At 40.0% G+C, this 143832-nt stretch overlaps 2 protein-coding genes across 8 annotated transcripts; one reads left to right on the top strand and one right to left on the bottom strand.

Moving 5' to 3' along the window:
* Window positions 1-24528: 24528 nt before the first annotated feature.
* Window positions 24529-27798, top strand: mylpfb (myosin light chain, phosphorylatable, fast skeletal muscle b). The gene is made up of 6 exons (XM_079596071.1): window positions 24529-24600; window positions 24902-24997; window positions 25873-26053; window positions 26437-26515; window positions 26630-26678; window positions 27120-27798. The coding sequence occupies exons 1-6, from the start codon at window positions 24598-24600 to the stop codon at window positions 27222-27224; spliced, it is 513 nt and encodes a 170-aa protein (XP_079452197.1). The 5' UTR covers window positions 24529-24597; the 3' UTR covers window positions 27225-27798.
* Window positions 27799-44763: 16965 nt separating this feature from the next.
* On the bottom strand, window positions 44764-120989 carry LOC306989996 (transforming growth factor beta-1-induced transcript 1 protein-like). Of its 7 annotated transcripts, none has more exons than XM_079596157.1 (12): window positions 120567-120971; window positions 116579-116629; window positions 110540-110694; window positions 110381-110442; window positions 98016-98152; window positions 75061-75133; window positions 74657-74741; window positions 67057-67230; window positions 66187-66360; window positions 52905-52986; window positions 47340-47488; window positions 44768-45470 (listed from the first exon to the last, which is right to left on the bottom strand). In XM_079596157.1, the coding sequence occupies exons 4-12, from the start codon at window positions 110425-110427 to the stop codon at window positions 45204-45206; spliced, it is 1188 nt and encodes a 395-aa protein (XP_079452283.1). In that variant the 5' UTR covers window positions 110428-110442; window positions 110540-110694; window positions 116579-116629; window positions 120567-120971; the 3' UTR covers window positions 44768-45203. The 7 variants fall into 7 exon arrangements, with proteins under 7 accessions (XP_079452282.1, XP_079452283.1, XP_079452279.1 ...); XM_079596153.1 differs by having other exon boundaries at window positions 74624-74741; window positions 120827-120970; XM_079596154.1 differs by having other exon boundaries at window positions 120827-120970.
* Window positions 120990-143832: the final 22843 nt, after the last annotated feature.

Below are 143832 nucleotides of genomic sequence, written 5' to 3'. Positions count from 1 at the left end.
GGTTTTGATGACAGTGATTTAATTACAATAAATAAAAATAAAATAAAATACAAGACTGCACTTTTTTCTGTATGACGAATATTAATTTAAACAGTACAAATGTGCACACTGGATGATGTATTGATAGTGCCCTTATTGATTGCAAGAGTCAGTGTTAGGGTCTCTTTAAAAAAAACTGGATGAGAAAATATTAAAAAAAATAAAACAGCGCAAATATTAAAAAATGTGACATTAAAAAGTGTAAAAGTCAATCATCCTTTGCGGCGTATATTTACAAAAAAATGCTGCGTTCACACCAAACGCGAATAGAGCGTCAAATTCGCGTCTAGTTTGACGCTTGAAGATTTTGAATGCATTCGCGCGTCCAAAGCTAAATGGACACGCGAAAAAGCAAGCGTTTGAAGCGAATTGACGCGCATCCGAGGCGAAATCCGCTTCTTCTGGGAGCAATATTATCTGTCTGCAGTCCCGGAGGCTGAACTTTCAGGACCGCAGTTGGAGGACCGCATTTCTAGGACCCTAGTTTTTTGTGACAGCGCCACCTACCGAGTCGGAGAACCGCAGTCCCAGGAACGCATTTCCAGGATCCTAGTTTTGGAGGACCGAAAAAAGCATTGAAAAGGCGAAGGCCCTATTGTTTTCCTTCGGATTCTTCTTCTTTAGTATTATTATTATTATATTACTACCTTTTGGGCACTTTTGGGGGCCTTAACGTTAGAATGAAGGATAAACTGAAATTCACAGCATTTAAACAACTTCTGCTCACGTATTTGAAGGCTGGTATTGGATCATCGAGGTTAAATGTCATATTATGCGACTACGCATTACTTTACAGAGAGTTTATGACCTACTAGCTACGTTCTGGCTTACGAACAAATGATGCAACGGAATAAAGTACAGAGTTAGTTATAAACTAGCTAGTAGTTACTAAGCCTCTAGTGTGGACTTTACATTCCAATTTAAGAAAGAACTTACGAACGGCTGGTGCAACCCGACCCAGGAAACAAAAGTTCTCTGCTTCCATTCAATGCTTCTGCTCTATTTCCAATTTACATACTTCAATATTTGAAAAATAGCATAAAATGTGTTTTCTAATAGCTTTATTTTTTTATACAGAAATAAATGGTCCCTAATAAACATTTAGATCCAAAACTTGCAAAAACTCATCGCTTCGCCTCAGAATGCCTTTATTAACCCACTATGTCGTATGGATTACTTTTATGAAGGACAGATGCGCTTTTTGGAGCTTAAAAAATATATATTAAGTATTTAATATTTATAAAAAAATATTTATAAAGCTGGGTAGAGTCAGGATATTTTTTTATAACTCTGATTGTGTTCGGGTGAAAGAAGACAGTCAGATACATCTAGGATGGCTTGAGGAGGAGTAAATTATGGGATAATTTTTATTTTTAGTTTGAACTGTTCCTTTAACTCTTCTAAAGAGTTACGTCAGCAGCCATTTCACCCTGTAGCCCAAGACCGGTTCCCCACTGAAGCTAAGCAGGGCTGAGCCTGGTTAGTACTTGGATGGGAGACCTTCTGGGAAAACCAGGTTGCTGCTGGTAGAGGTGTTAGTGAGGCCAGCAGAGGGCGCTCACCCTGTGGTCTGTGTGGGTCCTAACGCCCCAGTGTAGTGACGGGGACACTATACTGTCAAAGAGCACTGTCCTTCGGATGAGACGTTAAACCGAGGTCCTGACTCTCTGTGGTCACAAAAAATCCCGGCATTCTGGCCAAATTTGGCATCAACTTTCTCCCCACAACAGCTGAAATGAGAGCTGAGCTGCTGAAAATAACAAAAGGTAATATTTTTTTTGCAGAATCACTTGTCACACATGTGGAAAATATCTATAGAAGGCTGACACATGGGTTAAAATATCTAAAGAAGGTATTTAAAGGCAATGTCCGATTCATCTTCTTCACAGCCTCAGTTTCTCTTAACTTCCTGAACCCTTTAAGGCAAAATATGCCCAAGCCAAGCACATTAGCGCCAGGTAAGAAAGCTTAAGACAAGTGGGACATAGGACCTTCATTATACATGCTTAATTCTAAACAAAACAACTAGTCAGCACCACAACCACCCCACACAGCTTGCAGAAGATGAAATATGCAGAGCATCTGTGTGGCTTCAGGAAAGACCTGGGCTATAGCTCCCTTTTCTGCCTTTGAGTCATCTGTAAGAAACACACAAGGGCCTGCCTCACCTCGTCCTCCAAAGGCATCCTTTGTCAATAAAGACTTCAGCAGCTCCAATCCCTCACTAATTGTCCTCTCATCTTCTGACTGGGTTATCACTATCCCAAGAGGAAGACCACCAGCACACGTGTGTGTGAGAAGCAGAAACACCCTGCAGTTCTCCCGGTCCATGTTACCAGACGAATCCATAAAACACATTTCTCCACTATTGGAAAGGCTGTGTGTTTGTTTGTGGGGAACAAATGGGTACAAGTGGTGTTCCTGCTGAGGACATTTTAAGCTTGGCACAGCTGTCATCACACGCTGCATTGTAGGATTCTACCTGCCTTTTCAAAGCTGCTGGCATTCCCTCCCCACTCTGCTCTCCAAACTCCTGATTATTCACTTTCTGATACAGTCTGCAAATTAAATTGATTGTTATACTGCATAAGTCTGTCAAAGCTACTGATTTGAAGACCAAATACATTTTCACATACCTGTAGCAAAACTAATGGTCTGGGCAAAGGGCACGGTTAGCTGAGGCATACATATTTGTTTCCATGCTCAGCCAACAGGTCACTTTTCAGAACTGCCAGAGCTGATGTAGGGCTGTGTCCAATCTCAAACAACTGAGTTAGGGTTTCAGTTGCCTTGACACCCGCATCTCTGTGCCTCAGTGCCTCTGCAATAAAGATGTTATGATTATGTTGTGACAGCATGAGAGGTTCAGGATCTTTAGTTTGTGCAAGTTCCCAGTAAACACCACTTCAACAGTCTCTTCTTCTTCTTCTTTAGAGTTTATCGGCAGCTTGCATATTAGCGTTGCACTACCGCCATCTTCCGGATTTATTTTCCTGTCATGTCCAGTTACATCATATTCTTCTCATCAGACCTGTTCTTGATAAAAAAAAGAAAATATTTCCTCTGTTTTGTTCATTCTCCCCACTTTCCAATATTTCCTTCATTCCTGTCCCCAACTTTTCCTAAGTCTTCTATCATCTTTTTCCTCTGTTCTTCATATTGTCTGCAACTCAACAACACATGCTCTATAGTTTCTGCAACCTGACAACAACCACAAAAACCAGTTGGGTGCTACTTTATAATGTGTAGTGTGCTATTCAAATTACTGTGACCTATCCTTATTCTGGTCATAACTATTTCTTCTTTTCTATTCCCTATATTCTTCACAGCCCCAACTTTATTTTGAATAGCATACAAATGTCTCCCTTTAGTTTCCCTGTCCCATTGATGTTGCCATTCTCTAATGGCTTCTTTCCATATTATACTCTTTCCTTCAGATTTTGACAACTTAATATTTGCTTCAATATTCCCTTTTTTGACAGCTTGTTTGGCTAACAAACTAACAGCAGCTTGTCCACTCTCTCATTACCCACAATGCCAATATGAGCAGGAAAAGTCAATTGAATCTCATAGCATTTTCCCCTTATTCTTGTGTATATTATCAATACTGAATACAGTAAATCCTGATGACTATTAGATATACCAGTCATGAGACTGTATAAAGTTGACACTGAATAACTTCCAATTAAAGTTTTTTTTTTTTTTTTTTTTTTAATCCATTCTTCTAGTGCCAACATAATAGCGTATAATTCAACTGCATACACACTCAAATCATTTGTGGTTCGTCTGCAGATCCAGTCTTTCCTGTTTCTGGATCCTTTGATCCATCTGTATAAATCTGAACATACTCTTTATATTTAAAATCTATATATCTATAAAATTCCGCTACCAGATCTGTACCATTACTTACCGCTTTGACTCAAAGTAACTTAAAATCAACTTCCATTGTTTCTAGCTTCCATACCGGTGTATCAGGCCATATTACAGTTGGGCAGAATTCCTTTTCATACACTCCCAATTCTCTAGCTGCCTTATCTCCTATCCACCCAAAACTGAACTTTTGTGCTCTCTCCCTTTCCCAATTAGCTTGTAGTATTATTTTAGTTGGATGACTATCTCCATGTCCTTTTAGATTTACCCAATAATTTACAAGCAATTGTTTATGTCGGATATTTAATGGCATTTCCCTCACTTCCACCTGTAGAGCACACACTGGTGAGGTTTTAACTGCTCCTAAACATAATCTCAGTACTTTAGCCTGCATTACATCAAGCCTCCTAAGTACATATTTGGCTGCTGATCCATATGCCACACTTCCATAATCCATCCTTGATCTTATTAAACTTACATATATATATTTCAGTGACTTATAATCTGTTCCCCATTCTAGTCCTGTTAAACATCTCAATATATTTATTACTTTTTTTTACATTTGTCTTCTACATTCCTAATATGTTCTACCGATGTTAACCTTTTGTCAAAAGTGTACTCCTAAAAAACGTAACTCTCTCGAAAACTCTCTTTTATATTAATATTTTCCTTGATTTTCTTCCCTGTAAAAAACATCACTTTAGTTTTCTCTATAGAACATTTAACACCCCACTTCTCAACCTGCTGTATCCCTTCTTGTATTTTTTTAAACTATATATTCTATATTTCTTCCTTTTTTTCATATTGCCCCATCATCCGCAAACAGTGATCTTCCTAAAGCTATTGGTATATTTACATATATGTCATTAATCATTACTGAAAATAATAAGGGACTTACAACACTCCCCTGAGGAGTTCCATTCTCTACAATGTGTTCTCTTGACAGGTCTGTCCTTATTTTCACCTGAATTGTTCTTCCTTCCAGGAAATCTTCAACAGTCTCTTCAGTATGTAGGTGTGTTTAATAATTAAACAAAAAAGTTTACAACTTAAATCTCTTCAGCTCAAAAGTAACTTAATCTTCTTTGTTTCACAGAAAGTGTGTGTCCTTTTCCCAGCCACACACACAAATCAACAGTTTCTCTCACCCACTATTAGAGCCTGCTGCTGGTCACATTAGTTGCAGCTGTACTCTCAGGAAGCCTGTTTGTAGTCCTTAACAGACAGCCATCTTGCTCCAGCCATCTGAGGGCAATATATCTGCCCTCTAGAACACGCCCTCTCATAATGCCACAATGTATATTGTACAAGCACACAGAAGCTGGGTAGGTGGGTATATGGGGATCATTGCTCCTGAAAAAGAAAAAGAAATCTTACAAAGTAGCTGACAAAAGCAAAAAAATATATATTTTATTTTGTTTTCACATTGCTAACCCACCTACTAGATCCTCCCCTTTTTTGTACAATCTTAACCAGAGTGCAAACCATTTTAACCTCACAGCATGTATTTTTTGAGAGCCGTCGTTGATTTGCTGTGCCTGATCGGGCACAAACATTGTGTTGGCACCTATAATGAGCCTATGGATAGATATAGATAGATAGAGTATGAATGTTTAAATATACAGAACTTTGCAAAAGTCTTACGCATGTTATATTTTCATTTAGATATTTATATAATTTATATAATATTTATATTTATATAATTTGCATTAGTGTGCCAATAGGAAATATTAGTTTACATTTCCAAATTTTAATTTTGCCCTGTAATAATCCACTAAGAATTAATCCACTTCTGTATGCACAAGGACTCCAAAAACAGACAGTATGGTCCATAGGATCTGGTCTGAGAAAATGCTGTAAATTGAGAATGTTTTCAAAAATAATGTCATAAATTGTTTTCGGCAACAGTTTACAATAAGGTTTCATTTGTTAACATTTGTTAATGTATTAATAACTAACATGAACTAACCATGACCAATGCAATACATTTGGTACTGTATTTGTTAATATTAGCTAATACAAATCCAGTTTATGTTACTTAAAGCTACACTGTGTGATTTTTACCCCCATCTAGCGGTGAAAAGGTATATGACCATCCAGTGAATATTAGTTTCTGTTCCTCTCAATTCCGATTTCGTTTTAACTCCTACGGTGGCCAATGTAGTCCAAGATTAACATGGCTTCCAGTTCGACCTCGTCCATGAGTATTCCTTCAAGCACTTTAGAAAACTATTATAATTTGCAGTAATTTAATTTGTCAGTTAACATATAGGTTATGACATCTATGTAAAATGAATAATAGTTTTATGTTTTCGTTATTTTTTTACCATTTCATTGCTAACATCAGCTATCAGGTTCCCAGACGAATGCAAGCTAATCTGAGTAAAGTAACTTTTATCAGCGTTATTCTGTATATTGTACGACATCACTAGCGTAAGGCAACGTTTACATTGTAGGCTATATCATTTTCTCCGTGAGCAGAGATCAGTTGATGTGACGGAGGTGCGAGGGAGAGGTAGAGGTAGAAGGCGAAGCTTGAATTAACGGGTAGCCTATGTCCCTCTTTGGCTAATGTACTTTTAAGATGGAGGGGGAACATGGCGACCGACATTCGAACCCCTCACCCGTATGTATTTTCAATGGCATATTATACACTCACGAGAATACTTTATTACTTGAACGAAGTAAATATACATTAATGAGCACATATATTTTTGAAAGAACTAAGTGTTTTTAGCTAAGAATAAACTAAAAAAGTTACACAGTGTAGCTTTAAGGGTGCATTAACTAATGTTAACAAATACAATATTTGTATGTATTAGTGAATGTTCAAAAATTAACATTAACAAAGATTAAATATATATATATATATATATATATATATATATATAAATAAATATAGCTGCAAGCAGCGATTACGGGCCCAAGCCGGTGGCACCGCCACCCTGGTGCCTTTAGTTACACTAAAGGCACCGGGCTGGCGCTGCCACCGGCTTGGGCCCTCCATCGCTGCTTGCAGCTATATTTATTTATATATATATATATATATATATATATATATATATATATATATATATATATATATATATATAAAGCCGCCACCCCGTTGCCTTTCGGGTTCCTGTGCACGATGGGCAATAACGTAACCCCGCTTTGACTGTCGAGAAGAAGTCTGCTTTAGAGCTTGTATCAGTGTGAGTCTTTCTGCTCCCCTCCAAACACACACAGAAAAGGGGGGGGGGGGGGGGCCTGATGGCCGCGGGTTCTGACCTGTGTGCAAAATTTCAAGAGTTTTCGAGCACGTTAAGGGCCCCAAAAGTGCCCGAGATTTTGCACACAGCAGAGAAAGGGTTAAACTAAACTAGCCCCCCTCCTCACACACACACACACACACACATACACAGATCCCCCCCTCCCGTCCCCACCCCACACAGACAGACACACACACACAGAATTGCAGAGAGACAGAGAGAGACACAATTCACATTCAAACCACAATATCTGACTTTCTGTTGGTCGGAGCTAATGACTGTAAATTAGAAAGTTGTTCGGCTTGATAAGATCAATATACACGCTGAGTTTTGTAACTGTAGGTAAAACTATAACTAAGTTATAACACACTTTATGCATCCTTTTTTAATCATAAATGCGTTTCCTCGCCACGGCCAAACCGTTCGAGATATCAAAAATCCATCCGCAATTTAGCATCCTCCATGTCTTGACTTCATGCACACCGAGTTTCGTGGTCATCGGATGAATTCTCTGGGAGAAGTGTTTCAAATGCCAGAACATGCGTTTCCATACAGCCCATAATAGCCGACTTCCTGTTGGACTGGCGTAAAACTTAGAGCACGAAAGTTGTTCGGCCCGATGAGATCTATATGTGTACCGAGTTTCATATTATTACATGCAAGCGTGTTTGATATATGGACATGTTTTTGAATCCCATTCCAGGGGGCGCTGTCGAGCCCCCCTGCCACGCCCGGGTACCAGCTTCAGTCGGGCCCTGATGGCCGCGGGTTCTGACATTTGTGCAAAGTTTCAAGAGTTTTTGAGCACGTTAAGGGCCCCAAAAGTGCCCGAGAAGTCCCACACAGCAGAGAAAGGGTTAAAATAAAGCCCCCCTTCTCTCTCACACACACAGACACTGAGAGAGACTGGCAAAATTCCCATCAAATCACATTCAAACCAAAATATCTGACTTCCTGTTGGTCGGAGCTAATGACTGTCAATTAGAAAGTTGTCCGGATCGGGGAGATAAATATAGATACCGATTTTTGTTACTGTAGGTAAAACTAATACCCCATTTTTGACTAAAGGTGGCGCTACTGAGCCCCTTACCACGCCCGTTTCTGAAACTGTGCACAAGTGTACTAGGCAATAAATGTAAAGTGTCTGTCGAGTTTCATGCAATTTGAAGTATGCTAAGAGTCTCAAAAACTTTAAAAAAGAATATTAAAGTTTGATGCATTGCCATGGCGACAGTATTAAAGATATCAATAATCCTTTCACAGGTCTACATCTGTCGTGTGTTTACATTATACAGATAAAGTTTGAAGCAAATCGGTAAAAATAAGAGGGTGATTTCAAAGCATTTTGAAAGTGACACACTTCCTGCTGCCAGTTGGTGGCGCTATAACTTTGACTCACAATAGTCACATCCATGTGATCGGCCTCTTACAACGAACACACTGATGAAGTTTCATCAAGATCAATTAATGTATGAGGATGTTATAACACACTTCCTGTTTCCAATATTCGCCATAAATTTGTTTCCTCGCCACGGCCAAACCGTTCGAGATATCAAAAATCCCCTCGCAATTTAGCATCCTCCATGTCTTGACTTCATGCACACCGAGTTTCATGGTCATCGGATGAATTCTCTGGGAGAAGTGTTTCAAATGCCAGAACATGCGTTTCCATACAGCCCATAATAGCCGACTTCCTGTTGGACTGGCGTAAAACTTAGAGCACGAAAGTTGTTCGGCCCGATGAGATCTATATGTGTACCGAGTTTCATATTATTACATGCAAGCGTGTTTGATATATGGACATGTTTTTGAATCCCATTCCAGGGGGCGCTGCCGAGCCCCCCTGCCACGCCCGGGTCCCAGCTTCAGCGCGGCCCTAATGGCCGCGGGTTCTGACATTTGTGCAAAGTTTCAAGAGTTTTTGAGCACGTTAAGGGCCCCAAAAGTGCCCAAAAGGTAGTAAAATAATAATAATAATTAAAGCTGCAAGCAGCGATGAAAGGGCCCTCGCACCCGTGCCAACCGCCACCCGGTGGCTTTAGTAAGACAGAGCACGGTGGGCAATGTGCATTTAAGTAGGTAAAAATAGGAGTATGTCAAAGTCAGTTACAAAAATGTCCTTTATTATGGGGATAATAGCATGCGTTATAACTCAGATAAGTGTTGCTAGCATGTTTTAGCATGTTTAGAATTCAATGGCATATTAAATATGTCGCTAGTAATGCATCACAGTGTAAAACGTGTCACTTCCTGTCGACAGTAGGTGGCGCTATTACTTTAACTTAAAATTGTCATGTAGATGTATTCAGGGCAGAACTCTTATCAAGCGTGTGAAGTTTGGGGCAGATTGGACATTGCCTTCTTCAGAAACACCAACTTCCTGTTTCATTGCATTAGCGTGCTTTAGCACTTAGCTAAGAATTGCTAGCATGTTTTAACATGTTTCTAACATGTATATAACTCAATGGCATATTTAATATGTTGCTAGTACTGCATCACAGTGATAAACATGTCACTTCCTGTTGACAGTAGGTGGCGCTATTACTATAACTTAAAATTGTCATGTAGATGTGTTCAGGGCAGGACTCTTATCAAACGTGTAAAGTTTGGGAAAGATTGGACATTGCCTACTTGAGTAACAACAACTTCCTGCTTCATTGCATTAGCATGCTTTAGCACTTAGCTAAGAATTGCTAGCATGTTTTAACAGGTTTCTAACATGTTTATAACTCAATGGCATATTTAATATGTTGCTAGTACAGCATCACAGTGTTAAACATGTCACTTCCTGTTGCCAGTAGGTGGCGCTATTACTATAACTGAATATTCTCATGTAAATGTGTTCAGGACAGAACGCTTATCAAATGTGTGAAGTTTGAGGCAGATTGAACATCCAATGCCTGAGTTACAGCAAATTCCTATTTAATTGCAGTAATAGCATGCTTTAGCACTTAGCTAATGTTTGCTAGCATGTTTTAGCATGTTTCTAGTATGTTGTTAACATGTTTAGCACTTGCTGGCAATTTTTTATATGTTATAATGAGTCCAAAACAGAGTTAAACATGTCACTTCCTGTTGCCAGCAGGTGGCGCTATGACTGTAACTGAATTTGAGCATGGTCATGTGTTCAGGACAGAACGCTTATCAAACGTGTGAAGTTTGGGGCAGATTGGACATTGTTTGCCTGAGTTACAGCAACTTCCTGTTTCATGGCGAAACATCAAAATTTGTCAGGCCGCCGAGGACGCGCCCTTCGACGAAAACTCAAGATCTTCGCAATTTAACGTCGCAAAGGCCTTAAGATTACACTCACCAAATTTGAAGATGATCAGATTAAAACTGTAGGAGGAGTTCGTTAAAGTACGAGGCCTGAAAATGGCAAAAACTGCACAAAAATCAGAGAGGAAGTTCAAAATGGCTGACTTCCTGTTGTGTTTAAGGCTATGCTTCAAGAGACTTTTTTGTAGGTATTGGGTCATTACATGTATGTACCGAATTTCGTACACATACGTGAAACGTAGCGGGAGGCGCACTCCGTTGAACATTTATAGGTGGCGCTATCGAGCCATTTTACCCCGCCCAATTCTGAAACGCATATCAGATGTCAATTTTCGCCGGTTCTGACGCGTGTGCAAATTTTCGTGAGTTTTCGTGCATGTTTAGGCCCTCAAAAATGCGATTAAATGCGGAGAAGAATAATAATAATAATAATAATAATAATAATAATAAACAGAGCAATTCCAAGAGGGTCCTCACACCATCGGTGCTCGGGCCCTAATAATAAAGAATAAGAAGAAGAATAATAATCCTTAGAAAAACAATAGGGCCTTCGCCTTTTCAAGGCTTGGGCCCTAATAATTCTGCAGAAGCAGTTCATTACTGGGTCATTTTAACCAATGTTAACTAATGAAACCTTATTGTAAAGTGTTTTTTTTATGTACTATTGTTATAGACCGTTTTAAGATTTGCAGGTAGATTTCTCATTGAAGACATTGGAGATTTTGCCACAGGATTTAGTCTATCTCAGCTTTGTTAGTCTCCATCTATCCGGACGTTTCTTGAGGTCCTCAAGAAAAAAAAGTTCACGAGATGGAGAGGCAGAAAGCACACCCTGTTTAATTTCTTTATTTTACAAAAGCACAACGTTTTGTTTTGATTGTAAGTGGACACATACAAAAGTAGACATCTCACAGATTCTTTTTTCATATTTATTAAGTCTGTATGACCATAAACGACAGAGTATTTTAAGTCTATTCAGCTGCTATATGAAAAAAATCGCGCAAATCTCGCCGGCGTGATTGCAGACCCCAGAGGGTTAACCTCTTTTCTGAAATAGGCCCCAGAGCTTGAGGGACGTTAGTGCCGATCAGAAGGTCCACATTACCATCTCTGGTATTTTTATGTGTCTCAGGTGCCACAAAAGTTGTTCGAATCCAGTCCTGGTGACTTCCAAGTCTGACAACTTGCAACTGTCCACCACTTTCTCTTGTCCAATTGTTCTAAGGAGGATTCCCAGCTTCTTCCCTGTAAGATTGAGCCGGGTCATGAGTCGCTCTGTACAAAACGAGGCAGTACTCCCCGGATCCAAAAACGCATACAGGACCAAGGTCTCTTGCCCCCTTTTGGATTTCACCTGAACAGGCAAAATAGAGAGCGCACAGTCCTGCTTAACGGCCCCAGTTAAGCCACTGGACTGAACTGGACAGCACCTTCTCTGGCCATTTCCAAGCCACCATTGGCCTGAGTCGAAATCTTTTGTTTTGCTTTGGGGTGAATATGCAACAAAGGGGGGTGCCTATAATTGCATTCTCTACATATCAAACGTTTTCTCCAATCTTTACTCATGTGCCCAATGCACAGACATCCAAAGCACAATGATTCTCCTTCAAAAAAAAAATTTTTTTTCATCTTGTGTCCTTTTATCCAAAAGAAGGCAAACATCTAACGAATGCCCAGCCCCACAAAACAAACAAACTTTCACTAGTGAATTCTTCTCCCTTTTGTTCCCAGGCTCCACTTTCTTCTCAGCAGGTGCTACAGTAGTGGCAAAACTGCTGCCTCTAGCCTTTGAACTAGTTTGAGACTTGACCATTTTTAATTCCTTACTTCCTGTCGCAGGTGTATCTTGTATATTTCCAAAAAGAGGGTCACTTGCTATCTTGACTTGCCTCTTAACAAACTCCACAATGTCCGAAAATGTAGCTCTACGACGAAACTTCTCCTGAATATCGCAGGCCACACTTCTCCAATGATCCCGCAGCTTATAAGGCAGCTTTTTTACAATAATTTTCATTTGTAGGCACGTTCAGGTCACTTACGGTGACTCCCATAGAGTTTCAACATTCCTGCAATAGTAAACTATAGGCCCGTAAAGCCTTGATATCTTCAGCTTTAACCATCGACCATAAAAGCACCTTATCCATGTAGGCAGAGGCTACTTTGAATGGATCGCCAAAATGCTCCTGAGGTAGTGACTTTGCCTTAGTGCATCCATGGGACGGAGGCAGATGTTGACAGCTTCGGATCAAATGCCTGGGCTAACCTCTCATATACTGCTCGAGGTAATACAAACAATCCTTTTGACTTTGTGTTCTCCCTTCAATATTGTGTTCAAATCCTTTAATGACGGTTTGATACTGCAGTGGATCTCCGTCAAAAACTTGTAGGTCTTGCTTAGGTAAGAGAAAAAGTGACTGTTGTCCAATCAATAAAGATGTAATTTGATTTTGCCTTTCCAAAACTGAAAGAAAACGCTGATCAGAATTGTTCACTGTTACAGGTGCAGCTTCATACTGAAGGTGAGTAACTGGTGGATGAGAAGCACCTTCTGGCAAAGTGGGCAGATCAACCCCAGTCACAGCAGCGGGCTGAGTAGGCAATGTGGACAGACCGGCCCAGGTCACAGCAGCAGGCAGCTCAATTTTGTTGTATGTCTTGGGCCTCACAGCAGCATCACCTGAAAGCAAAGCTTCTCCTACACCCCCTGCAGCCGATGGTTGAATGTTGAACTCAGGCACAAATATTGCAGTGTCATGGCTTAACTGTGTTCTTTTCCCTCTTTCCAAATAGGAGTTCATCCCATCTGATCTCACATAAACGTGAGACACACAAGATCCTTCTGAAGCCTTAAACTCACTCACTTTAGCCATAGACGCTGCCAGCTCCATGTCCAGGTCCTGCTCCTCCTTCTTTCTCCTCAGCAGTTCCTGCTGTTCCTCCAGGGCATTGTTTCTGACTCAGCAGCTTTTGAGGAGCCATAGGAGCAGCTGTCTCAGCCTCAGCCCTTATTCTGGCTGATGATGTAGTGGACATAGATTTACTCACTACTGTACTGCATCTCATTGACCTCACTGACACATTAGAAACACTATCTCTTGGCCTATTGTCATCGTCTTATTTTATTAATGTAATCTTTCTTATTTTTGCTTGCCGTTCTTCTTGGAGCCCCTCCAATTTATATTCAAAAGCCCTGGGTGTAAGTGTTATTCGTCTTTTCTTATTTGACCTGGTACCATTCAACTAAATTTTTCATTTACAAAATAATCCAATAATCACAGAAAAAATATCTGCTAATGACACTAAACACAGCTCCCCTTTTTTATGACTTATGTTTCCACGTGAACAAGGTACAATGTGTTGTCTTTGATTCCCCCTAACTTATCCACAAAGGCTAAGCTAAACTCAACCCTAGTCTTCTGTGCATATTAGCGGTGGGTATTTATGTACCTCCATACCGATAGTCTCGAACCAGACTAACCATCTTAGAACCAGATCTACGGAGGCACTCCAAAGCGCAATGCTTCACCTGCTTGACACACAAACCAAAACACTACAAAAAGTCCCAAAACAAACAAACAAACAGTACAATCCACTTATGCGAAAGTACCGCTGAGCCTAGCAGGGAATACAATCCTTCCTTTGACAAACAATCCACAATGTTTATGAACATAGTATACCTTTCAATAGTGGCGACTGTCATTACCGAATAAGCATCGTAACAGCCAATTTGTGAATGAATGAATACCGCGAACCAAATGCGCGTTTACATCTATCGCTTACAACATTGAAAGCGATCTCAAACATCCAGTGTTGTCATGACAATACGTTTGAATCCGCGCAGCAACAAATTTTCTGTTGACATAATAGTGCGGCGTATATTTAAAAAAAAAAAACTAAAAAAAACGCAGCAGCAGCCTAAGACATGTGGGTTTATACTGAAGACGCATCACGCTGAACCATTGCACATGATGGGATGTCTTTATTACTCCATTTCACAAGCTTAGAAAACATAAGCACTTACTTTGATTGATGCATTTCATAAGCCGTGCAAAGATACCTCAGACAGTGCATCAATAGAAGATGATGACGATTGTGACGATGGTGACGATTGTGACGGTCAACAGAAAGTTTCTCCACATGCTCACCCTGGAGCCATGATCCAATCCCCCAGCTACCCCACACAGGTGAGCACACACACTAATACAGACACCACACCCCCGGTGCCACCCACAGAAACCGATGACATCACGATGCGTGTGCACATACACAACAGTATAAAGAAAAGAGGAAATATCATAGAAGACAAGTCAAACCCAATGTATGGCTCCTACACTTACAGGGTGGTGTGAACGGGCCTTAAACACGCAGAAGAGGTTACTGACTTTCCCGAGTACTGTAGCCATTGCCTGGTGCTCTCCAAGAAACGCTGGCGCCGCATGCTCAAAGTGACCGCTACACAGAGCTCTGATTTAGCTCTGTCCGACTCTTAAGGGGGGAAAGGCGACGCAGGTGCGCACACGGGGGACGCGATGCAACCTTTTTGAGGCTCTTTTCGAGGATGTCTTTTCTATCGAACCCCCTTTTATGGATGAGCCACCCGGCTCTGGGGATGAAGACGATGCTGGCCTTCTCAACAGCTCGGAAGGCGAGGATGCCATCCCTTCATCTGTGACGCCTCAGATGAACGCTCCAGCATCTTTACCCCGATCGGTCCTCTTTGAGGTTTGTGAGAGAGCTGCCTCAAGTGCGCACAGGCTTCACTGTTCCCTGTGTTGCCCGGTGTGTGTTTCCCTGTTTAAAAGGGGAAGTTAGTGAGATAAAGTGCACAAGCAGTCACCACACAGCTCTCTACACACAGCTCTCACTAATTTAATAAAGGGTTTTGCCTCACTGGAAGAGTGCAGACTTTTACACTGGTGCTTAGTGCGCTTTCCGAGCAACCTTTTTAACTGATGCATACGGCACAGTAAGATTTAGCATACAGTATGCTTTTAAGAATGAAATTTGTCCTTTGGAGTCCGCATTAAAACTACTAATATGGCTCCTTCGTGGGCTTGGGCAAAAGGAATGTCGACTCCGGAAAACTGTCTGGCTGCCGGTTGGTCTTCTCAGAGCACCTTTTGCTAGATTTTACTTTGTGTGTGCAAAGATGCCAGCTGACTTTCTATTGGTTGTTTGTACACCTGACCACGCCCTTCACTCTGAACTGTGTCGTTTCAACTGAGTTCTGCACTGACTCGGCCGTTCCGATTGGAGCGTTTATTCGTTGCCTTAGATAAGCGTTCGAGTTGCAGGTATTATTATCTTATCAGCGATACTTGCACGCATTAAAGGGATACTTCACCGCTGGAAAGATGAATGTGTATTTAAATTCGGTCATGTATGTAGTAGAAATGTGAAATTATTTTAGAAGTGGGAGCCTTCTAGACTGAGAAAAGCCAGAAAATGTATTTCGCTGCCCTACGAGGCCACGCCTACCGGTTACAGAGGCCAGTATCGGAAGAATTGATACAAATAGGTTACTTGTTGACTCGAAACTGAAAAGACGCCGTTTTATCGTACAGTAAATTTCCGTGACGAGTCTACCCGGGTGTCTCCTCCTGACCGCCAGCCGGGTCTCGCTACCTCTGTTCCTCGCTGTTTTGTTGCGGCTCGTGCGGGTGGTCACGAGCGGCGGATTCGCGTGCCGGATTTCGGGATGTCCAGGATTCGGCTTTTGGTTTCTGCGGTCGCCATTCATTATGTTTACATGCACGCCTTTTGTTTCAATCGGACTGAATTTATTCCGATTGGTGAATCTGAATGTAGTGTTTACATGTACTTGGTTGATGTGCGTTTTAGCATTGTGAAGCAGAATGCATGACCTGCAAAGCTGGCACGTACGTGTCAGTGTCAAATAATGTAATAATGTAGGCGTAGTGAATGGCGACTGTGGAAAGCAGGTGCCGAGTGCCGTACATTTTGGGCGATCTCAAGGTCTGGTCTGGTGCACGGGTCCGATGCGCGGATGGTGGGGGAGCGGGAGACAGCCGGAGCAGCTGCTGCACCGGCTGAGCTAGACCTGCTTGGCAGTCGGGAGGAAGAGCCCAGGCAGTACCGGCCGGAAAAAGAGGACGTATGGTCACCCCTACTACTCAGCTTTCTCCACAGAGCAAGATCCTGTTAGCTTAGCTTCAAAAAAAGATGTGTGACACTGTTTGTACATTCTCTGAGTGAGATCCCACCCACTATGGGCGGGTTGAAAACATGCGGCACTAGCTCCTTCTAATGGCTGTAGTTTACTGGCTAGGTCTGCTATATGTAAGCAGTCAACGGGCTCAAGCTTGCTTATTAATTGTGCCTCTGTTTGCTATGCTTGAGTTCTTTCTAAAGTGGGGTGGGGTTTAATGCTGTCCCCATAGCATAGCTCGCAATGTCAAGAGAACGACTCGAAAGGGAACGTCTACAATAACTTCAGTTACCTCGGTTTCCTGAGAAGAGGGAATGAAACATTGCACACGTTGTTGTGTCCAAACCTTATAAATATTGCTTTTCAGTCGAAAGATTAAGAGGCAATGGCTATTTTCAGTCGAAAGATTCAGAGGCATTGCTATGAGTGCCAAGCTATATAGCAGATGGCTCCACCCCTAGCCTGTGCGCTCAAATGTCATTGACCAGTAAAATTTACTGGCGTGGTGAAATTAGGCTTCAGTATTGAGGCAAGGAGGGGATAGGCTACACCCCATAGCATAGCTCGCAATGTCTCTTTCCCTCTTCTCAGAGAACCGAGGTTACGAAAGTAACTGGAGATGTTCTGTGTCTTGTGTTGTTTTTGTGACCAGATGTTATTCCCTGTGATCTTCTTTGTTGTGAATTATCATCTTTGTTTTAAATAATGGTGTTTGCAAAACTTACATTTCACATGAATATTCTCTGTCTGTAAATCTTAGAAAGCCGTGCAAATATTTCCATTTTGCTGCTAAACTTCACATTGAACGAGCGCTGCTGCGTGCATGCGAGCCAAATAGGAGCGCAATAATTCTGACTAATACATTTTGTTTGGAAAATTAATAGGCTATTCAATATTTTATAACACCAGATATATATTCTAATTATAATAATTTATGTTTAGGATGTTGGATTGCAGTGCAGTGAACTTATAGCACATTACACTCATATATTTTATACTTAAAAAAAAAAAAAAAGTTAACAGAAGTAATTCAGGGAAGAATTTAAGAAACCAAATATAATAAAGATACAAAATATAGTTTTGGGTTTAGGACCTAAGCTACTTAACAAAGATGACTTATACTTATTTAGAATGCTGAGAATTACAAGCAAGAATGTTTGGTTAGATTTAGTTTATACAGTGCATTATGGAGAGGATAACATGAAAGTCAGCTAAGTCTAAGTCTAAGTCTAAGTCTAAGTCCATAAAATAAAGGAATACATATTAGCCTACATTAACTAAATAACCTTCCCTTCCTTTTAATTCTAGTTATTTGTTATTTTATTTATTTACTTATTTAATATTGAATATTTGATATTTAAATAATATTACTTGAATAACTTTACTTGGAATTATGTGTCATTATAAGATTTTGATACAAATATGTGAATGTTTAATTTTTTACCTTTTTTTCCATATGTAAAAGTGTCTAACTATGTACTGATTGGTTATTGTTCTAATTATGTGTTTTTTAGGCTCTGTGTTGGTGGGTATTATTCAATTCAATTCAATTCAAGTTTATTTGTATAGCGCTTTTCACAATACATATTGTTTCAAAGCAACTTTACAGAAAATGCATTTCAAAAATGTACAAACAAAAATACAGTTAGTTAATCATAAATTTAGGGCATAACATATCGCCGGCATTGGGTCGTCTCTTCACAGGCGTCGAGTCGTCTCATCACAGGCGTTGGGGCATCAGAAGTATCCATGAGAGGCTGGATACATAACTGGAGCTGACGAACTCTATTTGAGTTATCTCAGGACAGGCGTCCCGTGAAAACAACAAAAAAGGCAGATGGGAAATAATTAGCGTAGCTGCTGTTCATAATATGAATGCATTTGATCTGATTTAACTGTAGTATAAAAGGTACGATGCATTATGTGAATGCTTGAAGAGATGCGTCTTTAGTCTAGTTTTAAACTGGGAGAGCGAGTCTGAGCCTCGGACAACATCAGGAAGGCTATTCCAGAGTTTAGGAGCTAGATGTGAAAACGCCCTCCCTCCTTTAGTGGACTTAGTTATCCTAGGTACGACCAGAAGCCTCGAATTTAGTGATCTTAAAGAGCGCGATGGATTGTAGGGCGATAGAAGATCCCTTAAATACACAGGAGCTAAACCATTTAGGGCTTTATAAGTCAGTAACAATACTTTGTAATTGATACGGAACAAAAGAAATTATCACAAAAGAAAAAAAGTAGAAGGAAAAATAAGATTTATTGGGGGAAAATATTATGTCTTTAAAGGAACTGTCAATTTGTATAATTGTGTTAAATGTGTTTGAATTGAAAGACATAATAAAGTACATAAAAACATGTTTTCAGAGGAACAATGCTGCCTTTCTGGAAAGAAGCGGCCAGATGCCGAACACGGGCCGCAAGCTGTGTTGACAAGAGGGCCGTCATAGCCACCGAGTCCAGCTCTATTCCCAGGAAAGAGGTCGACTGACGGGGCAGCAGTGAGCTCTTGGTCCAGTTGACTGTAAGACCCAGGCTTTCCAGATGGCTGAGAAGCACTGTTCTGTGAGATACAAGTTCTATCTCCGATTGTGCCAAAATCAGCCAATCGTCCAAATAGTTCAAGATTCGCATACCCTGACTTCTCAGGGGAGCGAGGGCTGCGTCCATGCACTTTGTAAATGTACGGGGTGCTAAAGACAGACCGAACGGCAGGACGGTGTATTCATATACCTGACCATCGAAGGCGAATCTCAAGAATGGCCTGTGACGGGGTATAATATGGATCTGAAAATATGCGTCTTTCAGGTCGAGAGAAATAAACCAGTCCCTCGGGCGAATTTGCGAGAGGATTTGTCTGGTTGTGAGGATTTTGAACGGTCGCCTTATGAGAGCCTTGTTCAAATATCTCTGATCCAAGATAGGTCTGAGAGCTCCGTCCTTCTTGGGCACGAGGAAGTAACGGCTGTAAAAGCCTGACTCACTCAGAGATGGATGTACCAGCTCTATCATCCCCTTGCACAGCAGCTTTGCTATTTCTGCACGAAGTAGGTGTGCTACTACTAAATTTACTCCAGTCTCGGTCAGTGCTCAAAAGCGCGGGGGACGGCGAGCGAACTGTAGTGAATAGCCCTGCTTTACAGTATTCAGCACCCATTCTGACACGCCCGGAATCGCTTCCCATGCTTTTGTATGCATAGCTAGGGGCAGAATGGCCTCTGGGTTCCAATCGCCGCACTGTGTGGGGTCGAGAACCTGTATCAGAGGTATCAGCCGCTCTCGATGCCTGAATCGGCCAGCCGTTTTGCACTCAATGACTCGATCGCTTTGGACGGAGAACATTTTGTGGTGAAAAAGGCGGGACGCGTGAGCGGCGCCGGGGGTACAGTGTTTATTAGTAAGTGTGAGCGCTCGTGAGCGGGTCGATGACGTATTTTTGACATGCATCTAGCGCTGATTTTGCTCATCTCAAACAAGCCTATTATTATGCACATTACTATTGTAAAGGGAGTCCATTGAAGGCAAGTTGTAGAACCCAAGTGCAGTTTATTCAAGTGATCCAAAGCATGATCAAAACATAAAACAAACAGACTTGGCAAAACATAAACATGAACAGAAAGCTTACCAAACAATACTTGACAAAGTAACAAGGCTAACATGAGGGCTTAAATATACAAGGACTAATGACTAAACATAGACACCTGTGCACATGATTAGACAATAAGCCAATATGCTTGTTCGACTTAAACCAGCGCTGCACAGACCGATCGGTGAATGACATCAAAGTACCGCAAGAGCAATTAGAGAGCAGACGGCTCCTTGTGCTTTTGAATCGTTCTCGCGGTACTTTGATGTCAGTCACCGATCGGTCTGTGCAGCACCGGTTCAAGTCGAACAAGCCTTGAGATATGAAACAAGAACACGAAACAAAAACAAAACAAGACATGACAACTATATTCAATTTGATTGGGTTCCTAAAAAGACCATGAACTTACATGAATTTAGTTAAATCATTGAAATAGTAATTTAAAATTACAGAGGATTCTTGAAGTAAATATGTCACCTAATTTTCATCTAAGAAACTTGGCTGACAAAAAAGTTTGGGAACCCCTGCCCTATATTTAGCTCAGGGGAGTGGGAGTGAAGAGAGTGTGTGCTTAAAGAGCAGGGGACAGCAGCCATGAGTGAAAGTGTGTGTGTGTGTGTGTGTGTGTGTGTGTGTGTGTGTGTGTGTGTGTGTGTGTGTGTGTGTGTGTGTGTGTGTGTGTGTGTGTGTGTGTGTGTGTGTGTGTGTGCGTGCGTGCGTTTCTGGTAAACCACACATTGTGGGGACAAAATGGAGACTGCATATAAATCACATTAAATGTCTTATCGAAAATTTTAAATTGCATAAAGTTTTCTGTAAGGGTTGTGTTTAGGGTTAGGGGATAGAATATACAGTTTGCACTGTAAAAAAAAAATGTATGTCTATAGAAAGTCTCCATAAAACTTTGTCTGTGTGTAAGGCCAGAAGAGAATTTGTTGGAGAGAGAACATTTGGGCTAGCGTAAAATACTGTATACGGTTTACATTTGTTCTGAACAGTGTGTGTAAAAATTCGGGGGATGCCGAGCTAATTCTGTCTGCAGCTGTCACTTTTTCAACTACACCTTTTCTTGTAGTGGCACTTAAACTCTGTCTGAATTGTTGAATTATTTTAAATGACTATTTATACCACTTCCACTTATAATATTGCTACTGTGCAGTCAGTGCCAAGGCAATATTTTTTCTTGCTCTTCCCATATGGCAAAATCTTCAAATTGTAAAAAACATTACTGTAATTACTTGGTAATTACAGACACCAAGAATATGAGTTTGACAGGAAATTCACTTTCAAGGTAAATGTATAGCTTTAATGCACTGTAAAGTGCAGTGGACAGACATCCAGTTAAATGGATTGTTTAAAATACACTATTGCCAAAAGTTTTGGGACGCCTGCCTTTACATGAACTTCAATGACATCCCATTCTTAATCCGTAGGGTTTAATATGGAGTTGGCCCACCCTTTGCTGCTATAACAGCTTCAACTCTTCTGGGAAGGCTTTCCACAAGGTTTAGGAGTGTGTTTATGGGAACTTTTGACCATTCTTCTAGAAGTGCATTTGTGAGGTCAGGCACTGATGTTTGACAAGAAGGCAGTCTCTGCTCTAATTTATCCCAAAGGTGTTCTATCGGGTTGAGGTCAGTCTCTGTGAAGGCCAGTCAAGTTCCTCGACATCAAACTCACTCATCCATGTCTTTTTGGACCTTGCTTTGTGCACTGGTGCGCAGTCATGTTGGAACAGGAAGGGGTCATCCCCAAACTGTTCCCACAAAGTTAGGAGCATGAAATTGTCCAAAATGTATTGGTATGCTGAAGCAAGTTCATTTCACTGGAACTAAGGGGCCCTAGGCATTCAATGAGCTCCTGAGAGCAACCTATTCTTTCACAAATGTTTGTAGAAGCAGTCTGAATGCCTAGGGGCTTGATTTTATACAACTGTGGCCATGGAAGTGATTGGAACACCTGAATCAATGATTTGGAGTCCCAATACTTTTGGCAATGTAGTGTATATTTTGGACAATATTGTGTTGTAATCTCAAAATACTGAATAATGTTAGAATAAAGAAAAAAAATACATTAATTGCTATAACTTAAATATAATCTATCATGCTCACCAAGGCTACATTTATTTGATTAACTGATTTCTATACAAATGACAGAGGAAGAGTAATATCTTAATTTGCAACAAGAATAGAAGTCATAAAGCATGTTCAGACCTTTATTTTGAAATAGTGATGCACATGAAAAGCATGAAAGATTGGTAGAAACCTCAGTTTGTTTTCATGCCAAGGGTTCAAAAGATAACAATTCTATTTAAAAAAAAAAAAAAAAAAAAAAAAATACGGAAATGTTTTTTAAAGTTAAATGTTTTTATAAAGAAAAAAAAAGATTTATAACGCTCTTGCGTGTTCTTTCTGCATGTCTTTTATGTTTGTTAAAGGTTGAATTCAAATAAAATACTGCCATATTGCACGTACCACTTCTGAATAGAATTTCTACTTCATAAATATAAAAAGTATGGAAATATATGGTTCAAATCACTCAAACCGCGTGCATCCTTATATGGTCACCAATGGAGCCTGTATGTCATCTAGTGGAAAATATTTGTACTACGCCCAAACAAAATCTTACTGAAAGCTAATTTTTTGAGATATCAACCTAAAATTTGGAACACAACTTGTTCAGATTTTTGGCTTTGTTATTCTTGAAGTTTTATAGTCGATCGTGTTTTATAAAATATACATAATTTTTTAACATTTTCATAAACTTCAACTTATATATATACATATATATATATATATATATATATATATATATATATATATATATATATATATATATAAATTCACTTTCATAATTTTTTACAATAATCTGCCAAGTGTCTCCTTTAAAAGAGACCAAACTTAAGTCTGTGCTCCAAAGTATTGAAGATTTATGTTTTGAAATGTTATTTTCAGCTCAATGTTCAAAAAGTGGGACTGACAGTCAACAGAGGAGCCAAAGAAAAGACCAAGTTCCCTGCAGAGACAGAGTATCAGTTTTCACAACCCTGTATTTCAAAACATGCATTCAGTGTTGGGCCTATGATAAATGTCTGCTATGGATTGCATATATGGTGTGAAGAGGGAGGGCTGCAGAATGCTGTTTTGGACTATCCCTGAGGTCTATAAGCTCCTCGATATAGAGCCTCTGAGCTTGAAAATTATGTTTAGTCATCAAACTCCCCTTCTATTCAGACATTTATTCATAAAATACACACCACACATCCAATGTACATATATGGTACAGCACCATTATCATTTTTCATAATCAATGTTGTTAGTTAGCTACTGTAAGAAGTAAATCATTATATTATTTACTGTTTTATCATCTTAAAATCATATTTACATTATTTACATTTAGTGACTTACAAACGAATAGAAGATTGAAAAAACAAAAACATATAAACGTTAAACTATCATATGTTGCTAATATGTTTACTTTAAAGAATGAATGCGGTATAAGCAGTTATGCCATTATTTTTATATGGTAAGAATGATGCCTTTTTACTGAACACAAGAAAGTGAACATAACGCATAAGTGGATATTAGTTCATTGGAGAATTTTGTTAAATAAAGTTATACATGACCAAACAAGGTCTTACAAATATTCAAATCCCACAAAATGCATATTAACTATGATAGTATAGTAATAGATGTCTCTAATTAGATATATTACATCTTTTGAGTAAGTGAAGAACCCTAACCCTTGTTTGTGTCTCTTTACATGATAATAGAGACACATTATCTAAAGATAATGTTGGAACAGGTCAGTGTACAGGACCGTCATTTAAAAGATCCAATTTTTCAGTTGATGTTAAGTGGTCTAATTTACAGCCAGTGTTGATTCATAAAACTAATATTGACCAATTTCTCATTGTGAAAAAAATAAATAAATAGACCATTGATTGGCAATGGTATCATGTAGGAAAATTATACCATGGCTTGTTTTAAAATTCTTACTTCCAGGAAAGATATACCAACGCTTACATTAATCTACAAACTAATTCTCAACAGAGACAGATGAGAAGAAACTGAGCCCTTCAGTCAAGGCAGAAACAATCTCCTTGCCCTTGCCATATTTGCCCACAAGGTAAACCAAACTATTGCCAAAATTACTGGACTGAATTCACCTCATTCCAAGGCGTGCAAATCCTATTTTGGATCAGGAATGAAAAGTGACACCAAAGCACTTCATACACCTCCTGTCTTGTACTTTCACCAGCACTCGCTTTCCTAAACCTGATGTTCAGGCTAAAGTTAGCACACCCAAGCCAGTATATAAGACCCCAAAAGGAACTACGAACATGTCAGTCACATCAGTGTGGTGTATACTTCTCCTCTCTTGACCAACGGCAAAATATTTTAGAGATGGTGAGTGTTTTTAGAAGACTTCAGACAAAATATATATTTTTTTTTATATTTTTAAAATATATATAAATTAATTGAGTTGCCAGTGCACTTAACAACTTTACAAAACATCCTTCCTTTACACCTTCTAAAATTTAGAGCCCTATTATCACTGGAAATATACATTTGAATTTGCAACATGAAAAATAACGTTTCATTGGGTGATTAGCAGAATATGTATATGATGACAGAAGTCGTAACTGTGGAAATGGAGCAGCAAAACATTCAAGTGTGTTTTTCACTCCATACATGTGTTTCTCTTTAGGCACCCAAGAAGGCCAAGAGGAGGCAACAGGCAGAGGGCGGCAGCTCTAATGTATTCTCCATGTTTGAGCAGAGCCAGATCCAGGAATACAAGGAGGTACAGTGCTCATTCTTCAGTAATTTGACTTAAATCTCTGCTAAACCTAAAATTAGTTCAATACATAAATTCCTTTATCATAAACGTTATTCCTAAAATATTGTACATTCAAAGTTATACATTTTGTCAGCACAACACGGAAAAAAAAGTCAGGGAGTAGTTTTAACATCAATCAAATTAATCAATCAGATCATGTCAGTGATAAAGTTTGAGGGCATGTTAGACATTCACCCATGCTCATGTGTTTGAAAATCTTATATTGCAGATTTCTATGTTAACTAGTAACTCAGCAAGAAGTAGATTTTGGAAACATTAGAAGAAAGAAGTCACCATTAGTTTTATGTTAAATAACCAATTAGCAAAAACAATAGCTGTTGTAAGTAGTAAGGAGAGGTGGTAGGGAGATTTGTTGGGGCCAGCCCAAGTGTAGCCAATCCCCCCTCTTTATATATCCCCAAAGTCTTGTTGTACATTCTGTGACCTTTTAACAACTTAGACAAGTGGGCAGCAGCTGCCAAGATACTTCTTGATCTCAGATGTCATCTCCAGTTTCAACTATGTTCAGCAGAATGACATCAAGACCTGATGCCAGAAAGGGAAATGTATTTCACAACTACAAAATCAATCCTTTCTTCTGTAAAAACATCTTGTGTATCTTTGGGGTCATATGATGCAATTAGTAATAACTTCAATTAAAATTCATATCCTTTGAATTAGTTTACCAATACCAGTACCAATTACCAGTAGTTGCCAATAATCCTCAATGGTATGTTACATAGACCCAGTCCCCACCCTATAAACATGACTGATGTTTTTCTTGGATAAAATGCTAAATAAACTGGCATAAACTGTTTTACCCTCTCTAAAACAAACAGGCTTTCACAATCATCGACCAGAACAGGGATGGTATTATCAGCAAGGACGATCTGAGAGATGTGCTGGCCTCCATGGGTCAGCTAAATGTGAAAAATGAGGAGCTGGAAGCCATGGTCAAAGAAGCCAGCGGCCCCATCAACTTCACTGTATTCCTCACCATGTTTGGTGAGAAGCTAAAGGGTGAGTTGTTTAAATCTTTTCTGGTTTTTTCTTGTTATCACAAATAATTTTTCTTGTTCAAACTTTTGGTTAGGGATCAAGTATTCATATTTGTAACTTTCACTTCAGCACATAGATTTTACCTGCCAGATACATTTAAATGCATTTGGCAGACACTTTAATTCAAAGTGACTTACAGTGCTTTAAAGGTAAACATATAATCAGTAAATGTATTTCCTAGTAATCATACCCATGACCTTGCCGTTGCTAGCACCATGCTCTACTGAATTACAATGAATGGTTATGTACAAAATATAGTTTTGTATTTATAGAATGCATAGTATGGACATCTCAACAAGTATTCACCTCAAGTATTCGCAACATTTATTCAACTCTTCATTAAGGTGCTGACCCTGAGGATGTTATCGTGAGTGCTTTCAAAGTTCTGGACCCTGAGGCTACAGGCACCATCAAGAAGGAATTGTAAGTGTCCGGACTCATTGTTGTTCACATGAGAATGCTGAACTTTCATGAAGCCCTTAAAAACTGTGGTGAAGATTCATTTACAAGAATATAACATTTTGTTTTACTTTATAGCCTTGATGAACTCCTGACCACCCAGTGCGACAGATTTACCGCCGAGGAGGTTAGTTGTAGTTGGATTTTAATCAATGGTGTTTACTAAAGCAAGAACCATAATTACTGTTATGGTAGGAATTCAAACTTTATGGCTTGTTGAGGAGAAATGTGGGATTAAACAAGTATTTAGTACATTTATACTATCGCCAGGTCTTATTTGCTAAATGTGAACAATTAGGCATTAAGGTACTATAAACATTAACATCAAGAATCTCTGTAAAGCTGTTTTGAAACAATGTGTTTTGTAAAAATCACTATACAGTGAAGGTATAACCTGAGCTATATTTAGAGACAAAGGGGTTTGCTTTTTTAGTTGGGCCAGTAAGCAAGCACCCAGAACAACGTCATTGCCTAGCAATTCATAATTTTTTTTTTTTTTATGTTAACATGTTGCCTTAGTTTTACTTGACAAATTATTTAAAATCTTCTGGTTGTTATCTTCTTCTAGATGACAAACCTTTGGGCTGCCTTCCCTCCAGATGTGGCTGGAAACGTAGACTACAAGAACATCTGCTACGTCATAACACACGGAGAGGAGAAAGAGGAAGAATAACTCAATCCATCAACCATCTCTCTACTTCCTCATTACCACACCATCTTGTTACATATTCAGTCTTCCCATGGTCCATCTGTCCTCTCACAGAAACACTTGTCTAAACTGGAGGTCTTTTGGCATTTGGGCTTTCTGAATGTGTTACATGTAGCTAATGTGATTATTTTCAATAAAATAATCTAAAATCATGAAATCACAATCTCTCTGTTCTGTCTGCCATGTAGTGTTTACCTTCATAAATGTATAGGAAGAGGAGATATTTAAAGAGATGGTGCATCTCTGTAATAGAGCACCATAATATCCCTCAATGTTTCCCGTTTGTTTTCTTGGAGAGACAGAGAAAGTAGGGAGGAAAGACATTGAACACTAATAGAAAACCAAGGAAGACAGAGTGAGGACGAGGAAAAGAAACAAAAGAAAATATCTTTATTTTTACTTTTTCTCCCTTGTTCACTCCTCCATTCCAGTCTTCTTTTTTGCATTTTTCTTTATTTTCTCTTGATTAATCTCTTTGTCCACAAAACCACCTGTAACTTAAAAGTAACACAAATAAAAGCACATAAATCTTTCTTATACATTGTGTCTGTTTTTGCCAGGTTCATGCACCTACAGTAGAACAAATAAGAAATCAGTTTAAACTTTACATTAGAGAAAATTATGAATGACAGTTTTTAAGTGTTAATTTACTTTTACCTTTTATGCATTATGTTTTTTTTTTTTTTTGGTTGGTTGTTAAAAATTACTTATACTTAACATGTTAATTTCCTGTCATCTCTTTGAATATCTGAAAGCCAGGTTTTTCCTATGTCTGTCATTATTAGCAGGGCACATTTTATACAAGGAAATTAATTGTTTACTCAATAATTCAAGAAGGTCCAGACTTTAAAGTTCTTTTTAATTTGTACTTTGCTTTAAAAGTAACATAGTTCTTGTAATTGTTTACTATAGCATTTGTTACAATAAGGATTTAATTACCGGTAAGATTATGCTATGACCGTGCTAAGGCACTGTTATCTTTTTTTATTTCTTTTTATAGCATTTGTTATATGAAAAATAGCATAGGAACTATAGCTACAACATGCCACTGCCACAGTTGTAGGCTAATATAAATCTTTAGTGAAAAATCTATTCCTTGAACAGATTATTAATTGTAAATTCTAGTCAAAATTTACCACAATAAATAAAATAAATGGTAAATGGACTGCATTTATTTAGTGCTTTATCAGACCCAATGGCAACCAAAGCGCTTTCCATGTTGCCTAACATTCACTCATTCACTCACTCATTCATACACCGACGGCGGTGTCAGCCATGCAAGGCGCCATCCAGCTCGTCGGGACAGGCTGGGGTTAGGTGTCTTGCTCAAAATAGAAAAAGCTTTCTAATTTATGTTGGTGCAGAATTATGTTTTCCCCTTTTTTTCATCAGTCATTTTAGTGCCTGTTTTAGATCATGTTTGACTTTGTAGCGTTTTTCTACATTCTCAATAGAGTACAAATGGGTTGGACATTTTATCATCAGTGACGCTGTCGCATATAATAACGGTATATATGAATGGCTTGTGCAAATATTATCACGCTGATTTGCGTGAATCAATAAAATATCCAAAAATCACTTGCACATTGTGATATATTTCCTGCAGTTGTGTACTTACAATATCCCAAAAGTTCCCAAAGATTTTTAATTTCAGAGAAATTCCAATTTTAAATAATTGGCCGTCCCGGAATCCCTGTTCACTTGTCGCCTGTCAATGACGTAATATCCACGTTATCCCTGGTTTCCGCTCATAGTACTACCATACATAGATATCATATAATAAAAGCTAGATGTCTCATCCGCGCTGCTGGCCAATGGAGGTCGACGTCCGCACACGGCGGCAATCTTGCCACAGGGGGCTCGCTCACTCGTAACATTGTGTTTTAATGGTGTGTGTACTTTTTAAATAACCATAACTTGGTCAATTTTCTACCGACACTGCATACTTATGAATAATTCTAATATTATATATTTCAACATGTTCAAGCATCCAGAATTATTGCCACGTTAATAACGTTTGTAAGAAACCAAACCGTTTGTAAATCAGTCAAGATTTCAGCGAGAATCTTTTGTGTTCGTGCTGATCACTCACCTTACTTCAAATACCACAGAGCTCGCCAGAAAGCTTCCCTGTGACAAGATGGCCGCCGGTGATGCCGTTCGAGACTCCGCCTTAAGACATCTAGCCTTATATGGATATCTATGCTGCCATAGTAACCACCATGGCGATAGAAGTGAACAACTGCGTAGTGCGTAATGTCTAGCTGCACGCTGTTGTTGTTTCGTTCAAACATTAGGACCATGGCAAGCAGACTTTGGGGAAAAAAGAGAACTAAAACGAAGATCAATATCAGCGTGGCGTTTTCAAGAGGCCGAGAGTCCGACGTCCTTGACAAACTTCGACTTGACAGAGCTCTACTTTTTTAGACAGGTGAGCAAATGTACATAAAACTAATCAATGTTATATAGGGGAGCGCGGGGCACAACCTAACGCGGGGCTAAATGTAACACGGACCTTTTACGTAGTTACTCAGGGTCACGCGGGTTGTGTTTACGCTCTTTTTCTCTCGCTGCCAGAAGACTTTCTCCCGTGGATTTGTGAAAAGTTTTGGTAATATTTTGTGAAGATACGGGACAAAGAGTGTTTTGACACCATCTAAGTATTTTTTTCCATCATACGTATTTTTCTGTTTCTGAGTTGTGTGTGTACGTCACCAAATCTAACTTTATATTGCCTTAATCACTGTCTTGTTGGCTAAAACATGGCACCATTTTGAAACATGTCAGCAACTCCTAGCAACTGTTAGCTAGGTTTAAAATATTTTTTACACAGCGGGGTTAGTTGTAGCACAGTGTTACAACTAAGCCGCCAAGTGTTCACAATATTGTAGGCTATGGGATTTGTTTACTATATTGATCACTTGTTTATTTATTAAAAATATTGCCTGTTTTCATGTAATAAACACTTTAAAATGTGATTTTAAGCTTGTTTTTATTATTATTACTGTTACTATTAATAATAATAATAATAATTTTGCATGCAAAACTGTTCAGCCCTTTCCTAAATCTCTATCCATGATATTGATCCATAATAGAAGGATGATTGGATGAGGGATGGATGTATAGATATCTATCTATACAGATGTACAAACAATATCAAACTATACAGATAAAATAGTACTGAATTATGTGTGTTACACACAAGTGTTACAACTAACCCCTCTGTCTGTTACAACTAACCCCGCATATGGGGTAAGTTGTAACATTTGCACTTCTGTCACTTTCAGTGCAACTGTACGCAAATGGAAGGTCCTGAAACTTTAAGTGTTCATTTGTAGCAGAGATGTGTATGTTTCTTGTGTAAAAAAAAAAAGATTAATCTAACCTAATTATTTTTTAAATAATTGAGCCAAAACCAAAATGCGTTAGGTTGTGCCCCGCTCTCCCCTACTTCAAGTCAAGTCAAGTCAAGTCAAGTCATCTTCATTTATATAGCGCTTTAACAATGTAGATTGTTTCAAAGCTGCTTTACAGAGATAAACGTATAATTTAAGGTAACAGATTGTTTTGGCTTTATAGCGGATCTTGAATAATGTTATTTTCCAGCTAAAGTTAGTTTTGATTGATTCACTTCCGTCGAAAGGATAATTTGTTATGAAATGAATTAAGGGCCTCTAAGACGACACCGTTCTCTCTACACAGACTTTAAACGTGAACCTGTGAGAAACGCTAATGGCGCTCACGTGCGCATCAAGAATTAATTCTATAGTTATGTGCGTTTGAATATATGTGCGCATGTTTGTAATTCTCTACAAACCAACCCTATACAAACTACTTGTCCTGCCTATAAATTTGATACAGAATTGTATTTTATCACTACGGGGTAGATACGTGAATTTTCCACAATGCTTTATCTGTAGAGTGGTAAAGGGATCCTCCATAGGGAGAAACTAGTTGTCACTTTAGCACTGCGTTGTCATCGGGTCCAGGCAAAGGTCCTTCGTCAGATCTGGATACGGCCTGGATCCGGCAGGCTGCGGGAAAACCTCCGGATAAACAAAGACACTAAAATTAGCTTAGATGCCATTCTTCTTATGATGTAACGAGTACATCAGGATTTAAGGGAAGTGTTCCCAGTTCCGGCTGACCTAATCTATGCAGCCTAACATGGAGTTATAGAAGTCTATAATGCATTGTTGAACGCAAGTATGTTTTAATGAGCTTTAGTTTTGAAAAACTTCGCTCAGCAGAGGCAACTGTAACAGGGAGAGAACTCTAAGAGCAACCCAGAGATGTGAATACACCTCTTGAAGGCAATTTTAATGGAGAAATGTGAGCAACTCCAAGGCAGTTGTCTGTAGTCACTTATAAGTCACTTAGTAGTCACTTCTTCACTTATAAGATCGATAATATCAGGGACAAAATTATAACCATGTAACCGTCTAATACAGTATCACATCAGGAAGTGCATTGTAGTCTCCCTGAGGGAAAATTTGATTCATTCATTGCTATAGGAGAGGAAGAATTTTGCAAACTCGTCAAATCATCTAAATTGACAACGTGCATGTTAGACCCTATACCAACTAAGCTGCTGAAAGAGATGCTTCCAGATGTCATAGATCCTCTTCTTAATATCATTAATTCATCTTTGTCTCTAGGATACGTACCAAAAACCTTTAAGCTAGCTATGATTAAACCGCTTGTTAAAAAACAGCAACTTGATCCTACAAAACTAGTCAATTACAGGCCGATCTCTAATCTGCCATTTCTGTCAAAGATATTAGAAAAAGCAGTATCCTCACAACTGTGTTCCTTTCTTGAAAGAAATGATATCTGCGAGGATTTTCAGTCCGGATTTAGACCGTACCATAGTACCGAGACAGCTCTGGTTAGAGTCACAAATGATTTGCTCTTATCATCCGATCGTGGTTGTATCTCTCTATTAGTATTACTTGATCTTAGTGCTGCATTTGACACCATTGACCACAACATCCTTTTAAATAGACTCGAACATTATGTTGGCATTAGTGGAATTGCACTAGCATGGTTTAAATCATACTTATCTGACCGTTATCAGTTTGTAGCAGTAAATGAAGAGATGTCTTATCAATCACAAGTTCAGTATGGCGTACCACAAGGCTCAGTACTAGGACCGCTGCTGTTCACTCTGTATATGCTACCATTAGGAGATATCATTAGGAAACATGGAATTAGCTTTTACTGTTATGCCGACGATACTCAGCTGTATATTTCTTTAAAACCTAACGAAACCTACCAATTCACAAAATTAACGGAATGCATTGCTCATATAAAAAATTGGATGACTTGTAATTTCCTACTACTAAATTCAGAAAAAACAGAGATTCTAATTATTGGACAAAAAACTTCCACACGTAATAACCTAGAGTACTGTCTAACACTTGATGGCTGCTCTGTTAAGTCTTCGTCGTCGGTTAGGAACCTGGGTGTGCTCTTTGATACCAATCTTTCATTTGAAAATCATGTGTCTAGTATCTGTAAAACCGCTTTCTTCCATCTTAAAAATATATCTAAATTACGTCATATGCTCTCAATGAATAATGCAGAACAATTAGTTCATGCGTTTATGACCTCAAGGCTAGATTATTGTAATGCTTTACTGGGTGGTTGCCCTGCACGCTTAATAAACAAACTACAGCTAGTTCAAAACGCAGCAGCTCGAGTTCTTACTAGAACCAGGAAGTATGACCATATTAGCCCCGTTCTGTCAACACTGCATTGGCTGCCTATTAAACATCGTATACATTTTTAAATATGGCTGATCACTTACAAAGCACTAAATGGTTTAGCTCCGCAGTACTTGAGCGAGCTCTTAACGCATTATAGTCCTTCACGTCTACTGTGATCTCAAAATTCCGGCCAGTTAATAATACCTAGAATATCAAAATCGACTGCTGGCGGTAGATCCTTTTCCTACTTAGCACCAAAACTTTGGAACAGTCTTCCTACCATTGTCCGGGAAGCAGACACACTCTGTCAGTTCAAATCTAGACTAAAAACACATCTCTTCGGCCTAGCATACACATAACACATTATAGACTTCTATAATTAGGCTGCATAGTTTAGAACAGCCGGGACCGGGAACACTTCCCGTAAATCCTGATGTACTTGGTACATCATAAGAAGGATGGCGTCTACGCTAATATTAGTCTCTCTGTCTATCCCGAGGTTTATCGCTGTCCACCGGAACCAGGCCGTATCCAGATCTGATGAAGGACCAGCGCCAGGACACGACGACGCCGCTGACCTGAAGTGTCAACCAGTCTCTCCTCCTCTCCACTCCGACTTCAACCAACCGGAACTGGACAAATACTCTGATTCATTCGGAACTGCCTTAAAGGTGGACGATGATGAAATTGTTTTTTGTGTTATTTTCATGTAATCACTGTGAAGCTGCTTTGATACAATCTGTATTGTAAAAAGCGCTATATAAATAAAGGTGACTTGACTTGACTTGACTAGTGACAGTTGAGGAAGTTCTGTCAGGTCCATAAAGTCAAGAACACACAGACAATAAAAATGATTATGAATTTCTATTGAATAAATTGCAATTCGAGTTGATAAATCTGAATTAAATTTGGCAGTATGGCTCTGTTCAGGGAGTCCTCTGACCTTTCATGAGCACCATGAAATAGCAGAGAGTCAGAGGACAGCAGCAGCATAAGGGAACGCTCACACAGTTTAGGACTGGGAAAGCTAAATTATTCCCCCGTGAACAGAGCAGGCAACAATGACATAAAGCAAATGCCATGTTATACACGACAAGGAGGAGCAGGGGAGGTGGGGGGGGCAGCAGCAAAGCGAGCAGCAAGCAAGTAGACGGACGCAAACTGAAAGTGCTTTAATGGTGCTCTATAATTTCATTGAAGCCTCCCTTACTGAAAGCATTAAAACTTCACTAACCAAGTTTCAAAAACTTGTGTTGGTACTGATGAGACTCCGCCACAACTTCCCAGAACAGGACCTTGCCTACCGATTTGGCATTTCACAAGTCTACCGTGTCCAAAACCTTTGTTTGTGTCATACATGTTTTGTATGTGAAACTTAAGAAGTTTATCTTTTGGCCGAGGAGAGATGAGCTTTGGAAGTCTATGCCAATAACCTTTCAACAACATTTTGGGTCAAGAGTGACAGTAATAATTGATTGTTTTGAAATTTTTATAGAGAGGCCTTCAAGTTTGACAGCACGCAGTCTCACTTGGTCTTCATATAAACACCATAACACTATCAAATACCTTAGAGGCATCACACCTCAGGGATCCATTTCTTTCCTCTCTAAAGCATGGGGAGGACGTACTACGGATAAACATGTCACAGAAAACTCAGGCTTACTCGAGCTACTTACCCCCGGTGATTTCATCTTGGCAGACAGAGGTTTTAATATACAAGAGAGTGTAAGGTTAAAATGCGCAAAAGTTGTAACACCCAGTTATACTCGAGGAAAGCTACAGCTGTCTGCTCTTGAAGTTGAGGCCACCCGCAAAATCGCTCATGTCCGCATACATGTAGAAAGAGTGATAGGATTGGTGCGCAATAAATATGGGATACTGTCAGAGAAGATACCCATCTCCTACCTGGTGACATAAGGATCTGAGATAGCGGTTATCGATAAGATAACTACAGTGTGTTGTTGCCTTACCAACATGTGCTCCTCAGTTGTACCTTTTGATTAGATGTGTTTGGTTGTATAACGGATTGTTAATACATGTATAGTGTTACCTTAACATCTTAATCACAAAAGTCAGGTTCAGTATGGAATAAGACAAAGTTATTTAATAGTCATCTTACATTTTAGCATTCATTACATTTAAGGCAATCATTAAAAATGGTACTGAATTAAAAAAAATTTTTATAGAATGACAAAATACAATGAACTGTAAATACACATACAAATTATAATAAAAACTTGTTACATCAGAATCCTCATTTCATGTGTCATACTGTACCATCACACTTTAGCTCTACACACCAAACAGTACCATTTGCTCCCCTTATTAGGCATACGTTTCATGTTCATACATGAGAGATGGAACCATATATGAAGGCAGTCCTCACTGTGACAATTTTCTGACCATACAACAAAATCAGCAAACTCCTTATTGCATACAAGCATCTGTGTCTGGACCTGAAAATAGTAGGCATGTGAATGTTTGAGCTGTAATTTGCCATTAGATTCCTCCAAACAGAATCTGCCATCAACACATTCTTTGAGGCTTATGCTATCATGTGCACAAAACGGACATTTAACCTCCACTACACCATCACCACAGCAGTCCCAATGTATCTGGTGTAGCACCTATGTGAGGCAGTTCTGGATTTATTACAAAACCACTGGTCTCACATCTGAAATTGGTGTGTGAATGCATTTGCTGACGATAACAAGTTAGTGCCTGCTGTTCATGATCACACCCCCAAGTGGTTGCTTTACTTGTAAAGCCTGCGCTTAGAGGGTAACAAATATTTTTGATGAGGCTTTGTGATGGATTCTCAGGTGGTGTGCAACAAGCAGCTTTCATGCGTGAGGCTGTAATTCTGCCAGCCCTAAATCTATACCAGGCTTTACTTTTAGACTGTTCTCCTGTCTGCTGTTCTATTGTGTCATTTTGCTTTTGAGAAATGTCAACTGCAATGGTACTACAATGTAAGAGTAACTGTTCGCTTGTCATAGAAATGCACTGTTCATCGAATAGCTCACTCAGGGGCTGGCCAGTATCGGTGTTTGACACTGGAGCATAGAACTCTGCATAGTCTTTCATGACAGACAGCAAGGCTGGTTTATCACCTGTAGCATGTAGCTCTCCCAGGAAAGTAGCGATCTCACCATCTGTTGGCTCTGACACATCAGGTAGCTTTTGTTTGTCCTTGTATTGTATTGGTTTCCCTTCTGAAAATGTTGTGTCCAGTCTGTGTTTGATAGTAGCTTTTGAATGAAAGTCAATGTTTTCTACTTCAAGGTACTTTTCCTTTGGTTGTCCACTTGGAAGTAACCAATATGCAGGTTTTTCTGTCACAGTTTGGGACTCACGGAGCAAAACAGCTGCCTTGATGGCGAAAAGAACCGCTCCAACATGGCTACATGTCTCGCCTAATCCCGCCATGCAGGTGCAGTGTGCAGCCAAGATAATGCCATCCTTCTGGGCAGTAACCCATGGGCGCAGCAGTGGGGCACTTAACTTCTGACTGTGTTTAACCTATGAAAACACAAAAACACAGAATTGCATTCAAGATTTCAAACAAGATACATGCATGACATAAATTCTGTAATTGTGTGTATGGCAGCTTCTATTCTTATCTTATGGCAAATTGCAGTTCAAACATTCACATGCCTAGGTTATTATTTTCACAAAACATATTCAAAAGGTTTTCAGATAATGTGGTATAAAGTATAATGACAACAAACGCAATAGCTTCAGATGTTATTCTGCAGCCTGTTGCACCAGGTGTGTGTAGGTTCAAAGGTCGCTTAATTACAACGTAAATTATTACTAAGTTGTGATTTATGCTTCACTAAAATAAAATGTTCCACCACGGAGATAAGTTACAACATTACTCTGAGTAACAACTAGGGTCTGTGTAAATCATAAAATGTCACAGAATTATACTCACTAATCCTAAAACAGCCGTTTTCCTGCAACTTTTTTATTCACTGCATGTTGTTTTGCACGTCAGTAATCCAGTAGTGCCCACATTTATTGATATGGCATTTCAATATCGATCTAGCTTACTACAGTGTGCTACGATGCCAATTGGCTTATGCCAGCCAGAACGCTAACACCATGATGATGGACCTCTATCTTTGACCATTGCATTGCCTTATTTGTGACTTTAATTTTAGTAGCTGATGTAGTTACAAACTAAGTAGTAGTTACTAAGCCTCTAGTGTCGACTTTAAGATATAACTTACACACAGCTGATGCAACCCCGTGCTGGTATGCTAACGTTAGCTAGCAATCATCATCAGGTTATCCAAGTAAGTTAACATTAAGCATCACATCAAAAAAAACATTTACATACCTCTGCGATCACGAGAATGTTTGACGATGTCGTAGGTGGAACAAAAGTAAGAAGGTTGCCGACTTTGCCAGAGATGAAGTAGTTATATGACTCAAGTGACTTGAATGGTAAATGGTAAATGGACTGCATTTATATAGCGCTTTCACAGACCCAATGGCCACCAAAGCGCTTTACATATTGCCTCACATTCACCCATTCACACACCGACGGCGGTGTCAGCCATACAAGGCGCCATCCCGCTCGTCGGGAGCAGCTGGGGTTAGGTGTCTTGCTCATGGACACCTCGACACTTGGTCAGGTGGAACCGGGGATTGAACCACCAACCTTTCGGTTTGCAGACAACCTACATGAACCACTGAGCCACTGCCGCCCCTGAATGTCTTCAGCTCCTACAGTATGCGGATACTGTATGAACGAGATAGTTATAAATATCCGGATAAGTTATGGCTGGCAATAAGGACAATCTTTATTTAAGGCTATTGGGTCTATTTGATAGGGATGGCTGACGCGAAACAGTCGTTCCGAAGCTTTGCGGGATCCCGAAGCGCAGATGTTTCGAAACACTGATCCGAAGCGTGATTCAAAACACCCATGTCACGTGACTATGGCCAAACGAAGCCTCAAAGTGTTTCACTAAGTGTTTCATCAGGTGTGATCCGCCGAATCAGCGTTTGATTGACACGGTCGGGATCAGACCACACAAGCGCACATCTGTATAAAGTGAAATCAACGCATCTTGACCTCGTGGGTTTTTGTGAGAGGAGTTTGATTTTGAGATAGCGGATTTTTGGTGATATAGTGACAAAGTGCGATTTGATTAGTTATAGGCTATTTAGGCTTAGGCCTACATTTTAATTTACACATTGACTGATAGGGTAGACAGAGTATAGCCTACATATAGTGACACATTAATAGATACATAGATATAAATATATGTAGACAGCTAGATTAATAGATAGATAGATAGATAGAATGCAGAGATAGATTATATCTAGATACATATCTGCACTCCAGATGTGGAGGTTATGAGAGTTTTAGAGAGTTTTGCATACCAGCAACAAGAGTCCCTTGTGATAGTTTTTTTCAAAGGCTGGAGAAATTATCTGTAAAAAAAGAAGTAGGCTAAGTCCTTCCACAGCAGAGAAATTAATATTTTTAAAAAAGTGAGACATTGTGGTTTGATTTCTTTTATTAATATTAATTTTGCAGGATCAAAATAACATTATGCACAGTGAGGAGCCTATAGGTTACAAGCTTCACATATTAGAAAAATACAATAATAAAAAAACAACATTTTTAATGGCTAGTCAAGGATGTTTCAGATCAACACCTGCAAATGACCACTAGGTGTCACCGTGGAGACGGGTGTCAGATTGATTCGAAGCCTCGAAACAATATGGCCCATTTGGTTCAACTGTTTCATTGCTTCACGAAGCCTCGATCTGCCCACCACTACTATTTGATATGGGTCCACAGCAATCAAGCTTATCTTCTCTTGATACCGACAAGATTAAGCCATTAGGCTAACGTTACTGCTCCCCTCAACTCAAATCTGCGCACGGCTAGTAGGGGCGGGACAGATGTCATGTCAACAATATGGCCGCGGTTAGCTACTTCCGGTGTTTGCGAATAAGGCCTATACAGTTACAACTGCAGTCAACTATTGTTTATTTTGGCGCGATCTCCACGGTAACAGCAGCTTTTCTGGTCAATGGTTGGTGAATGAGGGTTGTTGAAGGTTGAAGAAGACCTCTCAGACAACCGCTGTTCAGGTAAGTGAAGTTCACTCTCTTTTTTGGAGCTTTTTTTAATTCCTGATTTCAAACTCGGATGCCACTTTTTTCTTTATTGAAGTGAACTTTTGCCTATATGGTAGCTGATTCACTGCCCCTGAACTTAAGAATGCCAATACAGACGCGAACGGGGTCCGATTGACCGGCCTGCGGGATGTCCGAGGCGCTGTGCTTCATGTCCGGTGTGCTGAACAATGTAACGTTAATGCTGTTAAAATGATAGGAAAATCACAGCAAATTCAGCAACCGCAATTGACTTGTAAAGCTGAAAGTGATTCAATGGTTGTATAATCAGATTGTATGATATCTAAATCTAATATTTGACTTAAGTATATGTCTGATACTTTTGTTTTAGCTAAACATTCTTAAAACAATAAGAAAGCAATTTTTTTTTTTTTAGCATTTTGCATCAGTCATGTTGAATCAAATCTGGATTAATCATTGTTTCACATGAAAAGGACATGCTCCATGTTTTTTTTTATTTGTGATCACAGAGGCCTGCTTAGTTCTTTTTGCTAGTCATGTATTGCTAGTCATCTCATTCCTATGTGTGCCATATTTGTAGGCGATTGAGAGAAAAATAATTATACTGTACTATTAAAATATCCACATTGAAAGAATGAAATTGATCACATAATTTTTTTGTTGTCTAAAACAATAGTTCTCAACCTGGGTAATGTTTAGAGGTCACATGCAATGAACAATTGGCCACTTATGGCAAAACTGAACCAGGAGAACAACCATACAAGTTGCTAGTATTATCCTATATGAAATTAAAGGGAATGTAATAATTATGGTTGAAATAATTAAATATAAAATATTTAGGTGCGGATATAAATTGATTGATAAAAACAATGGAATTAAAGTTAATTAAAAAGCTGGGAAACTGGCCTAAAAGCATTTACTTTCCATGATCTAACTAAATTATTACTACAAACGAGTTTTAGAGCTACAGTAGTATCCTATATTGGTAAATCTGGAATAGTTGAGGCATATTCAATGTTAATCTTTTTTTTTTTTTTACAGGACTTTTTTTTTTTTAGGTGAAAATAAGATGTTATGCTTTGAATGCGTTACATTATCAGTACTTCAACAGTTCATTGGTTACTGTTTACACCACAGTTTCCATATAGAAACATTTTTAAGGTTTTTGTTTGCTAAAATGGTCTTGTTTGTCAAAATACTGTTGTCAAAGTCTGACAAGCCAGTTAGTTAATCAATAGTGCCACATGCCACATCATTTCCTGTATAAAATGTAACCAAAGCAACCTTATTTTAATTTGTTACCTACATTTATGTACAGTAGGTGGATTAATGTTTCTATATGTATGTTAATTTTGTATTATTCATTTAGTATTGTGTCTTTTAGCTGCTGTGAGAAAAAATCGCCTGACACAACATGCCATCAGGAGATAGAATCAACCATTCAAAGATGGCTTCAGCTTGCTCCTGATCGAGATGGAGGAAGGAGAGAGCGCTTAAGGAGAAAAGAGGCCCAAATAGGATCACTTTCTCCCACACACACACATTCTGATGTGTAAATTGTTTTAATTTGCTCTGTTTGTTTAGAGTAAATTAGATTATAATGTTCAAATTTCAGTAGATTCCTTTTAGATTAATTTAGTTAGGTAGCTCAGGCAACTAACATAGCCTTTACAGCTGTCCTTTCTTTTCTTTTTTTGGCTTGTGCATTACTAAAGTATGTAAACTTGAACATTTTGAAATTATATGCACATTTACGGGTTGTAATAAGATTTGACTTACTCTTCGAATGTACAAAATAAAATGTTACACTGTTCCACAATTCTAGGTGTAATTATGTTTTTGGCTTGTGTATTATTGGTAAATACAATTTAAATTGAATAGAATATAATTTTTCTGTGACTTATTTGTTCACATGGTTTGGGTAAGATTAGGCTGGGTTATGGCTCAGTTTTGGGGTTTCTGGTTAAAGGATGGTGTTGATATGGTTAACTTATGGCTGACTATTGGTACCAATAATAAAACATGTTTTGGCCCAATTCAGGGCCAGTTAAGGGTGATTAACTGGCTGAGATTCGGGCCGGTTATGGCCCATGTGTGGCCCTTGACTTTAATCCAGTTCTGGGCCACTTCAGGGCCGTCATTCTTTGCGGTACTTGGGCCAAGGGAAAAGTGATTGTGTGGCCCGGAGCTGGGCCAGAAAACATTTGCTGGTGACAAGTCTGCTTACAGACAGGGGGTTAAAGAGCCGGCTGTCTGGTGCAGTTATAACAACCTGGAGCTTAACATGCTCAAAACTATGGAGATGATAGTGGATTTCAGGAACAACACCCCAGTATTATTCCCACTGACCATCATTAACCGCACTGTAGCTGCACTGAAGTAATTCAGATTCCTGGGCATCACCATCTCACACGAAGTGTGAGGTCTCCGTTCCCTCCTTCAGGGAATGAGAGTTAAATACGCAACCGAGACGTTCTTTGGCTTGTAATAATAGCAGAACCATTTTGGGTGCTAAATAGAACCATTTTTATAAGGTTCCAAAGAACCATGCTTTGAAAGTGTTATAGAACCTTAATGGTGTTATACATAACCTTCTCAACTAAAGTTTATTTTTGTTAATAGTATATTAGTCTCCATATTATTAATATTAGTGTTATCAATAATATTTTTATATATTATTTTTGTTTTTTAGTCTTCTATCTGCCTGGTCTTTGTTACGGAATGACCTAGGAAAAGGATCTACCGCCAGCCGTTGATATTGATATTGTAGGTATTACCAACTGGCCGGAATTTTGAGATTGCAATAGACGTGAAGGACTATAATGCGTTAAGAGCTCTCTCAAGTACTGGGGAGCTAAACCATTTAGTGCTTTGTAAGTGATCAGCAATATTTTTTAATTTATACAATGTTTAATAGGGAGCCAATGCAGTGTTGACAGAACCAGGCTAATATGGTCATACTTTCCTGGTTCTGGTAAGAACTGCATTTTGGACCAGCTGTAGTTTGTTTATTATGCATGCAGTGCAACCACCCATAATAGCATTACAATAATCTAGCCTTGATGTCATGAACGCATTAACTAATTGTTCTGCATTTTTAATTGATAGCATATGACGCAATTTAGATATATTTTTAAGATAATTTTTTTTTGGTTTTACAGATGCTAGACACGTGACTTTCAGATGAAAGATTGGTATCAAAGAGCACACCCAGGTTCCTAATCGATGACGAAGACTTGACAGAGCAGCCATCAAGTGTTAGACAGTATTCTAGATTATTACGTGAGGACATTTTTTGTCCAATAATTAGAATCTCTGTTTTGTCATAATTAAGTCGTAGGAAGTTGCTAGTCATCCAGTTTTTTATATCAGCAATGCATTTCATTAATTTTGTGAATTGGTAAGTTTCGTCAGGGTGTGAAGAAATATAGAGCTGCGTATCATCAGCATAACAGTGAAAACTAATGCCATGCTTCCTAATGATATCTCATAAGGGTAGCATGTATAGAGTGAACAGCAGCGGTCCTAGTACTGAGGCGTGTGGTACACCATACTGAACTTGTGATCGATAAGACATCATTTACTGCTACAAACTGATAACGGTCAGATAAGTATGATTTAAACCATGCTAATGCATTTCCACTAATGCCAACATGATTTTCGAGTCTATTTTAAAAGAATGTTGTGGTCAACAAGTGTCAAATGCAGCACAAAGATCCAGTAACACTAATAGAGAGATACAACCATGATCGGATGATAAGAGCAAATCATATGTGACTCTAATGAGAGCTGTCTCAGTACTATGGTACGGTCTAAATCCTGATTGAAAATCCTCGCAGATATAATTTCTTTCTAAAAAGGAACATAGTTGTGAAGATACTGCCTTTTCTAGTATCTTTGACAGAAAAGGCAGATTCGAGATCGGCCTGTAATTGACTAATTCTGTAGGATCAATTTGTGTTTTTTTTTAACAAGCGGTTTAATCATAGCCAGCTTAAAACATTTTGGTACGTATCCTAATGATACGCGGGTGCGGGTGCCGAAGGGACACTGCAAATTTTTGTACCCTGTTGAAATTGAGAAACAAGTGGGTCCGAATACCTACTTACTAGAGGATGGAAGGAAATGGCATTCTTCACAATTGGCACAAGCTGTTCAGATGCCTGATCCTGCACCTGATCTTACGGAGGAAACCTCATTCTGTAATAAAACTGAGAACTTTCTGTGGGGCGAGGAACATCCGTCAAGAAGACGCAAACCTGCCTCATGGCTCAAAGATTTCAAGACGTAAATGTATAGTTAAACATTGCATACGTTCTACGTTATAATTAAGATAAGCTTGTTTTTGTGCTCAAGCAATATTCTGCTCAGGAATTTGTAAATAAAAAAAGTAATGTTCAAATAATTGTACTTCCTTGGATACATTGTTGAATTGTTTGGTATGAAAAATCTGTTATTGTTATTTCATTGTAATTAATGGTAAGATTAAGGTGGAGAGGAAAATATATTGCGTATTGGGGGGATGTTGTGTCTACATAGACTGTTATTACAAGGACTGAACACTAGAGGGGGATAGAAAAGGGAGATAAGGGAAGTGTGCATAGTGCATGAGAGAGTTCGGTCTGGATTAAAGAGTGAGAATCCAAGGAATTCTTGTGCCATATATTTTATTGTTTTGTAAAGTTAAGTGACAGTACACCAGTGAGATATCCCGATCTTTAAGCAGAAGGAGCTCAATTAAATATTCTGAATGATATTAATCCACAATCTGACTTTTCTCCATTTCTTTCTCCTGATGAAGTTTGGGTTCTTTGCCACTGTCGCATTTTGCTTGCTTAGTTGGGGACAGACGAGGAGACCAGGCCTTAATATTTTGTAATATTATTGATTTGACTGCACTGACACTTGGAGGAGAACAAAACTTGAACCGAATTGAGCTGGGTGAGGCAGAGCAGTTTTATAGCTGATTCGACTTTGTTTCATAATTGATTTATTTTGCAACATTAACACTGTTATTGAACTGAATTGAATCTACATTGAAATGACAAAGTGAATAACGACAAATGTCTTCTGAAGAGCTCATTGTATCAGAATTGAACTAATTTCATAAATGTTGAATTTTACAGTCATTGAACTGAATCAAAACTGAACTATAACTTCAGCTGAACAATGTTATTTGTCTTTTTAGAGATGCTTTATTGCATAATTGAATTCCGTTTGCAGTATTGATCATTATTTTCCTGTTTATCACTGTACAGCTGCTTTGAAACTATATGTATTGTATAAAGTATGAGTACTGTAGTAGATTTTTCCCTTACGCACATGACTTACGTTAAACCAAGTGTCCCTGACACCGGAAAATATTATACTCAGTTGAGTTCACCTCTGCCCGCTCGAGTTAAAGCTTATGTGTGGCTTTTCAGAACCGCATAAAATGCCTAAGAATTATAGTTAACTGTATGCAATCTAACCCTGCCTAAGAGTCTCTCACAAAGAGTCGAACAACGTCTCGTTCCGTTCGAACACTTTCACTTGGAAATAAGGTCTCTAGTGTTCTTAACCCGCTCCACACTATCACTTGGGAATATAAGATATCTGTGTTTCACTAATAACTTGTTCCACTAACTAACTAACTAACTTGCTGCACAGCAATAATAACCGACAATTTCAGACAATGCCTTTGAATATGCTTTAATCACGGCCGGAGGGTCTCAGACAAATATCAGAGAGAATCCCACCAGCAAAAAAGAATACAACAGTTTTTTATAGAATAGGAGCATGTAAAAAAGTGACATGATACATGATTCATTTGATTGGTTCTTTATATGCAAACCCTTCTGTTACTAGTTAAAAGCAAACTTAGCAAATTGTTAAAAAATGCAAAAGGTCAGAAGTTCAGTTGATTACTCAATATGTCATGAGACTATTCTAGACAGTATATTTTTGATATTGTCTGGTCAGCATCTCAGAATTTTCCATTTACACAAACATCTTTCAGAGTACATTTTGTTCAAGGGTTTAGAATGTTAGGCCTAAAAGAGAAGGAAAAGAAAATCCATCACAGTATGAACATTGCATGAGTAATATTTTTCATCAACTCTCTTCGTTCTTCTCAGCCAAAGAGTTTGATGAAGCAGGGGTGGCAGTATGGTTTGCTCTCCTGCTCTTTGAAGCAACCCTTACTAAGGGGTTTCAGGCAGAAGTGGCACACCAGATGGTGTGGGTGAAACTTGGCACCCATCGCGGTGACACAGCGCCCCAGGATGGGCTGCTGGCATGCCTGGCACATGCTGCCTCTGGACTGGTGGTAGTGAGCTTCACATAAGGGTTGGCCCTCATGCTCAAAGAAACTCCCATTCACAAATGGGCTATAGCATTCCTGCAGAAAGTAATGAAGAATAAATGTTGTGTTAAGTTACTAACAAAAGAGACAACCATTTCTCAAATATATAAATATATCTCAAATATATATATGATATATTTTTTCATGTCAGTTTTTTCATGTCGAGTTTTTTTATGTCAAACAAAGTGTTCTTGCAGGACCCCCTTAAGAAACACTTCCACTGTATACATTTGAGTGAGCTCTAAAGTGTCTTGCTGTATATTTCTGCAGTATGTGCTTTTACACCACCATAAGCCTTGACAGTAACATCCCAATCCTTCATATGTGGGGAGTAGCTAACTACCAGTAGCGACGCTACTAACATAACTACATGTATCTGTATCTTGACAATAGCCCAGATGCTTTTAAAACTGTGTAGCTTTTCCAGTAGCTAACTACTTTTTCCAGCAAGTAGCGGTGTAGTCCAATGCATTGAAACAGCACAGTATGTTATTAGATCACAAACTAAAATTGTGCATTACCGCCATCCATTGTTTCATCACGCATCTTGCAGCTTTTCACTGAGAAGAGACCATCTGATGATTATCTAAACAGGAGTGGGTTGATGTATCGCATGAATGAAGGTTACCCTTTTGTAATTTATTCAAATCAAAGATTAAAACTGCGTCAAGTGTGCTTATGACATGGCATGCGGTGGGTTTTAGAACAAAGAACACAATGTGTTCCCGCAAGCAGCCCATGATTCGCGGCTCAGAGTGGCTCAGTTCACAGTACATTCTGCGAGCTCCATTACCGCATGTGCTGTGAATTTAACGTGCATTTTTTTACTACTCCTGTGTATCCAATTTATTTTGCATCCATTTTTTTCTTGCATTGATGTTACAATTCTGCATTTTGACAGTCAATTTAAGATATATATTTGTGTATTGTGTGTCTTTGGATGTATTACAAAATAAAACAATACTCTTTGAAATCATAATTGTATTGCATTATTATTTTTTTAAACCCAATTTTATTTAAAACATTCTTCACTAACAATTATTCAGTTATCTGTAATATACAATGCCATTGTAAAAAAAAAAAAAAGAAGTAATTTCAATGTAGCTAGCTACTTTTGTACTTTTTTTTTTTAGAAGGGTAGCATTACTGTATCTTAACTTCTTTACATTATGAGTAGCTTGTAGTTTGTCAAACTACAGTTTTAGAGTAGCTTCCCCAACACTGTGTGGTATAATCAGTTGCGCAAAAAGTGGGTATGCGCTATATGCGGCGCAGCACCAAAGCGACAATAATAAATAAATAAAAAATATTAAAAAAAATATATATATTTGTGGTAATTTCTATACTGTATGTAGCTGCTGTTGTGTGTTTCTAAATCATTTCTGCATTTCCTCAATGTTATATAACATTTTAGACTTATTATTTTATATTATTTTAGACTATGCACATTTTAGGACTAACAGGCTAGAGTAGGCACCCTCATAAGAATCCATCATATAATTTTGACATAGAAAAGAGGGGGGGAAATATCGCGAGCGGGCGGGGGCACCGTGCGAGCAGGAACGAGTAGTGAGTTGTCATCGAAAAAGATGGATAAAGCAAAAAAGCTGTCTGGGGCTAAAAATGCCCCCGAACCCCACTAGAGGGACAGAGGTCCACTCACCACAGGTTTACCAAAAATCCTGTGAGAAACACTGGTATTGCAATGCCAATGCAATAGCTTTTTTTGATTCATCACTGTGGAGTATAGTTCAATTGTATTAATAAATGACAATTTTGTACTTATTTCATCTATTAACTCTCACTCGTTCCTACTTACTCATTACATGGCACACTTATTTATTAGGTGTTTTTGCGCCCCTGGGTATAATTCTCATTGTACCAAAGAATCCAGTACCTACTCACCCTACAAACAAAGCATTGTGGATGCCAAAGAGCACTTAGGGCCGAGATGTAATTCTCCATGATAGGCTGGGAACAACCCTGACAACGAGAGGCAAAGAGGGCTAGAAAACACTGCTGGCAGTACTGCTTCCCTTCACGGTCATGAAAACCTGTGGAGAATAAGCCTACAGTTATTTGTCATCCTTGAGATCTACATCGGCAAGATATTTCCTCATTTAAACAAAGTTATTAAATTAACTATTATATATTTAAATAGAAAAAATATATATTTTGAGTTATGAGCTAAATATTGTTTGTCACTATTGCTGCATTCACGCATTCAAACAATTGGATGGCAGTGATTTTTTTCACTGCCATCTGGCACAGATCGAATCTTGAGATAGGATTTGCCATTTGATTGGAGCACTTTTCAAAATTGTAAATCCGATGTGTATCTAACATCTGGTCATCTGATCTGTAAGAATTGAGAAATTACCAGGCTGGGGTGCGTTTCCCAAAAGCATCGTTAGCCAACTATGGTCGCAAGTTCCATTGAACTCTATTGGTAACGACAGAACTTGCAACCATAGTTGGCTTTGGGAAACGCACCCCAGTCTGGTTGAAGAACAACCACTCCCGAGAAGACAAAGGACCTTCCTGGAAATTAACATTTGACTCTCTTTTGAGAAACTAGCATCCCCGAGTCAATCACCTCCCCCATGTTGTCTATCTCTCTTGCTGAGATCACCAGATATTCACCCAAAAATCTATATGGTTTAATGTGCATAATTATCAGTCACGAACTGCTCTGAGACAGAAAGGTTGAGTATTTATATGCAGTTTATTTGTGTAATCCAGAATCGTAATCAAACTCAGGCAAAGGGTCAAGCACAGGAAGGCAGTCCAAACAAACAAACAAACAAACAAACAAACAAACAAACAAACAAACAAACAAACAAACAAACAAACAAACAAACAAACAGGTGGGCAGGCAGGGGTCAGAGGCAAAAAGGGAATCAAAGAAACAGGCAAAAATCCAAGAGACAATGAAACCAGGGAGAATGCTCAGAAATGCAGTACACTAAACAAGATTTTGCAGGGAATAAATGTGAAAACCAGGCTTATATGGGGTCAGCTAAACAAGGTAATGAGACACAGGTGAATGTGATAGTGGATGAAGAGTCTGGGCAGTGAGTTATGGAAAATGTAGTAGTGTAGGGAATGACAATAGTCTGATAGTGAATAGTGGAGTGCCCTCTGCTGGCTCTCAATGGCACTACAGCTGGTGACCGTTACAATCATACAGTATTATACATGTTTGGTATCATTTGAAATGTATCAGTGCGACTGGTACAAATGTCTGATTCCCAAAGAAGTAAACCAACAGGTAATACAGTTCTTAAGAGTTTAGAGATAACTTGCACACAGAGGAGGGTGTGTTTTCCAGGCAAATGGCATTCTGCTTCCAAAAGGTATAAACTCTAACTCTGAATGCAAATTCCTATTGTTAGCAAATGTTTCTGTGTGAAAGAAGTTTCTGTCTAAATAAAGAAATACAACAAGAGGCTCAGGGCGATTTGTAACTCAAATTAGGAGTGTATGCAGGCACTCCGCCTCATGAATTTTATAATGTCAGGTTCGCATCTTCTCTCTTTATTCCAGAGCATTGTATTTATTATCTGATAATTAACTGATTATGAAATTGGCATAATAAATTTACCTGACATAATAAATTGTTACATTTGATTTTATTCTGAATTACTTTGAAATTATTTTCTCAAGTAGATTAAGTGAGGTCTTAAGTGTTTCCGCAAATCTGCGTCCAGGGTTAAGTACATACTAGATCCCAGAGCAGATGCAGCGTGAGGCACATCTGGTGGGTTGTTATGCAGTCACAAATAGGGGGCTAGATAAAAATACTATTAAGGTAATAGTCAAGTCAAGTTATCTTCATTTATATAGCACTTTTAACAATATAGATTGTTTCAAAGCAGCTTTAAAGAGATAAACGTACTCTGGGATAATAGCAGGCGTTAAAGCAGAATTATCTTGATGTACTAGTCATGACCTCTGGTTATTGTTTGGCTTTAACTAAGTTGTTATATGGGCGACTGTAGGGGGCTACATGGGTACTTTTTAAGAATAGCAAGTGTGTATGCGGCATTGTTGAAATGCTTTAGCCATAACCTCTGGTTATCTGGTTAGACTGGCGAGTTTGTGACCGTGAGATCCGCGTAAATTGCCTGGCGCGAGACTCTCTGAGCGATGTAGCTTCCTAATGAACGATTAAAATATAAAGTAATTGTAATAAAAGTAATATAATAATCAAATGTATTGCTAAACTATTATATAAATGATCAATAACCAATTGGGTTAAATCTAACCTAAATTCGAGGTCGTAATAAAATGGAGTCAGATAAAAGCTTAAATAGAATTAAATTACTTTGCCACTCGGAAAGACAGTAACGCGCAGAGACCTTCACCCGTTCTATGGGAAACCTCCAATGGGCTGATTTAGACGGGCTTACAAAGTGATGACCAGCCTCCGTGATCTCGCAACACAGACGAGCAACATCTTTTCAGCAAAGTATTGGGATTTTAAAATCAACAAGAGGTTTGATCATCTTCTCTTCCTTCCGCCGTTGTGGTAAGTTGAGGGAAAAACAGACGCACCCCACATTAACACATTTATAGAATGGGTCGGAATACCCAGTCACAACGGACACCAAAAAAGTCAGATAAAGCTTGAGAAATAGACACAGCCACATGTCAGGGACATGATAGCGGCAGCACAGATGAGGAATGAAAACCCTTGTTATGGATTTTAAAGATCTCCTTGTTTGCCTTCGCAACAAGAGATGAAACCAAAATTGGAATAGCATCTTCCAAATTATTTTCTTAATTTATTTTCTTATTAGCTTAAATACACACAAGACACAAGAGAAGGGACACCTGTGAACAATGAAACAATGAACCAATGACAACATGACACATCAGACAAGGGAACACATGGCATGATCACATGACAGACATGAAACAGGAATATGAAACATAACCTGGGCTGCGTTCCAGTCCAAAATGATCATGCCCTTCACTCACTAACTTCCCTCCGTCTCGTTCACTCGGATGTACGTCATTGCTTACGTTGCATGAGTGCCCACTACTGGCGGAACCTTAGCAATAGGCTGAATGCATGCCTCAGTGTGTTTGAGTGTGTGGTAAATGAAACCGCATACATGGAACATGCATGATTCCTATTTAAATACTCTTTATGAGAATATAGTCTACTCTTCATACACTAGTCTATATCACGATTTTATTTAAATGTACTGACCTTGACCTTACTGAATTAGATTCGCTACTGAAAAGCTATTTGATTCAGAAAACAGCGACGCTACCACCACGCTACTGATAAATGTAGTTAAACTAGTAACGTCACTACTTGTAGCGACGCTACTGCCCAACACTGTGCATGCCATCATGCGAAATAAAGATGTCGCATCAACGAATTACTTACGAGGCTCTTCCAGTTCGTTCTGTACTTCAGTGTTGCTTCAGTGTCGAAGCTGATGTCTGACCCGCGTTAGCTTGTACCTCCAAGTTATCCTTGCACCTGATAAGTTTTCACCTTTTCTTAACTGGTTGTTGTTCATAACCAAGAAATAACTTCGGTGTATTTTTTAGCTTTAGGGCTGCTAACCATTGTCGTGTTTTTGTCTCGTCATTGGGCATTGAATGGAGTGTGTAGGGCGCTGGGCAACAGGTCAAACGGGTCCGTTTATGTTGGAAACAGGTCCCATTCATAAAATTCTTCAGTTATCGCGTGTTTGTGTACCGAACAACGGCACACGTTCAGCCACAAGGAGCCATTGCTTAATCTGTCTGTCAGCATTACTACTTGTCAGTAATCAGTTTCACTCGTTTGTACCGCTAGTAACTGTTATCTCGTGTGCTAAACTGGAACTGAAATACCGTCAACAGGAACTATCGAGTGTCATGGCGACGCCCAAGACTCGCAGGAAAGTTATGAATACTTAGATTTTTTTTTTTTCACCAGGGATGCCTCCTTGCATAAAGCTTTCTTACACAAAACATGTCTTACAAATTTTTATTAAATATATTATTTTATCTGAATGAGTACGCAGGATGATTTTCACATAGTTTTGAAGCAAATATTCTAGGCTACATGATACAATTTTCAAAAGTCGTGTTAAGAAATAATCAGTATGGGTTTCATGACCTTATTTCAGTGATATTTTGTTTTTGTTTTATCACAAACTATACGCATAAACGTCATCTCAAAACAATAAACTTTAACATACATGCGGCTTATATATTATTGTAGCAGAGTTTGTGCTGAATACAGTGTAATCGGACTTTAGCCATGAAAATGTCCCAAGTAACAGAAATAAGCACAAATGTCAGAGCATGTCAGATCACCTCCAGGGCCCAGAAAACACCTCAGACCCAAGAGAGTAAAGCTAGTTTCCCCATGTGTATATATACCCCTTGTGTTTAGTTACCCATGTGCTTTGTTCCTAGTGTTTCTCCCTTTTTTTTCTTCTTTTTTTTAATTTATATACAGGTATGTACTTCTGTTTGTTTATTAAACACTCCTCACACTTAGATCATCACATCTGCCTGCTCACTTCCAACATGACAGTAGCTTAATCTGAGATGTTCCTCTTTATGATCTCTGATATTTATAACCCACTTAAAAAGCTTCAATGACCTTTTCCAAATTGGCACCCTAAGCTTTCGCAGTCCACAGGTCCATGACTGGTAGCAGTGTGCTGCTTCGAACTTGGCAGAAGTGCACATCAAGGACGCATAGCTGCCTCAAACTTAAAATGATTAATGGAACACTGTACGGTCTCATGGACTTAATGAATATGCACATATGATGGCTATTGTAAGTCCACAAGACCCTAAGTTCACACGAGGTTGCCATTTGGGAAAGGCCCAATGTTGGCTACTTTTTGTTGATAGTTTGTAGTGCAGCTAACTACTTTTTTTATGTTTGCTGGACTGAAATTGAACTGTTTCATATAAATATCTCGTAGCCTGATAGTTCAAATGTCATCTCAAGACCATACATATTTAATTATAATGCATACTGGATACATTGATAAAAGATAAATAATCTCACTTAAAAAACACAATACTGAAATGATTGATAATCAACCATAATTGGTTTAGGTTTTTTTTGGACAATCATTTTTCTAAATTAATTAATTGGGTAACACTTTATTTTAGAGTGACATCGTTATATGTTACTACATGTACTTAAGTAGATTATGCATGGTTACAAGTAACTAATCATAAACCAAATCCTGACCCTAACTGTAACTCTATAGTAGGTACATGTAGTAATTACATAGTAATTAAAATGATTAGTACTTATATGAGTAAGTACAATGTAACTATGTCAACTTAAAATAAATTGTAACCATTAATTGATCTGCACATCACACTATTATCTATTCATCCGCATGATTAATTATTCGATTTATTGATATCTCAATGGATTTCTTGATTTTTAAACTTAAATATGGTCTGAAATCAGCTACCTTCATCACCCCTTACCTTCATCTCCAAATGGACAGCTGCATTTCACACAGCTAAAGCATTCTGGATGCCAGTTTTTGTCCAGCGCAGTCACCATTTTCTGAAAGGTAGAACATTAGGGGCAAGGTAAGAATAGAGCCAGATAATACATAAAGCTATGGGAGTTGATACTGATTTACAAATAAGGATGAACAACTTCAAACTACACATTTAGGGGGAGTAATGGCAAAAACAATGTACTGTATGAGAAACACTCAACATATCTGGAATCCTTTCTCTGTGTTCTAATGCTGTATTCCCTTCTTTCTTTTATGGACCATAAAAGGAGAAAAAAAAGTCCTACTCACACTAATCCATATAATGGCAGTGAACAGCGACCAGCATCAAGCTTTTTAACCCTCTGGGGTCGGCAATCACGGCGGTGTGATTTGCGCGATTTTTTTCACATAGCAGCTGAATAGACTTAAAATACTCCGTCATCTATACAGACTTAATACATATGAAAAAAGAATCTGTGAGATGTCTACTTTTGTATGTGTCCACTTACAATCAAAACAAAACGTTGTGCTTTTGTAAAATAAAGAAATTAAACAGGGTGTGCTTTCTGCCTCTCCGTCTCGTGAACTTTTTTTTCTTGAGCACGTCTCTAAACATAAACAAAACTCAGCGAATACTTGTCACACATTTATGAGCTATATATCTTTATAAACATTTAAGTGTGTAGCTTTAAATGATCTGATTCAAAACGAAAACAAATATTCTCAGTTTAAGTAATTTGTATAAAACCAACAAGATATCCAGTTTCTCTAACCCTTGCTCATTAGTTTTAATGTGACCACACCCACAAATCGTCCATGCGTCGCGCGAACGCGCTCATTACCTCAAAAACAAAGCGCCGCCAAACTTTATCAGTCCTCTGCTGTCGTCGAGCTTGGAAGACATGCTTTGAGATTATTGGATTTACATCAGAAGAAGAAGAACGCGATTTGAAGACAAGAAAGATTTTAAGGTAAGAAATAATTCTGAATTATATTAGTTAGTGTTATTGTTGCATAAACTTCATATTGCCATTGAACTGTTGCTCGATGCTTCAGTAAATGTTCCCTGCACGCGCTGTGAGTTTGAGTCAGTCGCGCGGCGTGCGTTTGAAAAGCAAAACGCACCATGTTTTTACTCCAATCTCATTTCACAACGTCATGTCGATTGTAAACATTTGAAGTAACATATGATAATCAATTTGATTATCATATGTTACTTCAAATGTTTACAATCGATATGACGTTATAGCGTAGTGTTACTGAAGGGTTCATTTTTAACGATGCCTGCTATACTATTGTTATTATTATATTCAGCCCTACAGGTATATGCCTACAAGGCACAACAAACATGGTGTTCATTATATATATATATATATATATATATATATATATATATATATATATATATATATATATATATATATATATATGTGTGTGTGTGTGTGTGTGTGTGTGTGTGTGTGTGTGCTTTTGTTTATATTACATTGTGGGAACCAAATGTCCCCACAAGCAGGGGCGGAGTGGGACCAAAAAATCTACCGGGAAATTTCGTAGACCACTGGCCCTTGTGGGATGTGGGAGAGGTTTATTTTATTAAGTTGTCAGGCGTAATTTGCAGGTGAGTCATGTCCCCACAACTTTTTCTCAGGATCGATATTGCCCCCCACCACTTTTTGAAACAATGAGGCACGGATGTACCCAATACAAATAAATAAAACATCTCCAGTTAACTAGCAGAGCATTAATTTAATTCGCTATTAAATAAGAGATCTAGCGCTAAAATCGGTTGTTTTTTAAATCAGCTGAGCGCTCGTTGCCGCTGCTATCAGTGTCATGGATACAGTGTTCTCGTCTTGTGGCTCGCGCACAGTCTTCACTCAGATGCGCTCTTCAATCTTTCCGTTGCGGAGACTCTCTAATCGTTCCAGTGAAATCACAAAAATAATGCACACAAAGTGTCCCTGCTTGATATAGACTGTAACCACTGATATTCGGTTTTGAAGAGAGAGAGAAAAAAAAACTATACGAGCGCGGATTAGAACCAGTAACCTCTGACACGCTTGCCAAAAGATCTACCACTAGACCATTGAAGAACTCAATCAAACAATGTGGATCGATGCACTTATTTAAGGGTTGAGCAGAGAGGCTGCACAGTTTGACCAGCAGGCCGCCGGATGGTATTGTTAAGAACTTGCAATGTATAACTATATTATCAGACCAGCCCTCGCGGCCTCAAAACACCACCGGCCCACCGGGAAAAGTCCCGACTCTCCCGATTGCCACTCCGCCCCTGCCCACAAGGATAGTAAAACCTGAAATCACCTCCATTGTGGGGACCAGCCAGCGGTCCCCATGAGGGGAATGGGTTAATAAACATACTAAATTATATTTTTTTGAAAATGTAAAAATGCAGAATGTCTCCTGTGATGGGTAGGTTTAGGGATAGGGGCAGTGTAAGGGGATAAAATATACAGTTTGTACAGTATAAAAACCATTACGCCTATGGAATGTCCTCACAAGGGTAGCAAAACACCCTTGTGTGTGTGTGTGTGTGTGTGTATTTTGTAAATTTTAAAAAGCAATTTTAACCAGAACAAATCTAAAATGTATTCCCAAAATCATGCCGCCCTAGTTTCTCTTGATATCAGCATGTTCACAGGTTTTTATTTTTTTTATTTTTTAGGAACTAGTCCTGCTGACTTCAACATGAGCATGAGGAGGTAAAGTGAAAAATTAAACACCTTGGAAATGACAGGTATGTACTGTTTCAGGAATGGCACAAAGGTGTGTGACTGGTTAAGTCTCTGTCTTTAGTTCAGTGTGTTAAATAATGTGCTTTTTTTGCCATTTGTTGTGTAAATAAATCCAAACAATCAAAAAGCCATTATTTTTTAAATCTCCTCATTCTTTGTGCAAGGTAATGTAATGATAGTGCCTGAGAGCTCCTAATAGGGCCATTATGGGAGGGTCTTTGTCTTTCTCAAGTGTGAAACAAGCCAGAAATAAGCGCAAATGTTAGAGCATGTCAGAACACCTCCAGGACCCAGAAAACCCCTCAGACCCCAGAGGGTTAACAGTGTCCCCGCGGATCCTTAAAAAGTATTAAAAGGTCTTAAATTCGATATTTAAAATTTAAGGCCTTAAAAAGTCTTAAAGTCTTATTTTTACTTATGAAAAGTCTTATTTTTACCTATGAAAGGTCTTAAATTTTAGATGACACTTTGACAACGTATCTAAATGCTTTCCAAATGAAAACTATAGTTTAGTCTAATTACTATAGTCTAAGTACTATACTAAAAACTATAGTCTAATTAGCGTACGTATTATTTTTATTATTCTATCTTTGTGGATTTGCTTGTTCACGTGACAATTCGCGTCATTTACGGCAGTGTATTAGCCTGCGTCTGTCTCCTGCACGCGAGAGGAGAGGATAAGAGAACGAGTAAATGTCAGTTCAATAGTAAGTTCATTCTTTGTGCTTAGGATTGTCTATGAACTATGATGATATTGTAATCATTGTTTAAACTACGTACGAGGCACCGCGAGTGCGAGCTGACATCGCATGTCTCTCATGCTTTCACTGCGTGATGTGTCAGTGCAGTTATAGATATGTCCCCAAATGAGTTTTTGTCTTATTATATTTATATCATATTATGTTGTTATATTAGAATATAACGAGCAAGAGTGCCGTTTTCCTGTGCACAATTGCAAATGTGCTATTTATTTTATACAACAGTTAAATTAACAATAAAGTTAACATTGTGTGTTACTTTTTATATGGTCAATATTGTTTGTTTCCCCCTTTATTTCGCCGACGAGAATTTCATAATGAAACTGTAGTCCAACAGACAGCGATTCTTTTTTAAAAACTGAAATCCGCATTTTGAACGAATCATTTGATTCAATGAATGAATCAGCCGTTTGAACAAATCGGTTGAATAAAACTCCAACAACTCGCTTATTAAGACAGTGAATTACTGCCACCTACTGGCGGGTTTAGTTGCATATTTAAAGTACCCTTTAATTAAAATGTTAAAATTATAAATCATTTCATATTTAAATATTGAATAGCTTTATTTATGCAATTGCAAATTAAGCATAAATATAGTACTGCCAGTTCGGATGCCGCTTCTGTGTCACCTCTGCACTGCAAGGATGGTTTTTAATTTAATTATTTAATTTGACAGTGATACGGTCTTATTCTAATAGAATTTAATTTGAATGTTAGAATTTGACATAAAAGGTGATGCATACCTCTAAATACGTTTAGAAATAATTTCTTATTTAGGTGAAAATGCCCCTGGAAATCAATTTAAGGTGGCAAATATTGCCCCTTAATACAATTTTTTATTTCAGTCACTACAGTAAACTGACCACTGCATAGATAGAATATGTTAAATATGAATATCTTTGTGAGTCTGCTGTCAACAACACGCCTAAACCAGCCATGGTACCAGTACAACATCAGTAAAATATCATCTAATTATTATCAACAAAACTTTGAAAATATCGAGATATATTTTTGTTAATATTGCAAACCCCTAATGTACGGTATTAATTTTGATTTCTTCAGGTCTTAAAAAGCCTTAAATTTGACTTTAAAAAATGTGCAGATACCCTGGTTAAAAAAGGACACAAAAGTGTCACAGAATGATCCCGTGTGACACGTGTAGTATATTCCAAGTGTTATGGGGGAATAAAATGTAATATATAATTTATACAAAATTCTGGCGTTGGTCTTTGCACTGTTATGCAACGTGTGCATTCGTGTGACTCTATAAGCGCCACAGTTCACTCCGTCTCGCTAAGTTGTGAGAAATCCAAAATACAACATAAAATACAATGCCTTTATTCAATGAGTTAAATATCTCCGGACCGGTACTCTTTTTTTCTGATGACAGTCAGAATGAGTTGACAGATGTGAATGATAACTTCTTGTTACGGCGAACACAATGGATATATTCACATCAGAGAAGAAGGTTCATGGATTGTATTTCGTGTCACGTTGTTGACGCACCAATAATAGCAGTGCCGTAATGAGAACAGTGTGGAAAACAAATGTAAGGTCACATTAAGATTAGCTGATCCTCTGTCGTTCGTTTTCATATAATCACATGAAAAATATTGATATACATTGTCAGAGCTGGATCATGCGAGGCCCCTGGACATACGTCTTGGGAGATCCCCCAACACCTGCCTTCCCTATAGTAGCAGACCTTTGTCCTTAAGTGAGGGATAAAAAAAAAAGTTAATTATGGCAGTTCTCTCATGACAACTCTCTGAGAGATTGGCATGGTAATGCTAAGGGATATGGCAATGTTAATGCATTTGGTCTTGGCGGAACAGTTCTTCTACACCACTGCTGCAGAGCAAGTACAGAGACTTGCTACTACCAATACATTTACAGACATTGCTGTGAGCATGTAACATACATAAAAATAACCCTCTGAAGCAGATCTATACAGGTGGAGCTTGGGAAGGTGGATGATTTCTGAAAGCGTGCTGTAGACTGCTAACAGCAACACAACCGGCATTCGTTTAAATGTTAAGCCGCAACTCATTGGCCGCTGATGCAACAGCAACCAATCAGTTGCTCTATGTAGATTATGATGTGAATGCTACCAAATGAGTAAAGACCTATCAGCCTGTGCCATCTAGAGTTTCATGCCATGACATGACAACTCTTGGAGAGATTGGGATGGTAATGGTAATATATCTAGCCAATATATATCTAATATATATCTAGTATACCAATACATTCCCCTCATAAACAATACCCCATCCGACCTGAAGCAAGACAAGCCGTGGAAGAGATAGTGGCAGACTTGGAAGCTGAAGGAATTATCAGACAAACTTCATCTACCTGTAGTAGTCCTGTCCCTGGCCTGACAAGAAATCAGATAATTCATGGCGATTAACCATTGATTACACAAGACTTAACAGTGTAACACCAAAAACACATCCTATTGTGGCCAATCCTGCCAGCATTCTGAATGATATTCCAGGAAATGCAAGAATTTTACGGTACTAGATGTACTGTCGGCTTTCTGGTTTATACCTATTGACGAAAGATCTAGAGAAATTTTCTACGAGAAATTGGCCTTCACAGTGGTCGCAAAACAGTTTGCTTGGAACAGACTCCCACAAGGTCTTAATCTTTCTCCTGTTCTATTTCATATAACTTTGGAGCAGTTCTTAATGGAGCAAAAAGCTGAAATTGAGAATTCAGGAAGTGTGTGCCTCCAATATGTTGATGACTTGTTGATTGCAAGCCCTGATGAAAAAAAGCCATATATTTACTCTGAATGTTGTCCTACAAGCCCTTAGGAAAGGAGGATTCAAAGTCAACCCCGACAAAGCACAGCTGGCCAAATCCAAGGTTATCTACTTGGGCCAAGAAATATCTGTCGAGGGAAGGAGAATGACAACAGAGCGTGTAGAGTCATTTCGACAACTCTCAAAACCTCTAAGTGTTACAGGAATGCGTAAGGTGATGGGACTTTTCAACTATTGTCGTCAGTATATAGCTGATTTTGCCAGCATCACTAGCCCCCTCATCGACCTGTACAAGGGAGGAAAGCCTGGAGTGGAACAGATAAACTGGACACCGGAAGCTTTTAAGCGTTTACTTAGAAACTGACTTCAGCCCCAGCCTTGGGACTTCCTGATGGACGATTGCCATTTCATTTGTGGACCAGGGTGGGAGATGAGACCTACTCAGCAGTATTGTGTCAAAAACCAGGTGATCAGTACAGTACGTCGGATAGTTTTCTACAAAGATTCCTGTCACTATGATTGGGCAACCACGATGTATACAAGCCCTCGATGGTGCCACATGGGCAGGGGATGCAGTTGAAAATCTGATAGGAGCACACACTATCATATTGCAAACTCCACACAGTATAGTGACGCTGTTGAACAACACAAACATCAAGACCATAACTGACGCGAGGAGAGCAATGGGAGGCAACTTTTTTGAACAAGGATTTGAGAGTGGAAATCATCAGGGACACTTCTCTTAAACCTGCGCAATTAGCTGAGCAGTGGTGTCAGCCATGCAATGCGCCATCCAGCTCGTCGGGAGCAGCTGGGGTTAGGTGTCTTGCTCATGGACACCTCGACACTTGGCCAAGAGGAACCGGGGATTGAACCACCAACCTTCCGGTTTGTAGACAACCTACATGAACCACTGAGCCACTGCCGCCACAAGTCCAAAGAAAGTCAAGGAAACACGGCAGCAGATGCAGCAGCTAGAGGAGCAGCTCTACTCCCTCTTACTCCTGTTACCATGGTACAGAGTTACAGGACTAACCCCTTTTGAACTGATGGCTGGAATAGCATTGGTTCTATGTCCTGACGCAACGCCACCTGCGGGAACAGGAGGAGATTATACTTTGTTCCAAGAAAAGTTACAACGCTATCTCACAATGCTGGACAAAGCTGCTAAAGACAATAATAAGAAAGTGCGAGAAGCTCAACAGCAATGGGATGAAAAACACACCACTACTGACATTCCACACATTCCCGAGTTAGGCAGTTTTGTTATGGTCAAACGTATAGCTAGGAAAGGTTTAGAGCCTAGATGGGAGGGACCATATGAGATACTCTTAACAACTGATACAAGTGTTTGCCTTAGAGGGAAGGGTGTAGGAACAGATAGATTGTATCATTGGTCATAAGTTAAACCTTGCTTAGTGAATGAAAAAAAATATAATGACGGTTTATGGCCTGAGATTGAGCAATGTTCATCCATTATCTTTAAAGATTGGGAACAAAGAAGTGATGTTTAATTATTTATCTGCTTCCATTTCAGGAATAAATTCCATTGACATTGATTAGAGATGGTTGCAAGTTGTTCTCAATACCCAACAACAACAATGGTATGCTTATTTTCACTCGGAATGCAACTCTGAAATCTGGCCAACATTTTACTCTACTCTTTATTTCCAAATGGGGATTATGGGATTGGGTGCCACATAATGATAAAGACTAGGGGTGTGACGAGACCCTTATCTCACGAGACAAGACGAGACACGAGATTGGGTTCACAAGAACGAGACGAGACGAGATTTTTGCACAATATTTGATAGAAATCCTCAATGACAAAATTCATGACTGGAAAAATAGTCTGCAGGTGGATTTTGAAATGTTTTAACTAAATCATCTTGTAATGAATGTCATTTCAGTTCTACTTTATGAGTATGAATTATCAAATACATTGAAATACAACAATATAGAAGCACTGTAAAGGTTTTAACATAAACTCAACTGACTGGCTTCTCTCAAGTATGATTTCACACGAGTCTCTTCAGATCTTACTGTACATTATGAGCTTCCAGAACTTCTGATTGAGGCTGTGTGACCTCCAAATGAAACTACTTTCCACAAATTGAAAATAGAAATAAAAACAGTATAAATCAACAGTTTTTCTTATTAGTGCAAACGATAATTAAGTGCAAGGGCAACCATAATCAAAGTAGGCCAACTCTCTCTGTATTCAAAGTGCAAACAGAGACCAAAACAGAGACCAGAGCCACAACTACAACGTCCAGAGATAGGTTTGCTATTGGGAGACGGGCTATTGTATGCAGTCTATTGGGAGACGGTATTGTATGCAGTCTAATTTGCGCGCATCGTGTTTACTTTCACTTTCACTCCATAGTGGCGGTGCTGAACGCGCATTCTACAAGATAAGGGGCCATTCACACAGAGTGCGTTTTTGCTTTGTAAAATGCGATACTACGTAGAATGGGGGAACTGATTTTAACTTGAGTGCCGCGTTTTTAGAATGCTGTGTCATGCGCGAGACGCTGCAAAAGATGCAAGACGCGAGCGCAAGGTTACACATCCGTCTAGTGCGTTTACATAGAAAAATAATGGAAAAGTACCGCACTGGAATGGAAAAAAAGGTTCTGTGTGAACCGCCCTAAGACATCTCAGATCGACTCTCTGTTGCGCAACAAATCCTCCGCCATCGTAACGCGATCAGTGAACTGATTCCTGCTGCACTGTCACAGTCTGTGTGCGACTGCAACTCGTGCTGGATGAGCAGAGTAGACGTTTACAATAGCAAAACGACAGTGAAGGCGGCCGGTGCCGCGGTGTACACCGTAATGTGAATGTAGCGGTGGCATATTCTATTCTAATTATGGCGATATCGCGAGACAGCTTTTTAGTCGACGAGACATCTCGTCACATTTTAGTCTCGCGAGATCTCGTGGCACGAGATCTCGTCACACCCCTAATAAAGACCTATCTATGGTATAACTTTTACCATCAATGTTGGTAGAATCAACCCCTCCCTGCTTTCGTATGATTTGTTTGAATTTGTCTCCACCCCCAGAAGTCTCCTCCTCCTTGGAATGGAGATAAAATTACAATGTAAACTGTTTAGATTCAGTCTGTTTCAAAGAATTGCAGCCGCGCTCAATAAAGAATAACTTCTGCTTGAACGTGATCCAAACGTCTCCTGGTCTTTGCTAAGAAGAAGGAAAAGTTTCCTACAAATTCATATTCCACATGTGGAATTGTTGCAATTAGAGCCACAATGGAGGAATAATGATTTAGTAGAAGAAAAGAATTATGACATTTTTGAAATGGTTAGAAGAGTTAAAAAGAGTGTTAAAACAGCTCAAGAGGAGGGAATTCAAGTAATGGGTCATGTTATCGTAGCAAACGGAATAGCTAAATTTATGTCTGAGAGAAAATTAACACAAATTCTATCAGAAATCTATCATGGTCAGAGTGGATAGTTTTGACTATGGTAGGAGTTTTGGTGTTTCTGTTAGCAATACAACTCATAATATGTGTTACTAGAAGGAAGAGTACCAAACCTGTTAAATTGATTATTACTAACCAGATGGATAAAACTGAGAATGGGACATACAGAGAGAAATAGGAGATGTTATACACTACACTACTTACAAAACACAACCTCACAAACAATGAACACCGCTTACTGATTTTCAACCCTAAGGGATAGGATCCTTTAACATTAACATTTATTGTAGTTTGTTGTTTTGGGGCCAGAAACTTGAGGAGTGAAGTACTTGTCGAGTCACTGGCAGAAGACTTATTACTTTTTCTTTTCTTAGATGATTGGGGTTCATTTTAAATGTGTGTGTGAACCAAATGAAGTTTAAAATGCATGAGTTAGACTATAGATTGCATGTACACATGTGTTTAAGGATCATATTCTAGACACAAACAAGGAGGGGAGCTGGTAGAGTTATATTTTGCTTAGAGGTAAGCAATGTTCACTTAGCAGAGATGTTAAAATTATGATTATACTTCAAATTCATACAGTTGGCATTCTCTTTGCAAGAAAAGGAATGTTTCAACTGATGCAAATGTACCATTTGTATACCACTAATGTATACACAACTAATGTATACACTGAAGAAATAGTTTCTTAATGTGGATAGTGGATTGTACCATGTTTAAGCATTAGGTCAACATGTTTTTCTACCTTACAAGGAAGGCCCTGAAGTCTCTCTGTGATGTATATAAGCTCAATCTTACCATACTACAGCAGAGAAACACGAAAACGCATAGACTTGGCATGAATACAACATCATCTCAAGTTTCTCTCCTGACATATAAGAATAAAGATTTTTCTTGTCAAAATAACTGGTGTCCGGTCCAGTGAATCAAATAATAAAAGAGAATAAGGATAAAAAACACCTCCGCTGTTATGGGGGGCAGCGGTTTCCAGCGAGGTGTTAAATGCTGAGTTGACTCCTGCAGTTTTACAGGACACAAGACATTTTACTTTCCCCCATAAACAAGACGCTGCATCACTCGATGCTATGTCAAAATTAATACTCTTTTCAAAGAAGTTCGCAGCGTGGAAGTTACTGCGAAACGTCTCCTTGGGTCTTGAGGACAATAGAAAAAGGCTACAGGATACAGTTTGGGCGTTGTTTCCACTACCGTGAAACCGGATCAGACGCACTTGTTGGTTCAGGAACTGCAAACATTGCTGGACAAAGGGGCCAAAGAACATGCTCCCTTTCAGACAGACATTCAGGTTATTACAGCCGTTATTTTCTGGTTCCCAAAAAAGATGGGGAGTTGCGTCCAATTCTAGACCTTTGTGGTCTGAATCGTTCTCTCAAGAGATTAAAATTCAAAATGTTGACAATCAAAATGATTGTGTTTCAATTTCAGCACAGAGACTGGTTTGGCACGATCGACCTCAAGGATCTCAAGTTCCTGAAGTTTGCTATTGGGGCCTGAGCTTACCAATCTCGGGTTCTTCCATTGGGCCTAGCCTTGTCACCCCGCACATACAAAATGCTTGGATGCAGCTCTGGCTCCTTTACGACTCCAGTGCATCCGCATTTTAAATTACATAGATGACTTGCTGATATTTGCTTAGTCTCAAGAGCTTAATCGAGATATCGTTCTGGCTCATCTTCATACTCTGGGGCTCAAAAGCAAAAAAAAACATTCATTTTCCAGCTCAGAGAACAATGTATCTAGGGGTCGTATGGAACTCGGTCACCATGCGGGCATGGTTGTCACCCGCACATGTCGAGTCCATCAGCTGTTTCAGTTGTGGCTCAGGGGATTTCATCCAAGCCAGGGGACTTCATCCAAGAGCCAATCCTCAAAGGTGAATAAGGGTTACGCACTGCGGCCTTCGTATCCTTTCTATGTGGCTCAGACCCTGGTTCCTCACCTTGGGTCCTACTCTAGGTACATGCTCTCGTTGCAGGATGCCAATGACAGATGCTTCCCTGATGGGCTGGGGAGCGGTCTTAACCGGTCTTGGCCATCCAGGTCAATGGGTCTGGAGAGGCCGTCATCTCGACTGGCACATCAATTGTCTCGAATTGATGGCTATGTTTCTGGCCCTGAAATACTTCCTCCAGCAGTTAAGTGGCTGGTGCAGGGGGACAGCACTGCAGTAGTCGCCTTTATAAATCACCAGGGCGGACTGCGTTCATGCCGTTTGAACAAACTAGCGCGGCATGTTCTGCTTTGGGCTCAGGACAAGTTCCTGTCCCTCAGGGCAATTTACATTCCTGGAAGCACAAATCAGATCTATTGTCCAGACGGGAGGTCACAGACGGGGATTGGAAGCTCCACCCCAATGTGGTCAGTCAGATCTGGGAAAGATATAATGAAGCAGAGGTGGACCTATTCGCTTCAAACAGCGCAATGTCCCCTCTACTTTTCACTGACTCCTCCAGCCCCCCTGGGTCTGGACGCCATGGCCCAGGTAGCATCTATATGCGCTTCCACGATCGCCCTGGTCCCAGGAGTCCTGGCGGAGGTCTGTCAACAAGGGTCATGCCTCTTGCTAATAGCGCCTCGTTGGCCGACCAGAGTCTAGTTCTCAGAAATAATATTTCTTCTCGATGGCTCGCCGTAGGCGATACCGAACAGGAGAGACCTTCTGTCTCAGGCACATGGGACGATATTCCATCCCTGGCCAGAGCTATGGAATCTTCATGTCTTGCCCCTGAGGGGGATCGGCTGAGAGATGCTGGACTTCCAGCGGATGAGATTGAGACCATTCTGAGTTCTAGGGTTCCTGCTAGGGTTCCTTCCACCAGAAGAATGTACGCTCTTAAGTGACGCGTCTTTGAAAAGGGGGGTGCTACAGATCATGCAGACCCAGTCCACTGCCAGATTGTTTCAGTGCTGGAGTTTTTGCAGGAAAAAGTTGTCAGCAGGCACATGTGGACTGCTCTCAGGGTTTTTATTTTTCACACTCTGAGTGATGGGGTTTCGGTGGGAAGACACCCTTTGATCACCCGCTTCATTCATTGAGCCAGGCGACTGAGGCCTCCAGTCAGAGTCAAAGTTTTGAATATATTGCAAACATGAGATAGAGTGTGCTGATTTATTTATTCCGGGCTCTCACGTCCTTGAGTCGGCATACCAAGCTCATGTCTGAGGCCTTTCTTGTGTCTGTGCGCACACACTACACAATATTGTGCCTTTGCCTTATATTTACTCATAATGGAATCGTTTGACAGACAATATTGTTTGGAAAAAGGTTTGGCTTATACCTAAACAATAATTAATTACAAACAAAGAGGTATTATTTAAAATTATACATAGTATTTACCCAGCGAAACATTACTTTGTCAAATTTAAAAGAGATGCACTTTTTGTGATGGTTGCCCTGAATCGGTGGTTCATTTGTTTAGACACTGGGATTTGATGGATTAAATTAATATGCTCCTACATAACTTTTAGCTCCAGTACAGCGTTAAGCTCTTAAATATCACATTCAAATGTATACCTACATTGAGTATGGGCTTGTTGCATTGTGCGCAGTGAGGTGAGTACAGGGTGAAGTAGTCGGGCTCACAGTATGGTCGACCGTCTTTCTCAAAGAAATTACAGTTGCCAAGCTCACACTCACACTCAGAGCAAACAAAATGCTCCGGATGCCAAACACGTCCCAGAGCTGTTACCACCTAAGAGATATAAGAAGAAGATGCATTTTTAAAATGACTATCGTTATTTAAATGAGAAGTGCACATAAATACAGTAAAACATTGACCATCCAATGTTTTGTTGTATCTCATTCACTTTTCTACAGGCATTAAACAAAAATGAAATAAAGAGTTCTAAGCCATGAATCATTCCAACCAACATCAAAGATAAAATGCAAACATTACACACCATTTGAAGCCTAATGTATGAAAACTGGAAAAAATAGGTATAAGAAAACTAAGTAAAGTAAATTACAACAAACTTAAAATACCATATATTTGTTTGTCACATTCAAATAGGGGAGTGGGCGGTCACTGGGCGGTCACTGCCTATTTTGGGCGCATTTCTTTTTCCATGGTTACAGTGACTTTGCTGACTAGTGGATTTATCTTTGAGATTGTTGGTCTAGTGTATGTAATTTAATTTACTCTCTTCAATGTAATTTAATGTAAACCATTAAACTTAACATCCAAAGATAATGACAGGTCTGTCTTTAAAGTGTTTTAAAAAATCAGTTTTTCTATGGAGAAAATAAATTAGACTTTAACTTACAGACCTAAGTAAATACTTTGACAGTACCTCCAATAAGAAAACATTGAGACATTAACAAAAAAAATGATGGCTATTGACCACAAGTTAAACTACTGATTAATTCAGGATTTATTAAAGAATTGTACCTGTCCTACAACTGGTTTTTGACAAGTGGAACAGTTTCCCTTAGAGGAGGTAGGCACTCCCTGTCTGCTCAGATCTGATTGGAGGAGACCCAACATGCTGTCCAATGAGCCTCCAGAGGATGCAGGGCGTCGAGAAGCTGTTTGCTGTGGAGATGCCGCCACAGTTACTGCTGGCTGATAAAAAAAAAAAAAAAAAACTAAATTACATAAAGAAAAAAACTCAATACATAAAGAATATTGAGTTAGAGTTTTCAGTTTATTTCTATGGGAGTTGAGTTTCATGCTCACGTGGTGAATTGTGGGACTGACAGCGGACCAAAGAAAGCGGAGAAAAATTGTAAAAAGGTTGGGCAGTTCTTAAATTTGTATGCAAATAGCAAGTGAAAAACACGGATGGCAGTCAATCGCTGTGAGGTTCACATAGTGACGTCTTGAGCATTTAAAAAAAGGCAGGTGCCAAAGTTTATACTGCATTTGGTGCGTAAATCATATTGAATACACATTGGATGCTTTGTAGCTGTTGTATATGTTAAATATTGCAGTTTGGATGCTTTCATTGTGATTATATTGGCTTGGTTTACAAAAGTACGGTATATCTTTACAGCATATCTTTACACGGGGCATTTATAAACATAGTTTGCCTCTTTGCAACTGTAATCTCTTGAATCTGTTATGATTATATTGTTTATATGATCATATGTGTTGGGGAAAAAAAACTTAAATTAAACACTCGCTACAGACACACCCCAAAGCAGAGACATTTGAGCATTTTCAGAGACACAGAGGAGTTTTGGCGCTCTATGGGACATTCACTGTTATACTTGCCGAGTCTGCAAGTTTGCTTGGTTGTGCACAGCAAAAATTATGTTATTTGCGGAGTTGTGCATTGACTTTACAATTATCCGTGGGCCCCCCACTCCTCTAGCACATCGCAAGCTGTGGAGATTCCGAGTGATATTGCTGGTCCTTCTCAAGGGGGAACTAGCATTTCATTCGGGGCTCCGGCGGAGGATCAGATGTCTATCGTTGCATCAGAGGGTGGGCTAGAGTCCTCCGGGGATGAAGACTCGGCTGCGTTGCCCACTTCGGGGAGAGTAGCTGGTCCCACTTTATATTAAGTGGCCCTAATACCTGTGAACTTACATGGTAACTACATGTGTACATAGTATGTAACTACAGTGTAAGTACACATTAGTACATAGTATCTACAGCTGTAACATTTGCGTAACTACACATATGTAACAACCCTCAGAATGGTATGTGTAAGTACAAATGTGTAACAGGACATTGGTAACAACATTTTTTCACTTCAGTAAGTACACATGTGTAACAGTAATTATGTAACTACATTTTGTAACAACAATATGTAGCCTATTTGTTGTTCCACTTCCACATGCAGTTTTAGATACTGCAGTTACCAGTTGGAATACATGTATTTATGACTGGCAGAACTAATGTTGAATTACAACTAAAGTTTCACCTTGTGATACCAGTGTTACATGGTAACTCCTCAGGAACTGTCCACTTAATATAAAGTGTAATTGTTTAGGTAATTGTTGTGTACATCAACTGGTAACTGCAGTATCTAAGACTGCATGTGGAAGTGGAACAACAAATAGGCTACATGTTGTTACAAAATGTAGTTACATAATTCCTGTTACACTGAAAAAAGTGTTGTTACCAATGTCCTGTTACACATTTGTACTTACACATACCATTACGTGGGTTGTTACATACGTGTAGTTACACTAATAATACAGTTGTAGATACTATGTACCAATGTGTACTTACACTGTAGTTACATACTATGTACACATGTAGTTACCATGTTAGTTCACAGGTATTAGGGCCACTTAATATAAAGTGGGACCGAGTAGCTTTGATCGAGCCTTACCCAGAGCTGACGGCCATGCTTTTCCAGGCTGCTGAAAGTGTCAGGCTCGAATGGAGGCCTCCACTGTGTCTGAACGCTCGAGTCTGGACGATTGGTGTCGTGGAGCGGCAAACGCTGGTCAACAGCGTCACGCCCCAGTAACTTTCTTTCCGAAAGTGCCCTTTTCTGCCCGAAACCGAGCTGGTGCCTCATCCACCCTTACTACACTCGATCAGGCCCGTCGCGACAAGGCAAGCAACCCAAGCAATTGCTTGGGGCCCCGAGCTGGCCTGGGGCCCCAAGACAACGACTGGTTAAGAATAAAATGCAACGACAAACTGCGTGAGCACCCCTTTGATAGTCAATGCAGTAAAGTGCAATGACACTGTTATCGGGATACCCCTCAAGAGGGCCCCTCTCGCTGACAGCAGCCAGCCAACCACGCGATCTCTGCGGCCGGCAAAATACAAAACCTCCTCGGTAGTCATAATGAAGCGGAATTATGCTTCAGGAAGCCAGAAAAGAAAAAGAAAAACAAGATAGTGGTAAGTGATAAATTACACTGGATAAAATAGCTCTACTTGTCTTGTACAAATGGTGTAATTTTGCAGCAGGTAGGCTAGCAAAAATATGTTTATGTTAGCTACCTGCCTGACGGCAAACGCTGCTGGTAACGAACAGTTAGTCCAACTTTTCTTTTGCTGTAATATGTTTTTTTAACGGGATAAGGAAGACACAGATCTGTTCCAGAATCACTGTTTATCGTATTTAATGACATGACATTGCTATAGCTTGTAATAGGTTTTGATGAAAGTGGCATAGCATATAGCCTACTAACTATTCCACCGTGATAATCTATTTATGGGGGTTAGGAAAACCACACAATACATTCTGTGCATCAAACATTAGCTTGGGATGATTTTAAGCATTGGTGGGCTAGTTGTGAAAGCAGCTGCATCCCTTCCCTTCTAATATCAAAATATGGAAATGCTAACATATCTTTTCGGTAACACTTTATAATAACCATCATTAATAGATGGTAAATGGTTAGTTATTTAATCTTTAGTTAATTGTCATTTAACAGTTAGCAAACAGTCTTTTTACCCATCTATAAACAGTATTTAACCAGAAAGACGCAGAGGAACATGATTTTTTCATAGCTTATCTTAATGTGCTAGTGTCGTGTGATATACGGTAGTAACAGTTTATGCAAATATGACATTATTTTTATAAGTTACCAATGGACCTTGAACAGTTACTTTATTCTGTGTGGCAATTTTTACACTGTTACATTTTGAAGTACAGTATCAGGACAACCCACGTCTTTTACTGGTACTGTTTATTAACTATTTAACAAGGTATTATAGTCATCTGTCGCAACTTTATAATAACCTTCCAGATAATGTTTATAGACAGTTTACAAACCAACTAGTAACCCTTAACAAAGTGTTAGGAATATCTGGTCCGTCTATCTATGTAATGTTTATAGATGTTTAAAAAAATGGTTCCTTAAAGTTTTACAAACATTTTTTAATCATTACCCGATACCCAATATATTATATGATAGACATAATGTGTGTTACAATAAACTGTTAATTTACAGCACTATTAATAATTATTAAACATTATATAATAATGGGGGGGGGGGGGGGGGGGGGGCTCCATGTCCATTTTGCTTGGGGCCCCCAAATTCCTTCAAACGGCCCTGCACTCGATGGTGGGGTGGACAAGGGGTTACGTGGAGATCACTAGTCGAGCGCGCGGTTGTGCACTGTCACACAAAGCACTGTCTCCTGCCTCAATCCGTGTCTCCCATCCAAGGCCTGTAAGTTCTTATCTGTGCTTACGGCCAAGGCTTACAGAGCTGCTGGACAGGCCGCCTCCGCCCTTCACACCATGGGCCTCTTGCAATTCAACCAGGCCAAGGCAGGAGCTGCGCACAGTGATGGACCTTACCCTATGTGCAACAAAAGTAACTGCGCTGTCCCTTGGGCAGACGCAAATACAGTTGTGACTAGAGGTCTTCTCGGGTCATAAAATCTGTACCTGACCAGAATCGACCGAATCACTTCTTACCCAAACCCAATGAGCATAAATAATTTTTTTTTAAAGAAAAACACAACTCGAGACTGACCCGATGAAATTAGACCCGAGTCAGACGGTATTTAATTTCAGAGATGCATAAGAGGCTTATTCATTATGATTTTGCATACCTAAAAATTATTAAGAAATTATTGTCACAAATTTTTATAATAATAATATGTTTATTTTATATAGCGCCTTTCAGAAGACTCAAGGTCGCTTTACAATAAATTACAAAAACACATGTAAAAAAACCATGACATAGAAACGATATATATTAACTGTGAAGGATAACATAGTAGAAAGAGGTATAGAATCAGAACATAGAGTCAGGGGTCGAGGAAACAAGTGACAAAAAGATATGTTTTAATGTGGGTTTTGAAGTCATGTAGTGATGAGAGATTACGGATATGTTGTGGAATGGAATTCCAGAGAGTTGGGGCAGCGGTGCAAAATGCCCTTCCACCAAACGATGCTAGTTTGTGCCGTGGAATCGTCAACAGACCGGTATATTATAGTCAGCCTGCATGTTAACAGGTAACCCTGCAGTTTTTTGTAAAATGTTTTCTGTAAAAAGAATTAATTATTTTCTTCTTTTCATATTGTTCTTTTTATTCTTAAATACTCTATTTTGTATTTTGAATAATGAAAGCGTTATTACAATAGTACTGTTTCTTATTTTGTTTAATATTTATATTTATATAAAATAATTTGTATATTAAAGGGGGGGTACAATGGTGTTTCATATATTCAGAGTTGTTTACAGTGTTAAAGAGATGGATTCTCATGCTAATAATGGCCAAAGTTTGAAAAGTTATTTTGAACGAATAACAGAGAATTTCTGTGCTGAAAATCATACTTCCGGGTTGCAACACATTTCGGCTGGTTTTTTTCTATCGTAGATCTAATGACGTAGACCAGAGTGGAACTCCTTATATGAGCATTGCTCTCGGAAAAGCGCGTTCACGCACACGTCGACCAGAGGAGAGAAAGACCGCGCTCATCGACGCGCTACTACCGGAAATCATCATCAGCAGCGCTAAATAGGAATGGTTGATGTCAAGAATGTCTCCAAAAAAGTGTGTTTTGGGATGTGAGGGAAAGTTTACCTTGTTCAGCTTCCCAAAGAACCCAGTGTTACTGGAACAGTGGATGCAGTTTGTATGTTGTGGATGCTCCCGCTTGACTCTATAGCTCCGCCCACGCCCAGAATCAAGGATCTCGGCTTTTTCCGGATAGAATCGGAAAGCTGTATTTTTATTTTATAAATATGATGAAACTAAAGACTTTTTGGAGATATGAAGGACGCACTATTACTCTATAGGTACTCAAGATTAACATGAGATTGACTGAAACTAAGTATTTTACCCCCCCTTTAATATTTGTAATAAAAATCATAATAATTATTATTAGTCATATGAATTTATAAGAACAACATGTTGGGTCAAATTGTGCAAACCTACAAGCAAGCACACCAAACTGAATGTTCTTATATATTTATTTATTTTTGTAAATCGCACTTTAAATCGCAAATCGCTATTTTAACTAGAAAAATCTCAATTCGATTTTTGTACCCAATTCTTGCAGCCCTAATTTTAGCCTCCTTCGGTTTTCTCAGGTGCTTTGAAATCACCATCACCTCCAGCTTCAAGTAATACATTTTGTTGAGGATTTTGAGTCAGATCACATGGGGCGTAAAAACTACATTAGAACAGCATCATTATTTTATTTTTGCACAGAGATTGGAAGATCTATTAGTTAAATCTTTTGACTTTAGCCACCTTTGTTGCATTATGCCAAAGGTGACAGTTCAAAATGGGAAAATCACTTCTTGTTTTTTTTGCTTGAAGATTGCATTCCTGTAACTCATAAAAAAAAGACATCTTAATATCCTTTTACATTCTAAGTCTTAAAAAACTTTTCTTTTGGTTTATTTATTTTTAAGGTCCAGTATGGGAACTGGCCATCACCTCCAGCTTCAGCCCAAAAGTCCATCCTACAATTTCGGATCCATCAGTGTTAGACAGTGAATCTATCTCTTATTTCATCAAATAAAACAAAAGAGATCAAGCTAAAAAAAGGCCACTTTATCATCAAACAAAGAAAACAGATCAAGCTAAAAAAAAAAAAGGCCACGTCAATTAACATCTTCGATCTCCCATCATTCAGTCGTACCATTGTCTTCTGTCTTATGCTTAAGAAGCTCTCAAGCCAAATCCCCATCTGACCCACTCTTTGTGGATGACCACCCCGTCACGTGTTCAAAAAAACAAAACAATCATCCAATCCGGCATCCCAGCTGGCAATTTTTCCAGCCATTCATTTCGTATAGGGGCAGCAGTCCAACCACAGCAGTCCAAAAAGATATTTGTTAATCTGTCTCCCGTTGCTGTCCAGTGATTATTTGCTTTTTTGGGGGAGTGCTCTGTGTTCAGGCCAAATTCCAAGCTCAGAGCCCTCTTCTTGGACAGCACGTCAAATACGCACATTTTATACTATATCTGATTATATGTATGTGTGAACTTGTGAAATTATGTTTTATCAAAAAAGGTCGGAAGGAGCACGTTCAGATAATCTACCCTGTTAGCTTGAGAGGAGGCTTATATATAGAGCCAACGTACCTCTGTTCCCCGACAGTTTTTCCAGCATCCCTCCTCCACCCCAACTCCTCAGTGTCGATTATTCCTATCCCGGCCAGGGATGGGGGAGGGTGCTCTGGGTTCAGACCAAATTTCGAGCTCAGAGCCCTCCTTGGACAGCATTCCAGCAGCCATATCACCCTGTAGCCCAAGACTGGTTGCCCACTGAAGCTAAGCGGGGCTGAGCCTGATTAGTACCTGGATGGGAGACCTCCTGAGAAAAGCAGGTTGCTTCTGGAAGAGGTGTTAATGAGGCCAGCAGGGGGCGCTCACCCCGTGGTCTGTGTGGGTCCTAATTGTGTGGGACACTATACTGCCAAAAGAGCACCGTCCTTCGGATGAGACGTTAAACCGATGTCCTGACTCTCTGTGGTCATTAAAAATCCCCAAATTTGCCCCTTGGCCTCTGTCCATCATGGCCTCCTAATCATCCCCATATACTAATTGGCTTCATCACTGTCTCCTCTCCACCAGTAAGCTGGTGTGTGGTGGGTGTTCTGGCACAATATGGCTGCCGTCGCATCAGTGGATGCTGCACATTGGTGGGGGTTAAGGAGATTCCCCCTTCTGTGTAAAGCGCTTTGAGGTCTCCGATAAAGCGCTATATAAATGTAACGAATTATTATTATTATTATTCCAAATACGCATATTTTATACTATATCTGATTGTATCTAAGTGTGAACTCGTGAAACTTTCTGGAGGATTTGTTTAGTCCCAACTGCCCAGTCATTTTATAAAATAGTACAACGGCGATCACATCGACTATAAATGCCTCTGAAGTGTGCGATCAGTCTGCAGACGGTTGCGGTACAGTGCTTGGTGAAAGTATAAACAAGGCTTAACCCAGCTTAATACGTTAACTATCAGTAAGCCAATAGCAGTTACTAATTATGGAGTTACCAGTAGTAAAACAATTATTAATTTAGCATTTACATCTGGTGGTGCTAGTGGTGCAAACATGACAAACATCACCTTTAAATGCATACAATTGTGTATCAAACATACTGTGCTTTGGACTCTGAAGTCTGACAGAGACGCCATTAGTTTGTCCAGCTCTAATGTAGCAGATGTAGCTGATGGTTTCGCTGAGCTAGAAACAGAGAAAAAAAAAATCACCATCACTGTCCAACAGTCATAAATACTTATTGATTATATACAGTCTACACCCATACGAATTTGATCTTTGTGAATTTAACTTTTCTACCAGAATGTAACATTACTGCATACAATAACATTAATTTGAAAAAAAGATGTCTGCATGGATATGCCATCAGTCAGTAATAATATCACTATCTAGATAGTATGTAGTAGGTATGTAATCTCATATCTGTCATAAAAGATGGAGAATGAGTAAATAGAAACATTTGTATACAGATCAATATACATAGCAAATATATCAGTGCACTAACCAAGTTAAGGACGGACCAGACTTTGAAGACTTATCATCTTTTTTGGTGCTGGGGAATTGAGCCAAAATCTCATCTAAGAAAGACAAGGGGACAACAAATGATTCAGAGTATTCTGCCCAGAATGGAATGCTTGGGTGCAGCTTACTGAATACCAATCACTAAATACTGGATACTGCCTACCCAGATAGCAAGGTGACATTGGTACAGTGTTGAGTTTTGTTCCAAACCATCATTTTGGTTGAGATTGACATTTCAATGTTGAAAGTATGTTGGATCAGCATTGAAATTTTGATGAAAGACGACAGCATACATAGGTTTAAAAAGGGATTTTGAGCTAACATTTGTACATTTGATTTGTAGTTCATCACCACAAGATCATGCAGAAATGTTGCTCTGCAGAACACTTGTGGGTGTTACCCAATCAGTGGGGCCTTTTCAAACTACGATGGGCATTTTCAATCGCTTTACCTGATTTGCTCCAATCCTTTAGGGGCTTGGTATAGGGGTGGGCCTTCATGATTTTAGCAAGTCAGATAAAGCGGTTGAAAAACACCCATCTTGTCTCAGTTACGTAGGTAGTAGTCTTCGTTCTCTGATGGAGGGAGAGAGACGTGAAGTCAAATTCTGACAATAGGGTTGACTCTTGGGAGCCCCAAACTCCTCTGATGTATTCAGAAAGGCCAATGAAATTGGCATGTGGAATTTGCATGTCTGGCCATGCCCCCGGACATACGGACATCATACGCTCAGGTTTGTGCTGAGCATCCGAGGTATGTCATGGTGTCGAATACTGACACTAAGGGTGCCTATGGAAAACGCCACAACGCTACACTGAGTTAAAAGTCCTGGCGATGCAGATGTCGGCAAACTACTTTGTGCCGACTAACAGGTGCACTCACAACAACGTAACCTACCCAGCATCCCTCGTAAGCTCAGAGTATTTTTTATGTATCACACAGTGATCAAAAAGAGCCTACAATGGAAATAGGTCGCTTTAGCTTGATTTCCTTATGACCTTTTGTTGTTCTTTGTTTTATTTTTTGTTGGGAAAATCATCTACAGCTACACAGAGGAAGCACTCTGCCTCCCAAATGAGAGAAAGAACCACATCCTACCCTTGGGGAGTTTAACATGTGGAAGTACATCACATGGACTTGCCTCTCTGGAAATACCAAACATGGGAAGAAGTCACTGCACTACATGTACAAATCTTCATATGGTATTTCCGACAGGGAATCAATACATATTGAGCATCTAGCTCAGTATTTGTGCTTACCCGAAGGGCATGCATCACGAGTACCGAGCCTGGTGTCTGGTATTCCTCTTATGAATACGACTGCTGTAGGATGCTAATCAAATTATATATCCAGGGTTCACTGTCTTAGGGAACTCACATAGACAGAAAAGTGCACGTTATCACCCTCGGAAGGGGAAATGTACTGTGTGCAAGCGGTTCACCCAGCCAGTTAACCGCAGTTTTACCTCTTTGGACCTATCAACACAGTACGGCTATCAAAACGGCTCAACCCTGAGATTATAAAATCTGGCAAAGGTATTAGGTTCTGCCCAGCCCACAGCTATGTAGATGTCTGCTAAAGAGGTTGGTTAAAGCCCAAGAAGATGCAACACTCCTAGTTGAGTGTGCTCGTACTTCAAAGCGACAGGGTACACCCTGTGTCTGATATCTCAAGACTATAGCATCCACTATCCAGTGGGCCAAACTCTGTTTGGAGACAGCCTTCTACTTCTTCTGCCTTATGAAACAGACAGAGAGCTGCTCAGAGCTTCCGAAGCTCTGCGTGCGTTCCAAATAAATGTGCAGGGCCTGTACTGGACACAGCAACGATTGGCAGGTTCTGCCTCGTCTCAAAGCAGGACTTAGAGTTTATTATATGATCCCTGAAAGAGTTGGTGGGAACTTTAGGCACAAAGCCCGGTTGTGGTCTCAGTATTACGTGAGAGTATGCCGGAATAAATCTCAAGGCATGTTACGCTGTCAGAGAATGCCTACAGGTCCCCAACCCTTTTGATGGGGGTAAGCTTGGTCAGGAGCGCCGTCTTTAAAGAGAGGGCATCAAGCTCAACTGACTCAAGCGGATTAAATGGGGCCTTCTGTTGGCCTACCCTGGTCAAGAAAAATATGCTATACTTGCAGCCAGACTAATTATCAGTATACTTCAAGTGTGTTAACCCCCTGGGGTCGGCGGTTGCGCCGGCGATACCAGCTCGCTTTTTTTCTTATCAGTGCAAAAGAGACTAAACATACTCTGTTGATTTTGATCTTACATATAAGTGTTATACACCATTCCGATTAAATGGAATGTCTTCTTCTATTTGTGTACACTCATAATAAAAAAATATTTTGTGTGTTTTTCATAAAATAAAGAAAATAAACATTATGCGCGTTCTGCTGTCTCTCTCAATGAGAAGGTAATTCTGAAACGCAACAGAAAATTACCTGTAACTCCGCGAATGTTTGTCACACAGACTTGAAATGTATGTCTTTGCAATCCTTGGAGATTATATTTTTAAATTATGTAAATTATATCAAAAACAAATATTCTCTGTTTAATTAATCCGTATGAAAGCAATGACATGAATAGTTTCTCAAACGTGTCCTAATTAACTCTAATGTGACCACACCCACGTGCGCATGAGCTGTTCACATTCAAATTATCCATGTGGAAGGACGCGAAACTGTTACACCCTCATCACCTCAAAATAAAGAATCAGAGATTCCAGTAACTTACTCCTACTTTTCATTGAGTTTGGGAGACTGTGTTTGTGCTGTGCTGTTTCACTGGGATTTACCTCAGAAGAATTAGAAGAACGTGATTTGAAGATGAGAAGATTTTTAGGGTAAGACATGTTAAACTGGTGGCAGACTAAAATGTACGTTATGAAATGAGATTGGAGTAAAAACACGAAGCCTAATGTCGTACATGTAGGCCTATGCATTTCTATATATAGACAGAAACATGTTGAAATGTGAACTAGACTGGTAAACAACCTTTCAATGCTAAATTTATATAGGCCTACATGTACGACACAAGGATGATTTTATGTTTGATAATAAAACACAGCATGATATAAAAGTAGGCTAGTATTACTCTATAGAGTTTATTCTAATATGGTGAATATTATCATGTTTAAACCCGTGTTTACTGTTAAATACTGTGTTTGTGGATATCTGCTCAAACTTAGATGTATATGGTAACAATAATATTTCATAGTTTGGAGCGGCTCGATCGCTTCACTGAATGTTTTCTGCACGCGCTGTGAGTTTGAGTCAGTCGCACTATGCATTAGGCTTCATGTTTTTACTCCAATCTCATTTCATAACGTCATAACGAATGGAAACATTTGAAGTAACATATTATAATCAATATATTTTTCTCTAGTGTAGTGTTACTAAAGTGTTCATTTTTAATGATTTTTAGGCCTGCTAAAGGCCTACAAGGCACAACATACCTGGTAGCTTCATATGTTGCAGAAAAGAAACAAGAACAACTAAAACAAATAGAAACGATTTACAGGCTAGAGTTTCTATTTGTAACATGTTTGCAGCGTTGAGCGATGTAGCCAATCACAGACATATGTGTTGATTTCTTGAACGCAATGGCCAATCAGAAGCATTTAAGATAGAATCCCCTCACCGCTCAAAATAAACTTTTTGTTCAGTGCTGAATTCTGCATGCTGGCAAATCCTCTAATTATAAAAGATACTATGAAAGATTCATTATGCAGTCAGCTTCATTGATAATAACAGAGATGTATGAGATCGCTATGAGTGATGTCATCTTTTTAGGAACTAAGGGAGCGCACATTCAGTCATGGCAAACCATGCACACAGCCTGCTTGCTTTTATGTTAAATTAACAGTGGTTTGTGAATGTTCATGCTTTAATAACAAATAATTTATCAGGAGCATTATGCTGATGTGTATGGTGGCGACACGTAGGCTAACACAAAGTAAAGTTGAGTTACACCTTAACACATTTTCTTCGGGAAACCCTACACATTAGCATAAAGAACATACCTGGGAGGCTGAATAGGCTAAATTAACATTAGCCACCGAGTCCAACAAGTTACCGGTAAGCAAGTTCACCAAGCTCCCGCGATCTCATTCCACAACACTGAATCCATTGAATTCTTTCTCGGTGAAGACAACTGAACAACTAAACAACTCCGCCAACTAGAGCGCTCTCTCGCGGCTGTAGAAGGTAATGTTTTCTCTCGGTTCATCTCAGTCAGTATGAATTAATTTTGATATATAAGTCTTACCTGACTATAAGTCGCAGGACCAGCAAAACTATGACAAAAAGTGTGACTTATAGTCCGGAAAATATGCTACTTGTCACACAGGCACGAGAGATATGTCATTATAAAGTTTGAATTCTCTTCTTTTAAATTAAGTAATTTATATAAAAAACAAATATTCTCAGTTTATGTAATCCGTTTAGAACCAAGGAGAGGTACAGTTTTTTCGTTCTCCCTTCATTATCTCTAATGAGCTGAGGCCGCCACGCCCCCCGGCGCTATTCACATGGTAAATAGTGTAGGTGATCTATATGCATCGCACACGCCCCCGATCAATGCCACAAAAACACTAAGTTCTTCATCAGATTCACTGATAGTTCATCACATTTTGAGGATGGCACGCTACTCCGGTAAAGAGGCCCTTCAGATCTGGACAGCGAGGAAGAATTCACATTTTCCTCAGAGGAAGATTGCAACTCAGATGACGGCTGCATTTCGGATGCATTTTGAAGAGCGAATTGATCCCGCCGAGGATACAAGTTCGGAGTAAGTTGTTTAGTGTTATATAATTCTTTTTCTGATAATATAGAACTCATATGAATTTTCAGACTATATTTTGCTTAGTTTTGGCTAGCTTTTGACATCTTACATGAAAGATTGCATTACAATATCCCTAACATAGTGTATATGCTCAAGTGTAAACTTTTTCAATGTGATATTACTCTCTAAACATATTTGTATATTCACTTAGCTTATGACACTGATTATCATGCAAAAATACTGCCTTGTGCGTAATGTAGCTTATTATATTTTTTTATAAATAAACGTCTGGTTTTGGGTAGCCTATGACACTGCTTATCCTGCTAAAATACTGCCTTATGCACAGATGTTTGTGAATACAGGTGTAAATGTTTGAAATGCTCTAAATGCGTGCGTCTATGGCCCATCAATAGATATTTCTCCATCCTATGCCATGGCCCATCAACAGATATATACATACATTTTACGTTCATACCTATTAATTGCCCTTCAGTTTACTTCGGAAAATGTATTCTAACTGTGAGACAGAACTTTATACATGAAGACAAATGGGTTACAAACAATAGAAAACTGTTAGGGCCTCCCACAGGAGATCTACCCTGTGAAGAATAACACATTTTAAGAATCTATTTAAGATATGCTTCCTTACATAAACGTCACGGTGAAGAATACTGACCTGTAAATGAGTCAGATCATTGAGACTCTCACCTTTTGTTCTGCAAATGGCTTTCGGAGCCCCTGGTGACATTGAATCATTATGCTGATTGGATTAGCAATGCAATAGAGTGTTATGCTGATTGGCTCTGTTTCTTTTGAGCAAGCCAGATAACCTGCCAAACCGGTTTTCGTTTGATAGAATTAACTCCTCCCTACTTTTGTATGCTTTGTTTGAATTTGTCTCCACCCCCAGAAGTCCCTCCTCCTTGGAATGTATATAGATTACAATGTATCCTATTTTAGATTAGATTTTGTTGGACGAACTGCAGCAACGCTCAATAAAGAATAACTTCAGCTTGAACGTGATCCCAACGTCTCCTTGTCTTTGCTTAGAAGGAAAAGTTTACTATATCTGCAATCTATGGACCATTCAGTTTCTATAGGCTCTACATCTGTATGGGCCATTTGGTTCACACCTTTACAGACACAGGTATAGTTGATTACATCTGATGCACAGTCACAATGATATTAATAGTTAGCATCAAAATGTTACATTGCAAATATGGAAACTTTGGTCCGACTGAGAGATGCGCGAACAGGTCCGTACAGTGTCAATTTCGATTCAAATAAATTTGTTTAGGCTTGGCGTTTAAAATATGCTAAATGTTGTTTGTAATAAAGGGAACAATGGGCTATTTTTATAGGCTACTATTGTCACGGGTATGGTGCAGGTGAAGACAGGCAGAGGCACACAGTTCCAATTCAAGCATTTACTATAATAACTCACACAAAACTGGTACAGGCAGACGGGTAACACTCAATACATAGTAACATCAACCAGTAACATATACAAGGACCGACAAGGACAGACTGAACAGTAGCAAACTAAATACAGATACAAACGAACACTAACAAGGTGAAGACAGGTGACACAGATAATGAGGACGATGAACAGGTGGATGATTGAGGGAGTGAGTTCAGGTGTGGAGACACAAGGGATTCTGGGAAGTGTAGTGCAGACTAAGACAGACAGGTGCAGACGAAGACTGACATAACGCCCCCCTTCAACAAGGCTCGACCTCACGCCGTAGAACAACAAAGGGCTGGGGGGGTGGGCGCCCTGGAGGCTGATGAAGGGGTGGCTGATCTGGAGCAGGAAGCCTCCAGGGCGGAGCAGGCCTTGCTGGCGGCCAGGGCGGAGCAGGACGTGCAGGCGGCCAGGGCGGAGCAGGACGTGCAGGCGGCCAGGGCGGAGCAGGACGAGCAGGCGGCCAGGGCGGAGCAGGACGAGCAGGCGGCCAGGGCGGAGCAGGACGAGCAGGCGGCCAGGGCGGTGTGGACCCTTCGGGCGGCCATGGCGGTGTGGACCCTTCGGGCGGCCATGGCGGTGTGGACCCTTCGGGCGGCCATGGCGGTGTGGACCCTTCGGGCGGCCATGGCGGTGTGGACCCTTCGGGCGGCCATGGCGGTGTGGACCCTTCGGGCGGCCATGGCGGTGTGGACCCTTCGGGCGGCCATGGCGGTGTGGACCCTTCGGGCGGCCATGGCGGTGTGGACCCTTCGGGCGGCCATGGCGGTGTGGACCCTTCGGGCGGCCATGGCGGTGAGGACCCTTCGGGCGGCCATGGCGGTGAGGACCCTTCGGGCGGCCCTGGCGGTGAGGACCCTTCGGGCGGCCCTGGCGGTGAGGACCCTTCGGGCGGCCCTGGCGGTGAGGACCCTTCGGGCGGCCCTGGCGGTGAGGACCCTTCGGGCGGCCCTGGCGGTGAGGACCCTTCGGGCGGCCCTGGCGGTGAGGACCCTTCGGGCGGCCATGGTGGTGAGGACCCTTCGGGCGGTGTCGGCGGAGGCCTATAGCCCCCCCGCCAAAATGAGTCAGATCATTGAGACTCTCACCTTTTGTTCTGCAAATGGCTTTCGGAGCCCCTGGTGACGTTGAATCATTATGCTGATTGGATTAGCAATGCAATAGAGTGTTATGCTGATTGGCTCTGTTTCTTTTGAGCAAGCCAGATAACCTGCCAAACCGGTTTTCGTTTGATAGAATTAACTCCTCCCTACTTTTGTATGCTTTGTTTGAATTTGTCTCCACCCCCAGAAGTCCCTCCTCCTTGGAATGTATATAGATTACAATGTATCCTATTTTAGATTAGATTTTGTTGGACGAACTGCAGCAACGCTCAATAAAGAATAACTTATGCTTGAACGTGATCCCAACGTCGACGAGCAGGCGGCCATGGCGGTGTGGACCCTTCGGGCGGCCATGGCGGTGTGGCCCTTTCGGGCGGCCATGGCGGTGTGGACCCTTCGGGCGGCCATGGCGGTGTGGACCCTTCGGGCGGCCATGGCGGTGTGGACCCTTCGGGCGGCCATGGCGGTGAGGACCGTTCGGGCGGCCATGGCGGTGAGGACCCTTCGGGCGGTGCAGGCGGAGGCCTATAGCCCCCCCCCAAAAAATACTTGGGGAGAGTGACAGGATTTGGAACCGGCTCAGGGACAGACACCGGCTCAGGGACAGACACCGGCTCAGGGACAGACACCGGCTCAGGGACAGACACCGGCTCAGGGACAGACACCGGCTCAGGGACAGACACCGGCTCAGGGACAGACACCGGCTCAGGGACAGACACCGGCTCAGGGACAGACACCGGCTCAGGGACAGACACCGGCTCAGGGACTGGACGGGACCAGCGGCGAAGGAAGTTCTGGGCTGGACGGGACCAGCGGCGAAGGAAGCTCTGGGCTGGACGGGACCAGCGGCGAAGGAAGCTCTGGGCTGGACGGGACCAGCGGCGAAGGAAGCTCTGGGCTGGACGGGACCAGCGGCGAAGGAAGCTCTGGGCTGGACGGGACCAGCGGCGAAGGAAGCTCTGGGCTGGACGGGATCAGCGGCGAAGGAAGCTCTGGGCTGGACGGGACCAGCGGTGGAGGGAGATCCAAGCCAGACGGGATAAATGAAAAAAACTCAGCAGGCATGATGCTCTCAGTCACAGGTGCGGCGGGCATGACGCCTTGGGCTCGGCAGATCTGGCGTGAAGTGCGGGCTTGGCTGGACTGGCATGAAGTGTCTCGGGCTGGGCAGGCTGGACGGGAATCGTCTCAGGCTGGGTAGACGAGACGTGAACAGTCTCGGGCTGGGCTGTGCTGGACGGGACCAGTGGTGAAGGAGGCTTGGAGCTGGACGTCAACGGTCCAGGGTCGAAGAGGGACCAAAGCGGAGAATGATGTCGGGGTCCATCTCGACCACCGCCTCTACTGCGGCCTCCACGGATCCCGCGAAATCTGGCCAGACGGGTTCTCTCAAACGAACCTCCATGGGCAACGGCTGGGAGATCTTGGCTCTCCTTGGCCAGGACGACTATTCTTACCCTATCGTCCATTTTAGGGTGGTCGGTCCTTCTGTCACGGGTATGGTGCGGGTGAAGACAGGCAGAGGCACAAAGTTCCAATTCAAGCATTTACTATAATAACTCACACAAAACTGGTACAGGCAGACGGGTAACACTCACGATACACGGTAACATATTCAGTAACATATACAAGGACAGACTGAACAGTAGCAAACTAAATACAGATACAAACGAACACTAACAAGGTGAAGACAGGTGACACAGATAATGAGGACGATGAACAGGTGGATGATTGAGGGAGTGAGTTCAGGTGTGGAGACACAAGGGATTCTGGGAAGTGTAGTGCAGACTAAGACAGACAGGTGCAGACGAAGACTGTGACAACTATGTATAATATTATAATTTTTTATTATAGCGTATATGGCTACTTATTTTTCATTCTTGTTTTCTGTATAGCTACCATTCATTTAAGCATTTGTCATACAGTAAGGGGAAGTAAAATATGCATAGCCTACATGTTAATAGTGTTTATAATGTTAATGTAGTATTTTATTTACCGGCTTTTTACACTATTGCTGATTAGGCTATAAATAAAATGTGTTTTTACAACGATGTGGCGCGCGCGTTTCTCTCTCAGCGTGACCCAGTGTGACTTAAACTCAGGTAGGCTACATGCAACTTATTTTCTGGCAAATACGATCAATTATAAAATGTTTCTGTATTATTACAAAATGCATAGGATGACCATTTTGGCGAGAAAAAACAACAACATATTGTGTTCATTACCACCAAAATCTGCAGTAGGGATACAATCTTTGCGGAAAAGCTGCGGGAGACACTGGACAGTGCGGAGAGAACGCACAATGGATTCAAGTTCAAGTTCACTTTATTTATATAGCACATTTACAACAGCTACTAGGCTGACCAAAGTGCTTTACAGAACAACCAAATTAAAAGAAAATAATACCTGCATAACAACACATAAAACACAAATAAGAGCAGCAAAGCTAAGAGCTATTCAGCCTTGTCGTTTACTATGGAATCAAATGATTTTCAATATTAATGAATTAACCTCTGCAAAAACAAAGTTACAACTGCTGCGTATTTCCTATAATGAATTTTAATAAAACACACGGCTACATCATAAAACTCAGAAGAGTAGATTCCGTGTATCATTCGTTCAGTCATTTTTTGATTTAATATTGAAAGTAGAAAAATTAGAAAACAGTTCCTTTTTCGTTTTTTTTTTCTTCAAAAAAACGAAAAGCAAGAATTCAGCTTGATACTTCTACACTGCTTCTACACGTGGGCGAGAATGAAACACCCCTTTCCTCCGATTTGTCAGCCGAAGATCAAACTGTTCCGTCATCAGTTCTTCTTCAGTTCCGCACTGCAGAATAAGAGTCCTCAGCTGATGTGCGGATTAAAAAAAATCTGCATATCCTTTTAGTCTGGTTGTTTGATGAGAAAAAGATGTGGTAGTTGCAATAAATGCGTTAAGAATCCGTACAACTGCAGCAGCAGAGGACTTTTATTCTGCTGTGTGGAACTGAGGAAGAACTGATGACGGAACAGTTTATTTATTAATAAACAAAAAAGGAACTGTTTTCTCGTCTTTCTACTTTCAAAATGAAATAAATAACGAATGAACACGGACCAATAACATTACTATTGATTATTTTTGTTTAGAATATATTTATTTAAATGATTTCAATATTGATACAACAGCAGTGGTGTAGAATCAATCATAGTGTAATGTTGATTCAATGACATTACCCTTGATTTTTTCTTTTCTGAAATCTTACCATTGTTTCAACATTAATTGCATGTGCAAAAGTGATATTAAACCAACATCACTTCATAATGTTGATTCAATGACATTACCATGTATTTTTGTTGAAATCTCACCATTGTTTCAACATTAATTGCGGGTGCAAAAATTATATTGAACCAACATCACTTTGTAACGTTAATTCAATGCAATTAGTATTGACACATCAATATCGGCTCAACATTGTTTCAATGATTGCTTGCTATCTGGGTACTATTTCTGAAAACACAGGATGTGAAACAATCCTGTACATTGATAAATAGTAATATCCTGCATTGTTATCACATGACCTTACAATATCACCTAACCTTTAATTAAGAAAGTGCAATCACATCATAATTTATAAAAAATAAAATGTTTTTATTTTGCATTTAAACCCAACTTTTGGCAGTCTGCAGTAGGGCTGTCACTTTTGTGAAAAAATCCTTTTCGATTTTCGAGACATAAGTGTTCATTGAATCGATTGTAAAATCGATTTTCCATGTCTAAAGACGTTTCCATTTTCAACACCAAATATAGGCCAATCCACGGACAACTAACAGGCATTAGGACGAACATAAAGAGGGCATTTGAGACGCTCAATATTTCTGATGATTTATTGGCATGAAATTTCGTGTACAATTACAAACAGGAGTGTAACATTCTCGAAAAGCAGAGTGGACTGCCATAACATCAATGAAAAACATTACTGCAGGCTTTAACATGGCTGTTTTTACGATTAGAAATGTCAAACAAATTTCACCTACGTAGCCTGTAGCCCGAGTCTGTAAGCTATCTGTAGCCTATGCTTGAAATTTTCTAAATACTGGCGACACCTTATGCAGAAGTAGGCTATAATTTGCTGTTATGTGTGTTTATCAGAACCTGCAGTTGCTGTGTGATGCGCGTTCGCTGCAGGCGTATCGTGACTAGCTGGACGCACTCTGAGAGAAAGCGCCTTTCAGACAGGGCACGGCATTCGCGGCGCTATGAGACCCATTCATTTCAATGGCTTGCGAGAGATTCTGTTTTGTGAAAGCAGCTCTTTTGTTTTTACCTCCAAAACACACCAACAATTGGTCAGATCTATGCCATGGACTGTGCGGTTCGATGGCTGAGCCATTCAATAGGCTCCAGATAGCGCAAGACGTTTTGTTGCTGGGTCGACCAAGCGGTGCGCACGTCGCGGTCAAAGTTCAATCGCGCAAATCGCGTTGTATCTGAAGCGCAATGCTGAACCCAGGGGCCAGCGCCACGCATTCTGCGTCCTGAAAGTCGATTCCCTATTTTCATTTTCGAAACTTGTGTTGGTTGGTCCAATCGATTGTGCAATCGATTTTCGAACAAAAAGTGACAGCCCTAGTCTGCAGTCAGTTAAGTGCAAGCCAATTTAACTGATCATGTGTATTTTCCAGATAATTTGTATACTGTGCACAGCTACTTTCTTTTTGTAAATTAAAGGTAGGACACATTCAAGGGTTAGTTCACCCCAAAATTTAAATCGATTATTAAAAAAAGTTGGCAACGAATTTCATTATCGATTTGTTGTGTCGCGCGACTATTACGCCACATGTTGAGCGCGCGCAGCAGAGCAGAGAAAAAAAGTTGAGCGCGCCGCGCAGCAGAGCAGAGAAAAAAAATTGAGCGTGCCGCACAGCAGAGCAGGGAAAAAAAAGTTGAAGAACATAAAAGAGCAGAGCGGAGGTAACGTTAGAGGAAAGACCATCGGAGAGACCCGTAACATTGTTCTGAAACATGGTGGAGGCAGAGAAATCAGTACGACCTAAATCATCCAAGGTATGGGAATATTTCACACTAAATAAATCGAAAAAGTGTGTTAATTGCAAGATATGCAAAAGCGACATGGCCTGGCACGGGAGCACCAAGGTGATGATGATGCAGGAAGGGAGTTCAACAGCAGGGTAAGTCACAACAAATTACTACTTTTGTTCCGTTTTGAAGTAAAATGTATGTAACGTCCCTCCAGTAGCTCTTCTGGTGCTGGTGTTTACTCGTTATCCAGCTTAATAAGCATGACACGTTAGTGTTAGCTCGTTAATAACAGTACTAGGCTAAAGCAGGGGTGGTATAACGTTATAGTTAGCAAGACAAAAGACAAGTTTTTATTCCCTTGCCTTTTTTGGCCCATTAATATTTCAATCTGTTGTCATGTATAAATTCTCACCAAGGCTACATTTGTTTGATCTAAATTACAGTAAAAACAGCAATACTGAGATATATTGAAATAGAAAACGTAAATTTGTAATATTTTTTTTAAATTGTAAATTTTTATGTATTCTTATTTTATATATATATATGTGTGTGTGTGTGTGTGTGTGTGTGTCTGTAATTGCTCTTTGTGTTCTTGCCTTTACACAACTAGTAGCTAAAACAACAAGTATGTATGCAAGTATGTATTAAAGTTGATGCAATTTGTGCTATTACACATACTAATACTATCTTTTTGATTCCAGAAAAATAAAACAGCAAACCATGAGAGGCTTCTTGATGGGAAATGCTTCATGTACACCACAGCAAGGTGCTGTCTTGACGGATAGTATCCTCAACATGCTTGTCACTGACATGAGGCCTCTGTCGAAGGTTGAAGATGACAGCTTCACTAAAATGATCCACACCTTGAACCCTGGTTACACTCTGCCCTCCAGGACCCACTTTACAAAGCTCATGGAGAGAAAATATGGAGAGACATTCAAGGAAGTGAAGACTGCAATAAACACCAACAACAGCAAACTTGCTCTCACCACTGATGTTTGGACAAGTGTAGCAACTGAAGCCTACCTTGGTGTTACATGCCACTACATCACAGATGACTGGGACATGCAGTCAATCTGCCTCACCACCATGCCACTGCAGGACAGACATACTGCATCTAACATTGCAGAGTGGTTGGAGCAGGTAGTGGCCAGATTTGAAATTCCTCCTAGCAAAATCATTGCCATAGTCCATGACAATGGTGCTAACATTGTTGCTGCGGCAAATATCCTGGAGGAGAAGCATGGGTGGTCCTCTGTCCGTTGCACTGGCCATACTTTGCAACTTGTGATCAATGCTGCGTTGAAGCATCCAAGCATTGAAAAAGCTGTCGGGGCTGCAAGACGTCTGGTAGAACATTTTAAGAAAACCGAGCTAGCCAGCAGTAAGCTCAGAGAGAAACAACAACAAATGAACACACCTGAGCACAGCCTTGTTCAAGACGTAAGCACCAGGTGGAATAGTACATTCTACATGATAAGCCGACTGCTTGAGCAAAGGTGGCCTGTAACAGCAACACTGTCTGACAGCTCTGTCACACAGAGAGGCAAAAGGTACCTGGATCTGAAATCAGACCAGTGGAGCCTGCTGGAAGAGCTTTCAACAGTCCTCAAGGCTTTTGAATGTGCCACTGTGTTCATGAGTGGACAGAAATATGCAACAATATCTACAATACCTCCACTTGTGAAGGGGCTGTTGAAGTCCACCCAGAGTGCTGTCTACGAGTCAGCCCCGCTGCGGGCTTTTCAACTCACTGCTGTACAGTAGTTGCAGGAGAGATGGAAAAGGGAGACTGCTTTCTCAGATAGAGCACCAAACACAGTGATTCTTGCGATGGTCCTTGACCCAAGGTTTAGGAAACTGAACAAGTTTATTTCACCTGATGAAGTCCTACGTGTTCAAACTAAAGTGCAAACAATGGTACATGAAGAGAGAAGGAAGATGGATGTGCAGCAGCATGGCAGTTGCAGTGTTACCTCCACCGATACTATAGCTACTGAATCAGCACCTCTAGCCACTCTACTTGACTCACTCCTTGGTTCTGATGGTGAAGAAGATGATAGAGCAGGCCAAGCTGAGGATGTCCACACCCAAGTGAGGAAAGAAGTCCTTGCATACTTTGGAGAAAAAAGCCTTGCCAAGGAAGAAAACCCATTACTGTGGTGGAAGGCTAACAATGACAGATATCCCATGTTGGCCAGGCTAGCCAAGTCTTACCTATGCATCCCTGCCACCTCAACACCATCTGAGCAGCTGTTTTCTGCAGCAGGAAACATAGCCTCCAAGAAAAGAGCCAGCCTGAGCCAGGAGCATGTGGACATGCTAACATTTTTGCATTGCAATGCAAAGTGTCTGAATAAAGAGAGTGAGAGAGAGTGAGTGTGTGTGTGTGAGTTTGTGAGTGTGTGTGTCTGAGTGTAATAGTGTAGTAGATAAGTTCAGACGTTCAAACAAATCCTGTTATGTTTTCCGATTTGTATTTTTCTTTATTTGTTATAAATTATTTATTGTTCCTCAGACAGCTCAAGTGCCTTTAAACAAAAATCTAAATCTTTTTGTGCACTTTAAAAAAAGCCTATATATTTAATTTGGCAGATGTAAAGTATACCTGTGATGTGTGTATGTTTTTACTTTAACAGTTCAGGGATGTTCAAGGAGCAATCTGTTTGTGCACTTTCTAAATATGTTTTGCATTGTCAGTTCTATTTTTCAATAAAGGGTTGAAAATTAATGCTTTTTTTATTTTTAATTTTTTTATCCGATTCATCGATTAATTGAACAAATAATCGACAGATTAATCGATTATTAAAATAATCGTTAGTTGCAGCTCTAGAACCCCGTCAGACTTTCGTTCATCGGAACACAAATAAAGATATGTTTGATGAAATCTGTGAGCTGGCTCATTCCTTCATAGGCTGCAAGGTAATTTCGTCTGACATTGTTAAAGGTACAATACTGTATGTATGAATTTTGTAATAAAATATCCAAAAATCACTTGCACAGTGTGATATATTTCCTGCAGTTGTGTACTTACAATATCCCAAAAGTCTCCAAAGATTTTTTTATTTCAGAGAAATTCCAATTTTAAATAATGGCCCGTCCCAGAAAAACGTTGCCTGCAATATCCGCGCTATCCTCGGTTTCTGCTCGTACTGCCATAGCCACGACGTAACCATGGCTACGTGACCTGATAGACGTGGACAACAGCGTAGTGCATAATGTTTAGCGTAGTGCTGTTCTTGTTTCGTTCAAGCATTATGGACCACGGCAAGCAGACTTTGGGACAAAAAAAGGAGAACTAAAATAAGGCCCAATATCGTCTGTGACTAACTTGAACTTGACAGAGCTTCAAGAGTTACGACTTGACAGCGACACCGCTCTTGCACATACTTTATTAGACAGGTGAGCAAATGTACATAAAACAAATCAATGTTATATAGCTCAACATGATTAAATGTTAGAATATGATCTGTATGTTATTCTAATGTTGATCTAGCTTACTAGTAAGCTGCTAGTTTCATATAGCAAATTAACTAACACATAGAATAACATTATAACTTTCAACACACTCAAATGCTGTTTAGTATGATAGTGTAATGTTATACCAGGTGAAACAGTGCTGCGTTACATCACAAGTTTAATTCGTCAAATAAACTGACCTGCGTGAGTAGTAATTCAGCACTTGCGGGTAGTTCGGTAGAATTAAATATCCTTTTTCCTTTATATCCGCGGGACTCGCGCGTGATATCTGTCTATTATTAGCAATCGCGACCTGCTTCATACCATTCTAATGTTAAAAAACATGAATGTTGTCACTCATCGCTCAACCTTAAGTTTATCAAGCGTCGAGAATACTTTTTGTGTGCAAAAAAAAGCAAAAATAACTACTTTATTCAATTATTCATTTTCTTCCGTGTGGGTTCGTAGTTCACGAGAGCGCCACGACGCATGTGCAAGATTTGAGAAGTTGGGTCTCGATGTAGTGTTTAAAATGGGTTCTAAAGTGTGCATTTCCTGGAATGTCCGAATCGTGAGAAACCAACGAGAAAACGTAAAAGTGCCTTACCAATGCCACAAAATGAATGGCTAACCTTTCACACTTCCCCATCCAATGATCGTGATCACACTTCCCCATCTTCTCAGTTCTCACGCGTGGCACTCTCGTGAACTCACGTCAGAGGCCCACACAAAAGAAAATGAACAGTTGAAGTTCCAGAACGACTGGCACTTCAAACGGGACGGGTTCTATGGTCAGATGAAACAAAAAAATAGCTTTTTTGGCAGCAAACACAGGGATAAAAAAGTACCCCATGTGTAAAATGAAATACTCTGCTGTATCTTTACTGCTGTGGGCCTAATTTTCTGCCAGAGGTCCTGGACATCTTGTTCAGATACATGGCATCATGGATTGGATCAAATACCAACAGATAAAAAACCGAAACCTAACAGCCGGGGCTAGAAATCTTATAACGGGCCATGTTTGGATCTTCCAACAGGACAGTGATCCAAAAACAAATATCAAAATCAAAACAAAAATGGGTCACTGAGCACAAAACCAAGATCTGCAATGGCCATCCCAGTCCCTGGCCTGAACCCTATAGAAAATGAGTGGACCGAACTGAAGAGAAGAAGCACCAACATGGATCTGCAAATCTGAAGGATCTGGGGAGATTCTGTATGGAGGAATGGTCTCTGATCTCTTGTCAGGTGTTCTCCAAACTCATCCGGCATTATAGGAGAAAACTCAAAGCTGTTATCTTGGCAAAAGGAGGTTGCAAAAAGTATTTAATAAAAGGGTGCCAATAATTGTGGCCAACGTGTTTTGGAGAAAAACATTTATTTCATAATGTGATTTAGCCCCACTTTCAATTCTCTTGCTTCAATGAAAGGTTAGAATTTTGGCAATTTTTTGACTGAAAGATCAAAAGGATAAACAATGCAGATTTATTTTTTACAGCCAGTTTTGATCATATTTACCAGGGGTGCCAACAATTTTGGCCATGACTGTATATATATATACATATATGAATAAAGCAGATGTGTGTGAGTGTTCAATGAATAAATAAATAAGTCAGCTCATAACTCTGTTGTATAAAGAGGAGCTTATAAAAGGAGGTTTTATTTTGTGCTGATTGCCAAGTTAAATGTTTTCTGGCCAGCTGAACATTATGAGAGTGAGAATATAAGTACAGTAACCGGTTTCTATTTTATGTGTTTATCCCCAAAACTTCTACTAAAGTAATGTTTTGAGTATTAAATGTCATAGTATGACAGTGCCTCGGGTTAAAGAGACGCTTACTAGCTATCTCTCTCCCGAGTCGGCGTCATCATTACCCCGACGTTATTCACCAGCCATCATAAATAATAGATAAATATTATTAGGCAGCATTGGTGGGTAAACTATATAAGGACATGGATGAATGTGAGGGGCGACTCTCTGAGGAGGGTCGCAGCGCTGCCAGTTCGGTTGTTTTCCTGCTGGTGGCCACGGAGTGATATATATACGTTTTTATGATGTAAAGATAAAAAAAAAATATATGTCTGTTCTCTGAACGCTTCGCTTTCAACAAAATGAAGATATATTCTATCCAGCGGCGTTCCAGAGGTGTCTTCCTCACCGATCTAATGTTCCTGAGACTGCTGGACGGGAGCAGTCTCAGCCTACTAAAGCTCCTCGCAGCATAAAGTGCTGCAAAATAGAGCGTCGCCATTTGGGCTCATCCACAATCGAGAGGGACCTGGGTGGCGGTCACTGTCTAGCCAGTTAGAGATATGCAAGATCTGAGAACTGTTTTATCTCTAATATAGCTTGGAAGAAGAAGCCCTGACGCCGAGGCTGCAGGCTTCTGAGGGTGGTCCCCTCCGGGGTAGGGACGGTTTTGAGAAATCGTTTCTCCTCGGCGCCCTCTGGGGTGTGACTCTCTGAGGAGGGTCGCAACGCTGCCAGTTCGGTTCTCCTGCCGGTTCGCCGTTTCAGGACACCGAGGTGTCAGCGTCCCCAAACGATCCTCCGAGGAGGGTCGTAGAGCAGTCAGTTCGGTTTCCCTGCCGGTTCACCGTTTCAGGCGCCGAGGTGCCTGCTTTTTCCAACGATCCTCTGAGGAGGGTCGTTGGAACTAAGATAGTTAGAGGTAGGCAAGATCTGAGGACTGTCGTTAACTCTAATGAAACTTAGACAAGAAGTCCTGACGCTGAGGCTATCAGGCTTCTGAGGGTTCCTCCGGGGCAGGAACAGTTTTGAGAAACCGTTTCTCCTCGGCGCCCTCTGTGGTGCGACTCTCTGAGGAGGGTCGCAGCGCTGCCAGTTCGGTTGTTCCCTGCTGGTCCTCCGTTCAGGGCACCGAGGTGTCAGCGTTCCCAAACGATCCTCCGAGGAGGGTCGTAGAGCGGTCAGTTCGGTTTCCCTGCCGGTTCGCCGTTTCAGGGTGCCGAGGTGCCTGCTTTTTCCAACGATCCTCCGAGGAGGGTCGTTGGAACTAAGATAGTTAGAGGTAGGCAAGATCTGAGGACTGTCGTTATCTCTAATAAATCTTAGACAAGAAGTCCTGACGATGAGGCTATCAGGCTTCTGAAGGTTCCTCCAGAGCAGGGACGGTTTTGAGAAATCGTTTCTCCTCGGCAACCTCTGGGGTGCGACTCTTTGAGGAGGGTCACAGCGCTGCCAGTTCGGTTGTTCCCTGCCGGTTCCCTGCCGTCCCCATACGATCCTCCGAGGAGGGTTGTAGAACGGTCAGTTCGGTTGTCCCTGCCGGTTTGCCGCTTTAGGGCACTGAAGTGACCGTTCAACCAAATCCAGAGGCCACTCTCGAGAGACTGGTGCCCTTAGCAGAATTTCTGGCAGTGTGGAAACTACTGCCACATATTTCTCAGTGGGTCCTGCACACTATAGAAAAGGCTTCAGAATTCAGTTTGGTTCTCGTCCGCCCAGATTTCTAGGGTTCCTCCCCACAGTGGTGGACCTCGAGCAGGCTCTGGTTATGGAGCAGGAAGTGCTGACACTTTTGCAAAAAGGAGCTATAGAAGGGGTTCCTCCTCCCAGCAGACAGTCAGGGTTTTACAGCCGCTACTTCGTTGTTCCGAAAGAGGATGAGGGATTGCGTCCTATTCTAGACCTGCGTCAATTAAACGGCAGGTTTCAGAATCTCATGTTCATAGTATGCTTACGCTAATATGATTGTGTCACAGATTCAGCCCGAGGACTGGTCTGTCACAATAGACTTGAAGGAGGTTTGCTTTCAGGGGCGAAGCATACCAGTATCGGGTTTATTATTCATATTGCTTATGTATTATACTTTTGTTGCATGAATAATGCAGAAGAATTAGTTCATGCGTTTATGACCTCAAGGCTAGATTATTGTAATGCTCTACTGGGTGGTTGCCCTGCACGCTTAATAAACAAACTACAGCTGGTCCAAAACGCAGCTCGAGTTCTTACCAGAACCAGGAAGTATGACCATATTAGCCCCGTTCTGTCAACACTGCATTGGCTGCCTATTAAACATCGTATAAATTTTAAAATATTGTTGATCACTTACAAAGCACTAAATGGTTTAGCTCCGCAGTACTTGAGCGAGCTCTTAACGCATTATAGTCCTTCACGTCTACTGCGATCTCAAAATTCCGGCCAGTTAATAATACCTAGAATATCAAAATCGACTGCTGGCGGTAGATCCTTTTCCTATTTAGCACCAAAACTTTGGAACAGTCTTCCTAACATTGTCCGGTAGGGGTGTGCCAAAAAAATCGATTCACAGAAGAATCTAGATTCTCATTTGCAACGATTCAGAATCGATCTGAAATGTCCAAGAATCGATTTAATAAATAAATAAAATCAGCTGGCTGTTCGCCTCCATTTTTGTAACTAGCCTATACGGGACGTGAGCGGCAAATCACTAAAACAAAAAGGAAGCAAATGGATGAGCGTTCCTACCATTTGCATGTGTTTTAAGTCCTGTCAGTTTAACAGGGCGCGCTTGACAGGGCATAAGAACGAGCAGAGAGAGAGAGCCGGCCGCGCGCGCGCACTCACCCGAGCGCTGTCTGCTCTCTCTCTCTCTCCCTCGCGCATATTAATCAAAATCAATTAATACGATGGTGTCGGGAAAAAAACTCTCCAGTGATGAAACGTTTTCTGTGTTGACAAATCTTGTGCGATATCCTAAACTGCCGAATGCATTGCTTGTTTTTTCTGTTTACATTTCATTGTGAATGCTGCTACGTCAGAGCGGCCAAAGCGTCAACAAGATTCCCCGTACTTTTTGACAAGCGTCCTTGACAGGGCGGCTATAGCTTTTTTGCAGCTCAAGTCGGCGGCGGTGTGAACGTACAGTCAGCCGCAGCTGCAGACCAACGCACACTGCAGTGCTTCACGAAACTCCCTGCCAACTCCGAGAGGGCAAAAAAAAACAAAAAAAAACTCGGTCTATCGCTGCTTCATCGCCAGGTAGCTTAGGGGTAGGACTATTATTCATTTTGAAAGAGGCACTTTATTTTCATAACTTGTTATTCTTTAAGTTACTGTGTCTGACTGAGAAATATAGATGTTTTTTTGTCTTCACCGGTTGTGTTCTACATGATAATCGAATCGAATCGTTTTGAATCGAAAATCGTTTTGAATCGAAAATCGATTTTGAATCGAATCGTGGCCTCAAGAATCGGAATCGAATCGAATCGTGAGATGGTAAAAGATTCCCACCCCTATTGTCCGGGAAGCAGACACACTCTGTCAGTTCAAATCTAGACTAAAAACACATCTCTTCGGCCTAGCATACACAACACATTATAGACTTCTATAATTCAATGTTAGGCTGCATAGTTTAGAACAGCCGGGACTGGGAACACTTCCCCTAAATCCTGATGTACTTGGTACATCATAAGAAGGATGGCGTCTACGCTAGTATTAGTCTCTCTGTCTATCCCGAGGTTTACCGCTGTCCACCGGAACCAGGCCGGATCCAGATCTGATGAAGGACCAGCGCCAGGACACGACGACACCGCTGACCTGAAGTGTCAACCAGTCTCTCCTCCTCTCCACTCCGACTTCACCGAACTGGACAAATACTTTGATTCATTCTGAACTTCTGACCTGTAATGCTCCTGAATCATAATCATACACTGTTCACTCATTGGCCAGAGGAGAACTGGCCCCCGACTGAGCCTGGGTTCTCCCAAGGTTTTTTTCTCCATTCTGTCAACTGATGGTATTTTGGTTCCTTGCCGCTGTTGTCTTACCTTCTGGCTTGCTTAGTTGGGGACATTTAATATTCAACAATATTATAGATCTGCCTTAAAGGTGGACGATGATTAAATTATTTTTGTATTATTTTCATGTTATCACTTTGAAGCTGCTTTGATACAATCTGTATTGTAAAAAGCGCTATATAAATAAAGGTGACTTGACTTGACTTGTTTTTGTGTATTCATGGATATTAATCTATTACTAGCTTTTTTTCTAAGTGAATGGGAGAGCATGTATTACAGTTTTTCTCGATTGCTTAAACACATATCTTGAAACTACGCCTTGTATTCTCAAAACAGTAAACACAAATCCATAATGTCTCACCCAATTCCCCAAACATCCTATTTTCAGGTCAAAATGAAGCTCTACACTCAAAACCATTCACTCTTGCTGAAAAACCAAACCTTGCCCACAGACAGGACACACAAGCCCTCACAACACACACACACACACACACACACACTACAACATAGTCGTACACACTGGTGTAATAAATTCAAAACAACATTTCCAAAACTGTTTTGGAAAAGTTATGTTGCTTGTGGTCCCCTCCACTCAAGGATGCAATATGATGAACAAGTCTAAGAATGTTTGGTTGAAATACGATCATTGGCCTAGAAAGATAACATTCTGGGAGTCAAGTCGATAAAGGAGGAAGGATGCTCCCCCTTCACTGTCACACTCTGCAGACACTCTGTGTGACTGTACGACTGCTGACCTTTTCTTGCTAGAAAATAAACCTCATCAAAGACAATTGGAAATGTTTGTTTCTTATTCAGTGATAGAAATTTGTTTGCCACCACACCTCCCTTAAGGTTCTGATGATGGAGGCGATGGTGAAGTGACTCAAATTTGGCTGTACTCGTTGCCCAGCCTCCCTCATTGTCATACCATGGATGGACAAGGACATGGTCAACTAAAGTGGCTTGAATTTCATCCGAGACTGCTTTTCCCCTTGCCCTTGCCATTCCAATACAATTCCATATTTGAATAAGGTTTGTGTGTGCTCTTTTACTGTCATATGATGGTCACACACATCTTACGTAAGTGAATATATAAAAAAAAAATTAGGATAGAGTAAAAAAAAAGTTTGTTGTGGCGAAGTGAAGAACCCCAAAAGGTTCCTTCAGGCACCTTTTATTTTTACAGTGTACGGGGTTGGAACAACATGAGGGTGAGTAATTACTGACAAAATTTTCATTTTTGGTTGAACTAACCATTTAAGGACTGGGCCAATGACTGTCATGGGCTTGCAGGGTTATATTCTGTTCTTGCACATAGTCAGTGAACAACTTTTAGTAACAAGTTACTAAGAAGTCAGCACTCACCTGCGATGTTGAACTGTGTGGCATTAAGCTCCTGTAGTAAGTGATCGAGTTCACTCAGCCCTCCCCCCAGAACCGAGGCAGAGGAGAAAGCAGGAGGAGGGTCTGCTGTGCGTGGGAAGCGTGGCTTACATACGGTACTGAGAAAAACACAAGTTACAAAACAATCTATTAGTAAGGACCTACTACAACAATCAAGGAATTACAAGGAATAGTTCTTTCAAAAATTACAATTCTTCAATATTTTTATTTAGGCCTGGACGATGACCTCTTTTGCTAACCAAGGCTGCATTTATTAAAACAAAAAAACAAAAACAAAACTGAATATTGTGAAATAATATTACAATTTAAAACAGCTGTTTTCTATATGAATATATAGAAGAGTGTAATTTATTCCTGTGATCAAAGCTGGGTTTTCAGCATCATACTCCAGTCTTCAGTGTCACATGATCCTTCAGAAATCATTCTAATATGACGATACGCTGCTCAAGAAGCATTTCTGAGTATTATCAATGTTGGAAACAATTATTATTATATTTTTTCAGGCGGTTGGGGGGGGGGGGGGGGGTCAATACTTTTATTCATCAAGGATTAAATTGATCAAAAGTTAAATAATATTACAAGAGATTATATTTGAAATAAATGCAGTTCTTTCGAACCTTCTATTCATCAAAGAATCCTGAAAGAAATATGTACACAACTGTTTTCAACATTGATAATAATATTGAATGTTTTTCGAGCATCAAATCTGCATTTTTTTATTATTTCTGAAGGATCATGTGACACTGAAGACTGAAGTAATTTGATCACAGGAATAAATTAGTTTAAAATATGTTAAAATAGAAAACTTATATTTTAAAGGGTAACTAAACCCCTGGTCAGAGCCTAACTCCACCCACTGGCAATATACAGACGGTTGGTCGGGGAACGCCCCCGGGAACGCCCCGTCACGTGATGTGAATTTAGCCCGTGGGGAAAAACATTGCCTTGGTGCTAATTTGAAATACACGGGACAATCATGCCGAAGAGTTGCTGTGTCGTTTTCTGTACCGCCAATAAACAAACAAATTATGAATTGAAGTTCTACATCCTTCCTAATAAACACACAGAACCGGAAAGGAGGCCAATCGCTACGTAATGAAGCGAGCTGTGATGGAGTAGTTTGAGGTCTACACTCAATACAGACTGCAGTCTGTGAGTTAGAGATAACTGTCAACACAGTCCCTCGGCAACTTCGTACTACCGATCACCGTTTTACAAAAGGATTAATAGTTTGGAGTGAAGCATACGTACATGTGACAAGGTTTTATGGAGTTATAGTATGCAACATATACAAAAATTTATTGAGTTATAGGGTAATGTTACCGGTACATGTCATACCTGGAGATTCAACTAGATAACAAAATATGTCTGGGAATGACACCTCCGACCATTTGGTTGGGTCATTGACCCAGACAAAGAGCTATAATGAGCTGAAATGAGAACTCGCTCTTTTTATATAGATTACATAAACAGAGAATATTTGTTTTAGTTTTGAATTAGATCACTTAAAAGTACACACTTAATTTATTATAAATATATATTGGTCATGCCTGGGTGAATAGTATTTGCTGAGTTTTGTTTAAGTTTAGAGACGTGCACTAGAAAAAAAGTTCACGGAGACGGAGAGGCAGAAAGCACACCCTATTTTCTTTATTTTACAAAAGCACAATGTTTTATTTCGATTGTAAGTGGACACATAAAAAAGTAGACATTTAACAGCTTATTTTTTCATATTTCTTAAGTCTGTATGACCAAAAATGACGGAGTATTTTATGTCTATTTTGCTGCTATGTAAAAAAAAACGAGCAAAACGCGCTGCGTCCCCAGAGGGTTAAGCACTAGGTGTTATGTGAAAAGTACAACTTTTTTAAATGTATGATAGAAAATTATGTAATGTTAACACTATTTTGATAAGTTTTAGAAAAATGTAACAGTTTACAAAATGTATGAATGCTAAAAAAAGACGTGTATTTTAATGTTTCACTTTTATATACAGTTTTAAACATGATTTTGAACAAAAGTACTTTGTGTAAAAGTACAAATTTTTTCAAAAGTAAATGTGAAAAACCATTTCTTTAATAAAAAAACATGATCTCATCTCTGACTAGGTCATATTTCTTTAAAAAGTTTGAAAATATATTGTTTTTGAATGTTTTTTTCCACATTTTTGAACATTTTCACATTGAACAAACAATAACACCCATAATACTATCCTTTTAGAAATACTTTTTAAAAATACCTTTTAAAAATTCTCCCACACTTCACTAGTTCAAACCATAAGGGGTGAAAAGAGGAGGAGGGACCGTGGGAAAACTCCCACGGTCACATGACCAGTCCGGAACTGGGACAAAAAGGTGGGGGCTAAGGGGGTGGGGGTTTTATTAAGGGGCCATAAACCACTCAAAGTGACATATGGTACCCAATATAGTCTCTCTATCAGAGGCTTTCAAGAAATGTCTCCCTTGCCGAGTCCAGCCCCCTGGGGATGCTGGGTGTGAGTATCCCCAGCCAAGCTCCTCACACTGTGCACAACAGAAAGTGAGTGTTGCGTCACGTGCTCCTCCTAATAAACCTTGGGGGCCGAGCCAACACTCTCAGCCAAAGTCTTTTAAGTCAAAGCCGGATCTGAGGACCGTTCTTATGGCGAAGAAGACTTCAGCTCAAAAGAGGTCCTGACGCAACATGCGTCAGACCATTGAGGTAATCACGCGGAGGCGTTCCCAAGGCGTCGTCGACGCAGCGTCTCGTTCCCTTCTCAGGGAACTAGGGTTACAGTAACCTGAGACCTTACTCAGTGTGTTAATAAATGCTTTATGAACACTTATTCCTACTGTAATTCATAATTATTTCAGATAGATATAAAACAATTAGTAGTGGTCACTATTTTTGTGAGCTCATCTAAAGTGAGAACTATTTATGCCTCGACTCTTTATGCCTCTAAATAGAAAAAGGAAACATACACAACACAGAGTGATCCAGAACATAGAAATATTTATTTCAAGATGCAAAAAAACAAACTGTACAACTGTACACTTGATATAAAATGGAAAAACAAACCTCTGCAATGTCATAGAAAATAAAAATTCCTACACCTCCAGAAAACATAACTGTGCAGTAAAATGAAACTAAAGCCCTATTCGCACGGGATTAGTATTATCTAGGGACCTCGTGTGATTTAGAAATTACCCCCCCGACATCTGAATTTCGCTTGGCGCTTTCGCACGGGATAAGCGAAGCCTGTGATTTTACTCGAATTTACTGACTTTTCTCCCGGAACCCGGATATAAAAATTGTAGTTTATACCCATATTATATTTATTTTAGCCCAGTGGAAATCTGTTTTCAGTGGGCGACTAGATGGCTTTTTGTATGGTTGAGGGTCTGGTTAGATGGATAAAAAATATATATATTTCACCAGGTTAAAATCTAAAGGTTTACGTTTTATTTATTTTGTAACAATAAACTCGAATTATGATGTGAAAACCCCCTTGCTTGATTGTGCATTCTTTTTGATAGGCTTTTGTTTGGACATGTCTTGTCGTTAGGTCTCTAGATGTACGAATTATATCATAAACAGAAGAATGTTACTTCACGCCAGAGGTGGACAAAGTACACAACTTCCTTACTTGAGTAAAAGTACAGATACTACTGGTCAAATATTACTCCGTTACAAGTAAAAGTTGTAAAGACCGATTTTTACTTAAGTAAAAGTACAGAAGTATTCATTTTTAAAAGTACTTAAGTATAAAAGTAAATGTCAATGCATTGTTTTATTATTGTTGCATTGTTGCATGTAATAGCCAATTTACAGTACCTTATGCCTCTGAATCTATGCCTGCCCTCATATCAATATCACATGTATTTCTAGAACACAGTTCCAGTAGTGGGCTTAAATAAGTGCACTCAATAACGTCCACAATGGTTTCGGATGCCCAAATGGCTGTTCCCAGTTGTTTGGCTTTTAGTATGAATATGTTAGCCTTACTGTTATCTATAAGCTAGTGTGCTCCAAAACAATGACAAAATTCGCATTTAGAAGACCAACCCCAACGTTGAAAATTAAAAACATGTTGATGTCAGAATCCAATGTCAGATTGACGTTAATCTCCAACCTTGGACAGATGTTATATTGTGGTTGAAAATCGGATTGATGTCAGAAACCAACATCAGTCGAGTTCTGACTGTCGAGTGTCTCAACCAGAATTTCATTTCCAACCAAAATGCAACCCCTGCAACCCAAATCATCCCTGACGTTACTTTCTACTCAAGGACCTTGACAGAAATGTAGTGGAGTAAAAAGTACGATATTTGTCTTTCAAATGTAGTGAAGTTAAAGTAAAAGTTTCCAGAAAAAATAATACTCAAGTAAAGTACAGATACTCAACAAGTGTACTTAAGTACAGTACTCAAGTAAATGTACTTTGTTACTGTCCACCTCTGCTTCACGCATGCTGTTATATGTCCTCCATCTAATCATTCTTTTTGTCTTCGCTCTTCTGGTGGTTTTCAGCTTTCTCTTTTTTCTGCAAATTGTATATGGTGTTGGTGTGCGATATGACCCAGTGCCCAAAACACTGTCAAAACACTCCAACGCAGCTTCCATTCTTCGCGAAAGATTAATAAAAAGGCGCAAAGGAAAGAAATACCTTGAAAAAATTATATATACAACCCCGCCAAATCCTTTACAAAAACAGAGATGCCGATTCGCACGGGACTAATATTATCACAGAACGTCGGTGTTCGGCGAAATATGGTAGGTCATTTGCGGGGGAATTATTACTTTACAATTTACAGACATGGCCGATTCGCACTAGCCTGGTAATACCAAACTCTGCTACTTTGCTTTGCTTCGAAATTGAGCGGAAGTACGACGTAGTCAGACGTAGTCAGGCTAGATTCGCACGGGATTAAGATCACAGACAACCTCCGCAATTATTACAAATGACTAGAGGTCCCTAGATAATACTAATTCCAGTGCGAATAGGGCTGTTTATCTGATATAAACATTCATTTCTATAAATTGTAAACATGACTGAATGAAAGCTGAATGAAAAATTACCAGTGCCAACAATGGATTACAGGAGTGCCAAAATACAACAAATATATATTTTTTTTTTTTATAAAACAATAATAATATAATAAAATACTGGAAGAACTGGAAGAGAGGGCAACTCTCTGAGAAAACAAAGGAAATGTGTTGAACCCTCTCTTGTGAAATTAGCATCACCATTCGAGACGCAAGTCTCACCAGAGTATCATCCTAATTTACATCTCTTTCCCTCTTCCCCCATTCCTTCTCTCTCTCATGCTGAGATCACCAAAATTCACCCAAAAATCTACATGGTTTAATGTGAACAATTATCATACAACATATCATTTTAACAATAATTTTGTTAAAATTATTTTCCTAAGTAGATTCAATGGATTTGTATGTTACCACAAATCTGCATCAGATTAGTGATGGACTAGATTCCAGTTTTGAGCAGAGGGGTATAGTCCAGGTTCAGAAAGTAAAAGTCCTCCTCAGTATTTTGTTCAAATCACCTGGATTTGCTAATTAGCACAGTTTTTCAGCCAAGAGATAGAACTTATTAGTTCATGAGTGGAATAAACATATGGCAGGACTTTTACTTTCTGACCCCTGGACTGTATACCTCTGATTTTGAGTGGATCATAGGGCACACCAACTGCGATTTTAGAGTTCCGGCTAATATTTGGCACTAATTCGTTTTGTAAAGACTAAAATGGAATTTCCATTTAGGACAGCAAACTGCTGATCAACCAACCTAAATAGGGTGAGTCTAACCTCTGTTTATTGTAATGTTACTTTAGTCAAGTCTACGTGGGAAACCATGGCATTATCAAACCAAATCTACTATCAGAGAAGTATGCTTGTATCTGTAGTAGTGGTCATGACCTCAGTCTAAAGAACGTAACTTTAAAGAAACGTTACTTTAATTCAAGTGTATACAACCAAGGGGCTTATACAAAAAAATATTTGATTGTGTAAGCGTAAATGCAACTGTCTAGGGTATTAGCCAATTACCTCTTTTTAGTGACCCGAAGCTGGCGAGTTTGTAATCGTGAGATCCGCGTTATAAACGGGCGGTGTGAGGACCTCAAAGCGAAATAGTTTCCTAATCTGAACGGGTAATATATAAAGTAGAGAGTTAAATAGAACAATCAAATGCATTGCTAAACTATTATATAAATGACCAATAAAAAAATTGGCATTCCAACCTAAATTCAAGGTTGTGACAAAATGGAGTCAGATAAAAGCTTAATTGGAATCAAAACATTTTGCCATGTGGAAAAAAACAGTAACATGCAGTAACCTTCACCTGCTTATCAGAAACTGTCATTGGACCGATTGGGCAGGTCTTACAGTACTAACTTTCAAACATTAGAAAACAGTGCCGATCGTGGACGAGTTTCGATTCATTGTACAACTTTGGTTTGATTTAGTTAGATTTAGTGTGAAAACTTACCCAGCTATTGAAGATACTATCAGAGCATTTAAAGGGATAGTTCACTTTAAAATTAATATTCTGTCATCATTTACTCACCCTCAAGTTGTTTCAAACCTGTATTAATTTAATTCTTCTGCTGAACACAAAGAAAGATATTTTGAAGAATGTCAGTAACCAAACAGTAGTCTGTACCCATTGACTTCCATAGTATTTTTTTTTCCTACTATGGAAGTCAATGGGTACAGACTACTATTTGGTTACTGACATTCTTCAAAATATATTTATTTGTGTTCAGCAGAAGAAATAAATTAATACAGGTTTGAAACACCCTTGAGGGTGAGTAAATGATGACAGAATTTTAATTTTAAAGTGAACTATCCCTTTAAGGCTTTCGGTAAGCTGCTGCCCCTAAAACAAAAGTGAACTGACCTACAGTCCCAGCAAACACAGAACGTTGGCACAAGGTACCCGACCTTCTAACAACGTTTTAACAACATGGCCAAAAGGTTGCTTTTACTACGTTGTGTGTGGAAGGTTGTTACAGCGTTGTCACAATGTTGACATTAAACCCCTGTTCAGGGCCATTGCTTAAGGTTGTGCCTAGGGTGTCTGGACAACCACTGGACTACATAATGTACTCGTCACTGCCCTGAAGCGCGAAAATCAGCCTTTTAAATTCCAACCACCTGTTGGGCTCATTGTGTTCTCATTCATCATCGAGCAAGGATACGCAAGTATTGCGTTTAATTTAGCCTCAGCTATCAAACATAACCTACAATTTTAATTGAATGTGACTAATGTAGCCTCACTCGCACTGGTTTAGTTTTTCATTTTATTTGTCCGCTATTTAGTCTCATTCGTTTCTTTGCTCCTCTTGATTTGTGGAAGTTTCTCCGTCCGGTTACCGGTCTTTGCCGGACGGCATTCGACTACTGTCTGCCATACAGAACCCGGTTTTGTTCATTAAATGTTCTGATCTGCCTTTGCATGTTTTATTTACTACTTAAAATAAATGTGTATATTCGTTTATTTCTTTTCTTTTTTTCACAAATGTATGACTTTTGGAAATGCAATTTGATTACCATATGCAGTTTTATTAATGTTGAATTAACAAAACCTTCTGTAATTTGTACTCTTCAAAGTGTACACTTACAAGTGTTGATTTATAATTAGGCTAATTTACTGATAGCCCCATTAAATAATAAGGATAAACAATATTTAAAAAGTATATCATTATCTAACAAATTGCTAAATGGGGGATATAGGCATATCTAGCAGCATATTAAAAAAAATGTCAGGACGTCGTCTCTCAGTTGCTGAATGTCGCGTAACAACGTTGCTACAGCCCTGACACGTCTTACAATTCTACGTTGTTACAATGTTGCAAGCACGTAGACAGCGACGTTGCCATAGCAGAAATGCAACGTGCCAGAGACGTTGCCACAACGTAAATGTGTTTGCTGGGGTAGGATCTGGGGAAGTTTTCACACTAAATCTTACTAAATCAAACTAAAGTTGTATAATGAACTGAAACTCGTACACGGTCTGCACTGCTGTTCTCTAATGTTTGAAAGTTAGTAGTGAGGTAGTTTTGATACTGTGGAATATTTTATAATATTACTATCACGGTTACAACACAAAGGAAAATTGTCAGGATCTCGATGCAGCAGTTTCTTTTATTAAGCAAACTCAAAACTTTACAAAACACTAGAAGAATCTTGGAAACAAGACCAGAACAATCAACGTAACAATGACGAGGACATACAAAGAACTGAAAGAAACCCAGGACTTAAATACACACCAAACAAACAGACACACCTGAACAGAACTTACTCAATCACTTACAGTAGTAACCATATAAACAAACAGGTGGGGGACGAGGAAGATACAATCCATATAGAACATATTAGAAGAACAACAAAGAAACTGAAACATAAACAGAACAGAGAAACATATCAAAAAGCAAACTGAAAACGTGACATTACCCTCCCCCTCCCGGAAGGCGTATCCTCGCGCCGTAAGTAACACATCCCAGGGGTGGGAGGAGGCTCACTGGACTCTGGTCAGGGACTGGAGCCAACACTGGACTCTGGTCAGGGGCTGGAGCCAACACTGGACTCTGGTTAGGGGCTGGAGCCATTGTGTGTGCAAACCACATACCAAACTTAAGTGTATGTTACGTGCTATGTGCTATGTGTCCCATAGTAGTGGCCACAATTGTCAGTGTTTTGCACTTTGGAAACTCAGGCGTGTAAGTTTCCTGCTGACATGTTGCAAGCTTTATTTAACATCACAACCGACATAACAAATTAAATACTCTGAGTCAGATACGCAAATAATTGTTTTGTCGTCACACAGGGGCATGTCATGATTTATTAATAAAGTCATATAAACGTGCCGCGGTTTACTTGTGTTGTCATGGTTACTGGTTTGCATGTAAACGTGGTAAATTGGTTATTTCAATAAGCTGATATTTGTGAGTTATCAGCTTACTGGTGTGCATGTAAACATATACCTCAGATTTCTTGTTACATGTAGTTGTACTTGTAGTACAGTCAATCGCAAAGCACTTTCCCGTTTTAGATGTGTTTTGTGTGTTTTCGTGGCATTCACGCTGAAAACCAATGCTGCGACTCAGTCTTTTTGCCACTCAGTGGGCGTGACCACAGTCATTTTGACCGACGGTGACGTCACGCGCATACCCTCTATTAACAGATTAGAAGAACAACAAAGAAACTCAAACATGAACAGAGAAACAGATAAAAAACAAACTGAAAACGTGACAACTGCTGTTTAAAAAAAAATATATATATATATTAGGGGTGTAACGGTACATGTATTCGTACCGGACCGTTACGGTACAGGACTTTCGGTACGGTTCACATGTGCACCGAATGCAATCTGTCACGTAAATTAGGCTAGTTTTGTGTGCGGAACATGCGTCAATTCCGAGTTTCCACACGAACATATTAAGTGTCGGAAGTCTCCGCGTTGCACTGATTCAATCTGATTAATCGTTTTTGTGATTCAAATACATGTAAAATATTACCATGACATCTGTCTTCCTGTGTGCGGAAATTTGTTTATGTTGCTGTGACAATGAAACGCGTGCATGCGCGCCTGTGTTAAGAGCGCTTGTTGCTCCATGCGCGCTGATGTGCTCATCTGTTGACATTTCCAAATGCCTTTCAGTTGCTTAAAGGGCACCTATTATGGAATTTTGAAATTTACCTTTCATGTAGTGTGTAACATAGATCTAAGTGAACAAAAACATCCTGCAAAGTTTGAAATATGAAAGTGCCCCGTATATAAAGTTGTTGTCTTTCAAAAATAAGAGTCGACTCGGAGTCATTTTTATGAATCGTTAGAAGACCGAAGCTTTTTCTCTGACTAGATGACGTCAACTTGTAAAGTTATTTGAATACGATACGCCCACTTATTGCTCTCCAAGGCCAGGGAAAATATCATGGCGACGAGACGCTGTGTTCTGAAGTGCGGCTCAAAAGCCAACTTTTTTCATCTGCCCAAGGAGGAGCATTTGAAGACTAAGTGGCTACAATTCATATATACAACTATACCACAGAAGTATAGTCTGTGCTTTGTTCACGCCATTTTGAAGACGATTGCTTTACCAACTTAAATGCAATCAAACTTGGATTCGCGAGCCGTCTGATATTGAAGGAAGGTTCAGTTCCAAGTGTATTTGCATCAGCTTCCTCCGTATCACAACCTGTAAGTGTTATTAATAATTGTTGCTTTTATGTTTTATGTAGCATGCTTAATTATTATTTTGTTTGTTGTGTAAGCACCGTTTAGCTTCTAGGTCTTCAATGACAATTGTATTGAGATATGTGAAGTGTTTGTCGTTGTTTTCGGAGTTGTCTTAAAGAATAGAGGAATACCTCGTAGTAACGTAACTGCATTTTTTTTGTATTTTTTTTTGTAAAAACGTTATGTTTATGCATCGGGCTAACGCAAACAAAGACTAATTGTGCTTTTACAATATGAACTCTGGAATATGCTCGCTAACATAACATTAAATTCTTCATCTTATTTTTAGTTTTTTACTACAAACTGAAGCAGTGGACTATAATCATTATTATAACAAAATTAAATTGATAAAAGCATCATTGTACTCCGTGTTAAAAATAAGTATTATCTCTGTAAACACTGCTGGGTCATCTGACCAATCAACGCAGATTAGCGTCGCGCAAAGGAGGGGTTTGGAAAAGGAGTCGTTGAACGAATCATTTGGGAGTCGGTGAGCAAATCAGGTAAAAATAAATGCATATTATACGACAACAAAAGTGTTTTTTGACATTGCATGCACGTAAAACTGTTGTTGGGGACTCCCAAAACAACATTAGGAACATTTTAAATGTCATAATAGGTGCCCTTTAATAAAAGCGGGATTTCCACACAAACAAACGTACATGTGTCATTAGTATGAGAAAAAAAAATGGGATTTTAACTCTCGGGTCGGGCTCGGACATAAATATCTTTATGCCTGTCGGGGTTGGGTCGGGTTCGGTTACTGCTGTCTAAAATCTACTGCCTAAAATTCGGCCCGATCACCACATACACGGCACGCTCGCTTTAGCCCAGCCTCTCACTAGCTATGGCCAATATTTTATTTAGTGGAGAACTTTGCAGCAGTATTTTATTTCTTATTCTTTTTTTATTTTATATATTTTTTATTATATTTTATTAAAAAGTGTGTTTAAAAAAGTGTAAACAAATTGTTTAAAAAAGTTTATAGTAAACAACCAGCAGTTTAATGTTTTGCATTTCTTTCCCTTACTGTACCGAAAATGAACCGAACCGTGACTTTAAAACCGAGGTACGTACCGAACCGTGACTTTTGCGTACCGTTACACCCCTAATATATATATATATTTTGGCACTCCTGGAATCCAGTGTTGGCACTGGTAATTTTTTATTCAGCAATGTTTACACTTTACAGAAATTTTATATCAGATTGCAGAGGCTTACTTTCATTTTACTGCACAGTTATGTTTTCTGGAGGTGTACAGGAATTTTTATTTTCTATGACATTGCAGTGGTTTGTTTTTCATTTAATATCAAGTGTACAGTTGTACAGTTAAAAAATTTTGCATTTTGAAATAAATATGTCTATGTTCCGTATCACTGTGTGTTGTTTGTTTCCTTTTTCTGTTTAGAAGATAACTGAGCCTTGAAATCTCTTTTGTAAAAGCTTAACGAGACATAAATAGTCCTCACTTTAGATGAGCTCACAAAAATAGTTCACTGAGAACTACTAAATGTTTTATAAGTAGCCTACATGAATTAATCATGAATTACAGTAGGAAGCATTTATTAACACACTAAAGTAACTATTACTATATATGTCTAAATAATAAGAGGTATAAATGTACCTTTAAACAGTTTATTAATCATTTACTTACACTTTCTAAATTATCTTATGAACCACTGAAAACTCTTAAATAACTGGTTTGTAAATAACTTAATACTTAATTTAGAAATGATAAATTGATCATTAATAGAGTATGAAAATACAATTATTAAACTCATTATATGCATGCTTATAAATCAAGAATAAAGCATTTATAGCTGTATAAACTGCTTACTAATGTCTATAATGTAGGGCCAATGGTTTATAAATGATGAATTAACTATTTACCAATGCTTAACTAATGATTCATACCGTGCAGTTATTATAAAGTGTTACCGAAAAGGGAACTTCTGTTGAGAATAGAATGTGCATAGGGCAGATCAAGTGTCAGATCATGTAAACTCACTTCGGTCTTTAGTTGATGTACCATGTGTGAAAATCAATGTATTATTCAGGACATTACGTTCTTGGGAGTTCAAATACCTGTAAAGTTTGTCTGGGCTAGAGTTCTGAGAGCCATTCGACTTCATCGCCGCAGAAACAGTCTGAAACAGATGAAGAGAAATCATTTGACTCTATTTATTGTTTAGAAACATTACATCAGATGTATATTTGTTTTTAAAAATGGTGCTTATGGCATACTTGTTGCGGGGTGTATGCTGGAGGGAGTGGCCGGTTCTGGGCAGGATCCTGAGCACTGGATGGGGGATCAGAGTTCACTGGAGGGTCAGAGGTCAGTAGGACAGGATAGTGACCCAGAGGAAAGGCTGAATTTTCCAGATCAGCAAGCAGGGCATCTACAAAGACAAAAACATGTAAGGCAAGACTCTGAGGGGATTTTTTAATTATTGGCCTTTTTTAAGTCAAGTCAAGTCAAGTCATCTTCATTTATATAGCGCTTTTAACAATGTAGATTGTTTCAAAGCTGCTTTACAGAGATAAACATATAATTTAAGGTAACAGATTGTTTTGGCTTTATAGCGGTTCTTGAATAATGTTATTTTCCAGCTAAAGTTAGTTTTGATTGATTCACTTCCATTAAAAGGATAATTTGTTATTAAATTAGGGGGCGTTAAGACGACACCGTTCTCTCTGTCTACACAGACTTTAAACGCGAACCTGTGATAAACACTAATAGCGCTCACGTGCGTATTAAGAATTAATTATATAGTTATGTGCGTTTGAATATATGTGCGCATGTTTGTAATTCTCTACAAACGAAGCCTAAATAAACTTTAAAATAATAAGAATTTAGAATAAGAATGAATAGGTGCTTAACACAGTATAACAGTCAGGATAGACCTTAGTCAGCCTGAACTGTAGAATGACAGCTGGACTAAGCAACTGTCCACTCTGTACAGGAATGCTAAAAGCATAATACGCTGTCTGGTCGGAACTGAGTCGGGTAGCACTGCAGATACTTTGTTTAGACTTATAACAGTCTAGCCTGTAGGGCAGGAACTTCTAGGTTGTAAAACCTTATAAATGTAGACAGAGAGGCCCAGCCTGCCGCCATACAAATATCTTAAAGTGAAACCCCACTGGACCAGGCCCACGAAGAGGCCATGCCTCTGGTGGAATGAGCTCTAATGCCCAAAGGAGAACGAAGACCTTTGGATGTATAAGGCAACGCGATAGCATCAACTATCCACCTGCAAAAGCTCTGTTTCGAGGTAGCTAGCCATTTAACGCGGCCACCAAAAGAAACAAAGAGGTGTTCTGACTGCCTGAAGGCAGCAGAACGTTGAACGTAAATTCTCTGCGCCCTGACCGGTTAAAGGAGATTCACGTCATTCTCGCTGTCAGACCCAGGGAGAGCTGACAGGGAAATAACTTGAGCTCTGAAAGGAGTGGCAAGAACCTTGGGGACATAACCACATCTTGGTTTGAGGATGACTTTGGAGTCATTAGGCCCAAACTCAAGGCATGTAGCATTCACAGAGAGCACGTGCAGGTCACCCAACTATTTGACCGAGATGAGAGCCATCAGGAAAACGGTTTTAAGCGAGAGATACTTCCGACTGTAGTGGTTCAAAAGGGTTACCTTTCATGGCCTCTAGGACCGTGGAAAGGTCCCAAACGGGAACCGAAGGGGGTCAAGGAGGGTTTAACCTCCTAGATCCTTTAAGTCATCTTCATTTACATAGCACTATTTGTATCTGAAAATATGCATCCTTCAGATCCACTGAAATAAACCAGTCCCTCGGGCGAATTTGCGCGAGGATTTGTCTGGTCGTGAGCATTCTGAACGCTCGCTTCATAAGAGCTTTGTTCAAACGCCTGAGATCCAGGATGGGTCTGAGACCGCCATCCTTCTTGGGTACTAGTAAGTACCGGATGTAGAAGCCCGACTCGCTGGGTGTTTATTGATGGGAGCCCTAAGTGAGTGTGTGTCACTGAACGGGCAGAGTTTATGAGTAGGGGTGAGCACTGAACATCGGGCACATTTCCTACATTTGAAACACACGCAGCCTGAGCCGATTTTATTGATGTGGGCCCTGAGTGAGTGAGTGTCACTGAATGGGCCGTGCTTATGTGTAGGGGTGAACACTGGGAAGCAGGCACAACTCCTACATTTATAACACTTTCGGCGTAACCCCAATCGAGAAGAGAGCAGCTGTCCTCTTCCGCGTTGTCCCCGTCGAACTCGTCGAGCACGGTGGGAGCGGTGGAGGAAGCCGGGCACTGAACATCCGTGAGCGAGGTGGGAGACTCTCGCGAACAGGATCACATTCTGGCGGTCTCTGCGAGCGGCGCTTCTTGCGTCGCGGCCCAGACGAGAGAGGCGGAGGCATTCCGGGCAGCCGCCCTGGGAAAGCGCGTGGTTACGTCCCAGGCAGGAAGCGCACAGGATGTGGCTGAGAGGGGCTCTACACGAGCCGCATTTGGAAACACGAGGCATTTGAAACAACGCCTCGGCTCGGCTCGGCAACGTGAGTGTCTTGGCGGCGAACACACACGGAGCGAGAGTTAAAAGAATATGGGCGCCAGCGCCCTCATTGGTGCTTACGTTACGGGCAGCTAGGGGTGTGCGATATCACGATTTTTGATGAAGATCGATTCAAATGTCTCCACGATATGCTTTTGAAGAAATAACCAGCAGCCATATCACCCTGTAGCCCAAGACTGGTTGCCCACTGAAGCTAAGCAGGGCTGAGCCTGGTTAGTACCTGGATGGGAGACCACCTGAGAAAAACAGGTTGCTGCTGGTAGAGGTGTTAGTGAGGCCAGCAGGGGGCGCTCACCCTGTGGTCTGTGTGGGTCCTAACACCCCAGTATAGTGACCGGGACACTATACTGCCAAAAGAGTGCCGTCCTTCGGATGAGAAATTAAACCGAGGTCCTGACTCTGTGGTCATTAAAAATCCCAAGATGTCCTTCGAAAAAGAGTAGGGGTGTAACCCCGGCATCCTGGCCAAAATATGCCCAGTGGCCTCTGTCCATCATGGCCTCCTAATCATCCCCATATACTAATTGGCTTCATCACTGTCTCCTCTCCACCAATAAGCTGGTGTGTGGTGGACAGAAAAAGCGCTATATAAATGTAACAAATTATTATTATTATTATAATAAATAACGTAGGGTTGTGCATTCTATCAGTTTGCAGTTCTGGCGCCTTCGTCTCAACATACTGTACAACGCGACGTATATTCACATGAAATGCAGAGGAACGGGACACTGTAGTTCATAAAAATTAATTATTTGCATGTGCTTTAAAGCCTTACCGGTTAAACATGTCATTCGCTACTGATGCGCTGTTCTAACGAGCGCTTTTCTGAGCGCAAACACCCGACGCGCACATGCACTAAAAGCCTGTCTAACAGCGCCTGGTTACTGGACTAAGTTATCTTTCGAGTCTTATTGTGCGAATACTGTCAAATACACATAAGGTTTACATAAACAAAGTTGGTTATGTCTAAAGTGAAAGAACAATAGAAAAGATTAAGAAAAAAATCTGCTTGTCAAATGAATGTGTATTAGGCTATATTAGACTCGTCGCATGCAGATCTTAAAGTGACAGTAGCCCTAATAGTAAACATGCAGCCGCTTGTTATTAAAGGGATAGTTACCCAAAAATAAAAATTATATCATTATTTACTCACTCTCTAATGTTGTTCCAAAACTGTATCAATTTATTTCTTGTGCTGAACACAAAAGATGATATTTTGAGGAGTGTGGCTAACCGGGGGGTTGCTGGTCCCCATTGACTACCATAATAGAAAAAACTACTATGAAAGTCACTGGGGTACATCAACTGTTTGGTTACCCACATTCTTCCAAATAACTTATTTTCAACAGAAGAGGGAGGGTTTGAAACGGCTTGAGAGAGTAAATGATGAAAATAAAAATTTTTGGGAGAACTATCCCTGTTAATAAAACAACAAAATACAAAGAGCAAATCACTCACTGCTCTTGACTGAGAATAGTAGCTTTAATAGTAGCTTTAATAAGAATCAATGTACAATTTATACAGTGAAGTCTATGGTGTGTTTTATTTTCATATTTGTTCATTTAATTACTTTCTTCAATACTGTTAAATACTTACTGTAGCTGAAAAAATAAAGCACTGTTTATTTCATTTGTATATTAAGTTGTGTATGTGCATCTTTGTTCTTTAACAAAGAAAATAATGACAAATATTTTTTTTCCCGCCACTTTGGCCTAAATGTCTGCCATTATTTTTATTTTATATTTTGTTACAGAAGGCTTTGTTTTTAAAATAGGGACATTAGTTTGGCTGTAATGCTCAGTCACTTGCAAAATAGTAAAACCAACATGAAAAGTGATTTTCCCGAAAAAAAATTGTGCTATGATATTTTTGCCATATCGCCCACCCCTACGGGCAGCCTTTCGATAGGTTGCAAGAAGTTGCCGCAGAGCAGCCAATAGGCGCGCTCGCTGCCTATTTAAATATTAGAGCATAGTTCATCCCTTTTACAGTCTGTGAGTCATACTGTAACATTTGTTTGTTCGTTGTGTGTCAAGTGGTAGTTGAGACATTTTAAATGTTTTTAGTGAGACATTTTAAGTGAGACATTTCTCATTAAAATTTTGAAACATTTATTGCATAGAGACTGGTCTTTTTTCATAAAAAGATGCTATTAAACAAATATTTAAAATATATGCTACTATCGTTATGTTCTTTCTACATTATTTTGGAGATTAAATTTGAAATTATTACAATGTGAAAATATATATAACTAATTATATATTAATCGCGATTAATTACAGAAAAAATTGTGATTCATTAGTTACTTTTTTTAATTGATTGATTTACACTACCAGTCAAAAGTTTTGGATCGGTAAGATTTTTAATGTTTAAAAGAAGTCTCTTCTGCTCACCAAGGCTGCATTTATTTGATTGAAAATATACAAAAAAAAACTGTAATATTGTTAAATATTGTGACAATTTAGAATAACTGTTTTCTATTTAAATATTTTTCAAAATGTAATTTATTCCTGTGATCAAAGCTGAATTTTCACCATCATTACTCCAGTCTTCAGTGTCACATGATCCTTCAGAAATCATTCTAGTATACGGATTTTGAATTTGATGCTCAAAAAAACATTCATTATTGTTATCAATGTTGAAAACAGTTGTGTACAAATTGTTTTCAGGATTCTTTGATGAATAGAAAGTTCAAAAGAACAGCATTTATTTGAAATAGAATCTTTTGTAACATTATAAATGTCTTTACTGTAACTTTTAATAATGAATAAAAGTATTGATTTCTTTTATTTATTTCCCCCAAAAATTAAATAAAAATTCTTACTGACCCCAAACTTTTGAACGGTAGTGTTTAATGTTACAACAGATTTCTATTTCAGATAAATGCTGTTCTTTTGAACTTTCTATTCATCAAAGAATCCTGAAAAAAAATGTAGATAACTGTTTTCAACATTGATAATAATGAGAAATGTTTCTTGAGCAGAAAATCATCATATTAGAATGATTTCTAAAGAATCATCGTGACACTGAAGACTGGAGGAATGATGCTGAAAATTCAGCTTTGATCACAGTAATAAATTACACTTTACTATATTTTCACATAGAAAACAGCTGTTTTAAATTTTAATAATATTTTACAATATTACTGTAAAAAAAATGTATGTATATATATATGTATGTATGTATGTATATATATATTGCTTGAGAAGTTATTTGTATGATTTTCCTTCAAAATAAATGTCAACTTGATAGTTTGCTGTATAATGCAACCAACTTCAGTGTTGAAATTTTGTGTCTATGGTGCATGACAAGCAAGAAAGGGGGTTTTGTTGTTGTGTCTAACTTAAATTCTAAAAATGTCAAAGCAAACAAAAGGAAAAAACAATGTACAGATAATAACAGTTACATCTACAGGATGTTATGAGCAAATGACTTTGGCTGTATTTACAGCACAAACATTTACATAGCCTACACTTTAAAACTTAGATTTTAGTCAGACTAAAACAATCATAAGTCAGACTAAAATCTAAATATTCTGCAAATGGAAGGGGAAGTCAAGAGCAGTGGGTCATCCATGTATTTCATGAACAGTCATATAGCCTGCTTGCAAGTTGTAGTATCATGCTTGTTGAATGGTGATTTAAAGTGTTGAAATAACAAAACATGCTAAGAAAATTGCTGTAAATATGCATACACATCAGAAACAAACAGACAGTCAGAAAACTACGTACCAAACAAAACAAGACGGGGACTGAGAGGGTAGTTAGATGTATCAGACACTCCTGAAGAGAGGCAGACAGACAGACTATGAGACCATAGACACACATCAGCTAGCAGAGCAAAAACTACAACCAAATGCCTGTTTGTACATTACAGAGTGATTACATTAGTGAGAGGGAATGCATGTGTGCTTGTACACCATATGAAATGTTAATGTGGGTATCAATTAAAATGTATTAATAAATTCTTAATCTAAACAATAAAGACTGCTAATTATTAAAATGACATCAACACCAAATACTAAGGTAGGCCTATATGTAAATTATGCACAAGATGACTTCTCTAAACTCTGCTATAACATTTGATTTAACTATTTAATGTACTCAATTAATTCTTTGTTGTTGTTGTTGTTGTTGTTGTTTTCTAAACACACTTTATATTAATGTAAAGTTCAATACTCTGGTCACTGACCCTACAGCCAGAACTACGGTATATAGAATAAAGGGATATATTAATTACAAATAAAAATATTAGATAACTGGATAATTTTTTGCACTTTCATGTCTTACCCTACAATGAAGTCAAAGGCCCCACATTGGTGTTACTGTACATATCAACAAGGACATGAAGATTAATGTACTTTTCCAGAACACTTTTTGTGGGTCACTGGGTCTTTAAAGTGAGCTTGAATAAAAACAAATACTAATCACCCTGGATGAACTTAGTTCATGTAGAAGTTATTTTATCATCCATTTCAAACAAACCATTCTGTTTAATCTAGATGGTTTGTCCACTGTGCTCATATATGGAGCTAAAATTCTTCTCTCTGTAAATTCTAACCATATTTAGAGAAGCATGTTCATTTGGCTTGGCTAACAGCCCACTCAACAATCATGCAGTATACTCTGAAATAACCTTCAAAAGCTCTGCACAAGAATAGAAGGGGAATTTAACCCACAAAGATAAATCAGTCAATAATGTTATATTTGAGATTTAAGATTTCAGTTAAGTTAAGATTTAAATTAAGTTAGATTTAAAGTTGCAGTCCGTAGTTTTTCCTCTTTGTCGCCATCTATGTTTAAAATTGCAGTTATTCGCAGTATTATCAACTTTACGTGGGTTGTGCCTCAGCACGGCACAGTGCGGATGAATCCAATGTTTTGAGGAGAATGCGGCTTGTCAGTCACCGCGCCGGTGTGGATACTGTCATTCGGAAATCACAGATTCTACTTTTTGGAAGTATGACAAACATAAGAATTTTTACCGGAAAATGTCATCTGAACAAGTAAGTAACATCCACTTTTGTTCTGACCAACTAAGGGGAAAAAAGCATTGCAGTAAATCGCGCTGATTAAATCTAACGATCGCTTATCATATCACGTCAATCCGTGCAAATTATACTTTGTTCTCAAATTGTTAATTTTAGCAACATCAGCATTGCGTGACTACATTTAATGCCCTTCTGATATTTATCCTTGTTTTCCCGGTTGCATTCTCTTTTTTTCTGTAGCCACCCCGAAGTCCGAAGTCTTTTGCATTTTACAACAGGTGAATCTCCAGTTGTCCCTGGTGATTGTTGTTTGAACCTTTCTGGATCTGCCATCAAATTGATAAGTTTAATTATATCAAGTTCTGTGAGAAAAGGCTATAAATCTCCACCTCCAACATCCTCACACGCAATATAGCCTACTAGCCGAGACACCTTCTTTACGCGTACAGATGTGAGGTAATGACGGAAAGACATGCTAGTACCACTGGAATTAAAAACATTATTACAAGCTTACCGTTTTGAATCGAGCTGAGGCAAGCAGTTTGAACACTGACTGGTTATGTAGCTACTTGCGCAAAAAAAGTATTTTGGATAAGTTTTAACCCAAAAAAGTTACAGACTGCAGCTTTAAGTTAAAGGGCACCTATTATGCAAAATTCACTTTTACATGGTATTTGAACATAAATGTGTGTTGGCAGTGTGAGTACACAACCACCCTATAATGATAAAAATCCAACCAGTGTTTTTTTTTTAAAATCCCCATAAATCATAAGCACCGTCTCAGAACGAGCTGTTCTCAGAATCAATGCAATGTGACGTAGAATTGCACAAGCCCCGCCCACGACTGTTGATTGACACTGCAGTTTGAGCACAGACCCGCCCAGAGTGAGCTGGACACAGTCCGCCATTGTTTCGACGCTGGAGCAGCTGTATAATGTCTCCGAAAGCATTGAGGTGTTTTGTTTTTTGGATGTTAGAATAAACATAGCAGTCTTCATGATCAGTACAACTGCACTCGTGATCCAGCTTACAGTCTCCAGATCACGTTACTGATCACGGCAGAAATGAAAGTGAGAGTGAGCACTTTATGACAGCTCGAGCTCATCGAGTCGTTTTACAGATATACAGTTTACCAGTTTATAAAGCACCCACTGAAAAGGTGTGTATTTGTTTACTGTTAGTTGTAACGAGTGTTTTGTGTACTTCGCTGTTATGTTCCATGATAATGAAAAGGGAGAGAGAGAGTTTATGGATAAGACTTAATGCTCACTTCTTATACTGTGTTTATTCTTACAGTGATTTTCTGCAGTAAAACTAACGCTTCATCTTTTGTGTGATGTACAATGAACTTAATTGAACTCATCAGTATATTTTGGTCATCATTTAAACAGGGTCTACTACAGCAGGCTTGTATTAATAGTGGAGCAGATGGCATATACGTTTTAAACGTAATTAACATACCTGTTCTATCTCTATACAGCATATATATTCTCTAGCTCTGTGGGCATTATTGTCCGACTCGAACACAGTTACTGTGGGTTTCTGCTTTTGATATTATCATCTTTCTGTGAGATGAGATTGTCCTGGCTCTGAGTGTGAGCTGGTTAGACTCCACCCCCTGTGCGTGGAACCGCATCTCATTAACTTTTAAAGGAGACACACTAAAACGGTGCGTTTTTCTCAGCCACCAAAAAATGACAATTTAAACATGCTGTAAAAAATTATCTGTGGGGTATTTTCAGCTAAAACTTCACATACACACTCAGGGGACATCAGAGACTTATTTTACATCTTGTGAAAATGGGCATAATAGGTGCTCTTTAAATTGAAATTGAAGTTAAGTTTAAGTTAAGATTGTTTTTATTTTTTTGAAAGGAGTCTCTAACTAAGGCTGCATTTATTTAATTAAAAATACAGTAAAAATACAGTAATATTGTGACATATTATAACAATTTAAAAATAGTGTTCTTAATACTGTTCTTTCTAACTTTCTATTCATCAAAAATCCTCAAAAAAATAATGACTGATTTTACAAAAATATTTTCAACATTGATAATAATATGAAATGTTTCTTGAGCTGCAAATCAGCATGTTAGAATGACTTCTGAAGGATGTGAATTGGAAGACTGAAGTAATGATGCTCAAAATTCAGCTTTGTCATCACAGGAATAAATTACTTTTTAAACATATTAAACAGTTATTTTAGATAATAATAATTCACAATATTACTGTATTTGTGATATCAAAATCAAATAAATGCATATTTGGTGAGAATATGAGACTTATTTAAAAAAATAATAATAATCTTACCAATCCGTATACCATAGTTGAATTAATGAAATATTTATGTAGCATGCTACTTAATTGTATTTGAATAGCCTACTACATCATACTACTTGTTACATTTTTGTCTAGTGCATGTTTACATCCAAATTTGCACAGATGAGGATTTCTATAAAAAAATTACTAAAACAAACTAAAAACTAAAACGAGACAAATACATGTCCTCATCTTCAGGAATAATTATACAAATAAAACCTATGTGGTGACGGGTGAAAGGGCGGGTCTTCATAGGATCCAATTTTTTTTATAGTCCTCAAACGTTTCCAGATGTGGGATGTACTGTGACTGATACATCTACAAAATGCCCACTCTCAGAACGAATTAAACATAGGCTATGTTACCTTTGAAAACTGCCGAGAAGAACTGATGTATCAATGTGAACATACCTTTTATTGAATTCTGTCGGACAGATGTAGAAGTACTTGTCTGTTTTCGGATACGTGTCCATCTAGCTCATCTTTATCTAGAGCTCATCAGCGTGCTTTTAGAAACCGCTACAAAAAAGAAACGACGCCCCGTTCCAAGCCCTCCACCCTGTCCCTTTCCTGAATTTCCATTTAGGCTACTATAATGGTTTACTGCAGTGATGTATTCAAAGGGAATTTAGGAAACGTAGGCTATCATAAAATAATTAGACATTACATACCTAAATCGTCCATCAGTGTAAAAAAAAGGAAGTAAAAAAAGTGTCAAATTGATATGACTTCCCGATGAAAGTATCTGATAAATATGTCTGGTAATCTTTTTCCTGCTCGTCCCGAAGTTTCCAGGCTGGGAGTTGTCCTCGGACTGTGAGTTGTTCTTATTCCAGAGGACGTAACGGGTCAGAGGGGCGGATCTAGTTACATTTCCAGCCCATATTTGGAATCGAAAATTGTGCATTAGTTGTTCTGTTCATAATGATGACAACTGGGAGATTACAATAATAAAGCACGTACTGTGTTACTTTTATAACCAAGATGCCAAAAACACTTTGGTGCTAACAGATAATTTAAGAGTTTTCACAGCATAGAGACAAACCAACAAAAAGTGCCATACTGACAGTGTTATTTAAATCAGTTGGTTTTGGCCCAGCTTGTTTCTTCTTTAGCATACCCTTGTGAAAAAAGTGGAACTTTAATACAACTTTATATGTACTTTCATATTTGCTTCTTTCTTTAAAATAATAGTTAAAGTGCACTACTCAAACAATGTAGCCTACTGACAAGCAATTAATGTGAACTAAATGTGACTTATTGACACATTTATTGAAATGTAGAGTGATTTTTGGAACAACTTAAGTGGGACTTAATATGGACTTTGAAATATGGTAAAAGTGTACTTCCAAATATACTGACAAGCAATTAATGTGAACTAAAATATACTTTAATGTAATATACATGTACATTGTTATATAATTAAACATTTATAATTACATTTTTTATAATAAAGTTGCAATTTAGTATATTTCAAATTTGAATAATTTTTTTTTATTAACTCTTAATAACCTAGTTACAATCAACACAAATTCAAATTGAAACACTCTACACTTACTGACAAAACATTCTTTTAAATAAATACACAAAAACCTTTCCAATAAGCAAAAAAATCTTTACTTAACCTATAATCATCCTTTCCTGCTTATACCTACGGCAATTAATAATTACATGTTCTAATGATTCACTATATCACACTGCTCACACAACCCAGTTTCATGTTTCATTTTTAAGCATACTATTTAATCCAGTATGCCCAAATCTCATTATCGAAATAATGTCCTCTTAGTTTTCATTTATTATCATTCATTTATTTCATTTATTATTTTCTCTCCTTCCTCCTCCCTTCTACTATAGAACATTCTCCCTATTGTTTCCATATTCCCCTCCTCCTACCACTTCTTTTTCATTTCTTCTTTGATTATGCTTTTAACTTCCGCTTTACTATGACTTACTTCCATATCTGTTTTTTTTGTTGCATTTTTTGCATATTTGTCTGCCAATTAATTTCCGACTACTTCTGGGCTGCATGGAATCCAGATAAATTTCACTATTACTCCTACTTTATTGATCCTATAAACAGTTTGGGCTGTTCTTGAGACTGGTTAGCGCACTATTGAATCTGATCCTATTAACACTTTGTTTGGCTTACTGTTTTCTACCCACTCAAGGGTTAAAAGAATGGCCAACATTTCACTTCTAAACACTGACAATTTGTCATTAACTCTTTTGTTTAACATAACATTTATTTCTGGTATAATGAACGCAGCTCCTACTATATTATCATCTGTTTTGATGCATCAGTATATCTTATTAAAATAACAATTTTCCTCTAAATATCTACTAACCTGAATCCTGTCAATACTTCTCTTTTTTCCACTCTAAAAGGTGCAAATCTACCCCTAATTCCCCTAATAGCCAAGGTGGGATACTGGATAATGGCACAGTGAGGCTTATCTTTAGATCTCCCTTTTTCCTTGAATGCATCGCCTATTATCCAACCAAACCTCTTAAAGGCAGGGTTGGCAGGATTTGTCTAAAAACGTTTTCCCAAATTTGTTTAAACTGTCTTTATACCAATACATAATTAAAATGTAAGTACTCTGAAAAAGAGAGTATAAAAATCGAGTGTCTGTAGTCCTCTCAGGGCTGCAATAAACACAGCTACTTATTTACATTCAGAACGAATGAAATGATTGGCTGGGCGACTGTCACTCTCCCTCGCTACCATGGCTACCACCCCTGCTGCTACCAAGCAGCAACCTCCCTGTCTCTCTCTTGAAACCAACACGGAAGTGAATTAAACGGCAATTCATCGTCTGGCCGCTTGAGGCTGGCTGCAGAAGTGAGTCAAATCTGTATCTCCCCCATGTTAAAATGCTCAACTTTACAGCAGAAAAAACATGTTTAAAGCCTGGTTCTCTATGTGGCTTTGGTCTATACAGCTAATTTTGCCCTTCATAACAACTGTGAGGGGGGTGAATTTTTTTATAACTCATCCGTTTAGTTGATTAATATTTAAAGTTCTGCATGATTAAGGGTGTGTCCACTTTTGAGTGACAGGTGGATTGCCGCTGATGTAACTACTAGCCGTTTGTCCATCTCGGCAAATTCCAGCTGCTGAACTTGCCATCTCTGCCGTGTTTGTGCTTTTTTCGGGATTATTTCATATAATTTAATAAGTTACACCCATTACTTCGCCCACACCTTTGGATTCCGCTGTTGTCGTCGAGTATTGTTCGAGAGAACAACCAGCGCTGTATTCCAGTTGTTTTCCTCTGTGAACATGCACTAATGGATGTTTGACAATTTCGTTGCTTTTTGGAGTTTTCAGATTTTAAAACGTCTATAGATATAAAGGCTACACTCGTTCTGCGGTACCGTTGCTCTGGAACAGATTATAACATGCTTATGTACCGTCAGATGAAATCCTGCAGGTGTCGGTGCTTTCTCCGTCCATGCAATAAATGCACATCCTTGAATGAGTGTGGATTTCTAGCGCATTTACTTGAACTTCATAGGTAATAATATCTATGGTTTGACCCATTTGAGATGCAGCCAAAATCAGAATTTAAAATGGACTGAATAATAAAGCTCTCTACGAACTTGACGAGCGATGCCGCGCTAACGGACCATAGACTGTAAAAAAGAGTGATTGACATGTATGCACATAAATCACGGTCACACACACACTCTCAGAGTAATATTGTAAGTTACTGCATAATACATTTTCAACTGGCAGAATAGCTGTACAGAATCACAATACACAGTCTCACTTGTAGCTATGTCTTTTAACTATTATAATATTTCAAAGGGCAAAAACAGGACCTTTTAATTGGCATTCTGATTTTAATCATCAACTGTCACTTTAGCGCGAGGCCCTGTGGAGTCGCAGACTTGGTACTGTGAGTCGCATATAGCATTAGCTCCCAAGCCAGCGCTAACTCCATAACGTCGAGCTAGGCGTGGTTTCAGATAGCCAGGCTCCTCAGCTCAGCCTCTTTGCCCATATTCTGTTATCCGGGAGTGACGAGCGGTGACGCGAGGCCAAGATGGCGATGGCCGGCTCCGCCCACTTTAGGCTTCAAAAATGATCTTCAGAAACCTACGGGTTACGTCACGGACACTACGTCCATATTTTTTTACAGTCTATGGCTGCTACAGGAACTGCCCACATGCGCGCACCCGTTTGACTCGAGGAGGGGAAGAGGCAAGGAAGCTAGGAAGAATCACAATTATGGCAGAGAAAGAGCAGTCAAAATTCCCAGTATCTGCATATACAGTCAGCGAAGGCAAACACAAGGCAAGGACCTCTTTTTTTTTTTTTGTCCTTGAGCCGACGATGCGGTAGTTGTCTCCGGAGTGTAGTCCTCATCAGAGCCAACAGTGCTTTCATCGTGGAAGCTCTTACATGCAAAACAACGTATATATTATGAATCTTACACGAAATTCACCTTCATCACAGTGTAACTGATGGTAATGGGAAAACGTGTACCAATGCAACCTGTTTTTAGCTTTGCCTTATGAGCTCGTTACCGAATCAAACTCAATATATTTTAAACTTTACCAGTATCGATATGTTTGCTTGATAGTGAGTACTAACAGCCATGTTAGTTGTTTATATTCATAATGATAAAGTTAGGTATTTTATTACATGCGATTCTGACATGATGTCACCACATGCACTGCACTCCTCTCCGCTCGGCGCTGGTTTAACGCGTCCTCCAGCTGAGCAATGAGCATCGCGTGTTCATGTGTTTTGGGGGCGTGGCTTTGGAAGGAGCCCAGAAGGGAGGGGGTGGGAGTGAATGGAATAAGTAGCTGTTCATTGCAGCCCTGAGAGGACTACAGACACTCGATTTTTATACTCTCTTTTTCAGAGTACTTAAATTTTAATTATGTATTGGTATATAAAGACAGATTAAACAAATTTGGGAAAAAGTTTTTTAGACAAATCCTGCCTACCCTGCCTTTAATCTGTCGTCTTTCCTTTTCTTGACAAGGTTGTAACACCTTCTGAGTCGGATGAATTGCCCTTTTAAATTTACCCAATACGTTAATGCTGTCTAATTTCTTCTAATATTCAATGGCATCTCATTCATTTCCACTTGTAATGCTGCTACTGGTGTTGTTTTAAAAGCACCACAACAGAGTATCAACACCTGATATTGAATTACATCCAACTTTTTTTGTAATGTTTTCGAAGCAGACTGATAAATTGTACATCCATAATCAAGAACTGCCCTAATTAATCCAATGTATACTTTCAATGAGCTCCTACTTGCTCCCCACTCTCAAGCATCTTACTACATTTAGTATTCTTTTACATTTTTCAACAACATTCTCAATATGTATTTTCCAATTTAGTTTTTTGTCAAACCATATCCCGAGATATTTAAAACAGTCCACTCTCTCTAAATTTCTTTCATAAAGTTTAAGTTGAATCTGTTCTTGAATTTTCCTTTGTGAAAAACAGACTACTTTGGTCTTACCTAAAACCCCATTCCATTCCCCAACACTATAATTTCCCTATTGCCTCTTGAATTTTCCTCAATATATATTCTGTATTTCTTCCCTTTTTCCACATTTTCCACATTTCTTCCCTTTTTCATCATCTGCAAATAATGCAACACTTACTTTACTAAACACTTCATTCATCATAACTGAAAACAAAACTGGACCAACCCCAGCCAGCAAAAAGTCGTCTATTAGACGTTGAATAGACGTAATTTTCAACGTCTAATTACGGTCCACTGAAGGTTGAAAATGAAAATTGAAAAGACGTCAAATTTGTCCGACTTTTCAACGTTTAAATTTTTTTTATAACTTTGACGGAATATGTAAAACTCTTTAAATTTATTTGAGATAATAATGAACATGGTTTGGTAGTTTGTTTTCTCTGTTGTTTTAGCATGTATAACAGACTTATCCTAGATTATCAGTTGAAAACATTTTAGATGATCAGTTGAAAACACGTAGTCAAACAGTCCGGCCAAAACTACTTAGTTGAAATCACGTCGTAAACCAGTCCAAGGCGGACCGACATATTTTCAACCATATTTCAACGTTGAAAGACGGTAATTGTTTACTGGGACTGCTCCCTTGAGGAGGTCCATTTTCCACTGAATACTTTGTACTAAATTCTTTCCCTATTCTTATTGCGATCCACCTATCCATTAAAAAGTTTTTAATCCAACTATACATTCTGCCTCTTATTCCCATCTGAAAAATCTCCATCATTAGTCCTTGTTTCCATAGCATATCGTATGCATTCTCTACATAAAAAAAACACAGATACTATACTTTCTTTATTAATTTGAGCTTTTCGAATTTCACTTTCTAAACATATATAGCTGGATCTATTGTGCTTAGTCCCTTTCTAAACCCGCTCTGGTAATCCTTTAATAGTTCCTTTGTCTCTAAATAAAACTTTAATCTTTAATTTATAATTTTTTCCATAATTTTCCCTGAAGATGGCGAGATGGCGCAGAGTATTGCTGCTGTGTTGCGAGCTCCGCCACAACATTGTAGTTTTTTGTTTGTTCTGTTTACAGTTCTCATGTTTTTTGTCTTGGATGTTGTCTGCCTTATTGTATACGACAGACAAACACTTTTGGACCTTGGTTAGGCAATCGCACACCGAAAACCGGACTTTCTATTCTTCAAAGACAACCTGCTGTTTACAAACACTGCAGCGGAGCCCTTTGCCTGGGCAGCTCAGCCGCGGAAACGCAGCCAGAGAAGGGGAAGAAGAGCCGGCGTTCTCATCGAAGCGCAAATCGACCCCCGCTTCCCAGTATTCTACTGGCAAATGTTCAATCTCTGGACAACAAGCTCTGCGAGCTGAGACTAGGGACTGCAGCATTATCTGCCTTACAGAAACATGGATGTCTGCTGAGATTCCAGATTCGGCCATCGAAACTGCGGGGTTCTCCGTGCATCGAGCGGACAGAGCAAAAGACCTAAAGTAAAAGCAGAGGTGGTGGTGTATGTTTTATGATCAACAAATCTTGGTGTGATCAGAGGAACGTACATTCTATCAAGTCTTTCTGCTCTCTTGATCTGGAATTTCTCATGCTTCTGTGTCGACCATTCTAGCTACAGAGGGAATTCACAGCGGTCATTATCACAGCTGTGTACATTCCCCCACAAGCCGACACAGACCGGGCATTAAAGGAACTGTATGGGAGAATAAGCGAGCAGGAAACCACGCACCCTGAGGCCGCGTTTATTATGTCTGGGGAATTTAACAAAGCCAACTTCAAGCAAATAGCACCAAAATACCACCAACATGTAAAGTTCAACACACGAGGGGACCGGGTTTTGGATCATTGCTACTCTCCTTTCCGGGATGGCTACAAATCCCTCCCCCACCCACCATTTGGCAAATCGGACTATTCTTCCGTTCTCCTTCTGCCCGCTTACAGGCAGAAAATGAAACAGGAAACACCCGCACTCAGAACGATCCAGTGCTGGTCGTACCAATCAGACTCTATGCTACAGGATTGTTTTGATCACGCGGACTGGGAGATGTTCCGGTCGGCCTCTGATAACGACATCGAGGTTTACGCTGATAGCGTAACATGTTTCATCAGGAAGTGGATGAAGTCCTGGATCCTGGACTTCCTGTCAAACAGATGGCAGGTGGTTAGAATGGGCAGCAACATCTCCTCATCACTGACCTTCAACACTGGAGCCCCACAGGGCTGTGTTTTCAGCCCACTCTTGTACTCCTTGTACACACATGACTGTGTGGCAACTCACAGCTCCAATACCATCATTAAGTTTGCTGATGATACGACGGTGGTAGGTCTGATCACCGGCAACGATGAAACGGCCTACAGAGAGGAGATGCACACTCTGACACACTGGTGTCAAGAGCACAACCTCTTCCTCAACGTCAGCAAGACCAGGAGCTAGTGGTTGACTTCAGGAGGAATGATAGAGAACACAGCCCCATCACCATCAATGGAGCACCGGTGGAGAGAGTCAGCAGCTTCAAGTTCCTCTGTGTCCACATCACAGAGGAACTCACATGGTCCGTCCACACCGAGGCCGTTGTGAAGAAGGCTCATCAGCGTCTCTTCTTCCTGAGACGGCTGAGGAAGTTTGAAATGAACCGCCACATCCTCACACGGTTCTACACCAGCACTGTAGAGAGCATCCTGACTGGCTGCATCACTGCCTGGTACGGCAATACCACCGCCCGCAACCGCAAAGCCCTGCAAAGGGTGGTACGCACTGCCAGTCGTATCATCAGAGGTGAGCTTCCCTCCCTCCAGGAAATATATGCCAGGCGGTGTGTGAAGAAAGCTTGGAGGATCCTCAGAGACTCTAGCCACGGGCTGCTCTCACTGCTACCCTCAGGCAGGCGGAACCGCAGCATCAGGACACGCACCAGCCGACTCCATGACAGCCTTTTCCCCCAAGCAATTAGATTTCTAAACTCTTGATCCCTCATGATCAATAACCCATAAACAGACTGTATGTCAACATAGTACAACATAACCTACTGTATACTTATATATTTTCTTTCGTATGTGTATTTATTGTATAAATGTCTATATTGTATATTGTACATTATTTATTGTATATTATATATTGTTTAGCGTATTGCTGTGAGTTATTGTGCGCACATTATATGTGTAAATCTGTGTAATTGTTATACGTCCATCGTGTCATGACTGCTATGTTGCTTGGAACTGCACCTAAGAATTTCACCCACTGTTGCACTTGTGTATATGGTTGTGTGACAATAAAGCTATTTGATTTTGCTTTGATTGATGTGAAGTCAAAGCAATCGGTCTATAACTTTCTGCCAAACTCGGATCCTTACCTGGTTTACATATGGGGACAATCATCTTTCCATTGTTTTGGCAAACTCCCAACTTAACATACCTTATTATATAATTGTAATAATATTTCTTTTCTCTTATCATTACATTTTTTTATCATAATAACTTATTTGATCATTCCCTGGCGTTGATTTCCTGATTTTCTTAGAACTATTAAATTCGCCTATTATAAACATAATATTTATGGCACTTTCACTGACCCATCATCCTGTATTTCTTCTACATTTTCTCTTATTGTTTTCTCCCTCTGTATCTTTTCCTATTTACTCAAATTACCATTACTATGTATTTTTACAAATGTCCTTGCCAGCAACTGTTATGAAGGTGAGGAAGGACGAACCCAATCGCAGACAGTAGTCAAGGCAACACGATTTATTATACAAATAACAGGGAAAACAAAGCCCACGAGGGGGCAAAACAGGACAGGACTATGGTAACAAACTAGACCGAGACACTGACAAAATACTAGAAGACAAACAACTGATACTAGAAATAGCTCAACAAGGTTACTCACAAACTTGACATGGATTAACAATGAACCGACACAGGACAGCAAACACAAGGGGATTAAATAGGGAGACTAATGATAACATAACAGGTGACACAGGTAAAGCAATGAAGACGAGACTAATGATAACATAACAGGTGACACAGGTAAAGCAATAATGACAAAACGAGGATAACAAGGAGGGCGGGGCTAGAAGACGAGACAACACAAGCACATGGCCCAACAAGGCCATGTGTTTGCACATAAAACATGGGTCTGTCATGATCCTGCCTCAAGACCTAAAGAAAGACGATGACTAGAAGGCAGAATCATGACAGAACCCCCACCTTAAGGAGCGGCTTCCAGACGCTCCTCAAGGGTACATCAAACACGGGACATGACGGACTGAGACAAAGACACAAACCAACTAAACATGACAAATAACATTAAAGGCAGACACGAAAACACAACGACAGGGTTGGGGTGCAACAATAAAAATAATAAACACTGGAGGGGGGGCGGAGGAACAAGAGAGTTCATAGGGGAATGTCCAGGGTGGGTGGGTGGGACTGTGGTCTTGGGTTTACGGGGTGAGGGTTGAGGGCGAGGAATCCGGGCGGGCTTGGATGGGGACACACGAGGAACAGTCTTGGGGGAAACAGTTCGGGGCGGAGTGCAGACAGGGCTGACCGGGGAAACACAAGGCGACTTGATAGGGACAACAGGGGGCGACGATACGGGACGAATCTTGATGGGGGAAACAGTAGGAGATGAAGCAGGACTCAAGACAGGGGATGTAGTAGGTGGCTGGGCAGTGAAGAGAGGCAATGCAGCAGCAGACTGCGGAGCTGGAACCGGGTCATAGAATTCTGCAGACGAATCAGAACCAGCGCTCCTCACATCAGACTCGGAAGATGCGCTTCTCATGTCCGATTCAGGACTTGCGTTCACTGCAGCCGACTCAGGAACAGCAATCCGAGCAGCCGACTCAGGAACAGCAATCCGAGCAGCCGACTCAGGAACAGTCTTCTCTGCAGCTCTAGGCACGGGGTCTGGGGACAAGACAGGCTTGACAGGGACTTCTAGGATCTGGACGAGACGTGACAAATAATCAGACAGGGTCTTGGCAGCAATGACGACAGGCATCTCTTGACTAGCTGAAACTGACTGTAACACTGCTTTAGCTGCAGAATCGGCCGCGGCTCTCTCTTCAGCTCTCACAACTGCAGACTCATGAGCAACCCTCTCTGCTGCCGGCACTGGAACAGCGTTGACTGAAGCGGGCTCTGGAACAGCGTTGACTGAAGCGGGCTCTGGAACAGCGTTGACTGAAGCGGGCTCTGGAACAGCGTTGACTGAAGCGGGCTCTGGAACAGCGTTGACTGAAGCGGGCTCTGGAACAGCGTTGACTGAAGCGGGCTCTGGAACAGCGTTGACTGAAGCGGGCTCTGGAACAGCGTTGACTGAAGCGGGCTCTGGAACAGCGTTGACTGAAGCGGGCTCTGGAACAGCGTTGACTGAAGCGGGCTCTGGAACAGCGTTGACTGAAGCGGGCTCTGGAACAGCGTTGACTGAAGCGGGCTCAGGAGGAGACAGAGATGGAGGACAGAAAGCTCCCTTCTTCCTCCTCTTTCTCCTTGGCCGCGGAGCAGAGACCAAAACCGGGCTTGTGACCAGTAGGGGAAGCTCAGCAGGGACCGTAACTGGTGCTGGGAGGACAGACTCTGGCAGGGTTGACTCCGTCGCTGAAGACTCCGAAGCAGACTCCCACGAGATTCGTCTCCCTCGCTTGCCGCGGAGACTTACAGGGGCGGATGACGCTTTAGGAGTCGAAGTGGGGCACCCTTGTTCCTCCTGCGTAACAACGCCTAAGATGCGACTCTCCTGGATCACAGGCAGACGGACAGAGGGTGACGACACGGTGGGACCCTGCGGCTCCCTTTGACACAAACAGTCCACCATGTCCCGGAACGGGCGATGAACCAGCCTCTCCCGTTCAGCCAGAGGAGGGGGAACATTGAGACCCGCGATGAGGTAGCGGTTGACGAGGATCTCAGGTAAGAAAAGCCTCCTTGCTTCCACGGCCTGGACATATCTCCTCAGGGACCGCTCTCCCTGGGGAGGGAAAGGAAGCTTGCCCAACTTGCTGTCGGCAATAGCCGACTGCCACCAAAATTCCTGGTCAGTCGACTGTCGAAAAGCAGGAACAGACATACAGTCTGCTGGGTTCTGTATTGGTCGGTTCATTCTGTTATGAAGGTGAGGAAGGACGAACCCAATCGCAGACAGTAGTCAAGGCAACACGATTTATTATACAAATAACAGGGAAAACAAAGCCCACGAGGGGGCAAAACAGGACAGGACTATGGTAACAAACTAGACCGAGACACTGACAAAATACTAGAAGACAAACAACTGATACTAGAAATAGCTCAACAAGGTTACTCACAAACTTGACATGGATTAACAATGAACCGACACAGGACAGCAAACACAAGGGGATTAAATAGGGAGACTAATGATAACATAACAGGTGACACAGGTAAAGCAATGAAGACGAGACTAATGATAACATAACAGGTGACACAGGTAAAGCAATAATGACAAAACGAGGATAACAAGGAGGGCGGGGCTAGAAGACGAGACAACACAAGCACATGGCCCAACAAGGCCATGTGTTTGCACATAAAACATGGGTCTGTCATGATCCTGCCTCAAGACCTAAAGAAAGACGATGACTAGAAGGCAGAATCATGACAGCAACTCTGCTTTACCTTTGTTCTCTATCATTACTTTCTCTCCATCTTTCGTTATAGGATAACCATACTCTTTTTTTTTTTTTGCTAGACATTCTTTTAATCATACCCCATACTTGTTCTAATGACGTACTTCTTCCTAAAGATTCACAATACTTCCCCAAAAAATTATTTTAGCTCTCTTTGTTTCCCTTACTACAGCCTGCTTCCTTTTATATTCAATTAAATTCTGGAAGTTATGGGTTTTTTTTTTTTTCAAGACTTTAAATGTCTTATTTCTCTCTTTAATTACCTTTGTGCATTCTTGTGTCCACCAAGGAACTATTTTCTTTCAATTACTACCATCTCTTTTTGGTATCGACTCTTTTGCTGCTCCTAAAATAATACTGCTTATTTCTTCATTGAGATCTTCAATACCCTGTTTTATTCTAACCTCCTTTTAACTTTCCTTCAGTTACAGTTTTTCTTGATTGTTTAAACACATTTCTTGAAACTATCGTTCATATTCTCAAACACAAATCCATAACTTCTCACCCAATTCCCCAAACATCCTATTTTCAGGTCAAAATGAAGCTCTACACTCAAAACCATACTTTGCCCTCAAACAATCACACACAAGCCCTCACAAACACACGCACTACAACATAGTCTTACACACTGGTGCAATAAATTCAAAACATTTCCCAAACTGGTGAGTTATGTTGCTTGTTGTCCCCCAAGTTTGGCTGTACTCGTAGCCCAGCCTCCCTCATAGTCATACCATGGACAAGGACATGGGCAAGAGTGTCTTGTCTCCTTGCCCTTGACCTTCCTCATCCTCTTCCTCCTCATCCACCACTGGTGTCCTCAACCTCTTCCTTCATGTCTTTCCATTGATCCATTGTTCCAAAACTGAATGAACTGACTTTGGCCCCTTTATCTATCTTTTGAAGGAACTGATTGTTGTGTGTTCAATTTTGACTCTTAGTGTTTCCACTTGGGTAATTGTGTGCTAACTGAGCTGAAGCTGTGCTGACTTGAGTGAACAATATTGAATGCTAGTGCCTTCTAAATGACAACATGGTGTATGTAGGCAATGAGAAATGAAGGGATGTGTGTGTAGGGTTTTGCAGTGACCGTTCAACAAATCTGATTCATGTGTCAAAACAGGGGAATAGTGTTTATAGTTTAGGGAAATGGGTGTGCTTTTTGATAAATGGCATTTTGGTTTTGAAATTTTAGTTCAAAAGCCTGGTTATAGTATTTAGGCAATAAAGAAAAACTGTAATATTCTAAATTTGTTCCAATCTGCTTCCTCAAATCTCCACCTTCTTACTCTCTCTTACCTATCATGCCTCCAATTCTTCCAATTCTTCAACCTATCATGCCTCTAATTCTTCCAATTCTAGCCCGAATAATCTCCAGCTAACACATTTTAACCCAATTGATCTTATTAAAATGACAGAGTTAATTTTAAAACTGAAACCGACTACCTCACCAGCGGATATTATGCCGACACGTCTTTTTAGAGAGGTGTTAGGTGTGATTGGCCCATCCGTTTTGACTATAATGAATAGTTCATTATGCACTGGCATTATTCCGCCCTGTTTTAAGCATACCGTGATTAGACCATTTTTGAAGAAGCCAAGTCTTGATCCATCTGAGTTTAATAACTTTCGACCTATCTCCACAATACCTTTTCTGTCTAAAGTGTTAGAGAAGATCGTCTTTCTCCAACTCTCTGCATTTTTAACAGACCAAGATCTTCTTGATAAATTTCAATCGGGATTTAGGACCCGTCATAGTACTGAAACCGCCCTCCTTAAAGTGACAAACGACCTTTTGCTCACTTTGGACTCGGGTAACTCCGCTATTTTAATTTTGCTCGACCTAACCGCCGCCTTTGATACAATCCATCACAGTATTCTTTTAGATCGTCTAAAGCAGGAGGTTGGGCTTAGCGGCATGGTCTTACGCTGGTTCTATTCATATCTTTCAAATAGGTCTGTCTCAGTTAAAATTGGTAAATACTCATCACCTTCAGTACCACTATCATGCGAGCTCCCACAAGGGTCCATACTGAGTCCTATTCTATTTTCCTTGTATATGTTACCTTTGGGCTCTATTTTCAGGAAATATGAGATCACATATCACTGTTATACTGACGACACTCAAATGTATGTCCCACTACATCCTCTTGATAAGTCTTGTTCCAACCTTGTAAAGTGTCTTGATGAGGTAAAGTAATGGATGGCTAAGAATTTTCTCCACTTAAATGAGAGCAAAACTGATGTTGTTGTTTTCGGCCCTCTTGGCTCTTCACCACTTATCTCTACCTATTTAGGGCCACTATCCAGAAATGTTCACCCATGTGCAAAAAATCTGGGTGTATTTTTCGACTCTGAATTTAAATTTACAAAACAAGTCAGTGCTGTGGTGAAAAGTAGCTTCTACTACCTAAGATTAATAGCGAAAATGAAGCCTATGCTCTCATCTAGGGATTTGGAGACGATTATCCATGCTTTTATATCATCCAGATTGGACTATTGTCACGAGGTGACGAAAGAGAAGCGAAACTGAGTTCCCGCTGGAATTGTGTTCCGCCCGGAACGGTGTCGCTGTAACACCGGCCCACTTCCGGGTTGCGCGGTATGTCACAATAACAACACTAATTGACCGATTGACATCTGGTGCGGAGGGTTTGATGTGGCAATCTGCGAGAGGATTATGGAGGCGGGGCAACCCTATAAAAAGGAAGTACAGAGGCCATGGCAGTGTTATCGATTCTTCCTGTGTGTTCTTCCCTCGGAGTGGGGTGGATTCCTCCTGTGCGTTCTTCCCTCGGATGTGGTTCTTCTTCGGGTGCTGTTCTACCCCTCGGATGTTTGTCTTCTTCGGATGTGCTTTCCTTTTCACGTGTTCCTCGAGAGAAGTGGATTTTCCCTTGCTACTGGGCTGATGTGTGAAGGTAACTGAGGATTATTGTGGGGTTGGCTGTTCGGCTGTGGAATGGATCTAGTCACGATTAAGTAGCCCTGAATGGAGATGTGGGAGAAGGAATGAGATTTTGTTGCGAGAGAGTCAGTGAAGATCAAGCCGCGCTTTATCCTTGGAGGACCGATAAGTACTAAGATCTGAATATTGTTTCCATACATGCACCCGCACCGAGATTGAACATTAATTGTAAAGCGAACTAAGCACGAGTGTCGCGCCGCTTGGGAGAGCGTGTATTGCGTGATTCATTGAACTCCTGTCTTTCTCTTCTGAGTGTGGGTGAGGAAGTGCTGATTCCCCGTGCTAGTGACAGAGTACCCTGACCGCCTCGCTACTGGGTGTGACCTGATCCAGCTCGACCTTGGAGCTGGCGATCGTGGGGTGAGTGTTGGCCTTAATTCACCGAGTGTGGTTATGCAGTGCCTGAAGTGGGGAGTTTACACGACGATTGCTTGAAGTGGGGTGATAGAGTGGATTGAAAGTTTCATTACCTTAATTCGCCGTACACTCACCATTCCGAAAGCCTACCACTGTCTTAAATTAACAACCCGGAGCCCAGTGAGAAGATTTATTGTTATAACTTGGAGAGCTGTGCATGTTGTGTTGAATCACCCTGTTGTACAGAGGACGGATCCTTCTGCTGAGACTTCCTGTAACGCCTGTGGAGGAAGAAAGGGGACATTAGCAGCATCTTTCATCGGTTCCACCGAAATCTCCCTCTCAGCCGTAAGCCCCCACCAACGAACAAAGAGTATGTACCTGTCCTGATCATTCTCTTTGTCCTATAGACAACTGATCTCTCTGCTGAGACTTCCTGGGACGCCTACGGAGGAAAAAGGGGACGTTAGCAGCATCTTTCCATCGGGTCCACTGGAGCCTCCCTCTCCGTCGTAAGCCCCTCCTACCTGCTTGGAGTATACCTACCTTCCTGGTAGAAGGTCCCGCCCGGGCCAACAGCCGTCCGCACAGTGCTACGTCCCTCCGGCCCCTCGACAGAATCCAGTTCTACTGGAACCTTGGGAAAGTATTACTTACCGGAATACGCACCCACCTAGGAGGACCGTTGATCGGCTCCTCATCTTGCGACACGGCCCGTGCGGCCCGAAGAGTACTCCACGCCTTCCTGGGTGTCCAGGGCCCGGTCCCGTCCTGGTGGGGGGAACACAGAAGAAACTCTTGAGACTTTCCTTTTAGACTGATTTTACTTAATAAAACTTGTTCAACTTTTATCCCTTTGTCGGTCTGGTTCCTTCTGGTACGCTCCTCGGGGTGGTCCTGGGTTTCAGGGGAGGGTGCAGCCTGGTTTTGGCCCCCCCGACCTGTGACACTATTGTAACGTGGTATATTTGGGACTCGTGGAATCGTTTGCAGCTGGTTCAAAATGCCGCAGCAAGACTATTGACCAGTATGAGAAAGAGTGATAAAATCACCAATTCTAACATCCCTTCAATGGCTACCTATCAGATTTCGGATCGATTTCAAGACCGTAATATTCATTTAAAATTTTTTAAATGATCTCGCACCCTCTTATCTATCGGATCTTATTATTCTGCACCAGCCAGTAAAGAATCTGAGATCAGCAGATAAATTATTTCTCCGGGTACCGCGGTCCCGACTCAAGCGGAAAGGTGATCGAGCCTTTTCGATAGCCGGTCCTAGGATTTGGAATACCTTACCTCTTGCCATCCGCTCCATCCCCACATTGCATTCTTTTAAAACGGCTTTGAAGAAGCACTTTTATAGCTTGGCATTTAACTCCGACCCAGGAGAGACCTAAATATATTAATTTTATGTTGTTGTGTTTTGTATTCTCTCTGTTTGGTTTTATTGTTGGAATTGTACAGCACTTTGGGCTGCACTTGAGGCAGTGGAAATGTGCTATATAAAAAAATAAACTAAACTAAACTTTTGCATGTCCCTTCCTATTTCAATTTCTGTAAATATAGGATAATGGTCGCTCCCTATAGTGTTTCCTTATTTACTTCCCAATTACTTATCCCACCAGAGACTGATACACCAAAGTAAGATATATTGCGGTTTCTGTACCCTTATTTAAATTTACCCTTGTACCAGATCCATCATTTAGACATACTAATTCCTTTTCATCTATTATCTCTTCTAAAATGTATCCATTTAAATCTTCTTTTTCACCCCACACCATACTGTGCATTATAATTTTTATAAAACCAAATAATTTTTCCTCTCCACTTTTCCAGTATTGATTCTAGTTTTACTCTCTCTAGCTTTTTACATAGGTTATAGAAGTTAATAACTTTAATCCTTTCTTTCTTGTTCCATATTTCAATAACTATTACCTCTAAATTTTGTATTGTATCTTTAAGATACTTAAGCTCTTTAAGCTTCAGCCGTATTTTGATTAACTTTATCTTTTCCTCTTTCATTGCTACATATTTTCACAACCTCTGCATATGTTACTTTCTGATTTGATTTTACTTTCTGAACCTCTACTGCCTTTTTTCTGACTTCACATCCCCCATATGCTGCTGTGTGGTTCCCTCCACAGTTACAACACTTAATTGTAACATTGCTCCCACATTCTCCATATGCATGTTCTCCTCCACATCTTCCGCATCTCTTTCACTTGACATACATTTGCAGTATGTCCATGTCGCTGACACTTGTAACATCTTAATGGAGGAGGTACATATTATCTGACACTAAAGCTCATATAGCCTACCATCACCTTCATAAGAAACACCTGATCTTTAAACTGTAGCAGTACTGACTATCAGTTTTTCCCCATTCATGAAAGCCTGTATTTGTCTGATTTCTGTGATTCCTCCTTTTTTTGTGATTCTTCTTTTTTACACACTGATTGCAGTTTCATAGTTTTATTTTTCTGCTCAGCATTTTTGCATTTCACCAATAGACTCCCATCACGCAACACCTTCGTCATTTCTATTTCCCTAATTGCTTTCATCAATCCAGTCGTCTGAATGATCGGGCAAACTGATGTGATTTCATTCCCCACTTTAAATTTAAGAATGATCTTAAATTCTTCCGTAATAATCTTTTTCCTGGCTTCTCTGCCTTCTTCATCCACTTCTAATGCGCTTTGATTTGTCAACTGACTATTTCTATTTTCTTTTCTCCCTCATCCTTTCCTACTTGTACTCCTTTACCACCGGTCTCCTTTCCCAACCGGTCTGCATATCTTCATCCTCTGAAAATCCACTATAGCTTGCCACTCTGATCCAGTCACAAATCAGATTATGCCATGAACCCACAAACAAAACAAACTAAAACAAATATTGCAATATCAAAAACCTTCCTCTTCTGCAATGTTTTTTTTTTTTTTTTCGTTCACCGGGAAGAAGTTCGACCTCGGTGAGAAATTACAGAGCGAACGTGGTATAAGTAGGGTGAGACAAACAATGTAATGACAAACAATGTAATGACAAACAGGTGAATGCAATAATTCATGATGAGTCCGAGCAAAGGATTATGGGGACTGAAGTTCATGGCTGAGTGGCAAAGGTCAGAGAAGGAGTGCCCTCTAGTGGTCAACCTGGGCACACCAGCTGGTGACTGTGACACTAACAATGACTATAAATTGTATTAACTAACTTTAACAAATTATATTTTTATAAACTAATATTTACAAAGATTAATAAATACTGTAAATAAATTGCTCATTGTTAGTTCATGCTGGCTAAAACATAAACTAATGTTAACAAATGAGACCTAATTGTAAAGTGTTACCGAACCTTGTTACTTATAAGCTCTTTACTAACCTTTACTAGCACCAACATCAAACAGGACCAAAAGGTTTCTTCTAAATTCTTACTCCATTACACTGAATGTACACTGAACTTTTGACCGCTACTGCATCACCTGATGAATTACCTCAGTCATCAGGGCCACATCGTAGTAGAAAGCATGGGAAAGGTTCCTTCACATTTCCCTCAAACACCAGGATTACATTGACCCCACCATCTTCACTGACACTGGGCTTAAAGTGATTAAAAATAGAGAACATTTTTATTCATACTTTACAGGGAATTAAACATAACTTTATCAATTACACAACTATTGATAAATAGCCCACGGCCACGACCCATGGAAATTGAGAAAGGTAATCTTCAATTTTTCCTCATCTTGGCTTGTAAGTTAGGCTATACCGTACATATCTTCATGAAGGATGTTCCTGTACCACGGTTGAAACAGCAATTCTGCGGCCCTCTTCCTTTGGTTTGTTACCTGTAAAATATATGATGATTAGAGGGGCATCTGTAAATTCACAGGTGGGAATTTATTACTTGCAAATGGAGAAGATTCAATGAATTTAAAAGCTATAGGGATAGTTAGTGTCTTGATAGCAGTGTTTTAGCTTGATCAGGCTGTGCATTCATGACAAATCTTGTAACATCACCTCATCAATACGGGTCAGTGATTTCACACTGCTTACACTGTACCTCCAATCACAAATATGAACTGATCCTGCATAATGAACGTTTAACTCCAGATAAGCACAAAATATTACATATTCCAAAACAAATAGTAACGGAACAACTCACTCTTCAAATGCAAAATGAAAAAAATACATTACAAGTGTGGCGAGACAATTGTGGAAAGAGTTTGAAATCACACTTAAATTCCTACTAGACTACGCCACCCTGGTGGAGGACCAGGGAATTACTCCAGAAAAGACACACAGGTAAGTATTACCCACTGTGAGGGCAAAGATATAAAGCAGTGAGACAGGGGTCACGATACAAAAATATACTTTATTTGAATAAAACATCACAATCATCCTTAACTCACACCATACACAAATACTTCTCCAGGGCCAGGCTTCACAGGGACAAGGCAGGCCGGGCGCACTCGAGAGGTCGTCCAACCCTACTTAAATTCACCCCAAATCAGACTGCAAAGCACTGCAAGACAAAAGTGTCAATGCACACACTGTGAAGTACATGCCTCTATATTAAGGCAACCGGCCTCCCCCGTTCCACATCGAATCCTACTGGCTCCTGGAGACACACACAAATGGTCAGCCACTGATTAAATGAGAAAATTATAGTGCCTGATCCAGCTCAAAATGGTCACAATAAATTACACAAAAATACCATAAATTAATATGAAATAGTTTTGAGAAGAATTACCCAAAACAAATCAAAATTACTACTAATAATAGTAGCCAACACGCAGTAGTTGCAAAATAAATCCCACAACAAAAGTAAAGACAGCTGGAATCCAAAACCAAAGAAAACAAGATATGTCAAAATAATAAACCCAATAAGCAAAACAACAGCGGCATCTCCTTATAACGTCCTCCCACTAGATAGGGTTTACAGATGGGGAAGTTCCCTTTCCCTTTAACACAAAAACACTAAACGTTAAACTAAATCTATAAAATCCAAAATGAAAAGGGAATTAGATACTTACGATTTTTAGATCCCATTGGCTGTGCTGAGGCAACTGCGCATTCTATGGCGAGGTAGCTCAGACAAGCGAACCAATCAGGCAGCTTGGTGCCAAGCACGTCAGAGCCTGACAGAATGGGCGTGGCTTATAGCTATAAAATCCCATCTATTTTCCCATAGCACAGGTTAAATCAACTGAAGCGAAAGCACCTGACATATTGTAACAGTGCAGCAGGCTACGCAATACTCGTTCCCTACTCTCAGGGAACCGAGGTTACGTTAGTAACCGAGTACGTTCCCTTTCGAGAATGGTCACTTCGTATTGCTTAGCTAATATGCAGTGGGACGCAATGTAAAATGCTGCACTATTAGCAATTGACTACGTCCTGCACCGAAGCCTAGGGCACAACCCGGGACACACAGTAAGGCACGAGCGACGAGCCACTTAATAAATCCCAGAAGGGAAAAATAAAACGGAGCCAGACCTAAGTCAGGTCCCTATGACATATAAGGAGAAATGGACCAAAGGGCCAAGCCCGCTCCAAATATACAGTATATATAATTTATTGGATTGACAATGTACAGCAGAACAAGCTGTAAGCTGTCAGTCAGTAACTTGTGTGCACGTGATGCGCAGTGATCGCACCAATGGTTTGCCAGACCTGCACGCTCTAATTCTAACACTTTAAAGGGCACCTATTATGCAAAATTCACTTTTACATGGTGTTTGAACATAAATGTGTGTTGGCAGTGTGTGTACACAACCACCCTATAATGATAAAAATCCAACCAGTGTTTTTTTTTTAAATCCCCATAAATAATAAGCACCGTCTCAGAACGAGCTGTTCTCAGAATCAATGCAATGACGTAGAACGTAGAATGGCACAAGCCCCGTCCACGACTGTTGATTGACACTGCAGTTTGAGCACAGATCCGCCCAGAGTGAGCTGGACACAGTCCGCCATTGTTTCGACGCTGGAGCAACTGTATAATGTCTCCGAAAGCATTGAGGTGTTTTATTTTTTGGATGTTAGAATAAACATAGCAGTCTTCATTTACTCTCTTTGTTACTCGAGGATTGATCAGTACAACTGCTCTCGTGATCCAGCTTACAGTCTCCGGAGCGATAGGATTAACGTTACTGATCACGGCAGAAATGAAAGTGAGAGCGAGCACTTTATGACAGCTCGAGCTCATCGAGTCGTTTTACAGGTGGCGGTAATGCACCATTGAAGTTGGATTCCAGCCGCCGTTAAACATCAAAGAAGAAGAAGAAGAAGAAGAAGAAAATAGGCTTGTTTGAGATGAGCAAAATCCGTGCAGAACCGATCACCGGTGATGAGCGCGAGACGCATGCCGGTTAGAAAAGTGTCCGAGTGCGGTCCGCCTGGCTCTGATGTCATGCTGACGTATGCCAAAAAACTCTCGTGATCGCAAGCCACATGTGTCAGATTTTGCAGTTGCATGCAGTTGCTCTCCACCATAGACAGTATATAAACTGGACACAGCGACCCCATAGGTGTCAACGGAGAAAAGTAAAGTCAATAGGCTTGTTTGAGATGCACCTTGCCTCGCCTGAAATGTAGTCGAGAGTAGGCGGCTGAAGTGAGGGGAGGAGTGAAAAAAGTGCAGGCAAGCAGGACAGTTCTCTCTTTTCGTAGTGGATCAGACACCAACAAGATCAAAGGCGGATATCGCAGATTCACGCTCGTGCACGGTGTTGCTAATAAACTGCATGTAATTTAAGTTCTGTTTATTTTATAAGAAAATAAATATAATGAACAAGACACTCAAAGTTCTTGTTATTTAATTACATAGGCCTACCAAAGACGTGTTCAATAATTTTTACTTTAATTACATGTTTTATAAACATTTTTTTTAATAAATATGACAACAATCAAATAACCCATGCATATAGAGATCACATTGTCAGAGAGTTTGGGAATACTCACACATAATTTATACACATAACAACACGAAATCAGAGTTTTAAATTTAAACATTTTAAAAGAGAACAATACATCATGGTTGCTTAAACCAATGAGGATTAAGCTGTGTCATCAGCAAGTCGTTTCCCATCGTGCTTTTGTTCAGCGCAGACGGTCGAGAGCAACTGCAGAATCCGACACGTGCGCCTTGCGATCGCGAGAGTTTTTTTACAAACGTCAAGGCACTCGGACACTTTTCTAACCGGCATGCATCTCCCGGTTATCACCGGTGATCGGTTCTGCGCAGATTTTACTCATCTCAAACAAGCCTATACTGTCTATGGCTGAACCGCGTCATAGCCATAGACAGTATATAAACGTCATAGCTCATTACCATAAAGTTGAGATACTTTCAACCATAGACTGTAAAAAAATTATAAAATTATACTATCAATTGCTTATGTAATATATATATATATATATATATATATATATATATATATATATATATAACAACGTTAAAGCAACACCAAGTAGTTTTTCAACCTTCATAATATATTTCCAAGACTCTTGTGTTGGTATCGACTTACAATAGGTTGAATGACACGTCTGCCATAGCCTGACGGGGTCTGTATCACTTTTACTGGCACTACGAAACTTCGGGGTTCGGGTAGTAACCCGTGCACAAGAAGAACAACAAAATTCGACTGCTTTACGGCATACCTCACTTCCCCCCACTTCCTCAAATTCGGACATGAGAGCCCAACTAGCGTTTGTTTGCCGGCTGGTATAGCGTCTGTATGTTGTTGTTGTCACGGCCGAAGCAGCAACCGAAGGAGGCAAAGGTTTTGTCGGATACTGGTCCAGCTTTGAGGAGGAGGAGGGACCGATACTGACTTGGCCGTCATGCTGTCGGACTAGTAATAGCTACATGATTAGACAGACAAAATCATCTTTTAGGATAACTATCCTAATGACTGCAGGCTGAACAAATGCACGTATATCCCCTGGTGTAACCATGACATATTTTACGGCAGTAGTAGAAGACAATACTGTTTCCCAACTGTAGGGGGACCCAGAGAGCAAAAGCTACATGGTGTTACTTTAAAGTCCGTGTGAACAGGAAGTTGCAAACGACTTTTCTCAAGTGTTGTGACGCATTTCCGAGTGAAACGGAATATTGAACAGAGGGCAGGGTTTTACTTTAGCGCTCCTCCTCTCTATGTCTCACCCATAGCAGAGTAACGGTTCGAGTGGAGTGGTTAAACGATTAACCAACCCAAGCCGTCAA

Source organism: Phoxinus phoxinus (genome assembly GCF_949152265.1).
Source record: "Phoxinus phoxinus genome assembly, chromosome: 21".
Classification (NCBI taxonomy): Eukaryota; Metazoa; Chordata; class Actinopteri; order Cypriniformes; family Leuciscidae; genus Phoxinus; species Phoxinus phoxinus.
This window is presented reverse-complemented; position numbering and strand designations above follow the sequence as displayed.

What these genes read in the sequence shown, in the direction of transcription:
- mylpfb (XM_079596071.1), top strand. An exon ending in GTTTGGTGAGAAGCTAAAGG is followed by an intron (nt 26,054 to 26,436) that starts GTGAGTTGTTTA and finishes CTCTTCATTAAG; the next exon opens with GTGCTGACCCTGAGGATGTT. An exon ending in GGCACCATCAAGAAGGAATT is followed by an intron (nt 26,516 to 26,629) that starts GTAAGTGTCCGG and finishes TTTACTTTATAG; the next exon opens with CCTTGATGAACTCCTGACCA.
- LOC306989996 (XM_079596153.1), bottom strand. An exon ending in AGCCCAGACAAACTTTACAG is followed by an intron (nt 98,153 to 110,380) that starts GTATTTGAACTC and finishes TGTTTTTCTCAG; the next exon opens with TACCGTATGTAAGCCACGCT. An exon ending in CACACAGTTCAACATCGCAG is followed by an intron (nt 75,134 to 98,015) that starts GTGAGTGCTGAC and finishes TGTCTTTCTTAG; the next exon opens with ATGAGATTTTGGCTCAATTC.